Source organism: Amblyomma americanum, chromosome 8, assembly GCF_052857255.1.
Source record: "Amblyomma americanum isolate KBUSLIRL-KWMA chromosome 8, ASM5285725v1, whole genome shotgun sequence".
Lineage (NCBI taxonomy): Eukaryota > Metazoa > Arthropoda > Arachnida > Ixodida > Ixodidae > Amblyomma > Amblyomma americanum.
In genome coordinates this window covers 61,022,799-61,166,977 of record NC_135504.1, presented here as the reverse complement: position 1 = coordinate 61,166,977, position 144,179 = coordinate 61,022,799, and the positions used below count along the sequence as shown (strand labels likewise).

General features: G+C 44.8%; 3 protein-coding genes and 5 long non-coding RNA genes across 8 annotated transcripts; all 8 read left to right on the top strand.

Moving 5' to 3' along the window:
- Window positions 1–17,993: 17,993 nt before the first annotated feature.
- Window positions 17,994–22,505, top strand: LOC144101279 (uncharacterized). Its single transcript, XR_013307976.1, has 4 exons — window positions 17,994–18,035; window positions 19,582–19,623; window positions 20,932–20,973; window positions 22,463–22,505. It is a non-coding gene; the product is annotated as an uncharacterized LOC144101279 (long non-coding RNA).
- A 4,802-nt stretch (window positions 22,506–27,307) lies between these two features.
- LOC144101910 (uncharacterized) lies at window positions 27,308–32,643 on the top strand. Its single transcript, XR_013308099.1, has 3 exons — window positions 27,308–27,350; window positions 30,848–30,951; window positions 32,583–32,643. It is a non-coding gene; the product is annotated as an uncharacterized LOC144101910 (long non-coding RNA).
- A 13,262-nt stretch (window positions 32,644–45,905) lies between these two features.
- Window positions 45,906–58,591, top strand: LOC144102421 (uncharacterized). The gene is made up of 9 exons (XM_077635701.1): window positions 45,906–45,965; window positions 46,761–46,844; window positions 47,907–47,990; window positions 50,442–50,484; window positions 51,040–51,182; window positions 52,643–52,726; window positions 52,803–52,886; window positions 53,900–53,983; window positions 58,545–58,591. Exons 2-9 carry the CDS (start codon window positions 46,781–46,783, stop codon window positions 58,589–58,591), a joined length of 633 nt encoding a protein of 210 aa, XP_077491827.1. The 5' UTR covers window positions 45,906–45,965; window positions 46,761–46,780.
- A 3,101-nt stretch (window positions 58,592–61,692) lies between these two features.
- Window positions 61,693–69,866, top strand: LOC144100631 (uncharacterized). The gene is made up of 5 exons (XR_013307767.1): window positions 61,693–61,768; window positions 63,559–63,642; window positions 65,635–65,718; window positions 67,965–68,048; window positions 69,782–69,866. It is a non-coding gene; the product is annotated as an uncharacterized LOC144100631 (long non-coding RNA).
- An 8,300-nt stretch (window positions 69,867–78,166) lies between these two features.
- On the top strand, window positions 78,167–86,309 carry LOC144102420 (uncharacterized). Its single transcript, XM_077635700.1, has 5 exons — window positions 78,167–78,368; window positions 79,664–79,761; window positions 79,845–80,202; window positions 81,885–81,988; window positions 86,230–86,309. Exons 1-5 carry the CDS (start codon window positions 78,220–78,222, stop codon window positions 86,307–86,309), a joined length of 789 nt encoding a protein of 262 aa, XP_077491826.1. The 5' UTR covers window positions 78,167–78,219.
- Window positions 86,310–86,510: 201 nt separating this feature from the next.
- Window positions 86,511–92,033, top strand: LOC144101144 (uncharacterized). The gene is made up of 3 exons (XR_013307941.1): window positions 86,511–86,539; window positions 87,714–87,737; window positions 91,952–92,033. It is a non-coding gene; the product is annotated as an uncharacterized LOC144101144 (long non-coding RNA).
- Window positions 92,034–92,064: 31 nt separating this feature from the next.
- On the top strand, window positions 92,065–107,986 carry LOC144102419 (uncharacterized). Its single transcript, XM_077635699.1, has 7 exons — window positions 92,065–92,098; window positions 93,957–94,101; window positions 94,947–95,100; window positions 96,885–97,012; window positions 102,499–102,634; window positions 106,889–107,053; window positions 107,936–107,986. The coding sequence occupies exons 2-7, from the start codon at window positions 94,073–94,075 to the stop codon at window positions 107,984–107,986; spliced, it is 663 nt and encodes a 220-aa protein (XP_077491825.1). The 5' UTR covers window positions 92,065–92,098; window positions 93,957–94,072.
- A 19,845-nt stretch (window positions 107,987–127,831) lies between these two features.
- On the top strand, window positions 127,832–129,576 carry LOC144100376 (uncharacterized). Its single transcript, XR_013307635.1, has 3 exons — window positions 127,832–128,124; window positions 128,888–128,981; window positions 129,516–129,576. It is a non-coding gene; the product is annotated as an uncharacterized LOC144100376 (long non-coding RNA).
- The last annotated feature ends 14,603 nt before the right edge of the window (window positions 129,577–144,179 follow it).

Here is a 144,179-nt window from a genome sequence, read left to right as displayed (position 1 = left end):
TGTCTTTCGGTCGGTCTGTCTTTCCATCTGTCTGTCCATTCATCTGTCTCTCTGTCCATCCATCTGTCGGTCCGTCCGTCTGTCCATCCGCCTGTATGTCTTCTATTCATACGTCTCTGTCTGTCTGTCTGTCTGTCTGTCTGTCTGTCTGTCTGTCTGTCTGTCTGTCTGTTTGCCTGTCTTTCCATCTGTCTGTCCATCCATCTGTCGGTCCGTCCGTCTCTCCATCCGTCTGTATGTCTTCTATCCATACGTCTCTGTCTGTCTGCCCATCCATCTGTCTGTCCGTCTGTCTGTCTGGCTGTCCGTCTCAAGTCTGTTTTGTTGCAGGCTGCTCACCTGCCCTTCGGGTGGTGGGCAACTTGCCCACCGTGTCAGGGGGAATTCCATTTAATCGTGAGAGGCTACTCGAGAAGGGCAACCTGGGTCGCAACCCAACCCAAGCAACACAAATCCCACTAATGTCAACACTTGTCATAACACCTGCCTTGTGCCACTTCACCACTGCTCACCTGCCCGCTGGGTGGCCTATTACACCGAAGCTGTGTACCTCTACCCTTCATACATATTTTCGTGTCGTGGTCAGCAAAAACCCCAGGACTGCAAAGAGTGGAACGCGACAGCGCGTTGCAGCGTTGCCATGGAGTCCACGGAACGCCATCGTCCGTTCGGCGCGACGCCTTGCCCGTTAAACAATTTAAGGAAACGAAATGACGCATGTCGCACATATCTCGGAGGACACCCGAACCGCGCCGTAAGGCATGGAAAACGAAATGCAAATTGGTTTTAAGGAAATGAAATGACGCCTGTCTCACATATGTCGGTGGACACCCAAACCACACCGTAAGGGAAGGAGTATTTCCGACGCGTTGTGCCGACAGTTACAACTACGCGTTCCGGTAGACATTACGTTTGCGGCTCCTTCGAAAGGGTTTGACGTTATTTGAAGCCCTCTTGTGAAGTTCAAACCGCGTAATGTACAACGGCAACTACAAATATTGCGAACTACTTTCCTTCTCCCCGCAAGTGTTTCCCGGTAAAGATTATGGTTACGCTTTCGTGTCGTTGTCGTAAGAAAAAAACGCCACACTAAAAATTGAATGCAAAGAGGTTAGCTTCGCTGTCCAACCACCTTCACAGCCTAGATTGGAGCCACAATTTTTTTCCAAGTTTTAGCCGGAGGTAACCAGGTGAAAAAGCGGGGCGCTATTAGGCGGCACAGCCCCTATGCGCACGCGCTAAGCGGAATGGGCAGCAGCGGTTAGGAGAAGAACACGATTCGAATTATGCTTGCACAGTTGAGACTGCGGGGGAGGGACTGCAGCATGTATGAGGCGCCTGTGCTGCTTTTTCTCGTTATAAGGAGGGTGGTATCATCCGGAGTGAGGAGGCGACGGCAAGCGGATTTCACAGTCCGCGTGGCCTAGAAAACTCAGGAGGTCACGTGGGAACCATTCAGTAAGCATCTACTGGGATATGCGAGCCGGTAGACGATGATTGTTTTGAGAAATCACTGGACTGCTGCTGGCGCGTTGTGGAAAGCGTATTACCCGAAGGGCGTTGGTGCGGATAACAATGCTTATTATAGAAAGCGTGCTAACCACATCCACTGAAGAATGCGCCCCTGAGCAGAGATCAGCTACACGCCAAGGAGGAAGGAGGCTTACTGAGTCTGGACCCACACGTCATATCATGGGAAATGATTTACTGTCATGATTTCTCAGCCCTAGATGCTAGCATCTACTCATATACCGATTATGCCTCAGGGCGGGAGGACATCATCTTCAACAATGCGGTCGCGAAGAGACGACGGAGCATGGTCTGATGACGGTTGACGAATACAGTTGGTTTGTTGTCGATTAGTTGTTCAAAATTTTTAGGTGGAAGAAGCGGCGGCTACTGTATGCAACAACAAGGAATGAGGCATATTGGTAACAAAACTGATGACGCGAAGTAAGCCACCCATTCAGTACCTATGGATGGACGGATACCAGTTTTTGCGCGGTTGTAGAAAGGATTGCTCAAGCTATGGGGACACGGCAATCGACTGCCTAGCATTTTATGATTTTCTCTGCCAGGCTTACGCGCCATTGGCGTACGTTACTTGCGTCGCAGGGTCCGAGGTTTCGGAGTAGGGCAAAGAATGAGCGAATTTCCGCTTTGTGCGATGATACCGCCATGCCATACTTAGTGTATGGAAGGGAGGAGTGAGGGATCAAAGCGCCTTTAAGATCCTTGAATTCCTTCGGCGGAATGGCAATTGATCCGAATGCTCTTTTCAATTTGGCACCGACTGTCAAGGCATGGAAATACAGCTTAGTGCGTGAACTCTCGATTCCTTCGTCGTAACCTGCACATGGTGCCAAATAACATTGTGGCCGCTTTCATCACTCCGTGCCACCCCCCTTCCTGCGGTTGCAAGTGTTTGCAGGCTGAGTTCAGCCTTACACAAGTTATCCTTTTGCTATTCTCGCACTATAGGGGGCCTGAAAGCCAGAGTCTTCGTACCACAATGGTGACACTGGAATCAAAGCACCCTTCCTTGCACCAATCAGGCGCGCAATCTGGGCATTCCAGGTATTAAAATAACTGAGCTAGAAGTCCTCACTACTATTGAAGCCTTTCTGAATGAAACATTCGTTTAAGAAAAAAATTTCTTACTAGCCCGAAACTTATCTAATTACACCCGAAACATGCCACAAAAGTTAAGCTAAAATAAAAAATTGCATTCAGTGCGACCAGAGCCTTAGCTCTTCACCAGCGGACCACTTCCAAGGCTGAGAAAATACTTATTTTGTACATGCGTAGCTTGTTTTTGTGCCTTCCTCAATTCGCCCTTACCTTATAACTTATTAGTCGTTAGAAAGTATTAGTCTACGTAGAGGCCACTGGACTTAGTGGCTTTTTGATAACTTTTTGCAGGCGCCGTTCATTCGCGCCTTCACCCGTGAATGGATTGATCCTGTTGTGCTATACTGGGGAATTATCCAGGCTGGGGAAACGTGAGTTTTCTGTTCCTGGTATACATTCTGCATGAAATTAACTCGATCGAATTTAGGAGCCGGTTTTACATTGCAGTGAAATGTGAAGTAATGTACTTGCGTTTCGCATATAAAAAGAAGGCCCGTTACATAGCTACCATCTTAGAGCCTGTGCAACGTGAAGATATTTACTCCAGTAATGATGCGGTCGTAATAACTTGATGCATATTTAAAAAACGTATGCTGTTGAATGCTGAATTTAATGTGTTTCTTTTGAAAACTTTCTTCATGAACGAAAAAAAACTGATGAATAAAAATAAAACTCGTGCATGAGATAGAATTAGTTGAAGCGCAATAACAAAACTCAGTGCTAGTAAACAATTTATTCATTAGATTTCCCGCAGAGATAAGAAGCAGTGCTCTAGTATATAATTTATATGCAAGCCAGCAAGAACAGACATAAAAACGAGCACCTGAGTGGGTCTCGACATTTCCAATAAACAAAAAGAGTGTGTAGATAGTGCCCTCTTGATGGTCTTTGCATATTGTCAATCATGCGCGTCCGCCGCGGTTGCCTAGTGGTTATGGCGCTCGGCTCCTGACCTGAAAGACGCGGGCTCGATCCCGGCCGCGGTGGTCGAATTCCAATGGAGGCGAAATTCCAGAGGCCCGTGTACTGTGCGATGTCAGTGCACGTTGAAGAACCCCGGGTGGTCGAAATTTCCGGAGCCCTTCACTACGGCGTCTCTCATAGCCTGAGTCGCTTTTGGACGTTAAACACTCATAAACCATATACCGTCAATCATGCGCGGCCTGAGGGATTCAGATCCGTTACGGAAGGAAATAAGATCTGTTCGCGCTATCTCTCAACAAAGAAGCCCTTCCCGTTAAGTCCACTGGCAGCCAAGGCGCGGCGGTGGCAATACTGCTACTGGCGTTCTCTTGGTCTTCCCTTGTGATTCACAGGCGAATGACTGACGCGCCTTCCGCTCTACTACTTGCTTTCAAATTCAAAGCATTCTTTATTTTGAAAGTGCAACGCATTACATGTAAAAATATTTGGACCGATAGCGGTGCGGCTAGTGAAACGGTCCAGTACATAACTAAAATAAAGTACGCCAGACAGCCGTAATGAGCAAAAATTTATAAAACAAGAAAAGAGAAAAGAAGCACAAACAGTAATAAAGAATACCTTGGAACAAAATGCGCATTTGAAGCAACACTTAAAAAAACGCACAGAGTGATAAGGAACAGGAAAGAAAAGTTCATAAAGGTCACCAAACCGTTAAAAAAAGAAGGGTGGAGGTCAGGGCCCTTCCTGATTGTTAATAAAGGAAAACTTGCAGCTCACCTTAAAGTTATTTGCAAGCTTCACATTAGTAGGCACTGTATTCCAGGCTTTTGCACCGGAAAATTGAACTAAGCGTTCCCCGTATACATTGCGACAGCCAGGAAAATTGAAATTTCCATTTAATGCATGTCTTGTGTTACGGTACGGTAATAAGAAAGAATTTATTGGCAGACGAGTATTAGTAATAATAATATTATTTACCAATACGCATAGTTTGTAATTAAGCATGCATTCAAATGATAATATGCGATGATCCTTGTATAGACAACTGCAGCTATTGTTTGAAGACGCATGGCCAATTACCTGCAATGCTCTCTTCTGTAGTCTCTGTATGGGAACTAAATAGGTTTTGTATAGTTGGCCCCAAGATTCGCAGCAGTAGCTCATGTTACAGTGACACAGCGAAAAGTACAAGGAACGGAGTACATTTTACGGAAAATACTGCTTTGCCTGAATAAGTGCGTGGCAGCTGAAAGCTATCTTTTTGCACACCTTTTCGATGTGTTCTTGCCAATGCAGGTTCGGTCTTTTCTGCTGTGGTTTTGGTGCCGATAAAATATTACGCGTTTTAGCTTCTTGCGCTCGTTCATTTTTGTCTGCACACGAAAACGGAACACGATGATTCATTTATCGTTTACTTCTTACTCTTCTCACTAATTTTAACACGGAGGCCATCGTCCCGTATCCGCAGAAAACTGCTTGCAAGTTTCTGTGCCTCAGCCGTTTAATTTTAATAGCCACGTTTCTGGTACAGCGAGATGCATCGTGAGGCACTGTCTCTGGACGACAGGTTCACATCGGCAAAGGCACAGAAGAGCCGCTGTAAATTCACGGAGAAGCGAAAAACAACAAAAATATCCACCGAGGAGGGGTTATGGTGTATACGTCTAACCTATACCACGCCACTCCCAGAAATCGAAGAAGAAAGGAAGAATTTACTTGCGGGGGCTTGTCGCTACAATCGGTTAGGGAAGCGGCTCCGATTGCTCAGAGAGGGACTACAGGGCGAAGCGTGTAGAAATCCACTGACTGCAATGACTGCAGGCAAACTCGGGAGTAAAGCGAATTTCCGGCCAGTGCGCGGCCTGGGGCCCCCTTAAGGTTTGCAAACGGGGCAGTTTAAGGCTGTTATGATAAGGACTCAGATTCAAGTGACTGGGGATTCGTCATTATCATCAGCATGGAAAGCAGGTTCGTCACAACAAATTCAAGACGACCCGCATTATTCTAATGTGAATGCCCTGTCTGGTTACAAGCCAGTGGCTAGTAGAGTCATTGGCAAGGACAAGCGAAATGTAAATGATGCAGACTTATTTTTCATAGTGCAAGGGCAGTTCGGTCAAAGAGCGCCATGACTAATGTGTATAGGCTTGCATGAGGTTAGGCAAAAGCCCTTTCTTCACAAGCGTATCCCCTGATTTTTTTTTGTAGGTTCAAAAATTTAAATTCAAAGCAACATCGAAAGGTAGGGAAGCCTGCACTACATAGATTCAAGACAGGCTCAAGTCATTATCATTATGATAATCGACCCGACTATGCCCACTGCAAGGCAAAGGCCTCTCCTATATATCTTCATTTAACCGGGTACTGTGCAAGGTGAGGCCTCAGTCAAAGTAAAAATGAATATGAGCGTCAAATCAGCTCCAAGATGAAAATTTTGGCGGAAAACGCAAAATAAAGTAACCACGAAATAAATCTAGCTCTAAGCCAGGGAAACGCTTGTTCTCATTTGAATACCAGTGGGCACACGGTAGCACTGGGTATCCAGCCTCACATGTCCTGCATACCCTGCGGATGCTCATTCCATCAGGCCACCACTGCGGTGACACATTAACATTTATAAGACTCGGCTGCGGTGGAAGTGCTCAGTGCAAGGCCTGTCAGCACTGAAATATTGGAGTCATGTTATGAATATCAAGAAAATTTTCATAGTCATGGACAACAAATCTAGCGCAGCGTTGGTGCAATTAAGAACAACGACCACAATAAGTACGGACGTCTATTTTAAAAGGATAGCTTTAAAGATCGCGTTCGGTAAAAAACCGGCGGAGGCGTCGTTGTGACCCGAAAATCATGATTGGTTAAAAGGGTAGTGGCATAGAAAAGCAATTTCGCTTTTCTAAATAGGTGTGGAATCTAACCGCTCTGATTTCGGCTGGGAGTCAGGCAAGCTACCTCTGCATTGCCCAAGAAGGTTACTTCGGCGGGATAAATGAGGGCATTGTACGAGTACCTCACACCACACCGTAAGCGAATTGCATTACAGGAACACTTAAATAATTAGGCTCACTAATTAGCTTCACCTCTTAATTCGGACGATGATGTGAAATAAATCAGTATGTGACGGCAGCAAGCATTTCGATGTCTGCGATAGGGTGCGCCAGGGGATCCCCGAGCGACCGTCATCATCAGAGCACGACTATATAGGCAAAGGCTTGAGGTGAACTAAATTGCCCCCAACTTTTTTTTTCATTTTGCTAGTGTTTTTTTTTCGCTCTTCTTCGTGTGCTTTACACTTCTATTTTCTCGATCGTGCAGGATAGGCGTAGTGGCGCCGGGCGTCTACGGCTTCATTCCAGCGCCAAACTCTGATGTCTGGGACTATATCCGAGTCTATAGGAAACAGAATGTTTTCTTCCTCACTACCGGCTACGGGAAGATGGAGTTGTTGGTGGGAGATCCTAGTTGCGACAACTACGATATACCTTCGTTTACTTCCAACTTTGCCATCCAGACGATTATTGTAAGTTCCCCAAAAAGCGTTATTATTTTCGTGCGCACACAATGCAAAGGATGAGAAATGTATCGAAGTAACCCTACGGAAAACGCGGCATTTCATTCGAAATAGAGACACGCCGAGGGGAACTGGGAATAAAGAGAAAAGAATCAAGGTATGCTACCAGCCACCGAATCCTGCGTGATAGGGACCGAAAGATAAGATATATCGGAAGCGGTGGCGGCAAAACAACCCGCCGTCCAATTCAATTTGAAAAAAAAAATTTATGACTTTCCGCTATTTTTGGAGATCGGCAGTGGGAGAAGACTTCCATGCGTTTTGGAGAAATCATGGCAGTTCAGAAAGCTATAACTGCAACTGATATAAATTTTCTGTGCGAATTCATAACGGCGCGCGGAGGGTCGTAATGGCAAATGACTCCTCAAATTTGCTCTGTGTCTTTTGAAGTGTCTTCGCTGCACCTATACAGAGTGCAGTTAGGACACTTCTGAACACAAATATTTGTGAAGACAAGACCGCGTCCAATTAGAGCAGCCTGCGTATAGGTCATATCTAAGGGGAAGGATTCTCAAATTCATAATAATATGCTGCAGTTCAATTCAAGATTGCCAAAGTGCGTCAAACGCACTATGTGGGATAAGGCGTACATTGCGAATCATTTTGCGTCAGGGAGACGTGGCAGTCATTTTCAGCGAACTGACCAAGAAATTACTTGTCTTTTTTCAAATTAAAGCCCATCTTAACTCTTAAAGGAGCTCATTTGAAAGAGTAAAACATGACGTAAAAGGCGGCTTACTTGAGAGTATTCTCTAGGTACCTTCTTCTTCAGAAATATTGTAATCGAAATCGCCCGTTAGCTCTAAGCTTGAATATACGAGCTTTGTGTTGGATAGAAGGTGTAACATTTTAGCATGCAAATTAAGGCAGCCGATATCGAACAGTTTACAGCTCTAAATGTTTTCAACATTTAAATTATATTGCTGTAAAGAATGGTTGTCTTTCTTCCCTCCCCTCAGTTGAAAAATTGATGTTTTTTTACATATTTCATTAGGTCACGAATCATTCTTTATCTAGCCTTCATATTTGCATTGCGTTTCGATTCACACCGCGTACAATGCAAAGCGCTTGCTCAATATCTCCTTACTAAGCCTACTGACAATGCATATTTTAAACCGTTCAACACAAAAGAACATTCCACAGCGGCACTGCGTATTTTTACGGTTTTCTAAGCATTTAACTCTTTAGCACCTTTGAAGTATTGACAATCTAATACACACCACTAGAAACGCATCAAGCATGGCTTTAGTGATCAAGCCTTTCTATACCGCTAGCAACCATATACCTACTATATAGCAGCCACAGTAAAAACAATAAATGTTATACGGCAGTTACTTCCATTTATCAGGTGACAATAGCACATGTTGTACCTGTTATGTAGCGAACTATTTCATGAAACGACTAATCTTATAAACATTCCTACGTTTGCTAAATAACATCATTCGAAATAACCATTCCTATGTACGCTCCTTTCTTACTCTGTATACAAAAAACGAAGTGGACGTTATGCCTTTGGACATGAGAAAACGGCCTTAATAGTTGTATTCAGAAGTTTCTTGTTACATTCGTTGCTATCACTTACAGGGGCTTGTTATTTGCAATGCGGGAAATAATAGTGCCAAAACTGCTTTAGTCTAATAAAAAAAGCAAAGAAATTGATACAATGTTCGTGAGTTCGTGAATGGTCAGAATAGCAAGAATCACATAATAAGCTCAGAGCATTGCTGAATGCAGAACGAAACAACGCATTATAGCGGAAGAAATACAAGTATTTTGGGTGGCTATATGTAGGTTCGGCACTCATTACATAAAGCAATTTGCAAAGTTTTACTTATTTGACGTACAAACAAGACAAGGATGCCACGAAACGTACTGCTATTTTAACACCTTATATTCTTGCGTCAGGAAACTAAAGTGAAATAAGCCCCATCGTACACCTCACTGGTATGTGACAGGTGTGGTGTTTTGCATTTCTTTTCAGGGGCAAATTTGAACAAGGCGTGCGGAAGAGAAAAGGTCATCTGTCAAAGTCAACACAAATATAAAGACTGGAGAAAGTTTCGAATGGACGCAGACAAAATAAATGATTCAGCCGTACAAAAGAGGCTGGCTGTGTATGGGTAATAATATCTGCCTCATGTACGGACACTCAATTACTGCACCTCGCAGAACCTTCATCACGTACGCCTGAATTTAAGGCAAATATTTTGTTTTCGACTGTACTTCGTGCCAGTGAAGCTTACACAATTACTGCGTCAAAGTTCTTCTTGGGATTTTCCCCTTCTTTTTCCACTGGCGTTTTTTTTTTCTATCTTGATAAAAGCGGACTTAGAAGATAATGGAAAATAATGGCTGGGGTGTTACACCGCCTAATAGGAACCGAAATTTAAACTTTCTGTTCTTTGGCGTTTTGCAAGCAAATTTAAGTCTACATTCGAGAATAGCCATCAAGAGGAGACTGCTGAATCACGTGGCGCCGAATGAAAACTGGGAATGAAATGCGCACGGACGCAGCAGAGCAGAGAAGGTCACGGCGCGTGGTCGAAAATATGTTGCTTTGAACGGCAGGAGAAGCTTCATTTATACCAGGTGTCTCTGCTAAAGGTAGCCAAGCTTTCAACAGCGCAGGAGTGTCCTGGCCAAGTGAAACCAAACGCCTGCTGTTCAGTCGCATGGTCTAGCCTCCAGAATTTTTCTCTCTCCAAAGCTAAATATTCACTGAAGACTTATTACCGAACTTATGAAATGTTACCTTCAGGAACAGAGTTCCAATTCAGAATGTCGATGTACAAGCTTGGGCGAGTTGGTGGGTCATCGCTCTTGAACAAGCGCGAAAAATACAAAGACGCAAGAAGAGACATGCACACAGGCGCGGTCTTACAGCTGAATTGAATGGCACAGATGCTCAATTATCTGCGTATATAAGTGGATATGTGAACATTAAACCTCAGTACAAGGCAGTGCCGACGCACACGTGAATTTTGCGTCCTTGTCTTATTCGCCCTGTTTTAATAATTAGTAATAATAAAAGAATTCAAAAATAGCTGCCGGAATTGTTTGCAACAGGGCAGCATTTACATAAAATGGCTATTTTTTACTAGCCGCTTTCATCCCCTTTTCTCTGGAGCGCTCTTTCCGATTCGGCTCTCCGCATGCACTGGGTGAGAGATATGCGCCAGAAGCTATCACGTGGTGGCCGTTTTTTAGGGCCCATAAATAAAGCTGCGCAAACGGTACCTTGGTTCAAACGTTCCAGCTAGCTGTTCAGAGGACTGTCTACAACTTCCGTATTGATATTTTTGAAGGGCGTTATTTAAACATGCGCTCTTTACTATTTCCTTAAAGTTAACATTGGAGAACGAAAATGCACTCCAGACTAAGCCACGTTACTTTCAACAGCCGTTAGTTCGTTTGACAAGGTTAGGCCACACCGTTTCATTTAAAAGCTAAGTTAACTTTAGCTGGGACACCCGGTTATTTTACTTACATGTAACAAGCATAATATCAAGTGGAAGAAAGGGGGGAGGCTAATAAGAGCTTTAAAAGAACTACATTTCTTTTGAAACTTATTCAAATATTTATATAGTGTTCTGTTTGCAAAAACGAATAGAAAAAAGAAATTAACCGCATGTCCTACTTGTCGAATAGTGAGAAGTAAATTGAGTGACATTCGGAAAACTTCATAGGAAATCCAAAAGGTTTTACTGTTCGTCTCGGTTGCTGTGGTGGGCAATAAATCCATGCATTTATTTGTAAGATATTTCTGCAATACTAAAACATTCAAGACCTATGAGACTGCTGAGCTCTCGGCAAAGCGCTGAAGACAGTTATTAAAGGGCGCCTCTGTAGCCATCACTAGCCACAGTATCGGTGTGGGTGCCGTACTTTGCACGCATTTGGGGCAGCAAGGGTACCAGTTCTAGACACAAAAAATGCGCCCTTAAGGGCATGAAATTATACTGCCTGCTTTGAATAATTAGTAATATTTTTTACATCTCTTTAAAATATTGTTAGACGGAGGAAATAAAGAAAATCTTGAAATCCTGTTGTGTTCTGGAAGAACGAGAAGGAAGAACAATTTTTGGAACGATTTCTGCGTGCTTGTGAAGTAAAAGAAGTTTCCTATTGAACCGTCTGAGCTCGGACGAAGCGGTCTTCTTGATGGAAGGAAATAAGCCCAATGCAACCAAAGGTAATGTAGGCATTTCTTCAGCAGAGCATTTAGTACACTAAAATGATGCAACTATGGAGAGCGGAAGCTGCACTGGTGATATAAATAAGAGACTACTCGACTTCCTTTTAGGAAGGAGTTTGACAGTGTTGAGCGTACGGCATGCGTATTACCACTCTACCGTACACTTCATGATAAAGTCCACCCCTGCTCACCTTGCGCAGGCCGTGAATGCGATCGCGCCCAGAGCTCTCTCCTCCCCACCCCTCCCCGAAAGATAGCCCGTTCATTGACAAGTAGCCTAGCTCGCAACGTTTGCTTCAGGCGCTAAATAAAAAGTAGACCCCCATCTACATTTATATGGAAGGTCCTCACATATCGCGGTCGCCTATTTGGCAATAACATAGCACAACCAGTATGTTCTTAACGGATCGCAAAAATAAGCAGTATTTTGTCAGACTACCTATAGAAAATGCTTAAACCAGAGGGCAATACAATGGATAGCCTCCGCTAGAGGGATAGGTAGCGCACTTTAAGATGGGCTCACGTGGAATTCAAGTGAAACCACCTGAGGCGGTTTCACTCGAACTATGGGCTCGCACAGTAAGGCAAGCCCTGGCTTTTTTGCGCATCTCCTTAGACCTACTCCTGTTCATTTGTACAAGAATTCATTTGGCCATGCTCACTGGTGATGCACCGACTTAGTGCAGCTGACTGGTGTACTCTCTCAGCTTCATCCAGGCGGACTTTGCCGTGTTGGGCTTATATGCGTGGCCCCATATTGCCAAAAGGGTTCACAAATAAGGAAGCAAGAAAAAAATAAGTACGCGGTTGCTTTCAAAAGTTGTCCTTAAAATTGTTTCAAGGTAGCGTGAAAAGGGTAAGATGCCTGTTTGAGATATTGCATCATCATCACCTTCAGTCTGACTACTCCCTCTGCAGGGCAAACGCCTCTCCCATATCTCTCCAATTAATCCTGTCCTTTGAAAGCTGCGGCCACCGTATCTCCGCAAACTTCTTAATCTCAACCGCCCACCTAACTTTCTGCCACAGCCTGCTAAAATCAAAAATTCGGCGGACGCTTGAACCGCGCCGTAAGGGAAGGAATACAGGAGCGGCTAAGAGAAGGGAGGAAGAAAGAGGTGCCTTAGTGGAGGGCTCCGGAATAATGTCGACCGTCTGGAGATCTTTAACGTGCTGTAACATCGCACAGCATACGGGTGCATTTGCGTTTCGCCTCCATCGAAACGCAGCCGCAGCGGTCGGGTTCAGACCCGGGTGCTCTGGACCAGTAGCCGAGCGCCCTAACCACTGAGCCACCGCGGCGGGGAACCCCCTGCTACGCTTACTTTCTCTTGGAATCCACTCCGTTATCCTTAAGGACCAGCGGTTATCTTGCCTTCGCATTATATGCCCTTCCCAAGCACTTTTCTTCTTCTTGATTTCGACGAGGATGTCATTAACCCGTGTTTGTTCCCTCACCCACTCTGCCCGCTTCCGGTCTCTTAACATTAAGCCTATCATTTTTCTTTACACACCAAACTGCGTTTTCCTTAACTTAAGCTGAACCCTTTTCGTTAGCCTCCACGTTTTTGCCCCGTTGGTGAGTACCGGTAAGATACAGCTGTTGTAGACTTTTCTTTTGAGGGATATTGCTAAACTGTCATACGTGATCTGAGAGAACCTGTCATATGCATTGCACTCCATTCTTACTTTTCTAGCAATTCCCTCTCATGATTCGGATTAGCACTCACTACCTGCCCTAAGAAGACGTATTCTCTTACCATTTCTAGCACCTCGCTACCAGTCGTGAACTGCTGCTCCCTTGCGAGAGCCTTGTACATTACTTTGGGTATCTGCGTGCTAATTTTTAGACCCGCCGTTCTGCTGTGCCTGTCCAACTGTTTGAGCATGCTTTGAATTTCACCTCCTGAGTGACTCAGCTAGGCAATGTCATCACCTAATCGCAGATTACCTACGTATTCTTCATTAGCTCTTATCCCCAACTATTCTCAATCCCGGCCTCGGAATACCTCCTGTAAACAGGCGATGAATAGAATTTGCGTGACCTTGTCTGCTTGCCTGACAGCTTTCTTTATTCTAATTTTATTGCTGAATTTATGCAGGACTATGGTAGCTGTACAGTTCCTATATATATCTTCCAGTATTTTCACATAACACTCTTCTATACCCTGATTCCGCAATGCCTGCATGACTGCTGACGTTTCTACTAGTCAAATAATTTCTCATAATCAACGAAGGCTCATATAAGGCTGGTTTATAAAGAAACTGTCCGCTAATCATGTTGATGAGGGATCTGTCCATGCCTTTTGCCTCCTCTTCAACTTTCAACTAAAAGGAAGTAAAATGATCTCTAATCTGAAAATCTGAACAATCCACGATAGCATAGTACGTGCCCACTTTTTTGCACTGTGTACGCCTGATCCTAACCGCACTCTTAACTCTTCCTAGCCTCACTAGTCCGATGACATCCCATTTAATAGTCGCCGGTTCCTCAAACAGCACTGCTAGACTAGCATCACTGTATATTGTTATAGCGTTAAACGTTGCCATGTTATGATCCTAATGGCGGCCTGTCCACAGCCAGAGATTGTTAACACCCTCCGCAGCGTCACAGGTCGGACTGCCTTTCATTTGCTCCGCAGCTGTTGTGGGCTGAGGGCCGAGGTATTAAATATGACTGTATGTGAGCACAGCATATGACTATATAAAAGGGGTGCAGAAATACGATGTGGCCATCGACATGAAGATAATTTAAAAACCGGCAAGTGAGCCAAGGCTACGCTGCTACTGTGTTAGAGGGCAGGGAAGATGGGATTCTTGACAACACACGGTGAATAAGAAGCAGAAGGAGCGCCTTAGTCAGCTGGCCGATGTTTTGACAAGCAGTCGTTTTTTTGTGGCCGAAAGAAGGAAGCACTCTTGCCGAAACATTAGTAAACGAACTACGACTTATATTTCAGCCCTTATTCACGTTAAGTGAACTTTAGCAGCATGGAACGTATTGGTGAAGATGCCAATCATCAATTTCGGGCAACGCAAATCGCAATGTAGTGCTCACTATTGTACGTCTTAGAGGCTGTGTGAGCACGCTTGAGAATGCCGTTACATTCCATTTGACGTGAATTCATGATCTTCATGCAATGCTAGTCCAAGTGAACCGTAAGGCATACTGGCAAGAGATATAGGCAGAGTTCTCTTGGCAAGGCGAGAAAAGCAAAAGGAAATGCACTCAACCCAGACTCTCACGAAACGAGTCGACTGCACACAGCCAGAATATCAGCATGAGGTAAATACATGTGCAAAACATGCGTTTTGTGAAACACGTTTGTAACAGTTTCATCGAGCGAATCGTCGCCTTTGTCTACCCGTGCTCCTCAACTGCCTCGGCAGTGTGCCATAGAAGAACATTTAAACGACCGCTCTGCCTGAATATATTAAATATTCCTAATGTATTTCTGTTTCTTGTGGAAGATTCAACAGCATTCACCCTTTATCGTGTACATAAAAAGAAGTCATATATGAACATTGCCCGCTTATACAGAACTAGATGGATACACATTGTTGACAGTATACGCACGCATTGCGAAAATGCACGCTCAGATGTTTGCGTGCTGCAGAAGAATAGGCATTGGAATTATTTACAGAACTTATTTGATCTTCAATAGTAGGAACCTCACAGGAAGAAGCAGTTAATTTTTATTCTCCTAAACATGCTTCTTGTGGCGGTCTCGTTAATGTAGCCATATACACTGTCCAAAACTCCAAATTCCTAATCTTTACGTTACTTGGCTTAACTAGGGATGCCCGGCTTGTTTCTTTTTTGTTTTGTTTTTTTCGCAGGTGGACAAAACTCTCCTGATGCGGCTGCAGCAAGAAAGCGAAGTAAGAATAGTTTACCGAGTGTTGCACAAGAATATCTGATTCCCGCTCAGGCATATCTCCTCACATTTGTGTCACAAACATGAGGTTGCTTAAGTTCGAAACCCTACGGCTCTGTTTACCTTCACATTAGTAACAAATTGGAAGCATTGCACTTTGCTTTTATACCCCTGTGAAAGTCTAACGTTTGATTTCTTTTCTCTAGGAACATTGAACGCTTGCACATTTCGTTCGTGTAGCCGCATTTCCAGAATTTTAGGAAGATAAACTGTTTCAGATGGCCGATCCAGGCCCGTTTGAGGAGAATGTTCAAAGAATCGAAATACTTCATTAAAGTAGGCTAAGCCGACTTCACTCCAGTCAAAGGTAGTCGGAGTGCCTCGCTATCCATTAGAGAGTTTTGGTACCCACGAGACAGACAGGATGCTCAGTGCCGTCATAACTTACACAGCCAAAAAAAAACAGCAATTTCATCGAAGAGCAGCTCTTTTACAAGTGCGAGTCTTTGCAATGTTTTAAGCCTGGGTGGTGCATAAGGCTATGACGCAAAACGGAATGCCACTGGTTTATGTCACATATACTGAGCGTAAACACTTTGCTGATCTTTTTCAGGCGGCCAAAGAACACCTGAAGGGCATTCAGCGGGAAAACGAAGTGAGCACACCCTTTATGTGCTTTTTAAAAGTAATAGTTATTCGAATAAAAGCTTATTAAAAAGGCGCGGCTCTGTCCAGCTCAAGTTCGGAAGACCAGCTTTCGCTGGTGAGCAGGGCAAGAGCGGAGGCAGAAGCCAATGGGCCCCTAGAATGAGGGCCCACGTTTTTCTCTCTCTCTCCCTAAAAAAAAAGCTGAAAGTACGCACATTTTCCAGGAACTCTCTAGAGCCATACTATCTGGCCGCTCCACTCATATTCCGAACCGTAGTTTGAAATTATTGCGGAGCCCCCCTCTACGGCACCTCTTTCTTCCTTTCTTCTTTCACTCCCTCCTTTTCCCCTTCCATTACGGCGCGGTTCAGGTGTCCGCCGATATGTGACAGATACTGCGCCATTTCCTTTGTCCAAAAACCAATTATTATTATTATTATTATTATTATTATTATTGGCCTGGAAGGAGCTGGTACTATCGCTCTAAAGCCAAACATTCGGGAAATATATGACGGAAATAGTTACTCTACTGATCAAAGGAATCTGAATTTTAATAGACGCTGTCTATGAATGTTGGAAGGGTATGTTTTTATTTTTCTTTCCTGGGCTAAGCTGATATTTGAACATTCGCGTCTCCCAACCTAGAGTTCACACTTTCCGAAATTATTACCCAGTGGTAGGTTATCAGTGGAGAAGAAAATGCATTATCACTTATTTCAACATGAAATCGTACAACATGAGCAAGCAACTATTGGGCCTAAAGCCGAAGCTATGGTTTAGGCCGAAATGGTATACATTCGTATGTGCAGCATGCACACTCCTTTCAAAAGCCTGGACTTAACTCATGTTAAGGTTCTTGAAAGAACACCGTTAAGTAGAATACGTGGTTGAGCAATCACAGTCGTTCTCCACGCATCATTCTTCTAGATTTTCGCTGCATAAACTGTACTTTAAGTTGCAAACACTAATTGTGCCACCATGCCTGGTTTCTAAGATGTAACCGTCCTTTGCCCTCCAATTTCACCAAGTGCCCCTTTGAGGGCCAGGGTCATGTTCCCTTTCAACGATTTTCGCTTCCACCTGTCAGTTTCTCTCATAGACTTTCTTTTCCTCCTTTTCAGGTGGGTCGAGAACACCAGATTCACATTCAACGGGCAAGCGAAGTGAGAATGCCATAAAACTTCATGTAAATTTTGTGTTCGGTTGTGAGATGTGCGGTCCACAACGCAATGTACGGCCCGCCTGTCGCAATACCAAAGAATTTCGAGAAGATAAATTGAGTAAATAGGAGCCAGGTAAAAAGCACATTTTGTTTGCACCAGTGCAAGCACATGCACGCAACGGTTCGTGCAAATGTCTGAGATGTGCATTTCCGAAAGCCTGTCCAAACAAGCTTACGTAATCTGTCAGTGCTATCTTCTTGCTATTCACTTCTTCCTTTTTCGACTTTCGAGTTTTTTCAGGGTCACTCTAATAACAACAATAAATAATCCTTCCCAGATGCGCCGTCATATGTGCAATATGTTGTGAACATGGTTATGCATGCTAAATTACCTTGGCGAGAAATATTTGAAGGGGCGGAGTAGGCACGAAGCACTTGAAAGGTTTTCTTCTTTAAAACATTAAATTAGAGCTGATGAGTGCCTCTTAATCGAAAGTAGAGTTGAACTCCTTGCTTCACTGCATTGGGTAAAAAAAAAAATAGATTTTGCTTTCACAGATAAAAGTGCACAGGTTCAAAGTGCAACAGATAGCCTGTGGTTTTGCATTTTTATTGAAATGAAGACAAGCTTTTAAATTTTTAAAAAAGCTATCGGCGTTTACCAAACAGCTTTGCTCAAAACGTAAATCATGACCCGAGGACACCTTGAAGTGCGTAATGCCCACCGTTGTCTTCCATATTACACCCCTGCGGTTAATCTATTTAATCCCCTCCAATACCAAAGATTCAGCGCCATAACCCTGTTATCATGTTTTTTTAATTTAATTAGTTACATTTGTGAACGAGAACTTTGTGACTAATCCTTTTTGTCTTTACCCCTTTTCGTGACCTTGGAAGACTGTTTGAGAACACGGAATTTAACATAAGGCAATCACACTTGCTTAATTCGCGATAATAATTAATCCTTCACCACCTAATTTTCAGGCGGCAAGAGAACTCCTGAAGGGCCTTCACCTGGAAAGCGGAGTAAGCACACCTGACATGACTTATGCATGACTGGAGGAGAGCGCAGGGACTGAACTTTAGAGCTTTATTCAAGGGAACGCTGTTTGCAAAATATCTATGAAGAAAAAGGGAATGAGCGTATGGCTGAATATTAGGGATTAAGTCTGGCGTCATGTTTGCTGTCTTTGGTTTCATAACAACTAAAACCATTTCCACCTCTCAGTTGAAAATTTAGGCTCTCCAGAATTGCATGAAGATGATGCTCCTTTTTATAATTGTATGGTGTGGTCTCAATTCTACAGTAGATAAGTGCTTCCTGACAAACAAACATGTTCTGCGTTTCATCAGGATTTCCGTCCACTATAGAGCTCTGCTTTGCCTTTTCGGCGGTTTCATCATATACCAAAAGCCGCGCCGCCACGCCCAGCCGGCCGAAAAAAATTCTATTCGTTCCTGTTTGGTATAGTGAGATTACGATATACTTCTTTTGCCCCAGAAAAATATTCTTAGAAATAGAAATAAGGGCTCCCTTTTTTCGGCCACTCTTAATTCGCCAAAGCGTTATTTTTCTAATGTTGGGTTATTGCTAAATTTGATATACTAGCTTCACCTCTGAAGCAGTTGCTTATGTTTACAGAGCATACATTGCATCTTGACTAGAAGTAATGAGTTACCAAGAGAATCGCTATTCCCCTTAGAGTGGATTTTTGATATCTGCGCATGTTCTGTTTATGTTTTAGTTTCTGCGTTTAGATGATTGTTGGAAGGAAAGCTTAACAGAGAAGCTTGGAGCTTTCTTTTTCAATGTGTAGGCTTTTTTCTTTCGATGTATTCGTTTTCCTTGTAAGTTCCACAAATTCTTTTAGTTCGAACATTATTCGGGTAATTATACCGCAAAGAACCCCCCCCCCCCCCCAAACACACACACACACACACACACACAGACACACACACAACCCGTGACCTCGATTGCAGCCTGGTACACATGGTACAGATGTTTTTAAGAATTCTTTTAGGCTGCTCAATCGTACTTCCCATGATTTCTGATCATGTTGCATATGAAATTACTAGGCTTAGAAACTGCAAGAAATTATAAACCATAAAGTAGCCTGATCCAAGCTCTCTACGGAAAAGGCTAGCGCGATAACACTCGACCACTCGTGTCATTCGTGCATTGAGCGGCTAAGCCGCTGTAAACCAGTCTTAAAAGGTGGATATATAGTAATAACTAAGAAGTTTGCGTAAAGGTCATGCATAGAAGAATTACGTATTTCTCTCAAGAGGTCCGGGGTAAAGAATTTTCTTGCTTGACATGACCGAACGTGATCGGTATTGTCAAATTCGATTTCAGTGAGGGTTCTTTTGCAAAATCGGTATATGGTATACTTTGAATGCAGTTTATTCGTCGTCGGCTTTTAAAGAAAATGCTTCCATTTTTTTTTAATACAAGCGTCCTCCAAGAATGTTTTTTTCGTTGTTCGCAAAAAAAGAAAACTAGTCCGGTGGTCTCTTAGAAACTGATGAATAAGAACTGCTTAGCTTTAGATGACTCTCACGTCTTTTTCAGGTGGAAAGAGAATCCCCGAGGGACATTCAACTGGAAAACGAAGTGTGATGACGTTATGCAAAGCTCTTTCATGATCTAACCTAATTATCGCCCACATTGCTTTCTTCGCACCGATTGGTGCGCTCAAGCCTGTAATTTTACGAGCACTAGCCGGTTAACCGTCCATATGAGGATGAAGGCTACTCTCTCATTCTCCACTTATCCGCTTCCCGAACCAACCACGGCCACCGTTTCACAGCACAGTGACGAAACCCATTCCCAGCTTATCCTCTCATCCCTGCTTCCCCTGCTACATTTCGTTTCGATTTTACCCAACTATGCTAGCGTTAGGGCCATTGCTTCTCCCTTACAAAAATTTTTAGACAGTCTATATAGGCTGTCCATAGACTTTTGTCTATGAAGTCTATATACTCTCTATGAACAAACCCTAGAAAACAGTCTATAGGCCATACAAATCCTATAGACAGTCTATGGACAATCTATAAATATGTGGCCATACACATTTGTAGACTTTTTTCTATAGGCACTCCATAGAATATAAATACCCAAGATTAAATATCTATAGGAAGGCAGTAGAGTCTATAAGATGTCTATAAACTGTCTGTAGAACATTTTTATAAGGACTCTCTCATCTGCAATGCATATCCTCTCATGCATCTTTTCCGTCACATAGAAGCCTCTAATTTGGCAGTAAAACGCTGCAATGTCCAAGTTTCGTTTGTTTTTTCAGAACCTGCGTTGTTGAATATTCGATTCCAAATGTTTTTGGAGGGAAAGCCAATAGCACCTATCTTTGTAGTGGCAAATAAAAATTGCTAGCGTTGCTGATATGGCTTGTTAGTAAATCACGACAGTAGAATGCAACACAGCGCCACTTAGGACAAGGACATAGAAAAGGCGGGACACCACCGCGCTGACTTCAACTCAGTGCTGACTTAACTCAAGTTCAGCTCAACGCTGACTTCAAGTTAACTGCCTTTAAGTCAGCGAAATTATGCCCCGTCATTTTCTTTCCTTGTCTAGAGTTGGGCTGAGTTGTATTCCTAGCTTACAAATAAAAGACTGCGCTGAAGACTACATTCTTGACATATTTTTTGAATTCTTCTGACTTAGAGCGGAGTGTCGATTCGTAAAGCTATGCTACTATCGTGTTTCTGTGATATAATAGAGAATACGTTATTCATGCGCTCAAACCTAGGAAGGTAACAGCATGCGTTGAAGCAGTATCGAAGTGCAAGGTTTTTTTTTTTTCCTCTTGAAAATTGAAAGGTAGTTTAGGCTGTAAGAAGCAGTGAATAATGCTTGCAATGTTTACTAATTCTCTGTAATCTATCACAATATTCTTTCCAGGTGGCCACAGAACCCCTGAAGGCCCTTCGACGGGCAAGCGTAGTAAGAATTCCTGAGAAAGAGAAGTTTGCGTTGTAAGGTTAATGCACAGTAACGCTTTACAGAGAAGCCGAGAGAGCAGGCATTGGGCATTTAAAAATTTTCGGAAAACCTACGCTAGCGTACGTTCTCATAAACTGATTTGCATTTATACTTTAAGAAAAGAATGTAACGCTTTCTATCTGTCACGCAGCCGTGACCAGAGTTTACAGAGAAAGCCAATGCCGGCAGTTGAAGAAATCTTTCTTTCTTGATCGCGGGCTTATTACTTGCACTCTCTCCGAAAAAGAAATAGATTTGATTGCGACGAAAGCAGTGTCTTCGCGGGACCGTAGGTATTCCTGGGACCGGGCGCCGCTGTCATTTATTTAATGTGACGCAATATCTTCCTGAAAACAAACATGGGTTGCTTGTAATAGTTCTGTTTTTAGTACAAGAAAGTGTGCCTGGTAACGATGATTTTTCGATCGTCTTTGCACTGTGGATAAAAAGAATAATGATTGATAAAAGATGCTAAAAAAGCCTGCACGATTACGCCTCTCAATAATGTGTTTATTCGTCTCAGCTCTTGGACAATTTTGAGATTTTTTAATTTACATTCCTCATCGTCTTTTTTTTCGAGTTATGATCGTAATGACATCATGGCACGTGCCCTACTTGGCTGGATGAGTGGGCTTTGCACGAGACAGCTTCGTATGCGGTGACGTCACTGCGCGCGGTTGCGTGACCAGCGAGGAATACGCTGGCGGCATGATCACACTCAGATGATGTCACAGTGCTGTTCTGATGATGACCGGTGTTGTGAGGCTGGTCATCGTGTAGCCAGAAATACTACTACGCCAACGCCGACAGATACAACAGGACCGATCAACTAACAGCTGCGCTTTAAAAAAATTTACCCGAACACCTAATTCAATTACGCGTTCACAATGCGATAGCTTTGGTATCTGTTGAGACATCTAAAGGAGCTGATCGTTTTTGGTGTGGTGATGTCATGTCCTTCCAGCAAATGGGAAGGTTCCAATTTGTTGAGGCCATTTCCCTTTAGCCAATGGGAATCGTCCAGCGTGATGACGCCACTTCTCTCCAGTCAGCGGGATAATTTTATGACTGATGTCGTAAACTGGCCCCGTGTAACTTATATTACTACTGCATTAATAAACACAGTAGGCACATGGCACTAAATCAACAAGCGGTAAACAAAAGCTCCCCCCCCCCCTCTCTGATGAACAGTTTTCCCAGTGAAGAAGTATAGGCACGAAAGAACGTAACACAAAGTATGAAATCGCATGCTGCATGCTCCCCAGCTCAAAAGAAGCAAAGCCCAGAGCGCATGAAAAGTGGGAAACATGCTGTGACACGACACTGACAGGTAATGATTGCGATTACGTTAACTTAGAGAATGTTTGGACGTAATATCTCTATCTTATTTACATAACCTACAATATGTCTGCAACAAAGCTTGACGTGTTTTTGTTTGTTTGTTTTTCAGGTGGGAGGAGTTCACCTGCAGCGGCGTCGGTAGGGAGACGAAGTGAGCAAACATTTCATAACCCTCCAGCATGTGAAAATGTTGCGTCTTTTTCGCTGAAGCCACGTTGCACGTCATGACCTACTTGGTAATTAGCGATGCGTAAGTGTCGAGCTTTGAGGCTTTTTGTACCTGGAAAGATTTCCCTCAACTCACGTGTACCTCGATACCAGCCCAACTGTACCACAGAAGAAATTATGCTCATCCGGCAAATAAATCGCAAGCTCTCACGTAAATGCGCCGAGAGCTTAAATGAATATAAAATATTGGCTCCGGCAGCTTAACGTATGCTCTTACATGAAACGCTTGCGCAAAAAAAAAATAGTTTAAGATTGCCGGTTTAGCACAATATTTGGCGAGAGCTGATTGGCATTAGTGGCCGAGAAGGTCTGGAGTGGCAGGCCTGTTTTTAGGTTTCGCAGGTGGCTGCCATGTTGGGAATCTCATAATCTTTGTTTCGGCGTCTGTACGCTCAATTGCACACTCGGCCGCCTTCTTCCGCTTCCGGTCTTCAGTTCGGCAGCGTTGACGACACACTTAACTGACTCGAAGGCCCGCTTGCGCGAGGCAAAAGAAGCGTAGTTCCCAGTGCTCAACTCTTCGTCGTTTTTTTTCTTGAAAAGGAAAGGCGCATTACTACCTCACTGAGTCAGCAGGCACCTATTTATTGCTCTGATGTTGCGGTGGTGTTCACTTAAATATGACACGGCTGCCTTTGTACCCTCTAGAAGAAGTAATAACTTTATTCATAGAAATATATGGGTAGGTCTCGGTGTAGAGCCACTCTTCACATCTTTTGATGTGGTCTGTTGCTCTTGTGGCAGGGTTGGAGCCCCTAGTCCAGGGCCCCACTGAGTCTTGCCGCCAGGTAGGCTTTCCGGACTAGTCTTGCCTGGACCACCGGATCCTCACTGGAAAGCATCCTCTCCCACTGCTCCGCACTCGGCATTCTGTTTATTGCAGCCGCAGCTTGTACAAGCTAAAAGCTTGTACTAAATAAATGGCTTTTACAAAGCTATTGCAGCTTTCGGTGGGAAACTTGGGGAGGATATCGGTTGGCTTCAATGAGCAAAACGAAGTTGCTCTCACGAGACCAACAACCCTCCTTGAATAACTTCACTGTTGGAGAGCCTACAATTTAGTGACACAGTTGGTTACTGGAAGTAACATAATCATGCGTTTACACGCGGCTTCTGTAACCATTTTTCACTTATTTTTTCAGGCGGCCAGAGGACCCCTGATGTGGCAGCAACTGGAAAACGAAGTGAGATTGCTCCACGGATGCCTCGTGGTTTATCTCACTCTTGTGCTCTCGCGAAGACTTCGGCATTGAGCATAGTGTTCACTTGCCTGTATTTTTACTCTCTGAATTTATATACTTAAGCATAACTTAAAATTTGTAGCTCAAAAGCACCAAAAGTTGCTGTCTCTGTACTTATTTTTTTAGGTGGCCAGACGACCCCTGATGTTGCAGCAACTGGAAAACGAAGTGATATTGCGCCACGGATGTCTCGTGGTTTATCTCATCCTTGCGCTCGCGCGAGGATTTCGGCACAGAGCATAGTGTTCACTTTCCTGTAGTTTTGCTCTCTAAATTTATATATTTAAGCATGACTCAAAATTTGTAGCTGAAGAGCACCACAAATTGCAGTCTGTGTGCCTAAACGAACGAACCGAAAACATGGGCTACTGCTCACTACAGAGACCTTGAAACTTATTTTTCCAAGTGGAAAGGGCATGTTTTGTGAACTGTATTTTCACCGCTTGAGTTCAAAAAAAAAAAAAGCGGAATCCATCACTTAGCCTGAAAACCGGAAGAGAACTGGGTGTGAGCAAATACAAGGGCGGGCGTTATGTTCTGTTTTCTCAAATTCTGTTGCCATGCAATGCATGACGTATGGAGTCAGTAAATTACAAATGTCACGTTTACGATGCGTTCGTAAGAAAGATCATCCATTTTTTCAGGTGGAACGACCACCCCTGGCGCGCATCCACAAGGAAAGCGAAGTAAGCCTACGCTACATACCTGCACCATGTTAAAATGTTCGCTGTGCCAATTCAAACCCCGCCCAACCTAGTAAGCTTGGAAGTTGTGTAGCTCCTGAAAATCCTATTACTGGCGTTTATATATTTCGACCACACTCTTCAACAAAAATGCCGTGAGGCATATTAAGCATTATATTGGTGCGTAAATTGTTAGCACGTATCATGTGCTCTATTATGCAGCTATTGGCTTGGTATCAACGCTACGAAGCATTTCTTCCTCCGGCCAACAGTTCACACTTTTTAAAAACTTAATCGTGTAGCTGGTTTTCTAAATCAAATAAGAAACGAACAGCTAGACAAAAAATAGCGAAGACATGGCAGTTCAGTCCACAAAATAAAAACTTCTCTTGATGTTCGACAAGTTGTTGAATGTTCAATAACCAAGAGGTGGAGCAGGCTACACCCAGCAAAGTAAGCATTACTTCATCATTTATGCAATGTCCGCACCGTTCTGCTCATCCCAGGTTGTCAGAGAACGCCTGAAGTGCCTGCAACGGAGAAACGAAGTAAGATATAGACGGACGTTTAAATAATAATAATAATTGGTTTCCTGGGGAAAGGGAATTGCGCAGTATCTGTCTCATATATCTTTGGACACCTGAACCGCGCCATAAGAGAAGGGTAAAGGAGGGAGTGAAAGAAGAAAGGAAGAAAGAGATGCCGTATTGGAGGGCTCCGGGATAATTTCGACCACCTGGGGATCTTTAACGTGCACTGACATCGCACAGCACACGGGCGCCTTAGCGTTTTTCCTCCATAAAAACGCAGCCGCCGCGGTCGGGTTCGAACCCGGGAACTTCGGATCAGTAGTCGAGTGCCCTGACCACTGAGCCACCGCGGCGGGTACGGACATTTCCTTCTGTGACCACATTCCGCGCGACGATTTGACATCCGATCAGCCAGTCTAGAGCACATTATAAGTGAATATTATTCGCTAAAAGGCCAAAAATTAGATAAAAAGCAGACAAACTTTTTGGGGAATAGATTCTAATAATTAATTCTCAATCTGATTGCTAATAATTTCAAAATGTGTCCTTTTTGAATACTTGAACAAAATTCTTTGTAATCTCGAATATATCAGTGGGTAAAATCTACGAAACTTGTTGAAAAAAAGAAATAATCTTGCGCATTCAAAGCTTAGGTATAACTAGTTCGTGTCATAAAATATCCGCCTTCTCAAAGCTGCAGTACTTTGAGCATTGTAGAGTCGGTTGCGCTGTTTGGCTGTTGAGGATAAATGTATACCAGAATTCTAGCTATGCCTTCCCATTAACAAAAACTACCATGTTTTTCAGGTGGAAAGAACACACCTGATGGGACCTCGGCGGAAAAGCCCAGTGAGTAAATGTTAAACATCCATTTCTCGTGGTTTTTTCTCTCATACCACATTATCAGCGCAGCCAGGGAAGATGCATAAAGGCTGCTTCAGTGAATGGGAAGAAAAATGTTTCAATATAGGTTTTTCGGGTGTAGATGAGGCCTCTGCGACATTGCAGTACCAAAACTGGCGGACATCTGTAAACAAGAGGATCATGTTGCCTACTGTAGTGGTCGCCTCGTTTTGATATTTCGCTTCTTAACTATCTGAGTTGGCCGCCTGGATACAATCAGAGCTATCTAACTTGCTGTTATTAACTGCCATGTCACTGTACAAAATTCGCCACTTCGCTCACGCGTCTCGAACGTCATGTGTCTTGGGCGCACGCGCTTCGCTACCAAAAATTTCACGTCAGTTGCGTACAGCCGTTGTCAAAAGTCTCCAGCCCATAGGGCTTGCTTCTGAGCTGTTTAGCGGGGCTCCCTAGCAAATCTAGCACTCCAAAGCTTGTGATGTCTGAGGACGCGAAGCCATTCCTCTTTCGAGAGGTTACGGTCGCTGAGGTTGCATAACGAGACATGCAGCAGGCCTCACAAGCACACCCCTTGGGCCGTATGTTTTCGAGCGGGATGTATGCTCCACCTGAACTTGTTTCCCATCTGCGCCGTGATGCTCGCCGCTGCATGCTGCTGCCCACTGCTCCTCAGCATGCTGGATAGTGAAGGTCATGTGACCCGTGCGCTACGGTATGACGCTAGTGATGGGCATTGCAGCCTGCTCGCCGAAGCCACGCGACATTGGAAAACCGCAAGAGAGTACCAAACTGTTGAGCCACAGTGCCGAAGGCAATCCCTTTTTTCATATTGTCAAAAATTATGTGGCCACTAATAACTTCAAAGCTACAAATCTCTGATGCAACTACGTGTGCAACTGTTATAGTTAAAAGGTAACGTTTAAAAAATTGGAGGTGATACTGCAGGAGAGCATGAAACATCTCTTCATGAAGCGTTACCGCATGCGTGCTTCTTAAATTCAGCAAAGCTTTAGGATGGCGGGAAGAATCCATTCGTGCGTCTTTAGTCTCAACTAGAAGTAATAAGTGTTTTATTAAAATAATAAAAAAGGAAAAGATTTTTGCTAGCCCCGGCATCTGCCATCGATACTGAAGCACCTGAGCTGGGGCAGCGGAAATAAAGGATAGCAGGCAGAATGGAGAAATGAAATGAAAGAGGTAAGAGGACAGGAAGAGCGGATAGGGGGAGAAGTAATATGTACAAACTATTTACCCACTAAGAAATGTTTACAGGTTGTGCGCGTGATTAGTTCATGAAGAAGCAATAAAAACACATGCGCACACCACTATGTTCACTACAGCTGGAGTAGGGCGTCCGAAAAAAAAATGTCTGAATGACGCCAGTGGAAAATCTCCGCGTTCCTTTCAGGCGAGGCAAAACCTTCTGAAGTGCCCGCGCCAGCAAAGCCCGAGTAAGTTCTAGGAACCTATACTGCATCATTTTTCTTGTTGGCTTTGTTTGGTACTTCAGGTGAAAGTCATGTAACCATGCAAGCATCCGCGTGTACGACCTTAAATTTTATAACTTTGTGGTTGGTGCACCTTTATTAGAAGTGATGTGTTGAAGTGTTACGTAACTATACTTTCCGCTGAGTTTTAGTGGCGCTACACTGAAGCGAGAGAAGTGCAGGGTATTATTCCCTCCGTTTTAGAGACATCGGCGGTTAGCAAGCAAGGTTGCGTCCGAAGGTACGCACGTCCAGTTGCCGGCAAAATAAATATGTGCTGTCGGGGCAGAAGGGCCCAGGTTTCACAAACGGCATCTCCAGTGCATTTTTCTGCATGTTTTACACTACTCCTTCCTGCCTGGGTCAGAAAAATTGGCTCAAAGGGTATCTAAATGAATGTTTGCGTAACCTTCATTTCAAGAACTGTCACCCTCTCAGAAATCGTGAACCAGCGGCGGTGCTCTCTCTAGCAGCTGTTTATTCTGCTTAAATTGCTTAGAGTTAAACGCCTCTATCAGCAGAGAGTAGCGCACAGTATAACTGCCTGCACACGCCCCGTGTTGACAGGAGTTCGATAATAGTTCAATTTTCCTTACTTGTGTAACGCAACAGGTTCATAGGCTGACCATTGACCTTAACGTTTCGAAAAATATCTACGCCTTTGAATCTGTTAAACGAAAAATAATCTTCTTTGAGCCGTAGTAATAAAGGGATATATTTGAAGAAAGGTTATCAATAAGATGCGTTTTCGACGGCATTTACCTGCGCGTGTAATTTGGGGAACTGCCTTTCTCGTAACCGCCAAAGTTTCTTAGAAAAAAAAATATAGCTCTAATGCCAAGTTCATTTCTTTTTTTTTGGGGGGGGGGAGGGGGCGTCGGGGGTACTGTTCACGTTTCACTCCTTGTGATTCAACATAGCAAACTTTAAATAAAAACCTCTTCGCTTAAACGACCGTTGCTACAGCTCAAGGAAAATATATCCACAAAATATCCTAAATCTTTACCCTTAACCACGAAATAATCCTCTATATTTTGCATGTTGTATTGGTAGCAGGGTGTCACAGCTTGACGAGAGGGAGTGAAGCTGCGCTTGCTATTTGCTGCAACGAGATATGTAAGAGGACGCCAGTGATAAACGTTAACAAAACACAGACCTTCAATATACAATGCACCATTAAATTGCTTCGGAATGAAGGTGTTCTTTCTATCTCCCATCTATTGCCTGTGTCTTTCGTCATCTCTTGAGCGGCGCAAACTTTAATGAGGTAGGTAGCGATCAATGATTTATAGATGAGTTCATTCATAGACGGTCACAAAATGTGCGCAGGAAGTAGCCGCGAGACTCGAAATTATGTATGCATACATATTTAAAAGCACTTCCACTACTCTCAGACATTTTAAAGCGATCAGCCCTCGACCTCTATCATGCCCAGCTTCCGTGCTTTGATTCCCACCGTCAGCCAATATTCCTTTTTCCAATGTTTCGTAGCTAAAGGTCCACGGCAGCAGAGGGCCTGGCTAATTCTGGCCTTCCTGGTAAGCGGTGATTAAAATATGTGACCAAAGTCTACTACATTCAATGGTGTTATTAGCACTTTTTTACTCTCCAAGTGTGAGGCGGGCCAGGACTCAGCGATCACGACTCTGCACGGTGCATTCCATTTCACGCCCTTACGGGTGCTTGTCTAGAAGTGTTTCGCCGATGCGCACTTGTTGCGTGCACTGCCAGGCACCCTTAGACCGTTTGTGAGCAGCGGTCTCGGTCTCAGAGATGTCCTGGACACAGTGTGGCGTCACCAATATGCCAGCTACCAAGTGACAAAGAGGGGTGGTCTTTTGTGCCTAGCCTTCACCGGTAGCACGGTCGCAAACCAGGGAATGGTTCGGAGTTAAAGGCTCACAGTTAAAAGAAACATTATCTAATTGAGACGATACAGAACAATTTCTGATCACTGGTAAGAACACATAGAAAGTTGTGTACAAAGCAATGCAACCCATGCAGACTAACACAGGCCGGCTACAATACAAGAGAGATCTTGCAATTAGAGTGCACTAACACACGAGAAACAAACAATGCAGAATACAATTCGTTCACCGCGCACTGCGACCCTCCGACGACCAGAGTATCACGACGAGGCCGTCCAGAAGACTAGTCCGAGTTGCATCGCGTGCTGACCCGGGAATCATGCGGACCCTGCGCCGCCTCGCACGACAGAAGTAGAGAGGGCACCGCTCAGCACGCTCTAGGTTACGCGCGCTCCGTCGGCAATGGGTGAGGAGGAGGAAGAACATTTATTTCCACCGAATATGGCGCGGCATCCACCTCCGTGCCAGCACGCACGCGTCCGGGGAGGCAGTCTGTCGCACCGCGGCCGGAGGACATCCGACCCTGTCTAGGAGAAGTCTTCAGCCTCGGCTGCCAGGCGGACGGCTAAGTGCTGAGTTTTTTCGTCGGAGCTTCTTAGCGTGGTCTCCCATTCATCGCTAGTTTTAATCGCGTTGCGCCCTGGGGCAGGAACGCCTCTCCATATTATGCGATGTTGCCACGTGGCCGCAGAATTTACAGGTTTCGGTTTCTGCGCCATCCCTCTACCGGGGCCAGGAGAAATTTCGAGCATGGAGTCTTGTCCAGTCGTAGGATTCCTTTTTACTCAGGGATCTATCCGGTGGCGGATATATCCTCCTGACTTTCTTCAGATTGTCAGTTAGATCCCTAACCGTGCCAATACATTCTTTTCTTTTAAACGTTGTTGTGGGAGGCGTCCACAGCACCCCGAGGTAGCGAGGAGCGGGCGAGCATGAGGTAGGGTTGCATATTACTATCAGCAGGCTGCTGCTCGATACCTGAATGTAGCCTCGTGTATCAAATCGATGGACTGGAACAGCGTTTTGGCCGCATTCTCGGGAGATCATCTCTGCTAGCACGGGTGCCCACGTAATGGGTATATGTGACAGCAAAGTGCCCAGGCTCTACAAGGTGCAGAAAAATATCTTTGTCCGCGCTCTCCCGTCATCGATATTTTTGTCCTCAACACGCCGTAAATGAAGGCTTCCAGTGACCGTTCCTGTCGGCCCCGTGGATCTTCTCATGGGTACCAGATGGCATTGGGAAGGCGGTGAAACTTCTACTGGTGTAAATTATGGACCTTTTGGAACCCCGGATTCCCTGTCGATTTATTTTTCTCTTGCTTTATAATCCAGGAATGACACGATCGAAAGATTTATTCTCTGTAAAATGGGCTTCGAGGTGTTGCGTAATGACAGCGGAATCTTTCTGTGTTTAACATGTGTATATATCAAAAATTTTATTCAAATACTTCGAGTTACCGTCAGGGAGCAACATGGAATGTTGATTAAATGAAGGAACTTTTTTCAGTTAGCTACAGTGGTGTTCATGCAAGCTCTGACAGCGTCTATATAAACAAAATAATTTGCAGAATGATGTGCATTTGTATGCAGGGCTGCTCCACAAACAGCAAAGAAAGGGTTCTTTTCGAGATTGTGGGGCTCAAAGAAGGCGCCGCCAGCGGCAGTGCAAGAGACCAAGTCTGCAGCTACGGAAGGTGATGTGTTCCTTTCTTTGTTAACGATTGTCACCAGCCCAGGCAGCGTAATTAGCCGAAATGTGCGAAGGATAAAATTCGCTTCCATCCATTTAACCTTTTCTTTTTCTCAAACCTAACTCTGCCACAAGCTTCTAAAAGCTGTCATCAGGCCGCTAGGAGCTACAGTAATTGCTGGCTAGCAGATGCGAAACGACAACGGTACATCAGAGTCACTATTGCTTTTCCTTGGAGCATTGCCTCCACCAGCAGTGCTCTTGAAAACAGGACAGAAAACGCAGTGTATATCAAGTGTGTGTGTGAGTACTTTTGCCAGGTTGCAGCAACATTGCTTACAGGGGAGGAGGAGGGACCTTAATTTAAAAGGAGAGGTCTCTCTGGTTGTCGGCCTGGCATGCGACTCCAGATTGCTTACAGGGGCTTATCATAAATCGTCTACAAAAGAGACCCTGGGGGAAGAACGCCGCGAGTGACGATATGCTTGGACCGAAAAAAAAATGAAGGGGACACTTAAAAAGCTCCGCCTTAAGGGTATGGCGCGATAGCGTTAATGGGTTAATGCCCATATACGCAGAATTGGTCATTCTCGACTTAACATGCATAGATCACTGGGAGCCCTCATACCACTCCTGGCGCAGTGGTGCTGAGGTTAAACGGTGCGCCACTGCACTGCGAACGCAGGTGCTGCCACCGGTGAGACTTATGCGACCCAGGTTGCTCTTTCTGACGAATCTCTTGCGACCAATCATTAACTGCCACCTCTCCCAATGCGGCGTTTGCTCACCATCGGGTGGCCATGTTTCGCTGTCGGGTGGCCATAGGAGGCATGTGGCCCACCTGCCTGCTATGTTGCTTCTCCGGGGATTTTCTGTGGAGTTTTACTCACGGTCTACAAGGCCGACGAAGACGACAGATTCACCGCAGCAGTAGTCGAGTGGTTGAGCATCCGCTTCGCATGCGGGAGGTGAGGGGCTCGATCCCCAGTGCCGCCGGGTACCCACCGGTGATACAATGGGTACAAGCTTTCCCCTGGTCTGGTGCTCGGCTTATGAGGGGTGATGTGCTTGGGAAATTGGTCTTTGACCCCCCCCCCCCCCTTGGGGAGTCGAAAATGCCTTGTGCGATGGCACTCTTTGGTCATAGATGCCTTTGCGCCATAAAAATTTATCATCATCATCATAATCATCAGGACGACAGATTTATACGTCACGAGCTCCTTAACGCGATCCCGTTATAATACCGACTCCGCAATGTATGAGACTCCTCAGCACTACGAAAAAGCCCAGCTGGCGGGCACTGTATATATTACTACAGCTAAAAGTTCGCAATCTCAAGCCATTTGGCTCTACTCTTCGTTTTTTGAGAAGATGCAGCATTCACCGCTTTTACAGAACTGCCTACGTTGAGAGCTAACATATTAGAACTGTACAGGTGACTGTCAGGAACTGGGAATCTTCCATCGGACTGCAAGGCTTGTAGAAAAAGAACTGCATTATTGGGACAAGCCCTGATGCGAGCTAACTTTATTCGGGTGTCCAGAAACTAAGTGTAATTTTTAGCTATAAGTAATAACTAAATAACTTATGTCTTGAACACGAGATATCCAAATCGATTGTCCACCTGTCTTCCAGGCGGGCGGAAAACACCTCCGGTGCCGGCGTCGGAGAAGCCAGGGCTGAAAGACGGCACTACTGATGTTCCTATGGAAGGAAAGAAAAATGAGAATAACATGTTCAACATTTTTCCTTCAGGTGAAAATAAGGGCTCACGGCCTAGACACCGCTTAGTGGTATAACCATTGAGGCAGATGATTTGTTTTTTGCTCACAAATACAGCCCTTTCTGCTGCTGCAGTTCATAATATCCGCAAGGATTGTGACCTTTATAGCTCACAAAACCTACCTGTATTCCCAGAAACGAAAGGAACACTCCAGAACGCAGTTCATTGTCTACAGATCGTGGTCATTACTGTTCACTACCAAAAGCGTATACTGTGGGGGGGGGGGAGGGGGGGGGGGGGCTGAGCTTAACTTACACATTCGTCAAAACAATAAAAAACAAATCCTACTCATTGTGTGTAAAAAGCAGGGAAGTAGAGTTAAACAAATGATTGCCCACCTCTAAAACAGAAGGCTTCAGATTTCAAATTGAGGTAGCGCATTTGGATATATCGAAATAAAAGAGTCTTGGGCACTTTCCACAACGAGTGCTGACAGTGATAAACGTGTGTTCAAAGGTGGGAGGAACACCCCCGACGTGCCTGCAGTCCAGCAGCCAGACGCCTCTGGTGCACATCCGGAAGGGAAAAAAAGTAAGACAAATTTGTTTGTTATAGCTGTCGAGGGCTAAAATTTCTTGCTTTCTAGCACTGGCACATCGTCTGCGTGACCGCATGCAATAAACTGCATTTTGGCTGGGAATTGAAACTCTTGCTCTATATGAATGTTGTTGTTGTTCATAAAATGACAGTACAGCCTATACTCCGTTTCATGCATAGCGGTCAATGCTGCCAAAACTAGCACGCCTGTTCGCGCTGGCTAAGTCCGCGGCAAAAAATAGTTCGCCCTAAGAGCAAACAGAACACAAGCATATTTCATTTAATCAGAGATTTAGTGTCGTGAATGGCAATCTCCTACACTTCGTTTTACCTCTTGCCATATTTTTGTTTCCAAACTCATCTAGACTTCGAGAATTACGAATGGCTTTGGCGATTTGATACGTGGCTGGTCGGGCGAATCGCCCTTACTCCATCCGCGTCTTAAAAGTAGCTCGCACTGAGGGAAAGTTACAGCCAGATGGCCTGAGTACTGAGCGCCTCACAGCTTTGACCGTGCTTTCCAGCGGTACCACATCGCTTTGTACTGCTCTTTGCTGTCGTCTAAACACTCACCGAGGCTACGAGAACAAATTATATGTGGCGCAGTAATATGGCATCGCGGACGCACTACTTCCGATGCCTTCGCAGTGTCCCCTGCTGTGTATGAAGTGGAGTATAATAAAACAACACTTCGTCGTCTTCTAAGAAGGATCACACGTGTAATTTTATTTCTCGCAAAGCGTGCTGAGGTTCCCAGCTGGTAGAGGAAATGTACGTGCCAAGCAATGTATCTAAAGGTATCTAGCTTACATAATGCAACCAGGAGCCGATTATGGGCTTTCATATTAGTTGGAAAGTACCATTGCCTTTCGCTTCATGCCTATGCAACAGAAGGAATATATGTGAACAAAACCGCGCGCCGGAGGCTCACTTTTAGACTCAGTTGATCGCAGACTTGATATAAGCATCTTGAAGAAAATTCGACGGACTTGGTGACGCATATAAAAATCGAGCAGAAAATTGAAAACATAGAATAAGGCAAAGATAAAAAAACTAAGCATCAGATTTCAGGCTGCGCATGTCAAACATGTCTTCTTTTTTTCAAGAGAAACACATTGTGGCCATAATAAGCGCAAAAATTGGAGAAAAATGCTCATCTTTGGCAGCGCAGTTTATTTTGTCGCGGCGGCGCAAGAACTCTCCAGAAGCTATGATATGACAACCAGCCAAAAGAGCAGCTTTGCTTTCGAGGCTCAAATAGACTGAAGTGCAGTCGGGAAATTAAGACGTTTCACAGCGCGTGAATTCATCATAGCTCTAAAACATAGCTTATGTTGGTTACTAAAAAAACAGCGGAATCCCATATGCTTATGTTTTACTTTATGCATAACGATTTGCACCACCTACCATACAGGTGGTCAATCTACACCGACAGGCCCTCCGGAGGAGAGGGCGGACGGGAAGGATGACGCTGTCGTTCCTCCGGCAGAAAAACCAAGTAAGAAGCATAGATTAAATGCTGCTGTTTCGGCAGGAATCTCACCGTCTTCCACATAATACAGCACTATGTGCTTCCTGTCATCTTGAAAGCATGCAGCTGTATGAAAGGCGCATCTTGTGGCCCTGTTACGGTAGTTTCTAAAACCATCAGCGTGGTTGCCGAGAATCGGGTAATTTCGATGGATCACCTTCGGGTTGCGCAAGAAGCTTTACTAGCATGAATTGTTCAGACCCACGGGGTTGGCCGGGGGGGGGGGGGGGGGGGGGGGGGTGTTAAGGACAACGCACATTATGCGAAGATAACGCACGTTGAACATAGCATAGTGGGCGAGTTGGTATTACATATTGAAAGAACGAGGAGCAGGGAAATGGAAGAGCAGTACAAACGCTTGTACGCGTCTTTCCTTTCCCTGGTCCTTCGTTTCAGTTGCGCTGTTTGGTTTTTTCAGAAACTAACGTTCATGGCTTCTTACGCCATTGCTCGCAGCATTCATTCTATTCTACCAAAACTTGATCTTTCGTTTTTCTTAGGAGATAATACGTAAAAATACGTAAAGAAGGGATGAATCATGAACGTGTCTTAATTGAACACTATGGGATCAGCCACTTGGGTGTACTAGGAAAATGTTGAAGCAGAATTTATTTTCGTCTATAACTCAAAGGCTCTGTAATTTTCGCACGCTCGATGGAAACTTGTAGCGCATGGTGAGGAAAGTAATGACGGAGCGATTAAAAAGAGCCAGAGAGATCGACCGAGAGATGTCATAGTGAGCTACGACGGTTAAACCTTCGGTTCTCGAGCCAGTAATGAAATGCCCGAGCAATTTTGCAAATCGTTTTCTTAAAACTGAAACCACCGCCGCTAGGATTTAATCTTGCAAGCTTGGGCTAAACACTAAGGACGTAGCTATCCAGCCACCACGGCATTCTCACCGCATGCAGCGTTCGGAAAATGAGCAGAACGTCCGGGCTGTGGGGAAAAGCTGGATCGTAAATCTTCTGATCAAGCAACCTGGACACATTTCTTATTGTGCAAATAGTTTGCACATATTTCTTCTCCCCCTATCCTCTCTTCCTGTACTTACACATCTTTCATTTCATTTCTCCATTCTGCCTGCTATCCTTTATTTCCGCTGCCCCAGCTCAGGTGCTTCAGTATCGATGGCAGATGCCGGCGCTAGCAAAAATCTTTTCCTTCCTTTTTACTATAATTTTAATAAACAACCACTACCACCACCACCTGATCAAGCAGTGTGTCTAGAAATCCTCGGCGTGCTTTACAGGCGGGGAGCATTCTGATGTGCCCGGGACAGGGGCCAAGCCAGAGTAAGTACGACCAATGCAAAATCTCAGTCTTTTCTCCCACTCTGTGACACTCCAGCCGAAAGCGACACAAGCGGTTAGTAAAACATGCATCACTTTCCTAAGAACTACCGGCCGACCTCGTTTTGATTGCATTCAATCCATTCAAACTTAACTTTATGCAGTTACGTGCTTGCCAAGTGAGCTTGTATAAGGAAAATACTTTGCCTTCCTAATAACGTGGACTTCGAAGTGTCCAAAGTAGAGATGTAAAATATCGGCAATATTTAGTGTTGCAAAAAAAGCGAAGAAAAGATTAGCCCTTTTCCGGCAATATTGGGCAGGTAATAAGTGGAAAATTTCGAAAAAAATACGGAGGGCACTTAGGACTGCTTACCTGCTGTCAACGCTAAAGCATGAATGTCCCATCGTAAGTTCATATGTCGTCGGTTTGAATCCCTGTCGCGAGCTACCCTTCAACTTCACTAGCAGCTGTATGCTATGTGTACCGAGAAACCGTGTGACAGCACCCGGAACGCTGTACAACGAACAGTTGCGTCACAGTTTTGTTACGAATGTCGGGAAAACTGGAGTCACATGAATGCCCGCCTGCTATGCCGTATGAGTAAATGGCGCGTCAGAGGATGTCGAGTCGCACTCGTTGCTTCCGTGACTAGACAACGGGTGTTGCGATGCATGTTTTTTGAGACCAGCTTTTTGCTCACTAATGACGGCGGTCGCCAACGGAATTTCGTCTTGGCCGAAATGTGCACTAAAGCTTTAAAAAATTGCAAAGCTAGCCTTGGTCAACGAGAAAGAGGTCATTATGGCGCGAAATTCTGCGCTGTGTGTTTTAATAAGCGAGTGCACGTAGTGTTATGTTAAGGCGAAGTATAGTGCGAAAGATCCGCAATTCTCTCAACGAAATTTCACCTATACAAATATCGGAGCGAGGTAGCTTCCCCGCGAGGGCAAGAAATGTCCTGAGAATTATTTCCCTCGTTTTTTTTTTCAGACCACATAGTTTCAAACCGCACAGTGAACAGCTGAGCTTATCTGAGTGTATTTATTTACAAAGAAACAAAAACATTTTCTCTTCCAGCTTTCCGAATCATCTGGTGGGTGCTCTCCACGTGCAAAACCATAGGCTAATTCTTTTATACGTTTTTTTAAAAAACATATTGCCGCGAATATTTGCAGTGTTTATTCGTTTTTCAAATCTGCCGCGACACCACCTTATCGCTTTGTTTGCGACGCAAGACGCGACTAGATTTATCTCGATTGATCGCAGCCAGGCAAAGCTGATTCTACGTTGTTCCGGAATGTTCTAGTAACTTTGCGCCCTTTATCTCGAATGTTCGCTATCAGCTTTAAATTGAGCACGGCCGACAGCGGCGGGCATTCTGTTCGACGACCGCCGAGCACGCTTGTCGCTTCGCCGCCGCCGAGTGATTCAGTCCATTTTGGGTGCAAGTCAGCCCAATAAACAGTTCTTTTAGAAGATCCTTTCGTCCGTCTTCATCGCTGCTTCGACTGCCGTCACCACTACGTGACATCTGGTGGAGGTGCGGGGTAGCCTTCCATGTTCCGGACGCCCCCTTCAAGTCGTGAAGCCAGCCCTGAGCGCTTCGCACCCGAGGACGAGCCAGCAGCTCAGCGCGCCAGCCGACGTCTCCAGGGAGAGGAGCCTGAGTTCGGGAAACTGCCGGACCGCACAAGACAGCGAAAAGACGCGGCTACGAGCACCGCAACCTCGCCGAAGATGTCGACACCGATCATACTGCAGCAGCCGCGGGTGCCGCCAACTTTCAATGGATCCCTAGGCGAAGACCCTGAAGAATGGTTGGATCAATTTGAGCGCGTGGCGTCATTCAACAAGTGGGATGATGCGGCAAAGATTGGACACGTTTTTTTCTCATTGGATGGCTCCGCACGCACGTGGTACGAAAACTACGAGTCGTCCCTTACGACATGGGAGCTATTCAAGAGAGAACTATTGAAGGTATTTACCAGTGTCGTGAGGAAAGAAAGAGCCGAACGACTCCTCGAGTCCAGGATCCAGCTTCCGAATGAGCCCGTCCGCAGCTACGTCGAGGAGATAAAGCGCCTATTTCGCCGCGCCGATCCCGGGATGACCGAGGAAAAGAAAGTTCAGTTCTTAATGCGCGGCGTAAAAGAACAACTCTTTGGCAGCCTCGTCCGTCAGCCGCCAAAAACGGTCGAGGAATTCATGCAGGAAGCCTGCACGATTGAGAAGACCCTCGACGTCCGAGCTCGGCAGTACAACCGCCCTTCCTCTGCCTATGCAATCCGTTCGGACACGCCGGCCACCATCAGCGACAGCTTGCGGGACGTTATCCGCGAAATCGTCCGAGAGGAGCTACGCCGAATACTGCCATCCTCCCCACAGCCACAAGCATCGACTCTGATGGACGTGGTACGGGAAGAAGTGCAACAGGCACTTGGCACCCCGACGGCCACAGAACCCCAGGCCATGACCTACGCCGCTGCAGTAAGGACTGTTCAGCCCCAACGACAACCCCCACGTCCTCCCCGAGATGAGCCACTTGGTCCACAACGCCGCCTCCCAGCTCCCGCCCGCCCAGCCTATGACCGACCCTCAAGCCCCAGGAAATGCGACGCCTGGAGGACTTCCGACAACCGGCCGTTGTGCTTCCATTGCGGTGAGGCCGGCCATATTCTTCGTCACTGCCCGTACCGACGTATCGGTCTTCGAGGATTTGCCGTTAACGCCCCACGACCACGCTTCGGACAACGACCGCACGAAATCGACGAGTACCTGCGTCGAGAAGAGTACACGCCGAACCGCTTTTCGCCCTCACCATCGCCGTCAACCTCGCGCTTTGCGTCGCCACGCCGCAGCTACGCAGCCGCGGTACGAGGAAGGTCGCCCAGCCCCCGTAGGGGAAACTAAAGGCAGCAACCTCTGGAGGTGAGGTTGCTCACGAGCTAAACGCCGAAGATCCTCCACCGACCACGCCCCATGAAGACGCTGCACCCGCGACGCCGCATGAAGAACCGACACTCGCTGCACCGACGCCGCACACAATGAGAACCTCGACCACGACGCAAGCTACCTTGAAATCGACTCCGCCACCCAGAGGAGCTTCGACCACACGCCCAACCCGTGACTCGCATACGCGACGAAGCCGTGACCCGACGCCGAGAGCGACATGCAATGCAAGAGCCAGGACCTCCGACCTAGAAGTGACTATCGACGGCCGGAAAGTTACCGCTCTAGTCGACACAGGAGCCGATTACTCGGTGATGAATGGAACATTCGCTGCGCAGCTCAGAAAAGTCACAACGGCTTGGGACGGCCCACAAATTCGCACCGCTGGGGGCCACCTCATTACGCCATCAGGACAATGCACAGCGCGAGTGACTGTCAAAGGACATACCTATCCTGCGACCTTTGTTGTGCTACCGCAATGCTCCCGCGAAGTGATCTTGGGTATGGATTTCCTTAATGAGCATCAGGCGATCATCGACCTGCGATCCAAGCTGATCACGCTTTCGACGGACGAAGCCATGGCTTCGATGAAAACTCGGGAAAATCACGTTGCCCTAAGTGTCCTGGAGGAAGAAGTGAGCGTCCCACCCCGTTCAAGCGTTATCGTGACCGTAGGCGCCACGAAAGCCATAAACACTGAAGCCATCATCGAGGGGAACATGCAGTTGCTACTAGACAGAGGAATCAGCATCGCAAGAGGCATCGCACATTTCCGCAATGGCCAGGCCGAAGTACTGCTGACTAACTTCAGCGAAGAATACCGGCATATTAACAGAGGAACGACGATTGCTTTCTACGACGAAATATCTGACGTACGAGATTCCTTCGCCCTCTCCGACCCCTCCGCAGAAGATCCGCCTGACCAAGAGAACTCGCCCACTTTCGACATCAACCCAGACCTGCACCGGAACAGACAAGACCAGATCCGCAATCTGCTTCAAAACTACAGTGAGTGCTTTTCGACATCGCCGAAGGTGCGGCAGACGCCAATTGCCAAGCATCGCATTATAACGGATCAACACGTCCGACCTCTCCGTCAAAGCCCCTACCGTGTGTCTCCGCGAGAACGACAAGCCATCCGGGACCAAGTCGAAGAAATGCTTCGCGACGACGTCATCCAGCCTTCAAACAGCCCATGGGCGGCACCGGTTGTTCTAGTGAGAAAGAAAGACGGCGCACTTCGATTCTGCGTGGATTACCGCCGCTTGAACAACATAACAAAGAAGGACGTCTACCCCCTCCCCCGCATCGACGACACACTGGACCGCCTCTGCAACGCCAAATATTTCTCATCGATGGACCTCAAGAGCGGCTACTGGCAAATTGAGGTCGACGAAAGAGATCGCGAGAAGACAGCATTCATAACTCCGGATGGGCTGTTTGAGTTCAAGGTGATGCCATTTGGTCTCTGTTCCGCACCAGCGACGTTTCAGCGAGTAATGGATACAGTGCTGGCAGGCCTGAAGTGGAAAATTTGTCTGGTATATTTAGATGACGTCGTTGTCTTCGCCTCGAACTTTGAAGAGCACCTCAAAAGACTTCGAACAGTACAAGACGCCATCAAGTCGTCTGGCCTAACCTTGAAAGCAGAGAAATGCCACTTTGCCTACGAAGAGCTGCTGTTTCTAGGCCACATCGTTAGCAAGGAAGGAGTACGCCCAGACCCGCAGAAAACAGCCGCTATTGAACAGTTTCAACCGCCGGCCGATAAGAAAGCAGTGCGCAGATTTCTCGGACTATGCGCATATTACCGACGATTTGTGAAAAACTTTTCGCGCATCGCCGAGCCCCTAACCCAACTGACGAAGGCAGACGTGCCGTTTAAATGGGAAGCGCCGCAAGCAGAAGCCTTCAATGAACTTCAGCGTCGTTTACAGTCCCCACCGATCCTTGCGCATTTTGATGAAAACGCCGATACTGAAGTTCATACCGACGCAAGCAGCGTGGGACTAGGCGCCGTTCTCGTTCAAAAAAGTGACGGGCTCGAGAAGGTCATCGCATACGCTAGCCGTTCCCTTTCTAAGGCCGAGGCTAACTATTCGACCACTGAGAAGGAGTGCCTTGCCATCATCTGGGCTACGTCGAAATTCCGCCCCTACCTCTACGGACGGCCGTTCAAGGTGGTCAGCGACCACCACGCGCTCTGCTGGCTTGCCAATTTGAAGGATCCCTCTGGCCGACTCGCTCGATGGAGTCTGCGTCTCCAGGAGTTTGACGTCACCGTCGTTTACAAGTCCGGACGCAAGCACACTGACGCCGATTGCCTCTCACGAGCCCCTGTAGATGCACCGCCGCTGGACGACGATGAGGACGCCTTCCTGGGACCCATCAGCGCAAGCTCTTTTGCTCAGCAGCAACGCTCGGACCCCAACCTAAAGGGCCTCATCGAGTACCTGGAAGGCAAGGTTTCTTCACCCCCCGCTTCATTCAAGCGAGGACTGTCTTCTTTCTGTGTGCATAATGAGGTCCTTGTGAAGAAGAACTCTACAGCGAACAAAACAGCCTACCTCCTTGTTGTACCTACTTGTCTCCGCGAAGAAGTTCTACAGGCTTCACACGACGAGCCGACAGCTGGACATCTCGGGTTTACTCGTACCCTCCGCCGCATTCAAGACAAGTATTGCTGGCCCCGACTGTCTGCCGATGTCGCACACTATGTGAAAACATGCCGAGATTGTCAGCGACGAAAGACTCCTCCTACACGACCAGCAGGATTTCTGAACCCCATTGAACCTCCCTCAAGACCCTTTCAGCAGATTGGCATGGACTTGCTTGGCCCTTTTCCAACGTCAACATCTGGAAATAAGTGGATCATCATAGCGACCGACTACCTGACCCGCTACGCCGAGGCGAAAGCCCTACCGAACGGAACAGCAGCAGAAGTGGCCAAATTTTTCGTGGAGTGCATTCTTCTTCGACACGGCGCCCCCGATGTGCTCATCACGGACAGAGGGACAGCATTTACGGCGGAACTCACGCAAGCCATCCTGCGCTACAGCCAAACCAGCCACCGGAGGACAACTGCATACCATCCGCAGACCAACGGACTGACCGAGCGCCTGAACAAAACCATCGCCGATATGCTCGCTATGTATGTCGATGCCGAACATAAAACCTGGGATGTCATCCTGCCTTACGTCGTCTTCGCCTACAACACCGCAGTGCAGGAGACCACCCAGATGACGCCTTTTAGGCTCGTCCATGGCAGGGATGCCACGACCACGCTAGACGCCATGCTGCCCAACATCACAGAAGAAGAGAACGTCGACGTTGCCGCCTACCTTCAACGCGCAGAAGAAGCTCGAAGGCTTGCCCGATTACGGATCAAAGATCAGCAGCGGTCCGACGCCAGACGCTACAACCTACGAAGACGCAACGCGGAATACAAGCCAGGAGACCAAGTCTGGGTGTGGACGCCCATTCGCCGCCGTGGATTGAGTGAAAAGCTTTTGCGCCGCTATTTCGGCCCGTACAAGGTTCTTCGTCGGCTGGGTGAACTGGATTATGAAGTCATCCCTGACGCAATGACTGCATCCCAGCGACGCCGCGTACGACCAGAAGTTGTCCATGTAGTCCGTCTGAAGCCGTATTATGCGCGCTAAAGGCCGCTGCTTTTCCATGCTCTATTTTCGCAAGATCCGTTTTTTTCCCTTACTAGTCGCATTATTTGTTTTAATGCATCGGGTCGATGCTTCTTTGAGAGGGGAGTAATGTCGCGAATATTTGCAGTGTTTATTCGTTTTTCAAATCTGCCGCGACACCACCTTATCGCTTTGTTTGCGACGCAAGACGCGACTAGATTTATCTCGATTGATCGCAGCCAGGCAAAGCTGATTCTACGTTGTTCCGGAATGTTCTAGTAACTTTGCGCCCTTTATCTCGAATGTTCGCTATCAGCTTTAAATTGAGCACGGCCGACAGCGGCGGGCATTCTGTTCGACGACCGCCGAGCACGCTTGTCGCTTCGCCGCCGCCGAGTGATTCAGTCCATTTTGGGTGCAAGTCAGCCCAATAAACAGTTCTTTTAGAAGATCCTTTCGTCCGTCTTCATCGCTGCTTCGACTGCCGTCACCACTACGTGACAATATCCTTCTGCACATGATGTGCACCGATTTAAAATGAGCCGGTCTGACTGGTTCGCAGAGTATAACATTGTTCCAATGAGACAATTTTCTAGATTTCAATACCGCCTTCATAATTTAAACAAAAGAGCAGAATACACTCATTTTAAATTTAATATTTCGCTGAACACAGTCCCCTATTTATACGCAGTACTGCTGCACCAGTTGAAAAGAAAGGATTGTTTTCAAGATTGTGGGGCTCAAAGAAGGCGCCACCTCCGGTCCAAGCGACAAAGGATACAGCTCCGGAAGTTTCAGCGCCGGTGCAAGAAACCATAACTGTCGCTGCTGAAGGTAACAGCGCCCTAAACGCTTCATTATTAAGCCATTTCTGTTGCTTCGGACGCTTTAACACGTCCGATTCTGCTTAGGGTGATCACTTCCAACCATTTAGCTGTGCTGGGATTTCTTTCTGTCGACTCTAAGCGGCCAGATGCTAATTTCCATCAGGAATGGTAATCAGTTCTGCCAACCTGTATTGAATGACATCGGTTCATTGCAGTTATCACACTGTGTTTCAAGCCCTTCTAGTTTATCTGAAACAAACCGCGCAAACATGGTTCGGAAGCGGGAAATTTATCGTTTTTAAAGTTAGGATAGGAGTGCCACCTCGGCAAGAATTGACCGTAGTTTTAGGGCTCGTCCAAGGTGGACTGTGAAGAGGAGGAAAGTGCAGTCGGAATGTGGTGGAGGAAAGGTGGGTTGAGAGGATAATGGTTGGAAAAGAGCTGAGTGGAGACAAGCCAAGAGAATGACAGCGAGAGGACAGGCAAGTGGAGAGGAGGACAAGGACCTTCAATGCCAGTACACGGGCTCCACGAAGGATGCGCCGCGCTTAGAGAACAAGTGTAGATGCCCTGCGCCTCTGCCAGCAGCAGGAACAGCAGCGGCGATGGCATATCGCTCTCTCGAAGTCGCTACCTTCTCTTCTTTCCTCTCCGCCTGTTGAGCCAGGCATCTGTGAGCGCTCCGTGGCTGCACCTCGCGTGATCCATTACAACTTGCGAGGTTGAAGCGTATACCTTACAGCCACGAAATTCCATTCTCTGCCATAGCATGCCACATGCTAACCCACACGTTTGCGTGCAAATCGCGCTGATTTTCTGTGAATGCTTTGTATTTTCTCGAAATATCGTCTGCTGCATTATATGTGAGCTAAAGATTCAAGGTTCAGTAGAAGACTTTATTGATTCGACTGCATTTTCCGCGTCCAGGATTTAATGTCCAATGAACGATTCCTTGGTTAGTTGCGTTGTTTTATGCCATGACCATGAATTGCCACGCAACGAAGGCATTCGATCAAAGCCCGAAAAGAATGCTACTGAGAAATACTGCTAATGATAAACGGTATAGAAAGAAGCAAGTAAATTTAGACCAAGATATATGACGAACCCAATAAGCTTTAAAATGCTTAGACACGAACATCGTGTCCAGAATACATGACAGTGTAACTCTGTGTGAAAAAAGAAACTGTAGTTCTTATACAAAACTAAGTTTTGTAAAAGCTGCATGAAAGCATTGAGGAACTCACTGGTAGCTCTTATCCATACTTAGTGACTATGCATCACTTATTATTTCTCAGAAAATGCAAACTTTCCCGCCACTTTGGGTGTTGAACAGATGCCTTCTTTCAGCAGAAATTTCTGGCCATGGCATTAGTGAACCCAACGAAACAAGGAATTATCCAAAACAAAGCTATTGTGTTGAAGAAGTCGTTTACTAAGCATTAAATCCACGAAGCGGGAAGTTCAGTCGAACAAATAAACGCCTCTACAGAAGCAATACTTTTACTGACCTCTATGAATAAATAAACCCGTGAACTTTAGCTAACAACTTAATACATTTGCAACGATTGGGATCCTTGTATTGCGCATAGAATTGAAGGTATAAGCTTTTTACAACACACAGCTTTTTTGCTTATAATTTCTAAACATTGGCGAACTGTTTTGCGAACTAACCTAAACAAAATTCAAGCGATCATGCCGAATCGCTAACAGCTCGCATTTTTCTTCTGAATATAGATTAGTCAAAGTGCCACCCAACCTAATAATTAGCATTGATTCGTTTCGAGTATTCTTTCCAATTGCGTCTTCATAAATTGGCATGTATTTTAATGTTAATATTTTTGAAATTTTACTCTGTGTTATTTGTAAATTCATTGTTTTGTTTTGTTTTCATTTTTCAGCCGACTACTTTCTGTAGACCTCTTTTGTTTCGACATGCGATTACAGTGCCGACGCCATAAAAAACTTAATTCGACTACTCAACACCGAAACAGCAGCCTTGGAAAGATAGCATTTTGGCATACCCACTGTCATCCTCTTATGGTGTGGGCCCGCCCCACATGACGTCCACCTTCGATATGTGCCCAACATCCGTTCACTGTCTTTGAGTCTACGACAACCCCGAAGGAGGCGCCAGAGAAACCCTGCTGGCTCTATGGAGTTACGCAAAAAAAAAGATTCTTAACATTTTCTTTGCTTCTTCGTCTTAGTGGTGCAATTTCTTTTTTATCCAGCATAGAGCCACCCAAATATAAAATGGTTTTATCAGTCTTAATCAGTGATTATCTACACTCCTGCTAGATGCTATATTAAGGGCTTGTTGTAATTTCGAAATATAATATATTGTAATAATAAAATACACCTGTCTTACAGGCGGACGAAAAGCACCTAAAGTCTCTGCGCCGGAGAAACCGGGCTGGAGGGATGCCGCCGATTCTCATTCACCTGGAAAGAGAAGTGAGACCCCGTTAGATACGAAAGTCTTGGCTTGAAACTCAGCTCTATAGAATTCACAATGCTCTCTATCACACCCTTAAAATTAGTTCATTGTGGGTGGTACAGCGCGAACTAGACGGCGAGCAAAAGCAAGAAGACAACACGGAGGACCGATTTTGTCCGTCATGTTGTTCACGCTGTACCACCCACAATGAATTATTACCAACTCGCCCAGTGGTCCATCCTTCTTAAAATTAGTTTTTTTTTGCGGTTGATGGGCAAGCATCTGAGGCTGTTCGAGGAATTATCGCGGTCCCGGCCGTTCCGTTGCAAATGTCCAACATTCTCGGACAAAAATTTAAAAAATGGAAAAAATGTAAGATACTCTTATGGAAATATTAAACGTCATGGTCCATTCTTCTGATATGTTGCAAAATCTTTCTTTTAGAGAGTCTCCATCTATCGCAACGAACAGTTAAGACTGCCATAAAAAACCAATGGCGAAAGCTTTTGACGATAGCAAGAACGTTAATGAAAATAAATGCAAGACTACCGTCGGGTAATCTGCAGTTATATTGATCGCTATAGTGAAATCTTACATTATATGCAACAACTGTGTCCATAAAAAGTTTCCTGCTCAAAATGCTTTTGTCAATATAGTTGGGTATCGCCTAACGAAGTACGTCAAGCGAAAATACAATATCCTTGCAAGCATCCCATTTTACCTATTTCAAATTACAAAACATGTTCGACAGCAAAGCGAAGCAAGATGTGTCGTTTCCTCGATATTAAACCTGCGATTCCTTTCTATTTTAGGCGGAAGGAACACCCCTGAAATGCCTACTGCGGAGCACCCGGCCTTCAAGGAGCCAACAGACACCTTTCCAGTTGAAATGAAAAGTGAGAATGAATGAAGTTTTTGCGCGTATCACATGCAGTAAGCACGTCTCCTACAAGCATAAGAATTCCTGGCAGGCAATACGTTCTTGCTCACAAGTTTACTTTTTGCAGGCCATGAATACTAAAAGAACACTGACCCAACGCGACTCTGTGATCAATGTTTTCAAGTAAATGGCGCTGTAGCGTGCAGAAAGGGGTAAGCTGTCTTCTGGCAAGTGCGCTTGGGGACACCTTAATACTTTTTAACACCGATACAGGCGTGTTTGTGTTTAGAGCGTAGCCTGAGGAATGCGACCGAAAAGTTTGTTTCTACCTGCCACAGTTTGCTTGCGAGAACATGCGTGGGTATCGACACATTTCTTTCATATTTTTTGCCTTTACTAGCTTATAAAACCTCCGTTATCAGCGAATATTGCGTTCAATAAGGCACGCTAATCTGTAGAAAGGTGCCCACTTCTGTTCTGCTTAGATTCCGTCTCATAATGGAATAAATATACTTGAAGTTAGAAGTTTGTGGTAATAGCATCTTTTTATTTAAAAAAAAACACGTGTGATTTTTCTGGCTGTGAAAATTGTCAACAGCCAAAGAATGAAGTATTTATAGGGTGATTGGGATATATGATCTCGGATGTTTGGTCTCGAACCAAGTCAAAGGCGATTATGTGATTCGGAAGCTTTTGAAGGATGTATTTACATCTCATGGCTACAAACAAGAGAAAAGAGGTGTAATAGGCATGTACAAAACGGAAGGCCTGAGGCTCCAACTACAAGCAGAGTTAGTTGGAGGTAACACAATGGCATCCAGGATTAAATAAGACATGCTTGGTGACATTATTTACCCACTCGGGCCAAAGCCATACAAGGGATGATGATAACGAGGCAACAACACTTCATATTTGATGTCAGGATGATGGCATCAAACGTGCCCTATCGCGGTCAAGCCTTCCTGTCGCCCTATCGAAAACATTCTGGCAATTAAATCATGTTGCCTTGTAACAAAAAACGCAATCACTCATGCTTTGTTCTGCCGTTAAGTATAACAACGAGGTACTGATCTTACAGGTGGGCAAACAACCTCGACGGCCTCTGCGGCGGAGGGGACCGGTGGCAAGAATGCCGTCGACATTCCTCCAGCGGAAAAACCCAGTAAGAAGAATAAGAAAAGTACAGCTCTTCTGAGCTGAATCTCGCCACTGACCTGAAAAGAGGACGGGCATTCCACTTATGCCAGCTATACAGCGTGCTGCTGCCGGAAAGCCCATGCCCGTGGCTGTCACTATATAAAGCAGTTGACAAATAGATCGAGCAGGTATTGTAAAATTCAATAACTTCCGTGCCATCATATGTGGCTTTGGAATCGAAGCGCACGAGAATGATCTGGTAACTTCAAGACCAGAGTACTTTGGTGCAGAGTGCGTAGGACCCATACAAAAATTTCTTTACACAGTCTACAGGCTGTCCACAGACTTCTGTCTTAAGTTTACAGACTCTCTATAGACAAAGCATGAAGAACAGTCTATAGGCAATACAAATCCCGTGACAGTCTATAGATAATTTAAAGATTTATGATCATACACTTTTAGTAGACTTTTGTCTATAGATAGGCAATAGGCTATGAACTTACAAAATAAATATCTATAAATAGGCAATAGAGTCTATAAAAAGTTTATAAACTGTCTATAGACCACTTTTACAACGGGAAGTAACTCAAACTTGCTACTTTTGTGCCGGAATAGAGCTGTATTAAATAAATCAATAGATTGGACAGTCAGCCAATGAATTAATCAACTAAGCAACTAGTAAATCAATTAGTTTTTGTTCCTAAATATGCTTGCACTGCGAAGAGTTCTACTGTAGTTTTCTCCAAGCGTCATATTCATGTGGACAAAACTGGCCTCCCGTTCCCTGAACTGGACTCCTTCCCACGTACTTTTCAGTCTTTTACGTGCTGCCGCTTTCTCTATGAGACATTCCTCGCGCGGTTTCGTCTTAAGCTCGGGTTACCTGCGAAGTTTCTATCGACGAATTTCGCGCTGAAGAAACCGCCGCGGTGACGCAAGATCCGGCTGGATATGATCAACAAATGTCAAACACTACTGAGCGAGGAGCCCTGTCCTAGCAGCGGCGCTGACGTTTCTGTTAAAATCATGAAAGTGTTCATGTCGACACCACTGTACTAATTTTAGCACTCGTGCTTAGGTCTTTGTAAAGTTTTGCAAGCTCGAATGTATGAAATCCCGTACCTTGAGATGCGGGCTCAGCCACGGACACCATCAGCAGGGCTTTCTTCGACGTCTTTTGTCTCAGGGAGGACAAAGACACTTCGATCCCAGCTTACCCTACCGAAACGTTTCATATGAGTCACAGACATGGAATTATGGAAATATGTAGTCCATAAGATGCGGAAATATATACGGAAATTCATATACTTTCTATATAGAGTCCATAATTATTCTCCATATTTCCATACGTTTACCATACACTGTACGTGACGTCATATAAATTCCGCAAAATATCCATACGTGCTTCCTAATAGTCCATACCGACTCCTAATGCTTCCTACTGACTCCATAAAATTCTTTACAGAAACGTATAGAATTAAGGAACTTGATATGAAAACTTTCAGTGGGGTAGGTCGTGTTTTCTAAAAAAGCGATATTTTATGTTTGATAAAGCTTTTGTTTTCACGATAATCACATTTCTGTGCCGAAGTCACTGTGTAGAACGTCTGCAATGGCGGCTGTGTTGGCGGCGGCAGGCACGGAGAGAGCGGGCTTTATGCGCTGCTATTGGCTAGGGTTAGCCGCCACTTCCTTTCTCACCGGAAACCGCGCGTTAATATCAGGCGGGTCCATATCGGCGCTTTAAAATCACTGCATTTATTCCGGTATTTACGCGGATACTTCCGCTCATCCAACAGCACTGCGCGACTGATGCCGACCCGCGTGTTTGGAGTCGTAAAATGCATATGGTTTTCATTCTTGTGAATTTTGCGACCTCTTATTTGTCAAAGGAATTACTGTAGCCCAAACGTGTTCCGCGGAATCAGAACAATACTTTAAGTGTTAAATTTCTCTCCAGGCAATAATAGTTGCATGTTTTGTGGAAAAAGAAAACTGAGGCTCGACGATTATCAGGGAAGCTGATAGTCAGAGGAGGTATGTAGGAGCTAGTGGCAGTAGGCAGAAGAATCAATTAATATTTGTTTGAACTAGTACGTTCACACTGGAGTCATTGGAGAGCAGCTTGTACTTGAAACGTAAGAGGGTAGCTGATTGGCTGGCACGTGGACTGCGTTATGGGTTCGTAATGTGCTGGGTCGCTTCAGAACAATCATTTGGTAGTGAGCGCCCGTCCTGTCGTCATTGTTACTTGTTGTTTCTTTTTCGTTTTTTTGCGTTGCCTTCTTATGATTAAAGAGATATCAACGTGATATAGCGGACGATTTTATATGGGCTTTGTCCACATAGGGTCTTCTAGTGTGAAATAGCACCCCACAGTAGACGTATGTTTCTGAATTTCGCTTCGAAAAAAATCACCCGACACATAAACGATTCATCCAAGCAATGGGGCTAAAATTTCTCGCACTCCTTTCAGATGATCTGAAATCTCCAGATGTGCCTGTGGAGGCGAAGCCAGAGTAAGTGCCTCAGAACTTGGTGTTTTTTTTTGCTGGCTGGCTGGCTAGCTGTCTGCACCTCATCAGTCAAGAGGCATATAGATGGTCTCATAAACATAAATACCTTTCGCAAAAGTTGCCGGTAAAGGGCCATGATTGCACTGTTATGTTCCATTTTTACCATCAGCGTTGTTGCGCTTTGTAGGCGAAACTTTTTTTGCTGTTCATGTCAGCAAAAAATGAGGGAATCGAGCCTGCGTATTTCTGGGTAACAAACCAGGAGGTTTTTGCAGAAAAATGAAAGACCATCTGAATTACTCTAGAATTAAAACCCAGAGTCAAAATTCTAAAAATAATTCACCGATTTATGGTTTTGTAAGCAATTTCATGGTCCTATCGAATGTTCTTGCTGATATCCAAGTAACGTAATTTACTTTCTCTGCTTCACAAGATGGGAGACTGAAGAAATAAATAAGTTCTTAAAATCGTATACCGACGTTGGTGATTTGATTAAAGTGCAGGATGCCCCCGTGTAAAAATACTAATTTGTTCTGATAGATCATAGTTTATACTCAGGACCGCTCCACCGCCCGAAAAGAAAGGATTGTTCTCAAGATTCTGGAGCTCAAAGAAGGCGCCAGCGCCCGTGCAAGCGACTAAGCCTGCAGCTCCGGAAGGTATAGCGCCTATCTCAGAAACTAAACCTGAAGCTCCCGAAGGTAAGACCACCCCAAAGGTTTCTTTATGGGCTACGATTTTTGTTTGGGTAGCCTAAACACGCCTAGTTCCTCTAAGGATGAATTTCCATCTATTTGTTTAACTCTGCGAGCCAGTATTTCGTCTCAGCTTTAACTAAGCGGACACATTAAAATTTCCCTTCAGGAGTGACGACCTATATGGGTAACACAATGAACATGGGAGCTCTGCTGAGGCGCCGCAGCTCACATCGGGCCGTGCTCAAAGCGCAGCATAGCATCGTTCAGCGGGCCGCTTACCCGATTTTCGGCGAATTGTCGCCATGGTCATACTTAATGCTGACAAACAGTTCAAACAAGCTTTCCATGTAGGTGCCTGAGGTATTATGTTCCTCGAGTTTTGTTTGTTTCAAATGGCGGCACTAAATCTGTAAGGAAGTTTTGGTCTTCTAGGGTTCATTGCACGTGTCTTATATATTATTCGAGAAATATTTCTACTTCAGAAAAGTGAAATATACATACATAACATCGCATGAGAGCTTCCTAAAGGAGTGCATATTCGTTCGTTATATATATTTCTTTTTAGATGATTTCCCAGTAGCGATATTCAACTTTGCCTTCTCTGCAGAGAACGCGTATTAATTGCATGAACCCTTCAGTTAAAACTGCTACAACTCGCCAAGCACGCAATCATGTCGAACGCTAACAGCTTAGAAGTTTGAAGTCTGAAGTTTATTTTTTACAATACATGAGAAATGCATGCATACACTGATTGATCATACAGGAAGAGGTCCCAGAGAAATAGGCTGTAACGGGACCTTTTATAATAAAATGATAAACTAATGACAAGTAATGACAATGAAGGCATTGAAACAAGTTTTTCGTGAAGTACAGATGAGTGCAGATAGTGCCAGCGAGGCTACTACACAGCGTTCATTCTTTCCAAATTTTCTTCAGAATTTGGTTTCCATAATTTGGCATTTTGTATTTTTAGTTTGATTTCGCTATTCTTCCTTCGTATTTTTAGGATGATTCATGGCCTTTAAAGTTGTTTCGTATCATATATTTTCCGTTTTCACGCAATAGCTATCTGTAAACAACATTTTCTCGAATTGTTTGCACAATGCAGATATTATGAAAAACATAATTTAGCCACCCACCGCCTCAATAGCTTTCTTCGTTAATGGGAGTACACACAAAAAAAAGGACTGATTTGTAACATTTATTTCGCCCTCATAACGGTGACAATATCGTCCCTTCCCAACCCAGAGCCACTCCAAATACAAATCATTTTCATATCAAATCTTTATTCCCACTATTTGCACTACAGATGTAAGAAAACGGAAAAAAAGCTGCCAGTAGGTTGCTTGGCGAGTTTATCAGTCATTATCAGTAATTGTTTCTACTTTTTCTGTATTTCATTGCACTGGCCTGTAGTATTTTTGAGTAAATTACACTATATCAATGAATCACCTTTCTTACAGGCGGACGGAAAACACCGGAAGTCCCTGGGCCGGAGAAGCCGGGCTGGAAAGAAGCCGTTGATCCTCATTCGGCCGGAAAGAGAAGTGAGAGCATGTTCTGGAAAAGTATCGTCACTTGTATGTTTCCGTCAGAGCTCTCAGTGCTGGCTTTGTTTTCTAGGTGGGAGGAATACCCCTGAAATACCTACCGTGGAGCACCCAACCTTGAAGGTCACAGGCGAACCCTTTTCGGCTGGGAAGAAAAGTGAGAATACAGTTTTTATGCTGATAGCGAGGTTAAATTTGCCTCCTACGACCACAAAAAATCCTGGAATGTTAAGACACTGAAATCGACTGAGTCTAATTTTTGCTCAGACTAAAAACCGAATACATAGACTTTTCAGGCAAACTAGTTTGCTAATAGAAAAAAAATGCCTTTTCTCTGTCCGTAAAATTCAAGTTAACAATGTTCACGCCGTTTTTTTTACCTTCATGATACTTAGACCCAGAGGCCATGTTATACGCTTTCAAAGGACTATCGCTGCAGCATAGCGTTATGAGTTTGGGCCGAAAAAGTTGGTTCGAAACGTCGCAGTTCTGCTGCGCAAAGCGCATGGTGGTGTCGATCGTTTTATTTTTTCATGCGGTCTTTACTAGCTTTTACAATCTCCCCGAAAAGTGAAAATGCCGTCATTAAAGCGCGGTACTTTTTCGGAACAGGCCCACTTCAGTTTGGCTTCACAGTCCCTCTAATACTCGGAGCACTCTTGTTGTAGCCATAAAAATCTGCTAAATATTTCTTTGTGTTTTAAGACAATTCACCCGTGTTAATTTTTTATTTAGTGAAAAAATTCAACACACGGAACAACTCTATATGTTGAGCGGAATGTAGGTTCTTAGGTTTTTAGTCTCGAACTAGGCCAGGTGTGATTATGTGACTTTATGACTTTTGGAGACAATTTTTCTAGTAGACACCTACAGGAAACATGAGACGAAAGTTGCAAAAAACATAGACGAAACGATAGGCTTGAGGGTTGCACTAGCAGCTGAGATTGTTGCAGCTATGCCAAGGGCACTCGGAACTAAATATGTTACTCTGGACGACGTCATTTGAAACGTTGCAACAAAGCGACAAATTAGGATAAAATACAAAAAGAAAACTTATCACCTAACCCTATGGAAAACAATCTCGGAATTTGTGATCGATTGTGAAAAAAAAAGAAATCGCACGTCCTTTGTTCTCTCGTCCAGTATAACACCGTGGTACGGATCTTACAGGTGGGCAAGCTACACCCACGGCCACTTCCGTGGAGAGGGCAGTTGAGAAGAACGTTGCCGACGTTCCTCCGGCGGAGAAACCAAGTGAGAACTTGAAAAGTAGACCTTGTTTTTTACCTCAGTCCCCGGGAAAAAAAACACCGGCATTACTTCTGCCGTGCTGCTGCTGAATAGCCCAGCCGCGTGGCTGTCTTTATTTTAAGAACTTTACGAACTGTTCATGCAGAAAGCGGAAAACTGAATAACTATTGCGGAATCACTCTGCAGTGCGCGAATCAAAACGCTCTAGAGTGACCTGGTAAGTTTAAAGGGACACTAAGGTATAGCATTGGCTCATACCATATAGCAAATATATCATGTTCATGGCCTGAAACAAAGCTTCTATAAGCCAGAAAACTTCGCAAACGTCGTATACACTGGTATCGCCACTGGAAGATTGATGCAGCGGCGACGAGTGACGTATTCATGAACGAACGCTATTTCGCTATTTCGCCGCGGCCTCTCGACGCCAATCACACTTCGCCTACTAGCTACACGGCCGGCTAAGCCGTTTCGTTATAACTTCATCTGTCGAATGTCCTACTTTGTGCCGCCTGGGGCGTTATCAAATTACAAATTGTTTGTTTCTTTATTTTTAGTACGAGCTCGTGCAGACGCTCGCAGTCATGCGCGTCGTCAACGTCTGAAGCCCTATGCGAGCGCATGGTCTTCCATATTTTCTGCACAGTGGACGGGCGAATTTGATTTCAGATGTGCTGAAAAACAGCCCATTTTAGATGTGCTGAAAATCAGCTCATCAGTACCGCATGCAGGCGCCATCGCATCTCATTTGGCTCATAAAAGAAAAGTTTCCCAGCGCGGGTCAGCATGCAAGCAGTAAGTGAGGCGATGGCACGCGAGGCCGGATTTTCCGCGAGAAAAGGGTTCAACTAGCTGGTGCGTGTTCGTCAAGATTATGCGTGCATCACCTACCGGCTGCTACAGCCGGCAGGCGGTAGTCTACATCTGGGCAAAACGTACCCTGGCTAATTTTCGCTTACAACTTAAAGGAAGCAATTCACAAACGTCGAATTCGCGACGACCACACCAGAGTCAATCACAAGGGTTAGCTCAGACGAGGCTTTCATCGTAGTTAGTCAACAAACACGCGATAACTGAGAGCATAGTGTGCCGTTTGACGAGAAATGCACGCGCAATTATTTCGCTGTGATGCGGTGCTGTGTGGAAGCGTTAGAGAGCTACAGCTGCTTGTATGCCTTTGAGGATCCCTAGAAGTTTACGTTACACTTCACGATAGCACACAATGAACCAAAGGCCATACGCTCGCGTTATCGTCGCCGATGTATACCCGTATGACTTAAATTAATTGTTTGTTATGCAGTCTGCGGCTGCCCTCTGTAACTACACATAGTTTCGTACCCACGGAGCTTGCAACGATACGCAGACGTGCGCATGCTATGCAGCGGAGAGCCCCCCTCCATGTAGTCGAGGGAGGCAGTCTACCGGCACTTTCACATTGCCATTGGGACCACTTATCTGTTGTCTTTGGGTTTTCGCTTTCCTGTCGCGTTTCCGGTCTTTGAAAGTGGCGCCTCTGATTGATTGGGTTGCAAAGGAGTCATATAAATGACGCCACTGGAGTTCATGTTTCGCAAGAGCTTTGTATCGGGAACGGTTTCGCGACTTCCATTTGCGGTTTATTTATTTTTTTTATTCCAGGCCGCCGCGCTGGTTGAGTGGTTATGGCGCTCGGCTGCCGGCCCGAAAGACGGGGGTTCGATCCCGGCCGCGGCGGTCGAATTTCGATGCAGGCGAAATTCTAGAGGCCCGTGTACTGTGCGATGTCAGTGCACGTTAAAGAACCCCTGGTGGTCGAAATTTCCGGAACCCTTCACTACGGCGTCTCTCATAGCCTGAGTCGCTTTGGGGCTTTAAACAGCCATAATTCAAACAATTTTCTTATTTCTACAATACTGCAGACCCTCATTTCAGTCTAGACAGTGACGGAAGAAAAATACATTCACTGAATACAAGAGCACCTACATCGTAAAACACACAACAATAAATTTGTCTAATGTAGTACATATATCTAAAATAGCTCACAGCGTGCCTTGTCAAAATCAACTGCCGATATCACTCGAAGAGGCAGAGTGTTCCATTCGTCAATTGTTCACGAAAAAAAAAGAAAATTTAAAGCGTTAGTATGAGCGAAGTATGGTGCTAAAGTGTGATCATGATGACAACGAGTTCTACGCGTTTCGAAAACTGCACATAAGGTATTAGAGAAATGCATAGTTTTCCATGAATTAGTTGGTGAAGGAAGGATACGCGGGCTGTCTTGCGTCTGACGTGGAGTGGTTTAATATAATTTGCTGCCATTAACGAACATGGGGAATCAGTTCTATTGTACCTATTAAATATAAAATTTACCGCACGTCTGTGAATTTTTCTAATTCTCTTATGTCTTTTATATTTGCATGGGGATCCCAAACGATGGCGGAATATTCGAGTTTTGGTCTTATAGGCGTATTGTAGACTAATAGCCTGCAGCTCCTAGGTGCGCCCATAAGTTTATGGCGAAGAAAACCAAGTTTACGTAAAGCTGAGGATTTAATGTAGTCTATATGGTCATTCCATTTTAATTGCGAGTTTATTACAATACCAAAATACTTATACCTTGGCACTTCTTTAACTGAAACGCCATTAATGCAATAGTTGAAGAAAAACGAATTTTTCTTCCTTGTTATTCGCAAGAGCACAGTCTTCTGAGTATTTATTTCCATGTCCCATTTTTCACTCCAGCAAACGACACTAAGCAAAGCTTTATCTAAATGTTCCTGGTCAGAAACGGGAGATACCGGAGTATATATCATGCAATCATCGGCAAACAGAGTAATCTTAATAGCTGGAATAATACTAGTAACTAAATCATTTACATAAATTAAAAAAGTAGGAGACTAAGCACACTTCCCTGAGGGACCCCAGTGGTTACAGGGAGTGGGGAAGAACAACTACAGCCAATCTCCACAAACTGCGTTCTGTGTTGTAGATAAGCTGCAATCCAAGCAATGAGCGGAGGTGGTACACCAATGAGTTTCAGTTTTAAAAGAAGCTTGGTATGTGGCACCTTGTCAAAGGCTTTGGCGAAACATAGAAATAAAACATCAATTTCGCCTGACTTGTCTAAAGGTGCACTGAAATTGCGAATGGGTATTATCAGTTAGTAGGGTAGTGGTAGAGAATCCCTTCCTAAAGCCATGCTGAGCAGAGTTTAAGGCACCATTACTGTTTGATATTGCAACTCTATGATTTGCAATATGTTCTATAAGCTTACAACAGGATGTCGTTAAAGATATTGGGCGGCAGTTGTTTACACAGAGTCGATCATAATAATTGGTCTTGGGGGGAAAGGAAATGGCGCAGTATCTGTCTCATATATCGTTGGACACCTGTACCGCACCATAAGGAAAGGAATAAAAGAAGGAGTGAAAGAAGAAAGGAAGAAGAGGTGCCGTAGTGGAGGGCTCCGGCATAATTTCGACCACCTGGGGATCTTTAACGTGCACTGACATCGCACAGCACACGGGCGCCTTAGCGTTTTTCCTCCATAAAAACGCAGCCGCCGCGGTCGGGTTCGAACCCGGGAACTCCGGATCAGTAGTCGAGCGCCCTAACCACTGAGCCACCGCGGCGGGGCCGCAGAGTCAATCATCATTTTTATAAACAGGAATAGCCTTCCCTGTGAGCCAATGAGGCGGCAAGGAGCAAGAAGATAAGGAAGTACGAAATATTTTGGACAAAAAACTTAGCAACGTAGCCACCTTTCTGCATAGGAAAAAAAATTCGGTAGTGTTCCCGGGGAAGAATGTATCAGCCTTGCCTAGTTTGGTATTTCCCTTTATCGTCCCTTCAATACTTCAGTGGTTGTGTGAAGGCGGCGTTAGAGCAGGCCACTTCTAGAAGGAGGCAACTCAAACTCGCTATTTGTGTGCCGCAATAACGCATAATTCTATCAACGAATCAGTCAATCAATCAATAAATCAGTCTATCTCTCAGTCAATCAACCAACCAATGAGCAGTAAAGCAATCTTTTTATTGTTCAATATGGTGAAATTTTGACCTTTCTGTCTCGATGGCCACTGATGTGCGTAGTGCGCAGAAGAAGTAGGCCTGGAGGGTTACCAATAACACAGTAATACGAAAGGAGTGGACATTAAACATATACACAGCGAATGCCAATATATCTATATTATGTGTCATGGGTAAATTAATAGGGCAGTAAATTTAGCAATCTCAGTGGGAGCATGAATCCACGCTGACAGAGATCAGATCAGAGATCAGAGTGAGAAAAGTAGGCACAAGAAACAGGGTGCTCTAGCGGAGGACTCTATATAACTTTGAAACAGCTGGGATATTCTAGCGTGAAATGGCACCGCACAGCACACGCACGTTTCAGAATTTAGTCGCGAATAGCGTCAGGCCGACATGTGCATGACATCTTTTCCATGTCATCAAGTGCGATCACATGGGGCGGCATCCCCGCATTAGGTACTCAGTACTGAGGTGAACCGTTTGGCTTTTACACAACAAAACTCGGCTCTCTTCGTCCAAGCAGTGGAGCTAAATGTTCTCGCATTTATTTCAGGTGGACAGAAACCTCCCGATGTGCCTGCAGATGCCAAGCCAGAGTGAGTGCCCCAAGTCTTGAGTGCAATTTGTACCTTGCTCACTATCTGCAGCAACTCAAGGGAGAAGCATATAGACGGCCCCGCCAACATCAATACTTTTCTCAGAGAGTGTCGGTAGTGCCCGTTTATTGCACTGATCTGATTAATTTTTACTTATCTTCTTACGTCTCGTGGCTGTAAAGTAATGAGACCCGTACATTTCAAACATTCTTGGGTCATCTACATCGTCGATGTGCCGATCTCTTACAAAAATTTCTTTACACATTGATATACTGTCCATGGATTTCTCTCTACAAATTCTATGTACAGTCTGTAGACAACCTACAGATTTATGGCCATACACTTTTCGCAGAGTTTTGTCTATAGACAGTCTGTAGAAAATGAATAGACAAAAAGAAATATCGATACGAAGACAATAATCTATAAGAAGTCAATAGACTATCTATAGACAAGTTTTAAAGGAATTTCTAATCGAAGGATCTCAGCTTTACCAGCGACAAAACAAAATGCGTTGCTAAAACTGCGTGATCAAAACTTTTGTAAACTTTTTTTTGCACGAAAGGTTATTCGCATGCAGCAATTTCTGAATCGAAGTGGTCATTCAGCAAGAATTTCTGGCATCAGCACAGGAAAGTTTACTACATCATCTCCATCGCGTAATGTCTGAAACGTGTGTTCTTTATTTACGGCGGTACGCCTACAAGCGGATGATAAATACCGAATTAAAAGAAGAAAACTAACAAATCAGGCTGCATGGTGGTCCTGTTTCTGCAATTTGCCTCCGCCTAAAGCGGCCGCGCACATATAAATTGCTTAGGTCGTACACATTTCGCTTACTGTCCACAAAAATGCTAAAGGGCACAATTTTAAGACAAGTCCTGATTTATTCTTTCAGATTACATTCTGACCTTCAATTATGCAGTTCCAGTATACAAGCCTTTGAAGTGTAACCGCCACCCTTATAAAAATGGTCTATAAACACTCTATAGACTTCTTATATGCTCTATTGCCTTCCTATAGATATTTCTTTTTGTCTACTTATAGTCTATGGGCGGTGTGTATACAAAAGTTTGCTAGAAGTGTATGGCCATAAATCTATAGATTGTCTATAGACTGTCTGTAGGAAATGTATTGCCTTTAGACTGTTCTCTAGGGCCCGTACATAGAGAGTTTATAGACTTTATTGACAGAAATCAATGAATAGTCCATAGACTGCCTAAAAAGTTTTTCTAAGGGAAGCAACCAAACCTGGCCTATAAAGTCACGGTTTCACAAACTAGAACCGAGAATTTTGTGTTTTGGCACTTAGTGAAAATCGTGAGAAAAAGTGGAAGAACGAAAAAGTTTGTACCGCAAAATAACTGACTCGACACTACTTTATTCCAGGAAATCTCAACGCATAAAACATGTGTTTTTCCATACGAAGCAACTACTCATTCCAAGGAATTCTGGACAAAAATATTTTTGAGCGGCAAGCCGTTTATAAACGCATTTTTTTTTTCATATAATGAAAGATTTGGCTACGACAAACAATATATCCGCACATCACGCGATGGCAGTCGTATTTTTTCTACTGATGTTTTTTTGCTATCGTCAAAAGCGTTCCCCATAGATTTTCTAAGTCAGTCTAACTGTTCGATGGAATCAGTGGAAACATATTAAAAGAAATATTTTGCTGTATATCAAAATAATGGATCATTACCTTCAATATTTTCATACCAGTGCCTTACTATATTTCAATTTTCAAAATTTGTCCCCTAAAAACCTGGACTTGTCAAGTTTTGCGGCACTAAATATCATGGGTTAAAAACAAAACTCCCTATTATAGATAGAAATTGATGCATTTTAAACGTGTCTACATCTATGCACGGCAATATCCCCAGCTTCAAGCTCGTGAAGCTGCTGCTCCTAAATGCTCTTTGTGGCGAACTAAAACGTGCTCCTGGAAAATGTTGTACGATAACAGCAATGAACACACGGCAGTGCTAAATATGGGAACAGGGCATCTTTAAAAGTCATGATAGCGTTTGAGCAGACGCTTCTTCTAACATCCCCCCTCCCCTGCCCCCGACCCTCGCATCACAAACCTTCATTTTATCGCACTTCAATAAGGTTTCGTTGAATACACCAGCAAAACAATTCCACTATGATGTAGTATGAACTACACCCGCCATTAAGAACTGGCACGCCTTAACACTTCAGCCTTTTTTATACCAACGCACGGAAAAACCACGAACCTCATGACGCCCTGAGGAAGAAAACAACTTACGCAGGTCAGGGTCCCAACATTTTTAGGACTGTGGACAGGCCAGCATATATCGAGAATCAGTGCAGTTCTCTTTTTCTTTCATTCATCATCTTGAACAGTTGGAGTCCGCCCTAACAAAATGGTCCATAGACAGTCTTTAGACTTTTTATACTCTATTGCCTTCGTATAGATATTTTTTCTATTCATAGTCTATAGACGTTCTCTAGACAAAAAATTTCTAGAAGTGAAGGCCATAAATCCATAGAATTTCTACAGACTGTCTATAGGATTTGTATTGCCCATAGACTGTTGTCTAGAATTTGTCTATAGATAGTCTAAGTCTTTACAGACAGAAGCCTATCGACATTCTATAGACACTGTAAAGAAATTGTTGTAAAGGCTGACGTCATCTTTATTTGTCTTACAAGCGTTTCTTTATGATAACGGTAACAAGGAACATGGAAACCAAGCCGGCGTTCATCTCACCAAAATTTGTGAAAACTCTTTCCCAGGTCGCATTCACATTTCCTTGCGAGCGCACCGCGACGGCGAGAAAAATTAACGCCCACATAATTTACCCTGGAATATTCCAAGACCAAACATCATAAACAGGCTTCAAAAATCTAGCTTTGTACTGCCAAAGCACATGATCCTCGCTCCAAGTCTTGCTTTATTTAGCTACAGCATTATGTCGCTTTCGTTTCAAGACACTGAACACAGAAAAAAATTAAGAAATTTTTAAAACTGGATATTGTCGTTGGTGTTTGATATAAGTGCCGAATGCCTTCGCGTTAAAATAGTCATTTCTACTGAAATGAGGATTTATATGCAGGACAGCTACACCAGTCGCAAAGAAAGGATTTCTTTCGAGACTGTGGGGCTCGAAGAAGGTGCCAAAGCCGGTCCAAGAGACAAAGCCGGTAGCTCCGGAAGGTGAGACGATCCTACTATTATTTTTGGAAATCAGGCCCGCAGCTTTAGCTGCATGAATGGACACAATTAGATTAATGATAAATGTTGGTTGGGGTTCGTTTTGCTTCGCTAGGAACATTTCTTCTCCTCAACCCAGACGTGGCGCGAAACTGCTGATTGCCATTACAATTTCCAAAGCAAGACTTGGCACGGGTGCAACTTTCAGGGTAATACTGCATTTAGTAGCGTAATGAATCTTTGTTCTTCACCCCAAAATCACTTAAAGTTTCAGAGGTGCTTTTGTTACTCGTAAAAAGTATTGAGAAAAAACTATAAACACGAGGAAAAAGCAGCCTAGGGCAATCAGTAGTTCATCCGCTACGACTCGCCGCATAAGGTAAAGCGTACTCTTCAACTTGGCTTCCGTGTTCGAGAGTATAGTCAACAATGTTCCTAAATGACTTGTCTACGTCGCGTTCGGTTTTCTCCTCTTAACCGTGGTGTGGCGTTCGAGTGCAAGCCCATGATTTAAACATCATCTTAAACAGCCACGTAGGAGTGCGTAGTGGCACATAATGTTATACGAAGATTAATCAACTAAAGTTCACTCCAGGGTAACTCACTTCTTTCAGCCCGAAACACAACCACAAGAGAAGATACGATTCTCACCCCTAACAGAAATCCCAGATAGAACCAGACGTGTTTCTATTGGTTCACGGGCTCCTACGAAACATTCTCAATCGCTGTTCGTTTGGTTGGGGGAAGTTGTCTCGAAATTGGGCAGACGTTATAAAGGGGACCTTCCCGCATTCACTACCAGCAGCACAGGACTGTGACAGAAAAAAACGAAAATCATACATCGCGCGAGGAAGAAAATATTTCATTTTTGACAAAGCCCGTAAGGTGTGTGTTCATTACTCGATCGTGTTCTCTACGCGAGTAAATACTGAAATATGTTCACCGCAGCCATCAAAAGTTTTTATTTTGTCGTTATTATTGATTCTACCTCGATTACCTAGTGCGGTCTGCACAGATATGATGCGTAAACTAAGGACGTGTCCTCTGTGTACCTTATCACTAAACCATCGCTTGTTCCATACTAAGCACCCGTTTGAGAATGAACCGACAATGTCACGTTATCGGGGCTCTTGAGAAATGGTCTTCATTCAAAAGAATGCTGTATGAAGAAGCCAGCTGTAGAAATAATGCAGTGAGCGTTGAAGCTGGAAGAAAAAAACAACGAGTCCTCAACACACAAGACGTACTGTGTCGTACAATCTTTGCTGGAATGGGCGACAGCGTCGGATGCCCTGGCGATCCGCAAAGTGCGAGCACGTGCTCACTTCTCTCGCTATAAGGATGCAAGTGAGCACACAGCCACACTGCTTGGTGGTGGAAGACCTTGTACGACCTTGAGTGGTCGACCTTGTACGACCTTGCACAGCTCTCCATGAAACGCAACTGTCGTCGTTATATGTAAGAATATCTGCGAAACAAGCGCGAAACTTCCGAAATAGACAAAGCTACCTCTCGTTGGGTGGACATATCTGTCCCTCGTGATTCTTAGCGTTTCTGAGAAAATGCGAATTTTTCTATATGACGGTAATGCCTGGGTTTTTTGGTAAATCATGTTAACGACGTAAGTTACCGAATGTTAAAAATAATGCTTGTTTGATCTTAAAACCTTAACATAATAGAGGGTGCAGTAGTATAACTGATATAAATTGCCTAGCGTAATCCAACGCTTCCTAATGTTCTCAGTTCACCCCCTTTTACGCAATGTCGGTGTCGGTAACGAACCTGTCTTCCAGGCGGGCGGAAAACACCTGAAGTGTCTGCGGTGGAGAAGGATGCTGTGAAGGATGCCACTGATGCTCATTCGCCGGGAAAGAAAAGTGAGCTTAAGAGGTTCAACATTGCTGAATTGTGCTGAAACTCAAGGCTGCTAAATGCCTTTCAACGAATCGGGAAATTCTCTTCGAAGGAGATCCCCAATCAATAACGTATAGCGATTCTTGTGATGTCGTGGTCAATACCCTTTCTTTTGCTAGCCTGAAATCGCAGGCAGTGGCAGAGGAAGGTATTAACCGCAGATTAGTCGGAGTAATCGCGTCATAATGCAATTTGGTTGATGGCATTGGCTAAAGGAGCATGTGCCGCTTCGGTCTGGAGTTGTATCCGACTATGGTAACTTTCCTTTCTCTTCTAGTTTTCGCTTCAAGTGTGCCAGAGTAATCTTAGCGCGGTCTCACTCGTTCTGTTTATTTTGATAATTAAATTAAGCCTGTCCATGTAAATGGCGCAGGCATATGCATGATATTTTTATTATTTTTTGGAGCATCTACTACCGAAAGGAAAAGCCATCGCACAGGCTTGTAGATTTTAAGGCGTAAGCCTTTCCTGGCTCGTCACTGGCGTGGACGGAAGTTGTAGACGAAGTTGTCCGCACGAACTGTCAATCATAAGTTGTATGGTAGTTAAAATGAAATGTAAAAGTTCATTAAGAAAGATGTATACAATTAAATAAAAAGCAAATACGAAAATATAAAAATAAAAGTCAAATAAAAAAATATGAAAAATGAAACCCGTAATATTAAACCTGAAAACAGAAATAAAATAAACATAATAAATAAAAAATAAAATTAAAATACATTATAAAATCAAAACAAATAACAATATTAAAAAATCATAAAATTTGAAAATATAATGAATAAAAATAGGGGGCGAAAGAGAGGAAACGGCAAAGCTTTCGCATTCCCGCTCATGCGCAGACTGAAGTGCAATACTGTAATTTTTATGCTTTATTCTTTTTGATGTGCCCCGCCTAAACTTGGAGAGAGAGAGAAACTTTATTGTTGGAGAGGAAGTCGGGGCACGCCCCTGGGTCTCCGCACGACCCCACTGCACTCAAGTGTTTATGTCCCTAAAGTTGGAGACAATTTTAGTGCTGAAGAACCGAACTCTGTTTCCCTAACTGCGAATATCCGCTAAGGTTGTAAACTACAAGAAAAACACGATGCTAATTTTTTCCGAAGAAACGAGCGCAACACTGTAATACTGCTCGTTCCTTTCCAATTTCAGACATAACGGGTTTACTTGGGGACGGTGTATTTGTGGAAAAGTATTCTGAACAGTGCATTTTCCTCAAAAGAGTAGGCAACTTATCAAGTTCCTCTCAGTGTAAAGGAAACAAAGGCACTTGAACGAACTGTTACGCTTTGCACAACAAGTGTTTGAAACGGAGCACAAAATGTTGTGCGTCCCAGAATACGACACGCATCAGGCTCTAAGAAGAAAAAAAAAACTTTGAGAGCACTGCAGAGACTGCGCTGCAGAAATGCGATAGCATCACTGTTTGCCGCGACGTTCGTGGCTCCTAGACTACTTTGATAGCTCTTGTCCATATGACGTCATATGAAACGCTCTAGAACTACTTGAAAACCTGCATATCATCCTACTTCTCAGACGACGACATTCCGGGCTCCGTTTTTTGCTTTGGTTGTAGGCGAGACGTCATCAGACGTATGGGGTGACGTTACGCCCCTGTGACGTCACATAGACTTATAATTAGCTTTATTAATTACGTACATTACTTAAAATCTATAATTACATCCGTTAAGTACCAGCATTATTACTACCACTAATTGCTGCCGTTAATTAGTGTATGTAATTGTGATCGATAGTTGGGTCGTTGATTATTGGCTATTGTTAATGACTGACTCGATATTGTTTAATCATTGATATTGTTTAATCACCACACCACTCTTGCTTCCACGTTTTTCGGAAACTTTTTGCGGACACCTCCGGTGCCGACATAGCGTGGTTTCGCATTAAAATTTAAGGCCACTTTCCCTCGTGTTGCAAAAAACGATGCGCTTGTTTTTAAGGCGGGAAAAACACCCCCGAGGTTCACACGGTGGAGCAGCCGACCTTGAAGGACACCACCGATGCCCATCCGCCAGGAAGAAAAAGTGAGAAGGATGCGTTTTTTTTTCTAGCTATATCTCTTTAAAACTGGTCGACACTCCCACTCGAACATCGCTCAGCATCTTGCTCATTCATGCCGGCAGTTTGGTAGGGTATATTTGGTATGGTTTACCGCCCCATTAAGCACTTTAAGTTATGTTTAATCAATGCCGCACAGTCTTTCTGTTATTTGCCTAGGTGAGCTTTGTCATGAATACTCACTATTTTTTTAGGTTTGGCCACGTTGCCTGCGAGCTGCTTCACGATCTTTGACCATTATTACTGTGTTTATTCCAATTTGTTTGTTTCATAAGCGCAAGTATTTCTCTTGTTCTTGCTGTTTTTCGTTCTACTTAATTTTATTCTCTATATGTATGTTTGCCTTGAATGTGCACATGTTCTGCTGCTGTGCCTTTACCGGGTCTCGAGCATCTCACAAGCTACCCCTGTAGCTTTTCGCCCGAGGCTCATTTCCTGTATGTCTGGAAATAAACTTTCTTCAATCCAAATAACGTCTCAGGAGTGCACATATTCTACTAATAGTGGATTCCCTGTTGAAAATTTCCATACCAGCCATTCATACAAGATTATGAAAGCATGGAGTGCAGATGGTATGTAAAAATATCTGCAAATTCATGTTCTCCATATATCTGCTGTACGATTTCGATATCGCTTCCGTATAGTTTCTCTATGACGTGCATGACTTCATTCGGAGTGCACATGTTTCCATACGCGTAGTTCATATAGTCAATATTCAATCCGTCCATATAGTGTGTGTGCGGAAAACATAAGCCCTGTTCGGACTGTTCTCTTTCGCACTGCTCTCTTTGCGCTGTTTGTTCTTGTTTTTCGTTCTTTTTATCTCCGAAATGGTTTTTAATATATATTATACTTTTTTGCTCTTTATCCTTTCCACTGTTTGCCTTCTCGCCCTCTACTGTATGAACCTGCTAGAGCTCTAAGTGTCTATGAACAAATAAATAGAAATATTAAATTATGGGGCTCATCATGTGATGTGTTTCACTTGGGAGGGGCTTCGGTTTAAGTTCCGACTGCCGGAAGTTTTTTTAACGCGTGCATTACCCCTCTATATAAATACGGCTGCAGTGGCTGGGATCCATCCCTCAAACTTGGGCGAAGCAGCAAAAATCCCTATCGATTGTGTCCTCGCAGCGGCTGCAGAGGAAGAGGCAACGCGCCGAGTACTTTTCGAGTTCATAGTAAAAAAAAAAACTGTTCTTAATCAAATAATACTGGTGAAAATTGAGCATATTGGGATTACTATAAGAAAAATAGGTAGCGAGTTGTGTTCTAACCTAAAAACGCACATGGTCTGATTCTTTGCTGTATTAGGGGCGAAACGGCAACAGTGTAATCGTTGTTTATTCATCAAATGTAGGCACATTTGGCACACAGAAGTATCTTTTTATTTGAGTTCAGGACTGTTTTTTTCTTTAGGCTAATTGCTACAGTTGTTGAGTAACTACACTTTACACCCCCTTAAAGTCATCCGGGGGATATTGAAGGATTGAGAAGGGAGTTCACAAATCTTTTATGTAAACTTTTTCGCAGAAACCTTTTTTGTGCGATAAAGCTATTTGTTTTTTTTCTCAGGAGATGTACAGTACTTAAGGAAAAAAACCTCAAACTGCCGCAAAATAAAATTAAAACTTAACAAACAAATCTTTCATACACAAGTAGCTTTAAAAGGTGTTTCAAGTGTATATAAAGAAATAGAGAACTTTATTGCACTTCTCAAAGTCTCAGGACTGGTACGCAACAAACTAATATACTGCTATCACTGGTTAAGAAATGCTGGAGTGATGAGTGACAGCACTCGAAAAAAAAACGAAAGATGATAAAATCATTCTTATTCCCTCCTTTGCCTCGCTTATCACCTCTTATGTTCTGCTTGCAGTCACAGAAATGCGGCATTTCAACCAACGGAAGCTCTCACCTTCTGCTCTCTCCTCTTCATTGCGATATTAAGATAAGGATGCTCGGTCGCCGAAACCCGCGAAATCCGCGATGCGCTGTTACCATACGATACCCGATTCACTCAATTTTCGTGCTACTACACGTAATAAAAACATAACTTTCGTAATTCGTAGTACATATTTTGCTACGATTTTTCTTCACCGTGCGGAACAAGACCTGAGAAATACGAAAGAAAATTTACAAATTGAAATTTTTTAACACAATGACAATTTTAATTTGCGCCTCCCGCCTAAACCACGTACTTTTGTTCAAGGCGGGAGAAATACCCCCGATGTGCCTGAAGCCGAGCAACCAGCGACGAAGGCCACCATTGACGCCCTTCCGACTGGAAAGAAAAGTGAGTAGAATGCGATCACTACAGCTTTCGCTTGCTAAAATTAGTGTCATTAAAGATAAAGCCTTGTTCAGTAGGGCAGACATGCAGGCCACTTATTCTTTATGACATGTTGAACTCCCGATTTTTTTTTCGAAATGCTACAACAGGCACTATTTTCGTGCAACCCATTTAATGTATCAAATCAGCTCCCGTCTTCAGAACTTCTTGGTATTTCATGGTATTTGGCGAAAAAAAATTACCGTTCATCCCTGCTAGCAAGAAAAAAACGATCATACGAAGGCCTTAGGTCTGCTAAAAGAGCGGAACTAGGAAAACCTTTCCCCTTCCTCTGTCTCTCCCTCTATTTTTGTTCTTAATTTTTTTATCACTTGAAACTTTATTGTTTTTATATTTATTGATTTTATTTTTCAATTATTCTTTCTTTTCCGTTTCTTTATTTTCTTTCTCTTGTTCACTTTTATGTATTTTCATTTTGTTTTTATTCTTTATAATAAGTAAGCCTTCTCTCGCATTTACATCGTTTTTCATCGAATCACTCCAACAAACCCTGCTTCAAACACAACATTTCGTTAATTCAACTAAATAACTACAATTCATGAACCAACCTTTTTCTATTTCAAGATCTTCTCACGCACTACCTAACGCGATCAAATTTTTGCATATTTATAACCATTGAATGACTTAAACGTGCGGACCAAATTTGCGGACACTTTTTGCTGACGCGACATAACCATATAATTATTTCGCAATAATAAACGCTTTGTGGAGTTTACGATGAAATGCAAATTTTATCTGATAAGGCATTTAGCCCATTCCTGTAAGGAATACGAGCCTTCGTAGCTGTCAGAGGTGTTTGCGCTTGAAAATTAGGAAACAGACGGAACAAAAGAAGATAAAAACATCAACGAAGCTGTATGCTTTAGGCACAGTCTAGTGACTGAGTTTATTGGGTACATAAAAATGGTGATATGAAAAGACAATGGCGCGCTCGCTGACTATACACATGAGAACGGCGAAATGAAAACAATAGGAGAGACCAGAAAATTTTAAAAATATGTTTACTCGTCACCAGCATACTAAAATATTTCATATACAAGTTATCCTCCGCACTGGAAACTTTGTTCGGGCACTGTCAAAAGGCGCATGCATGTCACTACGTCGGATTCACAGTGCATGACGCAGAAAGAATTTCTCGAACCATGACCTCTTACGTAGCTCCATGTCCAGCAATATCGAACAAAAATTATGAAAATTGGAAAATTGTGTGGTACTTTTACGGTAGTATTGAAGGCAATGGTTCATTATTCTGATATGTAACGAAATCTTTTAAAGTGTTTCCACTGGTCGCATCGAAAATTTAAGACTCCCATAGAAACCGAATAGGGGACGCTTTTGACGACAGAAAAAACGCTAATAGAAAAAAAATCAAGACTGCCGTCGTGTGATATGCAGATATGTTGATTGTTATAGTCATAGATCACATTATGTGAAAAATTTGCGTCCACAAATGGTTTCCTGCTGAAAAGTGCTTTTGTCCAGAATAGCTGGGTATGACAAAAGCCATTACTTCATGGCCTAAATTAAAAAAAAAGCAATCTAGCAAGGTTGAGTGCTTCCTATTCAATTTGTTCATTGAGTTTTGTGGCTTAGTTCGCGTTCGTATACAGGTAGAATCTAAGTAAAACTTTTCCAGTTTTTTCGGTAACCGAAGCGACAATGAACACATCTTTCAGGTGGAAGAAATACCCCCGAGGTTCCATCGGTGGACAAGGCAGGCGGGAAGGATGGCGGTGGCGTATCTTCCGCCGAAAAACAAAGTGAGACGAATGCAATAAATTTAGCTCTTTAGGTTAACTAATGTTGCCTCCCACTTTAGACAGCGCTAATCGCTAGTGTTTATGAGGCGGCGTACCAAAAACCCAGACCCTCTCGCTTTTTATATCTCCAATATATTTCGACATAGCTATGTAGATTTTGAAAGATTTAGTATCCTTCGGTAGATTGGTAGAGTATGCTGAGATTCCGCAATTCAAGTGCTAGAGCTTGAGCTGATAGTTCTAAAATATGTGCGGCTGTTACAAAACGCACTGAAGCAGGACACCTGAAGAAGCCGGAAAACACACGCTCGTTGCTTCTGCAGTGTCTGGGGTGTTTACCGGGTTTTTTATTTTATTTTACAAGCTGCCTCGTACAAAGCAATGATCGAATTCTTTGAATATTCTACTCAGTACACCAAACCTTTGCGCATTTTTTTTATAATAGCTTGTATGTGTGCCACGGTGGAACAAGATCAGGCATTCATGTTGTTTTACTTAATAGAATGTGAGTAAAAATTAAAAAAACAAACGTTCCCTAAGTAAGCAAACTACGCATAACCATTCGTGCCCCGAAAGCATATAGAATGCACTCGCACATATGACAATGCCGCTCCATGCATGACCTGTTCGTAAAATACAAAAAAAACGAATGTACCGCAAAGCCACAGTCGGAAAGTGAAGGGGACGTTTGTGTCCGGTTGCTGACTGCTTCATTTATACTTCAGGCGAGAAGATTCTATCTGTGGCGCCTACAGCGGTAAAGCCGGAGTAAGTACAAGGGCTGCAAAAACTTGTTTTCCCGTTCATTTTGTGGGGCACTGAGCCGAATATCCATTTATTTTTTCTGTAAACAATTGAAATCCTGCATCATAACTTCTCTTTTAAAAGCGCCGCCGATACCAAACTTACGTGACATGGTTTTCTGAGCAGAACCGCTGACAACATGTTTAGGACACTCACGATAGAGTTAGCCATATATTTCCAGAATAGAACTGCCTAGGCCATATTGTCGCGAAATCTAAGTTGTACGAAAGCCAGTGCTAGTAGGTTTATTACACATTCTACTGATAATAATTAAGTGTAAAGTTTGTTATAATACGTCAAACAACACGATTTTCCTTCAAAAGACAAATGTTCACCTTAGCTAAATACGTTACGACTAGTTTTCCTGGCGTGTAAACTATGTTTATTTAGGCCGAGAAGAAATGCGGTAAACTGCAGGCTCCAAGTAACGACTTACAGTTCAGTTTCGCACTACACCGGCCGTTCTGACTTTGATATGGTATTTATTTAAAAAATTGCTAATAAATACGACACGCAGTTATATAGAAAAATACCTAAGCAGGCATTATTTCTAAAATCATTATATTATTATATAACATAAAGAAAGCAAAGAGATAAAACAGAAGCTCTGAAAGATGCGTCCATCAGCTACTGACGTGTTTCCAAAATCGATAAAGTCCTCCTGCACTGGAGGTTTAAAGGTACTGTAACGCCGCCTCATGCCAACAGGAACAGTTGGATGGGCTATCTCATCCTGAAATATTCTTGGTTTTCGGGGTGAAAAACGCACATATTCACGTTCACTTTCTTTTTTTCAGGATTCAGTAATTGAGCTATGTTTCACCATCATTAACGAGTCTAGTAAGTTAATCATCACCACCTCGTCCAAAACTCCTTACAGATTTTTCAAAGACGCCACCAAGTCGGTCTTTCAGCTCGGCCGTCGCCAGCCGTGGTACACATCTAGCCAGCAGGTTCTGAAATTGGAGCACATTATGAAATATGTAACGTTCTGAACCATGACAAAGGGCACGCTTGCAGCTACGTGTGCCGTAGTCTGACGGCGATTTTTTTTTTCCCGGTAACGCTTAGACGGCTGTGATGCGCTCCGGCGTTACAACTGGACGTGCTTAAGTCTGGCGAGGTATACTTTATTGCGAGACAGTATATTTTACTGTGGAGTATATGTCAGTTCTACTCTTGCTCAGTGCCACGAACACCCCCAAACTGCTGTCCCACAATGCAGCGTTTTTCCTTCATAATCGTCGGCGTTTATTTTTCGAAGATGTCACATCGTTCTAAACTTTTAGTGCAAAAGCACTATTGCGATGGGTGTACCCCCAAGAAAGATCTTGTGATGTTTGTGGGTCGGCGATGGTTGTGAGTTTGTGCCAAGCGGGCTTGCGGCGTTTGTGGGTTTGCGCCAAGTGCAATAAGCAAATAAACAAAATAAGAAAAATAACAAAAAAAATTAAAAAAAATAAAATAATATAATTAAAATAAATAATAAGAAAAACAAAAACATCTGCTACTGGGATTCGAACCCGCGGCGCTGAGAGAAGATCAGCTACACTGGCCACTGCACGGAAGCACTATTGTATGCTATCGCCGCAGACGACCACACCTCGTGTTAAGCTGCAGCACATTCTCGCTCTGTGCATTCCACATCGTCGTCTTCATCAACTAATACTGCTATCAAACTAATATTCGCGCTTTGAGCTATGTGGCGGTAGTGACAGAGAGATGTGCATGCATGCGTTGGTGTGGACAACGCTGTGGCAGAAACACGGCACTAGAGCTACGCGCGTTGGCGTTGACAACATTGCTGCTGAAACGCAGCGCTGGAGCATAGGCTGCCGTCGTTCCTTGGGTAAATTGGCTATGGCAGCGAAAAAGCTGGAGAAGCGCGTAACTGACCCCACTGGGTAAGTGGACACCTCAATCGCGCTTTTAGGTAGGTGACAGTGGTCTCCACTTGTACAAAAGTGTGCTTTCGCATTTTTCTGCTTGGCAATGTTAAACCGCCAGCAATCTTTTACTCCGCTCCTTCACTCCCCGATGAATGAAGCATATATCACCAAGCCCATCTTTCATTCTACGCTGAACTTCAGTAGGTTTTGCACCAGCACATGTAACAATTTTCATGACACATCGTTGTTATTTTCTTTGGTGCTTATCTTAATTCGAACGGGCACTTTGCACTGATAATTTGACGAAAATTGTTCATCTGCATTTTTCTGCAACCTACGGGATATTGTTTTCACTACTTGAAACAAGGGTACCAACTTAAATTACAATAACTCGGAGTTTAGTTTTTGGTGGGAAACAGTGCAACGACGCGGACAGAGTGGAAGAAAATACAGGACAAGCGCTGACTCACAACTGAAATTTATTTAAGGAAAGCAGTACATTTTATAGACAAAGTGGCCAACTTATCAGCTAGTACCTAGACAAAACCCAAGTTTCTACGTGGCATCGAGGTATGCAACCTCACTGTCATATAATGAAATAGATGGCTTACTGACACATAACCTTGTTTTTTTCTTCATGTGATATGCTTCCATAATCTCACGTGTTAATCGGGACGGGTGTTTGTAGAGGATATCACAGTAAGGCAATGAAGGAAAACAAAATTGGCAGTCTCGAACATGGTAAACTAGATGATTAGATTTGTTAGCTTCCAGATTATTTGCATGCTCTTTCAAACGCGTATTGATGCAACGCCCCGTCTGCCCGATATATATTTGTCCGCATGACATTGGGATTTTGTACACAACCTCTTCTGTGCATGGCACATACATTGTTTCGTGCTTAACCCCACAAGTTGTTTCAGATTCTTTTCGTTGCTCAGCCTTTCTTTCCAAAACAGCACAAACCCTTTTAAGTTTCTTGGGTGCTGAAAAAACCACCCCTACGCCATACCTTTTTGCCACATTTTTAAGATTATGTGACATACGGTGTACGTATGGGAGAATGGCAAACTTTTTCCTTTCCTTCTCTTTTCCCGGACTAGGGGCCAAAGATGAATTCCTAAGCTTTTTGGCTACCTTGTTACAGCCCAATAACATAACACCATCCGGGTATCCAGCTTCCTTCAACCTTTTAATTTGTTCGTTGAAGCAGTTGGTTGCCCTATGGATACAAGATTTTGATATGAGGACAAAAGAGATGAGACCACAATTCCTGTTTTAACTGTTTTGGAATGATGCGATTTATAATTTAACAGCGGTTTTCCCATCCTTGGACGATATTCCCAACCGACGTGCCCCGTCACAACCTTCAACCTCAGATCTAAAAATGGTAGCTTACTACCGACCGTGACCTCAGTGGTGAACTCTAGACCTAAAACATTTTCTTTAAATACTTTTAGTACATCAGTCATGCGCCTTGAAAAGTTAGTTTTTTCTACAAAAATCAAGAAGTCATCGACGTAACGAAAGATGCGTGACGCCATTCCCGACAGATTTTCCTGGATACCACGATCAACAAAGGACAAAAATATATCGCTAATCACTGGTGCCACCCTAAATCCAATGCAAACACCCGCTTTTTGGGTATATAGTTTACTGTCCCATTCAACGAACATTGACATTAAATAAAAATACAGCAGCTCAAGAAAGCTAGCCACAGAAATGCCACATCCTCTAATAAACTGTTCTTCATCATTGTCAATTGTTACACATTTTGAAACCGCGTTCATCAATTCATTGTGAGGGAGGGAATAGAACAGATCGACCACGTCAATACTGAACACTGTACAAGAGCCTGGATTTTCATGTCGCAGAAAATTTACCACACTTTAGAGTTGCGAACTCTGAAAGGGTCCTTAATAGCCAAAGTAGCCAAGAATTTCTGTAGATACCCTGAAATTTCATATTGCCAAGTGCTCCTCTCAGTTAGAATAGCCCGAAATGGCATGCCATCTTTGTGCGACTTCGCTGAGAAAAAAATCTTTAAACTAAGCCCTTTAGCTTTATTGACACTTGCTTTAAGCCGGTCCAGGTTCATACCCTCCAGCAAGCGCAGAGCTCTGGCTTTTACTTTTCCTGGTTTTGTCGAAACCGGGACGAAGTTTTTCTGCACAACCTCCATCGCTTTCCCTAGTCCGGGAAAAGAGAAGGAAAGGAAAAAGTTTCCCATTCTCCCATACGTACACCGTATGTCACATAATCTTAAAAATGTGGCAAAAAGGTATGGCGTAGGGGTGGTTTTTTCAGCACCCAAGAAAATTAAAAGGGTTTGTGCTGTTTTGGAAAGAAAGGCTGAGCAACGAAAAGAATCTGAAACAACTTGTGGGGTTAAGCACGAAACAATGTATGTGCCATGCGCAGAAGAGTTTGTGTACAAAATCCCAATGTCATGCGGACAAATATATATCGGGCAGACGGGGCGTTGCATCAATACACGTTTGAAAGAGCATGCAAATAATCTTGAAGCTAACAAATCTAATCATCTAGTTGACCATGTTCGAGACTGCCAATTTTGTTTTCCTTCATTGCCTTACGGTGATATCCTCTACAAACACCCGTCCCGATTAACACGTGAGATTATGGAAGCATATCACATGAAAAAAAACAAGGCTATGTGTCAGTAAGCCATCTATTTCATTATATGACAGTGAGGTTGCATACCTCGATGCCACGTAGAAACTTGGGTTTTGTCTAGGTACTAGCTGATAAGTTGGCCACTTTGTCTATAAAATGTACCGCTTTCCTTAAATAAATTTCAGTTGTGAGTCAGCGCTTGTCCTGTATTTTCTACCACTCTGTCCGCGTCGTTGCGCTGTTTGCCACCAATATGTACCACCAACTCGCCCGTTTGCTGTTGTGTCGGAGTTTAGATATTGTGTTGTAAAATTTACGGCTTTCATTGCACTGACGCTTATTAGGTGCCTTTGTTTGGTTACTGCTGAGAACCGCAGTACACTGCAGGCCAACAACGCCGCTGCGATAGTACACGAAGTCGAAACAAATAGGTGCAACTAGCCTCGTTATTAGCGAATAACAACACAAATTAAACTCTGAAACGTAAACCCACCTTAGAATTTATTTGATTAAGAGCATGCCTGAATACGCACCGAACACAGATAATACCACCGTAAATACAATAAGATGTATGATGTATGGAACTTAATTCCGCACCCCATCCACTGCACGACAAATTGGCCTACAAGCTTGAAAAATGAAAACTATTTTTCAGGCACTTTCGCTACTGACGTACGGGAATTTCCTTCGGCTTAAAATCTTTTGTCAGCTGACATCTACTTTTTCCGATGACTCAACAAACGTGTGGGTTCTATCCGCATGTCTACAGTGGGTTCGAACACAAAGCGAGAGCGCTTGTTAAAAATTGTTGTGTTGGGCTTTATGGCACATAGGCAGCTAAGGCCATATGCGACAAGCTCAACTTTGTAAAAAAGCGTTCAGTTATATCCTGAATTTTTTCGAAAGCGGAAGCTGTTAAATGCCGCTTAAGAATATTCTGTGAGGACAATTTCATGTTTCCAGCAATCAATTATGGTAGCAAAACTGAGATTGAAAGAAAACGGCTTAAAAGAACATGAGCACAGACAAGGAATTTATGAAAAGACGATGTATAGAAGTAATGTTAAGAGGCAAAATTAGAGTAACGTGGATTAAAGAGAAAGCTGTATTGCAGCGAACATTACCACAAAATTGACTTTATGAAAGATATGTGAAACAAAATTGACTTTATGAAAGATATGTGAAGCGAAGGCTTGTTAACTCAGCAGAATACGCTTTAAGCGAAGGAAATGCCAACATGGCGGCCCAGAGCGAGACTTCAGTGATAAGGTTAGGAAATAAGCCACGACAAGGTGATTGCCGCAAGACAGGAATGAATAGAGGCCGCTGGTAGTGGTCTTCCACAGGATGAAAACTTGTCTGCAGGGCTGCTACTGATAATAACTGTTCTGGTGCACATTTAAACAAAGGTATCAATTTGATAAACGGTTTGTCGGACCCAATATTAAGACAAAACATTCTTTTTATAACTCCAGGGCTGCTGCACCAAGCGGAATCGCGAGATGCTTCAGCAGGTGCTGGAAACCGAAGCCGCCGCCTGTGTTGCCGCAAGACACTAAGTCCAAGACCACAGAAGGCAAGATGCACTTTTCACAATAACAAAATGTTTGCGGAGGAAAAATTACATGACCAATATTACTGTGAAACCAAAGCTAATATGGGAGCGACCCACAAGGAGCTGCAGCAGCGATGACTGTATTAACCTGACTGGATTAAGAGTAGTCTGCTACACGAGGCTGCGGCGCAAAGCCGCAACCTTAGCAAAAGTTTCTAATGACGCGGCGGAACTGTCGGCATAGCGAGGGAAACGTTTTCTGGAAGTTTCGTCGTCTGCAATTAACTTGGAGAGCGATAACAAGTTTTTATGGTAATTTCACTTGTCTAGTGCTGTGGAATCCCAAAATAGCTCAGAACACCATCATACTGCCAAGAAAACTTCATCAACTGGGCAGTTTTGAGGTGGAAGAGAAGATTTTCCCGCCCTGCATAAGCGCAGGAAGCTTGGTGTTCCTGCCAGCCTCAGTAACGAACGAGAGCTTGCGCCGAAGAGCGCGAAGCGTTACGGTTATGCTCCTCATTTTAGCGGCACGAGACAAACCTCAACGCCCCGCTTCGGTTAGATGTACAATAGCAAGCTTTGTGCGCTGAGATATATAGGCGCGTAACCACCTGGTTAGCAAAGGGTGCGCAAGGTCAATGAACTCCCGTCCACTAATTCAATGAAAAGGTAGTGAGAATTATGAAGAGCCTGTATGATATATGACATGCGCGGTTTGACACCACCTCAGAATAGAAAAAAAGGAAAAATAAAACGAGGAATAATACCATTAGAGGCGGGAAATGAAAGTCAAATTGGTTACTACGGCCCCGCAAACAAAAATGCTTGACCAAATGTTTGTCCAGCCAACATTTACTTTTTACTGCATTTCTTCGCCTCACGCTTATCAGGTTGTGCGCCAATATTCATACATCAGTAGTTAGGAACACGTTTTGGTTATGTTAGTCGGTTATGTTGGTTGGTTATGTTTCCTTTCGTGCAGTGCAGTTATGCGGCGTTAACGCTGACAAATCTTTCCGGCGAGAAGGATGCCGTTGCATCGCCTACGGAAGAAAAGCCAGGCGAGACGAATATTTTTCAGTGGTTAGGAGCACGTTTTAGTTATGTTAGACGACTATGGTTATTTTAGTCGACGTTTTGACTATGTTAGTCAGTTATGTTTCCCTTCGTGCAGTGCAGTTATGCGACGTTAACGCTAATTTTTAAGGCGAGAAGGATGCCGTTGCATCGCCTATGAAAGAAAAGCCAGCGAGACGAATATTTTTCAGTGGTTAGGAGCACGTTTTGGTTGCTAGTTGACTATGGTTATGTTAGTCGACTATGGTTATGTTAGTCGGTTATGTTAGTCGGTTATGGTTCCCTTCGTGCAGCGCAGCTATGCGGCGTTAACGCCGACTAATTTTTCAGGCGAGAAGGATGCCGTTGTATCGCCGACGGCAGAAAAGCCAGGCGAGACGACCGCGGCTGACATGCCCACTGACGAAAAGGCAGGTGGCAAGGCTCCCGACGTGGTCCCTCCGGGAGATCAAGCAGCTGCCACCAGCACCGCTGTTGTGCCTTACGAGGAAAAGGGAAGTGTAAAGATCACCGTCGATGTGCCACCGGTGGATAAGCCGGGGTAAGTTTCATCCTTGCAAAACAACCCTTTTTTCGTTGCTGCGTTTGAGATTCGCTTCAGCTGCAAGTTTTCTCGAGCTCTGTGGTAGGGATTTTGGGCCATATTCTGTAACGATCCTTTTTCCTTCCACTGCGTTTAATCCTAGCTCTGTCATTGGTCGCTGCTCCCCTTGACGTAGGGCGTTAGTGCAGACGTCATGCAGGTCATGACAGAAATATGGCTATGATGCAACCTGGTCGCACAGACGCGGCTTGAGCCCTTGTGCCATTGGCCGACCGGCGCAGATGTTCACGACTGACGGCGAATGACGACTCGATTGACACGCCTGATGATAGTTACCACCCCTAATTGTCTTTCGTCAAATAAACTAAACAGATTGAAATATGATTATGGCAACAATATACTTCACGACAGTGGAGAAAAAAGACATTCTCGAAAGGGACACTTTAGTGCCCACACTCGACCGAAATCATATTGGGATGTCAGTGCACGTTAAAGATCCCCAGGTGCTCTAAATTATTCCTGAGCCCTCCACTACGGCACCTCCTTCTTCCTTTCTTCTTTCGCTCCCTCCTTTATCCCTTCCCTTACGGCGCGATTAATTTGTCTATTGATATATGAGAGAGATACTGCGGCATTTCCTTTCCCCAGAAAACCAATTATATATAATTTACCGAACAATGCGCCTACTATAAAAATTAATAAAAATGCACATATTAGGAGATGGAAGTCTTCGATGAAAAGAGAAAAATGGTGGGCAGGTTATTCGGGAAGGCTCCGTAACAGGTCCGGCAGCAGCTAGAGGCTGAGTACAGTACACATGGCCGTCTATTCAAAGGTGAGATTACTATCTTGTGGGAACTGGTCCTAACATAATGTTATGTAGGTTCGTGGCACAGTCCATAAAAGAATGCTGTTAGGTTAGTGTTTAGGTTTCTGGGGTTTGATGCACACAGGCAACTCTGGCTCTGAGGAATGCCGCAGTGGAGGCCTCCGGAAATTTCAACCACCTGGGATTCCTTAACGTGCACTGTCCTCGCGCAGTCACCTGCCTCTAGCATTTCGTCTCCACCAAACTCGACCGCTGTGGCCAAGGTCGAGCCCGCGTCCACCGGGTCAGCAGCCGAATACCATAACCACTGAGCCACCGCGGCGACTTATGTTATGTATAAATACTACTGCATCACAGAGTAATAGTTATTCGACATTCCGTCATACAGCAGAGAAAATATCAGAATCATGAAAGCTTAACAGTGATCAATATATACATATGAATAAAATGTGTGTCATCGCAGGGCAGCTCCACCACGCAAACCAGGATTCTTTTCTCGCTGGTTTGGCTCGAAAAAGGCGCCAGCGCCGATCGAAGCGACGAAGGCAAAAACTACAGACGGTAAGCTGCGTAGCTCTTCGTTTGCGTTGTCTTCTCGTTCATGTGATGTCGATAACGCTGCTTCGCGTGTCTTTCATGTGAAGAGCCCTTTGTCGCTGTGGTTCCGGAGGAACACCCGGGTGGCACGGTCAGCATAGACATGCCTACGGTAGATGAACCAAGTAGGAAGACAAGCACCGAGGTGCCTTCGCCGCATATAACAAGCGAGGTAGTTAGCGTGGATGTGACCTCGCTGGAGAAGCCAGCTGAGAAGATTGAGGCCGGCGTGCTTTCTGCCGAGAAACCAATTGGAGAAATTGAGGGTGGTGTCTTCCCTGCTGATAAGCCAAGCGGTGCGGCGACTGTGGAAATGTTTTCGACGGATAAGCCAGTCGAGAAGACCGAGGCTCAAAAATCCGGTGGGAAGACTACCGTTGATGTGCTTTCGGCGGACAGACCAGAGTAAGTGTCGCAACTTTAACATGCACCTAATTTCTCGCTACTCCTGCTATACCGTCTAGTTTTTACAGCGACAGCTGTTTGGCGTTCGTCCCTGGCTTGCGCGTCGTAGTCGTCCGGCGTAAGCGGTAGGTGCGTTACCATGGTAACCATGGTAACACACCCGCCGGTTACCATGGTAACTCTAGTATGGTTATCATCCCGCATGACACCACGTAGGATGTTTTAAGGCCTTTATTAATGATGTGCGTCTGGTTGTGTCTCGTCTGAGGTCACCTTCTGTCACGGCCAACGTGAGTCGCATTAGCCTACGGGTGGCTCTGTTTGGAACAGTCGCCTGCCAAAACTAAATGCCCACACAGCTTTCACTGAATCTCGCGTTACATAGTCGTCACTATCCTGTGGATTTTTTGCTTGCTTATTTGAAGAAAAAAAAATGACCGACACAGCCACAAAGTCTCGGTTGTAGAGGACATCTCTGTGTTTCAAGGACCAACATGCCTATGGCTGCCTTTTTGCATGTAACGGTCACAATTAAATTTCATGATGATACATTGATGCCTGGTCACAAGGGGGCAGGTGTTCGCTGACCAGTAGTGGTATGACAAATACCTAACAAAACGCAACGCCTGGTCACGTTAGTTTCGAATCTACCTGCCATATCCTTCCGCATCGCGTCCTTTGTTCCTCTTTAGCCGGGTTTCCCCACCCCGAGTTATTTACCACAACTCCTACTACTGCATTTACTACTCCAGCACAGCTGCACTACAACCAGGCCTATAGATGCTATTCTTTGCTCATTACAGATAATTTTGCGCAACGACCATGCCGCTTTCAGCATTAGCCTAAGCCAGTCGGACGTCAGAATTTTGATCGTTTGTTTTCTGTCGCGCTCCCGGCAAACATTTTAGCGTTATTGTGTAGCGACATCTGTCTCTATCATCGATGGCAATTTTGAAGCAATTTTATCAGCATATTCAGAATATCCATGCATGTCATCTTACTCCAGCGCCCAATGGAGTAACAGCTGCGCGTCTTCCTGGTGAAAGAATGTCCTATTTTGTGCAAGTGCGTGAGGGCACACGTCAGGTTTTTTTCTCCGCGGTTTATAGAAGTAGTGCGTTTGGTGCCAGGTCTACACCCTTATACAAAAGTTGCAAGCAGTTATCGCCCTGACATGCACCTTTTGATTGCTCCATATAACATGCCATTAGTCAGTTTGTTCGGTAGTTGGAGAACACGACTACAAATATTTCTTCAGTAGAATTAAACACCACAGCACATCATCGCGTCCCTTAATTAATCGTAGTTATATAGAAATGCCATGTCGAGATATATCGTACACGATTCTGAAGAAAGACATATAAAGAGTAATTCAGTACTTTTATGTGCGCTACGTGAGTCAAGAAATTGAGTGAGAGAAGATGTAAGCGCTGCATGCGTTTCTTTAAATCTCCGCCACTTTCATTCCATCCTTAATTCATTTTCTCAGTATAGCGTCAACGTCTCTGGCCATTTTAAGATCTGTTCAGAACGCGCCTTTCATTAAAACTACGTATAACTCCTGCCAAGCCACTCATTGAGGGTCCGAGAGGTGTTTCTAAGCGTGTGATGGCAGCAAGTTATGTACATTACATTTGCCGATGCTCTGAGTGCAGTGGGTGCGCGCTGCCATTGCTTTGCAGGTCAACCGTGAAGCAAATCTCCGGTTCCGCCAACCGACTTGTCTTCCTTGTCGTCGCCTTTCTTCTGGTGATTGTAATCATTGGTTTGATCGGAGCACTTTTAGGTATGTGTAGTACTTTACATTGCATCTGCTATAAGCACAAATTTACGCTAAGCAATGGTTTTCCTCTTAATGTTTCGAGAAAAAGAATATGGGCGAAGGCCACAACCCGCTGAAATTTGACTTATGGATACCTGGGGAAGCAATGCCATTGAGAGGGTATTCTATTAATTTAGGTGTACTCCTCTGTTATGTCGCACGGAAAGCCATTGAACGTATGACAAAACCAAAATATACAACTCGGGAGTTGGTGGATGAGTTGGGCGCTGTAATTCAAGCAGAGACTTCGAGTGTTTTCCTGAGTTTTCAACTTTGTGGCAAAAAAAAAGCAATTAAATCACAATCGAATATGGCTTGTCCACATTCGTTAGTACGTGGCAAGAGAGTAGAGGGAATAATATATTTTAGGGGCTATTACTGTGCCATTGTCGTCGTCATGAAAGCACTGGAGCGAAAGGCTGGGGAAAAATCAAAGATGGCAGCGTGAGGCGTAGTCGAAACAAGGCGGCCATCACCAAATGCTATGCAATTTTTTCCAACAGATTTAAGCTTATTTTTTTGACAGCACCATGTGTAAAAACCACATTCCCTGGCCGGAGATCCTGTGGTTGGTGTCCACACGAAATATTCGTCACGTGGAAAATTTACTTGACATTGTACTTATCCCGCAAAAACTGCAGACCGGAGAAAATTCTGTTGTCCGACTACAACCCCCTTCACATGCAGGGGATGCTGAAACCCGGGGAGAATACATGAACTCCTTTAAACTTATTTTCGTTGAGCACCTAGCACCGATCAACGTAGCCGTAGATTGTAAGCTTAAGAGCAATCTGATGTCGGGCACAATTAGCACTTATTTTAGGGCATTTTTCAGCGGTGTTTTCAAGACATGATTTCTGGTAGCCTCTGTATTATGTTAAGGCTACTCACCTTCGCGATTTGGTGTTCATCGTGCAAATTTTTGTAGATATGTACATTAATTTATCACATGACCCTGACTAATCACATGACTAATCATGACATGGCATGACTAATCACATGATCCTCCCTTCACTACGGCGTCTCTCACAGCCTGAGTCGTTTTGGGACGTTAAAATTCCATAAACCAAACCATTTCGCTAACACAATACTGAAAGGTCACCGAAACGCCAAAGGTCAATGGTCGTGACCCTGTTGTGTGACACCAATATGGCCCACAAGGTTAGGCTGGAGGGCTTAGCTGTAATGCGACTTATAGCCGTGCATGACCTCTAACTCGGTGAAGGTCAAATGTTTAGTGCCGCGCGAAGCGTGGCTCCCCTAGCGTAGTGAAGCTTTCGCTTCAGAATTCATCACCTGCTGGAAGTCGGGCACGCCACATCACTGACTGCGCCTAAGACGCTATGTTGCATCACGTTCATTATCATAAACATAACTACGCCCACTGGAGGTCAAAGGCCTCTATCGTAACTACTCCATTTAGCCATGCCCCATGTGTTTTCCGTGACATTAGGGATTTGGCAAAGGGCAACGGCAAGCGGCCGGCAATATCCTGGTGGCAGTGTGAAGCACTTTGTTCCCCGGAACAAAAATATGAGCACAGCATGGCGGCACGAGAAAATCCTTGTTCAAGGAAGTAGTAACGAAAAGAACTGCCTATATACGTGATTTGCGCGTTTTCTTACAGGCTTGTTTAAATGTTTGCCTTTTTTCCCAGAGTTATCCCAAGTTCAATGTTGCTTTGTTGCTTCCCTACAACAGGACACCCTGGGAAGAATTGTGGTAAGCGCATATAGACGACCATGGCCTTCTTGTGGCCTCTGTTCTTGTGTCAATCTAAAACTGCGCGACAGAAATGCTGTAGAAACAAACAAGTTTTTTCTGCAGCGTCCGACGGAAACAATTTAAAAATAAACGTTTTCTGTCTTGAAGATCACTTTTTCGCTCAGTAATATCGCTTATAACGAACGCCTGAAAAATTGTTGCTCGAGTTTTGTGCTTCTCGGTTTAACTATGCTCTGAGGAAAATTTTTAAACGTAACAGTAAGGTACTTGTGTGCAATTAGAGATCCGCAGCTGGCCTTGTAGAATATTTCTCATTTTCGTACCTAACAATGCTGGACAAACGCATTTTTGAATTTGGAAGAATATATGAGTGCAATTTTTTCATATATTGTAAGATTTTACTGTAACAATCGATATATCCGTAGATCTCTCTGTCGGCACGCTTGCATTCTTTTGCAATTAAAGTTTTTACTCCCCTCAAAAGCATTCCACATTGGGTTTTTTCTGGCAGTCTTAACTGATCGATGCGAGCTATGTAAACGCTATAAAATAGAAATTTTGCTACTTATCGGAAGAATGGACCATTACTTTATATATTTCTATACCAGTACTTTACAGTTTTCTAATATTCAAAAATAACGCCCAACAACTTTGCACATGAGAAGATATTCGTTTCGTCAGTGTAGCAAGGAAAATTCAGACCGAAGCTTCGAGAATATTAAGCTATCGCAGCCTGACCCATAAATAGACGTCATTCGGAGGACCGCGACTTACTTGGCCAACGTCCCGTCCGGGCCACAGCCACGGGTACTTAAATAGGTGGTTTTCAGAAAATTCACGCCCACACAGCAGCACAGCGAATGCATGAATCCAGAATCTTTGCTCGTGAGCCATTTCGCTTGCTCTTTTACTTTAGGGGTTCACAAACACAACCATAGCTTTTTGGTTGGCTCCCATGTAAAAAAAAAAGGTCGATTTGCCTAGTTAGGCCAATTGCAAAACAGACGCGTTAGGAGTTTGGTTTTCAATTCGGTTAGGGTGTTCAGATCCAGCACTGACGAATGGCAGTTGTTCGGATAGAGATTGAAATTGGAATTGAAAGTTTATTTCTCTAACAAACATTACAGTGAGAAGAGGGGACACTGGGCAAAAAGCTGCCTGAGACATCTTGCAGTAGCACCCAGTGCTCCAGGCATACATTGACAGCAGTATTTTCGCATACAACAAGCTAGGGTACAACATATCTACCTCAGAAAAGAGGGGAAAAAGGAAGGAAAAGAGAAAAAAAGAAAAAAAACTAGAAAAAATGTGTTAATAACCATGTACATGGAGTTGGTAATTCTCTCCATTCATAGATCCCTGGGAGTCTTCCAACCACTCCTGTCGCAGTGGTGCAGCGGTCAAGCGATGCGCCACTGCCCTTCTATGGCAGGCGCTGCCATCGGTGGGACTTGGGTTGCTTGGGTTCGGTTGCCGCCCAGGTATGCCTCAATACACGATGGGGAGATGATCAGCCTGCCACAAAACAGGCTTCACACAAACACACAACGGCTAAATGCGGGGAATGGCCACTATGAGTGCTAGTGCACTAAAAACAGAATTAGAATGCTCTTACATAGACTAGGAGCAGGAACAGCTGCTAGGTATCATTCCGTGAGTTTTATGGTACCAGCGAAAAGAGAGCACTGTGTGCAAAAACATTCCACTGCGCAGCGCAGCGGTATAGTTGTTCCCCCTGCGTTGTTGCGTAGGTAGCTCAGCGTTAGCGTCTTCCTTTTGCATTGGCCGAATGCAGCGTCTCGAAGCCTTATACTAGGCATGCAGAGGCCATCCGGTTGATCAATCCCTAACAACAATTCCCTTAGACAGTTTATGGACTGTCCATAGACTTTTGTCTATAAAGTCTATATATACATTCTACAGACAGATCCCACGGACCAGTCTACAGGCGATACAAAGCCTTTAGAGAATCTATACACAATCTATCGATTTACGGTCATACACTTTTAGCACAATTTTGTCTATAGACTGCCTAGAGACTATGATTAGACAAAAAGATATATACAGAAGGCCAATACAGTCTATAGGAAATCTATAGACAGCATATAAACCATTGTTGTAAGGTATGAGTCAAGAGCGACAATTCGTCCGAAGTTTTCAGATGTTGCGCTGCAAGTTCCGCCACTCGAGTTTTTTAATTCGTCTTTTTTCAGATGTTGTCAGAATATCGAAAACGATTTGCAAAATAGTTGAAATCTGGGCGAGTTGGTATATAGGCGGAAAAAAACAGTCAAAAACAGACGAGAGACAAGAGGAGGAATTCGCACCACAACGATGGGACTATCTGGATAGTTCGGATAGATTCACACCGCAACGACTTGATAGTCCAGTCGTTGTGGCGTGAATCTATCTGAACTATCCAGATTGTCCCGTCGTTGTGGTGTGAATTCCACCTCTTGTCCCTCCTCTGTTCTTTACAGTTTTTTTGTCAAAAACAGACGAGGGACATGAGGAGGAATTCACGCCACAACGACTGGACTATGAAGTCGTTTTTGTGTAAATCTATCTGGACTATCCAGATAGTCCCGTCGTTGTGCTGTGAATTCCTCATCTTGTCCCTCGTCTGTTTTTTTACTTTTTTCACCTAAAAAAACAAAGCGCGAGCTTACGCCGATGGAGCCCGGCAGATGCATTCTGGGTAATACGAGGCACACAGGTGCTCAGCAGGGCAAGCGCGCATTCTAATCAGCATGTTTGTTACAGATAAGATCGACAAGCCGCAGCCTCACGGTGAGTTTGGCAGTAAAGTAAGCAAGTGCAGTAGGAAAAGCATTCATTATTGAATAAATATCGTTAATTATATGGTGTTTATCATTAGTAAAATATTTTTTTCTAGATGCGGCTGCCTTGCTAACTACTCACTGAATCATAAGGACAGGCACCCGCTGACGCATGCGTAATGAAATGTTATGACTTTGGCTGTATGGCACAAACATGTGCCGTGAAACTAAAGCTAGAGACAATAATCTACAGTCTGTAAATTCTGGCTGCGATCCTTTGGAAAGCGTTTTTGTTCGGTATTTGCTTGGTCCGCGGCAGATTTTCTCTAACCGAAGACCCAGAAAGAATTATTGGAAGAATGCACGTAGCTGTCTTACTGTTTACTTAGTAATTTCAAGTCCCAATTCTACACTCACTTTCTTCTTATTTGCAGCTGTAAAGATGCTATATGGCAATATCATGTCACGTTTGGGAGTTATAGTAAATACCGAATGAAAAAGCTTGGAGTTTTCTTCACCACATTTTTAAACAAGAAAATACGAGTACATCTGGACGCCAATCCTTAATAAATTGGGATCAGATATGAGTTTGTTTATTCGGATAAGGACTTTCGCCATTTGCTTCTATCACACGGGCATTTTGTAGACATTTTGGTAGTGTAGAAATTTGATGGAGCAGGTTGAAAATTGCAACGAATTTTGCAAACGTTAATTTCACAAGCCAAAATAGCAGAAATGTTTTCATCGCACGTGGTGTGAAAATAAGGATAACTAAGGTTAAAAGAAAGAAGGATTTATAACGTGGACCATAAACTCCAAAACCCGACAGGACTCTTATGCCGCAATACGAGAGCTTTCGACGTAATACTTTGCCTCACGGCTCAACTGCGCAATGCTTGATTTTTTTTTTAACACTGAAGCTTGACAACGACAGAACACTGACTAGCGACAATCATCTACAGTATATGAATTCTGGCTGCGATTGTTATGTCCCTGCCTGTGTCCCCTTTCTACCTGCCGTTCATTGCGCTGTAGTCACGGAATATCGAAACCAACTCGCCGAAAAACTTAACTTTAGAACACTGAAACATACCGAGGATGCGGGGGCTTCTTTACGTGGAGAGGTTTGTTCTTTACGCTGCCCTGTAAATAATCCTTGTCATGCATTTGATCTAATTTTTCAGTTACACCAGACCAGAAACCAAGCCGTAAGATAACCTTCTAAGCACTAATAGAACTTTTATACACTCACGAGAAAGTTAATGAATTTGCACTGACGGTGGGTCGACGAGACTGTTCATGTGTTTTAAAGTTGTTCGTATGTTTTAAAGTGGTCGTTCTGTTCTTAAAAGGGTTCCGATACCGGCATAAACAAAGGAAGTCGCACTCAACCGTTAGAGACACGAATAAAGTTGATAAAATTCCGGAGTTCTGTTAAGGAAATGGCACGAGAGTAGGCAATTTATGTTTTGAATAATATTCAGTGCATTCTCCTGTGACGCGCTCCTCCTTCCTGGGTTAAGAGGAACGCAATCAGCAAGCCACTTTTGGAGATAGCAGCCCGCCACTGTCAATTTTTTTAAATCACAAAATACATCGACCAAGGGATATCTCGAAAGTTACTTATGCTTTATCTGGGATTTTACTTCGTTGTGTTTAGTAGTGTTAAAAACTCTTACCTCGGTTCATACTGACATGGTTCTAAAAGAACACACACAACACAGGATACGGAACTAGTTCATATCTTGTTTTGTCTTTTTTGTGAAGTATTTACCATGTCTGAAGCCTTACACCATCTAACCAGACAACATGCTCTACTCAAACTGATACGGTTGCTACTAACCGCCGGCTACAAATATCTAATTGCAACCAGGCTCGTAACCGTAGTAGTTAAAGGTTTTTAATGAAAAGCATACTAACTAACAGGATTCACATGTTTTCTCATGTTCTCCTACAATAGCATACTCTGCCTCAAAGGCCATCTTTGCATCCCGGAAACTATTTCTAACAATTCCTGGCGGGCTTCTCTGAAAGTCTCTTTCACTTCTGATGTAGTACCTTAGATTTTATCCTTTCAACCAGTGTATGTAGAATTTTTTTATTCCAGATTTTAGCAACGCTCAGCGAGCCTACAGACTATGCATTCTACGGTTATCGCCCCCCTTCCATAACTTATTTCTTGCTCTCCATCAGCATAGTTCTGTAGCGATAACTAAATTACGCTAGCATTTCGAAGCCTTCAGCGTGGCACCCCTTGAGCTCCGTGGCTGGCCACGCGGTGCGAAGAACGTGCCGGCGGAGTGACGCGACGATTAATAATAATAATAATTGGTTTTGGGGGAAAGGAAATGGTGCAGTATCTGTCTCATATATCGTTGGACACCTGGACCGCGCCGTAAAGGAAGGGATAAAGGGGAGAGTAAAAGAAGAAAGAGATGCCGTAGCGGAGGGCTCCGGAATAATTTAGACCACCTGGGGATATTTAACGTGCACTGACATCGCACAGCACACGGGCGCGTTTGCGTTTTGCCTCCATAAAACAGCCGCCGCGGTCTGGTTCGAACCCGGGAACTCCGGATCAGTAGCCGAGAGCCCTTACCACTGAGCCACCACGGCAAAATAACATTTAGTCATTATGCAGTTGAGACTTTTTCTCTTCGCCTGGCTCAATTTCAGTTCTACACATTGTGCCAAACTCCAGCTACTTTGCTGTTTCAGACAAGGACTCTTAGGCATTTGCGAGGGTGTTGTGCTTACTGGGATCATTGAATATCTCTGCGATCAGGGCCCATGTTCCAACTTGCCCTAACCACTGAGCCACCGCGGCGGGTGCGCGCCTAGCCGCCGATAGTGAATCCACGTCCAGGGACGAAGAAGGAGGAACACCCAGCGAAACGGAGCGGCGATAGACTGACTTTGCAATTCGACTGAGCAAGTTCCACTCGACCACCTGTAGCTATCGCGTCGCTCCAGGTTTAACCAGAGCTAAACCACAGCCAATCTTTTTTACACGCGTTTACTGAGTATCTGTATGAATATTCGAAGTTTTATGGTGGCGCATCAAACGCCATGGTAAACTCGTTTATTGATTGAAATAGTGCAAAGTAGATATCGTTTCAAACTATTAGAATATATTTTCAAGTTTTTGAATAGTTCAGAAACAACAGGTATGAAGTAACTGTTTTGGTTTCTTAGGCTATGGTTTGAAAGAAAGCACCGATTCCGGTAGCGTACAGTCTACTACGCATTAAAAAAGGGTTCCTGGCCGCAACAATGTTCATAGGCCACAACCTTGTGTTGCTGAAGACATCTGGGGGCAAATCCACGAAAGAGTTCGCTTTGCCGTGACGTAAATTTGACGTAGCATCGGGGGGAGAAGGATGGAACGAACACTGCGGGGTGCGGGGGGACGAGGGGGCAAGCAACAGCCAATCGGCTTTGTTGGGCGGTCCCATCTCGGCTGTTTGTATGTTTAAGGGGCTATATGCTAACTTCGGCGCGTTTTTAACCTCTCGTGCCGATACGCACGATTGCCTGCGCAACGGCCAAAATCGTCCGGCTCACAGACGACTGCGGGAGCCGTATATCTGCCTCGCTGTAGACTGTCGCCTGGAAGCCCCCGGTAGCGAAGAACCGTAGCGCGCAGAGTATTTTGCGCTCTGTGGTGAGCGCACTTTTCCTCGTTGGTCCAAGGTGGGGGTTTTAGCTCTTCGCATAGCCGGCGTACAAGTCCCTTCGACAGCCTGAAATGCCTTCGGAAGGCATCGTCGCGCATGTCGAAAGGATTGTCATGCACGCGCGACCGCCGATGCCGCCGATAACATTCGCTGAGCACCGCCAACAACAGCGGGGCGACGGGAGGCGCCGGCATGTTTCTTCTCGCGCCGAAGCGAACACCACTTTCAGAGTTCCACACACAGCGACCGAACGCGTTCGATTTCACTTCATTGACATGTCTCGCGACGTAAACAAAATCCGTGGTCCCGCCTCCGTGAAGTGATGTCACCGCCAGCGGTGACGACACACGGCCAATGGGGCGAGGGGGCGAGAGAGAAAGCGAACGCGTTCCAAAGCGAACTGTTTCGCGGATTCGGCCCCTTATTGCATTCTTGGTCCGCATAGTAGGGCCTTGTGTTCTTCACATTGCTCCCAGACTTCTATTGAGCAGGGTGGAGCGATCAAAACATGTCCAATCTTTCATATGCTCATTAAAATAGTTTTAAATATTTATTTGTTCACTGCTACTGTGTTCGCTATTTCTTACATTTCAGCATTTCTGATTCTATGATGTGAATGTGCTCATATTTGAACAGCGGTTTATAACAACTGTCGAAGACCAATTTTATTCTTAGCAATTGATTGGTTAATCTTCTTTCATTTTCTGTGGTACGTACTTCTCACCAATGCCAAGGTCTTGGTCTAGTGCAGCATTTCTATATTATTGACAAAAACTCTAGAACGTATTCGCCGCAGTAGGTTCCTTCTTCGACTGGTGGCACTAGTCCAGTCTTCTATTTCCAACGATGCATTACGGTAGTGTACATGACTTTAATCTAACTTTCGAGTTCTTAACATCTACAATAAGAATTAAATAAAATGCCAACAAGACCGTTTCATCGTAAACAGCAAACGAAAAGCAAAGAAAGTCATAGTAATGGGAGGACAACTACTAACTCGCTTGTTTATCTGTATGGTTGCGCAAAGACAGAGTTAATTGCGCAGAGTGGAAGTGTATTTCATCTCAACCAAAGATAAGTTTCGTGTTTCTGATTTTCCGCTTCTGTTCCCTTCGCACTTTTTTTGACGCTGGCAGTACATATTTGGTTAACCCATGACATGTTTACTTTTATTCAGTACTTTTGCCTCTCTAACACGTCCAGCTCTTTCGTAACTGATCTCACCTGCAGCGAAACCTTATGCAGATGTAAATTTATTAAAATCACTTATCAAATAGCCTCCTCTCATCATCATCACCGTACTTCATGAGGAAGTGTTGTTATTAGAATCATCGCTCTATTACAGTTGCGTTAGGCACAGTGTAAGGATGATTGAATTGAACTGAATTGGTTTTTGGGGAAAGGAAATGGCACAGTAGCTGTCTCACATATCGGCGGACACCTGAACCGCGCAGTAACGGAAGGAATAAAGGTGGGAGTGAAAGAAGAAAGGAAGAAAGAGGTGCCGTAGTGGAGGGCTCTGGAATAATTTCGACCAGCTGGCGATCATTAACGCGGACTGACATCGCACAGCACACGGGAGAATTTTGCGTTTCGCCTCACCAGAGTGTGAACGCTGTTGAAAACTGCATTACCTAGTACTGACATTTCTTCCTTCTTTTGTGCACTTCGCTGATTTCATGTCTTGGTAGTTTTTTTCTAACGCGCATATCTTATCGCGCGATTATTCTTTCTTTACCACGCAGGCAACTACACACTTGTCTGCGTATTCGAGTACTTGCGGGACTCCCTGTGGAGCAAAGACATCCAGTGCACAGACTACGTGTTCGTCCGTATGTTCAGCCTTGGAACCAACAAGGGGAACGAGTTCTCCTTTGAAAAAAACGTTGCAGGTAACATTGCGTACAGGGCTTCCGGCCTCGGACGTTGATTATCCTTATAAAAATGGTCTATAGACAGCCTATAGACATCATATCAAGTTTATTGCCTTTCTATAGATACTTCCGCTTCTCTTTTCATAGTATATAGACTGAAAGTAGGCAAAAGTCTACTAAAACTGTACGGACATAAATGGTCTATAGATTGTCTATGGGATTTGTATTGCGTATAAACTATTCTCTAGGATTTGTCTATAGACAGTCTATGGACAGCCTATAGACTGTCTAAAGAAATTTTTGTAAGGGTATTGGTAATAAAAGACGCTAACCTATGCCAATTCTTGGTCGCACTGCTTTCCTTTAGCCATCCTCCTGAAGCAATCAGGAGTAACGAAAAAACTTAAGTGGTCAGAACTGGAGAGCATTATGCTTCGATCTTGAATAGGCAAAGACGTTAATCTTTTTCTTATCTCCGAGTAAACCAGGAAACCGGCTTTGAACATATTTTTCTAAAAATTGCTTACAACAGTGCATGCCGTAAACACTGTCAAACATTTAGCTGTGACGCATCTACTTATCCTAAACTGTGACTATACGCATATTTATCAATATATCCCATTGCGACAAGCATACCAGTCAGGGCCAGTTTTCGCAGTTTTTATATTTCTAGCCGTTTTATGTAAGACATTTTGTTTTCCCCTAATTCCAATGCGCACCTGTTAACTAGTTGTGGTTGAAGTCAGGGCTGATCGCATTTATGGCCCCCTTATTCAGCGGCCAACCTTACTCTTACAATGTCGCTAAAGTAGAAAGACCTTTAGTAACTCGAACATGTTTTCAAGCAAAGTATTGAGGCCTTGCAGCCATTTCAAGCCAAGTCATGTCGTTAAGCACTGCAGGCATATATACAAGTTTGAACGAAAACATCTTCGATGGAAGTTTGTCTGGTTGGTTTATTGAGATAGTTGAGAGAAAACTGACGCCAACCAATATTTTTAACTTTACCCAACGTTTCGGGACCAACCCGGTCCCTTCTTCAGGGGTGACTAAAGTGTGCCAGCAGCAGCGGGTTGCTGCCTTCGCTCTCCCTGTGGTAGCACTGACGTACGCGGGGGGGGGGGGGGGGAGGGGGGGGGGGAGCGTTCCTGGAGTCCTATTCATCGCCTCCTTTGTGAGCCGGATGTGCCATGACTCCACATGTCGCCTCTTGAACAGCTTTGAGTTCCACGGCCAAGACGCTCACCTCCTCGAAGGCTATCCGGTGGTCGGCGCGCTCGCAGTGTTCGGCGAGGGGGTTGGATTCTGAATTCATTGTCCGAATGCCATCTTTGTGTTGCCTTATTATGTGGTGGAGGTCTCTTGTTTCGCCGATGTATGAAGCCGGGCACTTTAAGCATGGGTTTTTGTAGACGACACCCGGTTGTTTTTCTCTGGGGATGCGGTCTTTCGGTCGTAGTAAGAAGCGGCTTATTATCGAAACAGGTTTGTGAGCCACGTGGATTCCATGTTTTCCGAGAATGCGTGCGAGTGCCTCGCTGGTTCCCCTCACATATGGAAGCACAACGCGCGCGCGTTTCGTTGTTTCATTGTTGGCTGGTCCCCCTGTCCTCTGATCTTGACGGTGGCCGACGCGTTGAATAAAGCCACGTTTGTAGCCATTATTTGGCTTTATTCAACGTAATGCAGAGTAATGAAAACACATTATTAAGAATTTCAGCCATTTCTCTGCATTTGAGAACTTTAACCTTCTGGCCAAAAAACTGCGTGTACTTTTGCTTCCAACGCAACTTTGCCTTCGTGACAAGAGGAGCTGCGACGGAATATCGAAAAAAAAAATGAAAACTACTTGTTTTAAACGTTTTATTCGTTTCAGAATTTAAAAATCTCTCAAGCGTGGACTACCAAGCAGCACTGGAGCTTGAAGAAGGCATCAGAGACAATTTTGCGGAAGCGCGTGTGCGTTTCTCCCACGCCACCTGGTATATTGGCATGTGGGGAGCTGTTTATACACGCATGAGGTAAGTGGAGACACGTTCTTCGCTCAAAAGTAATAAAGAAAATATTAAGGCGATAGCCTTTAATGGCTCATCGTTGTCCGTCCGTCCGTCCGTTCGCGAAATCTGTCACGCTATGACGTCATCAGTGGCACACATGCTATAACACGTATATTACTTAGTAATGGGTGTTTGTAATTAGTTAAATTGTCATTGATTGATAATTAGTAAAAACAATGAAAATAAAGTTACAAAGAACCGAAAGTGAACAAAAGTTAAAAGAAATAAAGCCAAAAAACTAAAAATTAAAGATATAAAATTAATAAGTAAAAACTGTAAAAACCTAAAGACAAAACCGATAAACAAACAAAAAATACAAAATTAAAGCAACAGAAAAAATGCAATGCCTACAGACGCCGTGGAAAAAAAAAAGCAGCAAAGGAAGCAATGGGTCTCTCAGTAGAGACAGTTAACAACGGAAGGTTTTTTGAGACACACAAATACAGGGCGCTAAGTAGTAGCTCAAAACTTTGTGATGATCAGTAAATTAGTGGAAATATTCTTGGTCATATGTGTATATGCGCCGATGAAAAATTAGGAAGAATTAGGGAACTGCTTCATTAAACTGGAGGCGTATGCCATTGTAAGGACAGACATATCAGAAGCTCGAAGACACACACAGTACTCGGCAGAGCTTAGCAAGAGTTAACAAGAATTGTATCTGTAGCATCAATGTTTCTTTGCTTAGGAAATGTATTTGTTTACTTAATGGATAGAAACTATTAACTGGTCATCCCGTATAACAGCTACAGCACTCGTCGCCTGACCGAAAATATGTCGACTGTAGTATTTCTTTTCTTTTCTTCTAGGAGCGCCGCACCATTGATGGTGTTCCGGGACAGCCTCCACACTTACCTTGAGACAGGACTGGAGAATGATAGCTGGAGCCGGAGTGATTTCGATGGGTTTGCGATCGTCCACACAGTGCCACCCGTGGACGTAAATGCGCAGCTCATTGAAGTGGTAGGCATACATGCTCTTTGTTATGTGTAAGCAAAGCAGGAATCTACGCTAGTTGGTCGTGATTCATATCAAACCTAAGACGGGTGGCTGCACAATGGTCAAAAATAGCGTATAGAAATGCAGCTGCGTTTGCACGGAGACCTACATTCATGATTGGGCTTCCGCAGCGCTCGTCATTTTGAGACCCTGATAATAATAATAATAATAATAATAATAATAATAATAATAATAATAATAATAATAATAATAATAATAATAATAATAATAATAATAATAGTAATAATAATAATAATATTAATAATAATAATAATAATAATAATAATAATAATAATAACTGGTTTTTCGGGAAAAGAAATGACGCAGTATCTTTCTCATTTATCGTTGGACACCTAAACCGCGCCATAAGGGAAGGTATAACGGAGGGAGCGAAAGAAGAAAGAGGTGCCGTAGTGGAGGGCTCCGGAATAATTTAGACCACCTGGAGATCTTTAACGTGCACTGACACCCCGCAGCACACGGGCGCCTTAGTTTTGTTTAGATGCTCATAGTCACGTACCCTAGGAGCCACATGTGTCAATAGTCTCAATTGTTGAAGTGATGAAAGGCCTTTGTGCGATTAAAGTGCACGTTAAAGGTGCCCAGGTGGTCGAAATTATTCCGGAGCCCTCCACTACGGCACCTATTTCTTCTTTCACTCCCTCATTTATCCCTTCCCCTACGGCGCGGTTCAGGTGTCCAACGATACATGAGACAGATACTGCGCCAGTTCCTTTCACCCCAAACCAATTATTACTTTCATTTTAATAATATTTTGCGTTGGAGTATGTTCCTGATTATTAAGCTTTTTGCCCTCCAGTGTAGCATTTTTATTCCCAACAGTTTCCTCTATAACATACATGACCAATCTTTTCGCGATGATCGATTGGCTTCGAGCTTCCTGTCTGAGAAACTTCGCAGCTTTTTTCTGTCATTCTGAACTTTCCGCTGAAATTCCTGATGGCGCTAGGAGGAAAAAGCTTCACTAGCGCATTAACCTGGAGATGATAGCCGTGTAATATGAAGAGCTTTGAACCAGCCGTAGACATGCGGAGGACGTCAATTTTGAGGTCTAATTGATGAGAATTACGTGCTGGCTCCCATGGCCTTCAGCAGCTTTGAGCAAAAATGCTGCGAATCCTTTTTTAAGGCCCATAGATTGTTTTACGCTTGCTTTAGGCTGACATCCTAGGTGAAAAGCACCAGACAAGTATTTGCAGAATATGCTTAGACGGAAATAAGTTAGAGCTGTAATACGCAAATCGGTGTACCTGCCTGAGTTTGCATATAGTATGAAAGGTGAGCGAGTGTTTCTTCTTTTGACAATTAACAGAACGGTGTAATAATTTTGTAGCATGTTAATTATTGCGGTCTTAATGCTACAGCTCTGTAACAAGTACTACTATTTCATTTTGTCTGTTTTTGCACTTGTATTATTTGCTACATATGGGCTATTGTGATCAAGAGTTTACGGGTGGCAGGCGTGCGGAAAAAAAATTCATGTCGGTGCACTCACGAGCACAAAAAGTCGCCTGAAATCTCTCGAGGTGTGATGGGACGTGCACGGAATATCCGCTGGTGACAATAAGACGCACCCTATTCGGGAGACAGAGCTAGAGTATACTTTTTCCCGATAGCCTGCGTCCCTTAAACTTTCAATCACCCCTGTACTTCGTGGTGCAAAATTCAGGAATTATGGCTTTGAGTTAATGCTACAGTTTTCACAGTTATGCCAATGTATTTTACAGCAGAGACGCCCTTTTACTGGTGACCTTAAACAGGACGTCGTACCTGAAGGCTGGCAATTTCTTCACACTATTCTTCCACTGTGGCAAGACGTATCGGCTTGGAATTTCTATAAATACCATAACCTTCGGTAAGCTTTCGCAGTTTTTCTTTTTTTCGGCGTCCTGAAAAGTGGCCACAACCTACTGCCAACATTACCATTTTTTCTCAAATATTAACAGTTCGCTGAGGTTATGGCAGGCCTGTTTAATTTCGAGAAGCCTACGCGAACATGTACCTTTAAAATTAAAAACACTTGGATATCGATATCCACATTTTATGCCCTGCTGGTACGAGCACCTAACTAGGGCGATAAGCACGTACCAAAGGAGAACAAAATCGGACTTGATGAACGCGAAAAGAAGAGTGCTGAATGAAGGCGATATAAGGACGAAAAGAGAATATCTGTCGATGAATGGAGGGCGAAATATGATCTGTCGAATAAAGGTGGGGGAGGGGGGCAGCCATAATTGTATTACAAGAAAGAAGGCCCAAGTGAGAAGGGTTGCCGCCGTCGGCAGGGATATAAGAGAATTCCTTTCGACGAATTTAAGGCAAATTGTTCATCCTCTTGACCAAACACGAGCCAAATGCGAAATGGTATCGAAGAAGTGATATAGCGATAGATCAGCCTCTTAGAGTGCCGCTCTTAAACGTCCGTTCGTGTTTTCAACCGCTTGCCTCGCCGTCGGCGTAAGCGGGCACCCAACAAAAACACAAAAAAGTGCGTTCCGCGCGGGCGCATAGAGTACCGCCGCTCGCTCTGAGATGGCGCCAGAGTCGTTCTCGTCGTAGTGCACCGCAAGCCGAAGCGGCGCAAAGGAACACGTCATCACGCGCCGCAGAAGGACCCACCCATGTTTACCCATGGAGAGCGCGTAGCCTTGTGCGTGTTGTGTGATGCCCTGCCCACTTCGCTCGCGCGGGGCGGCGCTCGTTCTTTCGCGATTCTTGATGTCGACTGAGGAAAAGTGGCGGCGCGGCAGTAATCTCTCTCTCTTTGGCGAGGAAATGGTCGCAGCGCCGTGATGGGGAATGGGAGTGAGATAGAGGTGACAAGAGTGGATGAGATGGTGATGAGTGGTTGCTGAGCACGCAGTGGTCAGATGAACCGTGAAAAGGAGGCGAGCAATTCCGCCGACACGAATATAAGGGCTTCCTTCGCATTGGGATGCCGCCGAAGCGGATAGCGGGTAATAAATTGCGCGCGGAGTAGTGGGTCGAATAAAAAACGAGCTCTGAGAGAGCCGCGGAGCGGCTGAGGTCGTGAAGCGCACGAAATAATTAAGTGAGGTCGGTCCCGGGCAGACAAGTACGCGAGCGAAAACGCACGACGGCGAAAAGTACAGAGGGAGGGGGTGGGGGTACGGAAAGCGAGGCGCCCGATGGGGTGAAGCGGTGGCGGCAGAAGCGGAAGAGTCCGGGGCTGCACACGCGTGAACGCGTCAACGCAGACTACCGCCCTTAAATAGCAAAGCACGCGTCCACCAGCCCTGTGTACGCCGACGACTGCGGCCAACCCCACGGCACACGCGCCAAGACGAGAACCCCCGGAGAACGCGCCGAAAAGCGCACCGCACACGCTCAAAAACCTTAGAGGAGCTGACGAAAGTAGAAGAGACGGCAGACGTGAATAAAAAAGTAGCCACCAAAGTTGAATGCGTGCAAAAGCCGCGAGATGAGCGGGCACGAACGGTGGCCCGGTGGCGCGCGGAGGAAAGGGCGTTGGGAAGCCCGGGAGGAGAGAATTGGCAACAAGGCAGAACGAAGAAGCAGGTGCACGAGGTGCGTGCGAAAAGGTCACTGTTTCTTCCAGAATCCAGAGCGAGGTATCCGAGCAGCAGACACACGCGAACACCGCACAATGGTAATCCGTTCGAGGGTGGTGATGAAAGTCTGCTGGGTAAACCGCTGCTGTGCAGGGGCGCAGGAGAGGAGCTGCTGTAATACCGCAGAATATGGGGTGCGGCGAAGGTTATCCTTGGATGACAGTTGAGTAATAGAAGTAAGGGCCTTCATGGACGTTCACAGGGTGCACCGACGAAGGGCCAAGTTGAGAGACACCGGCCGCCGACGCGTGCGCCCGCCGGCGGCCAGACGAAACTGCGGCGCTCGGTCGGAGAGAAGAAACTCGAAACCTCTAGAAACTTCACTCCTCGCTTGGCCAATGGCGACACGAGCTTCGGCAGGAGGGTGAGAGAGCGTTTGCACTGTGGACGCTATGTGGGCGTGTGTGCCTGTTATGGCGCGAAGTGACGAACAGACACGGTGCGCCCTATAATTATGAAGGTTGCTTAGCCCAGCGGTCCCCCCGTGTCGTAGTTCCAGCTTCGAAAAAACGCGTGCAAAATCAAATCACTTTAACAGCTGCGCTCCAATTTTAAATTGGGAAGTATTGTAATCGTCGGTGAATTGTTTGTCTGCGTCCCGCTACTTTCGCTATTTTGCCAGAGCATCAGGCAAAGTCTGTTATTTTATTCAGGCAGCAGTAGTAGATGCATAGGAGGCCGACATAAAGGCAAATTAATGCCTGACTCAGTGTCGGCCCCCTTACCCCTCCCCAACACATCACTCAACAGCAGTTACAGTCACAGCGTTGAACAAACTTTCGATCAGTAATCACCGCCATAAAAGGAGCCCATTAAAACAACGTAGCGTACAGGACTAAGTCATATTGCGAGGAAACAAACAGCTGAAATAAGTGGCATGTAGTACTATGCAGAGAAAATGAATAAGCAGGAACAATAAGCGCTTTCATAACAAAACTATCAGGTGTCTACTTAGAAGCCGGAAAAAAGAAGTAAATAGTAAATATTGTGATCTCAGAAAATGTGTGTTCATGATTTTTTTTAATGCTTGAGCTAAGAAACTGTCAGTAATGATACTCATAACCATGGCGTGCTTATTAAAGAAGTCGGGAATCTGATATAACTTTTGTGTTCCGTAGTTTGTACGATTCCTGTCTTTGTTATAAATGGTATGCCGGAGATTATACATGTGTTCTTTATAAACATATTTCTCTATGAACGATGATGCATTCTGTGTGATATGAGTGTACATGACTACTCCTAGTTTCGAGCCGCTAATACACCGGCCCCGCCTAAATCACGAGCAGATAAAGTACTTTCTCGAAAACTATATATCCCTTTTCACATACATAACACATTTACTTGACCACATGTGGACGCCGTGGTTCACTCACACACCGCGCTGAGGCACCGTTAACTCCAAAGTAAGCACAATATATACAGCTGTCATACAGCCGACGATTGGCCTTGCCGCAGAAGCAAAGAAAAAGTAACGAGCAGCGAGCTTATGCAAGCTAACTTCTGCTATTTTTTAAGCTTACAAAAAAAATAACTTCCAGGATGTATAAGACGTCTTCAGGTGGCAGTAACAAGGTTATTTTTTGGCGGATATAAAGTAGATATATTGATTACGTTTACAGCTATATGAGCCTCTAAAATGGCGCTCCTCAAGCTAGGAACCTGTCAGCTAGATCGAGTACCCATTTTACAACGGCACTCGCATAGATGGGTGCCACCTACAGCTCTCATAGTATTTGCTTGCATTTTTACTCGTAGCTTAGCCAAACACAGTGCGCCGAATGTTTGATATAGCATTGTGTACGAACAGTTTCGTACCTACAGAAATAGCAAGTACTGTTCCGGATCTCAACATCGCCTCCAGTGAAGTTCATGGCGCGATGTGGGAAAGAACTCCTGCGAACGAGCATCGTGGAAAAGGCTTCCTAGCGACTGCAGGTCATAAAAGGTGGAAATAACTTCTGTAAGACTGCTGCGCTGTCAGTCTGGACTTTACACTAGTATTTAATATAGAGGTAGAAGCCTGGCAGAAACAAAAAATTAACACACCGAATTTTTATCTTTCTTGAAGTGAAGCCTTTCTTTGCGGCAGATGGATGGAATAGTGGAGACAGTTGTCTGGCTGAAGTGGTGCGCAGTTAAGAAAAAAACGTTTTGCTCATGAAAAATGTTCACTCAGTGTTATTCGTTGGCAGTTGAAAACAAGCACGAAAGGAAGGAAATAGAAATTGGCATTTTCGAAAAACTTTCAACGTACCTGACTAATGAGCGCGAACGACACTGAAATGTGCAAGATCATGCGCGAGTTTCTTTTAAATCCGTACCAGTATTTCACTAAGGTGCAGTTTGGACATGTTGGTATTGCATGGCAAGATTGAACAGCGCCCAAACGACGAGGACACATGGCAAGAAACGATGAGACACAAGGGCGCTGTACTTACAACACTTTATTTCGAACCTCGGCCCGGAATATATAGGTATATCTTGACCAACATCACGCATGCGCGACAAGCGGAACATTAAGGCGCTGACGGAGGTACAACAGTTCCTTACAGTTCAGAGCGATCGATGGCTTCGATGCGCAAAAGCCACCTAAACGGTCCATCATTTCGGTTTCAATAATTTCACGAATCAGTTTACATCTGTGTTTGGAAATAACAGTGCAGTCTTGGTAGATGGCCTGACAAGTGGAAACCTGATCTGATCCGCCATCTTCATCTGCACTGTTACCATCAGGCTTGCATTTTCTGCAGTGTACGTCTAGTAACCCACCTCGCTGTTCAGACACGTTGTTACAATGTTCCCAGAGGCGGTCGTTCAGACACCTACCGCTTTGACGAACGTAGCTTTTCCCACACGACAATGTCTGTGTGTCTCGTCGTTTCATTCCCTGTCCTCCTCCTTTGTGCGCTGTTCAATCCTGTCGTATCTGTATGCCTGGTCTTTGATAGGTAAACTTTATTGGGTGCTTAGTAGCGTCCAATTTAAAGTTTTCGTGTTCACCCCCAGACGGCGCTCGGCTAATCAGTTGTCCCGAGCCGTACAGATCACCTTCCTCATGAATAAGCCGCTCTCCTAAGCGCTTAATCTTTGGCGATAGATCTAGGTGGCCTTGTACGGTGTTGTAGCAGAGGTTGCGCTAGCAGCATTGGACGGAATGCAAGGTGGCGGGGAGGAGAGGTATTGAAAGTTTGCGGAAATAATGTGGCCGCTGATGTCGTAGCACGAGGTTTGCTCCATATATATGGGTGGAGGCCTATGTTCTACGGTGGAAGTATTAGGCTGACGATAATGGCGGCATTCTGTCACTATCACCGTTTCCCCTTTAAGTACAACGGCATGCAGACGATAGTGTGTCCGACATTTTTCGTCAACTCTAACCGCTACTTCTTCATGTACAGACCAAAGCCCTATGTGTGGGTGCCTTTCGAAAAAAAAACTTGGAAAATTCAGATAACTTATTCCTCTAAATATCTAATTTTTATAAATAAACGACTGTCATTCCTAGTAAATCAGTTTGTTGTTTCGTATTTGAATAATGCATGGGCGGAGATAAATTTTTCCTCCATGTGAACGGGGCAATTAAAGCTTCGTTTCAATAAGTGCTTGGAAAGTGTGCTCTTTGGGAACTGTACTTCTTGCTGGCGTTATTCCCATCCGCAAGCGGCGGAAGGTGGGAGGGTCAAATATTTTGCTGTCTATGGGCAGGACTATGTGTCTTCGCATAGTAATTTAGGATTCATTTACACAGGAGTGCCGACATTGCCGGTATTACAACGAGCTTCACCACAAACGTTCCTTACTGGGCTATGGGTGATATCCCTCAGCTGTTCGGAATATATCCTCCGAACCCTATATCCTCGCCGGCAGAACACATTGTGGGCATGGTAAGCATCCTAGCACTTGTACTGCGCTACTAAAGGCAGATTAGACACTATAATTCTCGTGTATATTTTAGGCACATCTAAAACCCGTTTTCTACGCCATGGCTAATAATAGCTTAATTAATGCGGAGATTTTCTCCTGCTGATTTATTCACAAATTTTCATGCATTGTTCGTTGGAGTGAATTCCAGTTTATCCTTGTTGGGCCTTATTTTATCTCACACTGGAATTAAATTTGTGTAGAAACCATTGAGCAATCAAACGCATCACACGGGCCAGAACAGAAAAAAAAACATGACACCGTTCAATAGAACATGTCATATAACCTCATTTATCTGCTTGATGGCTGTTAGAGAATCAGCCGAGCTTATATATCTAAATTTTGATTCCGATACCCCAATATTTATGAAAGAAATGCGAGTGGTTAGAAGAATCCAGTCGGCCTCTACTAAAAGGCTGAAAGGTATGCTAAGCCCAAATAGTGTCCAGGTTGTTTTTGACACTCGGTACTGATATAAAACCAAAAATTACTTATTAAATCTTCTAGAGGAAACTAGTACATTACGCATGTTTAATAACTAAGAAAAGCCGTTGTCAACGTTAACGCCGGTACGTAGGCGAGATCTACGCGCCGATCTGGCGTTGACGGCACGCACTTCTGGCAAGACGATTCGGCCGGTTTTGGATGCGATTTTCATTTCCACCCGACGGACACAAGGCCCTATAATATAGACGCTTAATGTGTAATTGTGAAGAAAGAGGTCCATCGCACAGACCTTACCTTGCGTCCCAGAAAAAGTGTCATCCTCAACTTCCTTTAGAAGACCATGGCTGTCAGACTAGCCTTCCAGAGCGGCATGAAAGCTACGGGGACACGAAAGAACAGCACACGTCAAACCAGCATTGGGTAGAAACAGCGCACAAAAACAGCACAGCGACAAAACAGCACAGGGAAAAACGGCACAGTGACAGAACGGCACAAAGGCTGCATGGCGACAAAACAGCACAGGGAAAAACGGCACAGTGAGAAAACGGCAGAAAGAGCATGGCGACAAAACAGCACAGGAAAAAAACAGCACGCTTCAAATCAGTACGCCAGACAAAACGGCACAGTGACGAAACAGCACAGCGACAAAACAGCACGGCGACAGAAAAGCGTAGGAAAAGACAGCACGACGGCAAAACAACACATCGGAGTACGGCGCAGCGCTGCTGGAGGGTTGAACTATCATAGCCATAACCGCAGACTGTAAATCAGAACACATGTGGCCGCAACCATTGGAGTTAGCGAGTGCTCGTTTCACAGGGCAGGCTCATTCAGTGAGGAACAGCGTTGCTTGAACTGTACATTTGGCAGAGTGGTTATGTAGTCCTTTCCTGCTTGGCTTCAATCATGCAGTTTCTTTCTGTATTATTGAAGAAGAATTTGGGCAACTTAGAGATAAAATATCCCGGGCATCTGCTCTGCCGTCAAATGCCCTGGTTAGTTTATATTGTCTTATTTGCTAGCCAGGTTCCGTTTACCTTGGCTGTTTATGACGCATTACGTGCTGCCGCACGCAGCCGCTTCCTATAGGCAGCATGCATGGCGTCTAGCGCTTGATTTCCCTCTTTGACGTGTCATCGCCCTCTCCAGTTCTTCAGCGGCCATAGCTAACATTCGTGGTGATGACTTCCATGGCATAGCGAGAGAGGCTACCAATTCGAACAGAGAGACCGAGCGGCTGCTGCAATGGCCGAGCGCTCCAAGGCGTCGGAAAGGTTAGCGCATCTCTGGTTCGAATTCAGGTTGATGTATACTAGCAATTTTTTGTTCTTCGTGCTGTTTTGACGCAAAGGTTCTGAAATTCGGAAGCATCCAAATGGCATCTAACAGCTTCAAGAAAGAAAATAAATGACGAGCGAAAGTGTGTAAAGGAAAATAGACATCTAATCTTAGTTTCGTGTCATAGAATTCGAATATTGAACCTAACTTCCTTTTATTGAAACGATTCACACTACACCACACAAATCTATTCGCTATTTTCCTCACGAAATACAGAGCCGTTGCAGACAGCCTAAGGCATGTTTGATTATTGAAGCTTACGGCAGCCTAATATGCGAAATGAACAGAATAGAAAACTAACTTCAGTTAGACTCCAGCTAGTTAGAGTGGAGTTGGAATCTCCACTGTAACTAGCTGGAGTCTAGCCTCAGACAGCCACTGTGCAGCGTCCTGGTTAAGCGCAAAACAACCTGAAGATGTCGGCTTTGGAAATCCTGCCATCGTTAAAAGTAAGTATCGCATACTGGATATTTTCAATGTGTGAAGGCCCTGTGTGTCGCTCCAAACAAAATTGTTGAAGATTCAATTGCCGACAGCGAGAGTTTTGAACAGTAAGAACTTCTGGTACACCCAGAACCCTACGTCGGGCTTATTTGCCAGAATTCAGCACCATGATGGTCAACCCACAAAATCTATCCTTCCAGTACAACTTTTTAAGCGTTATTAATTCCATTTCCCGCCATAAAAAAGTCTATATTTCAGATCGCTTATATTGCCCTACCGCGTGCCTTATTAGGTCTGTGAAACGAGCACTCGCTAACTCCAAAGGTCACTGCCACATGTGTTGTGATTTACCTTTTCCGGTTATCGCTATGATAGTTCACCCCTCCAGTAACACTGCACTGTGCTCCGATGTGCTGTTTTGTCATCGTGCTGTTTTTCCCTGCGATTTTCTGTAGTCGTGATGTTTTTTCGCTGTACGGTTTTGTCGCTGTGCCGTTTTGTTCGGCGTGCTGTTGTGACGCGCGCTGTTTTGTCGCCATGCTGTTTTTTCCCTGTTGCGTTTTATTGCTGTGCCATTTTTCCATGCGCTGTTTTGTCGCTGTGTTGCTTTGATTTATTTGGGTTTGACGTTCCAAAGCGACTCAGGCTATGAGGGACGCCATAGTGAAGGTCTCCGGTAATTTCGATCACCTGGTGTTCTTTAACGTGCACTGACATCCCACAGTACACGAGCCTCTAGAATTTCGCCTCCATCGAAATTCGACCGCCACGGCCGGGATCGAACCCGCGTCTTTCGGGTCAGCAGCCAAACTGTGCTGTTTTCTGTGCGCTGTTTTGACGCGTGCTATTCTTTCATGGTGCCAGTTTAGCCACAAGTGGCAGCACCAGCCCAAACGTGATCTGCCGAAATTATCCTATTCCATCATCCCCGCAGTTATGTGAGCCATGGCCACAACAAGGAAAACCACACGCGGTGGTTTTAATGACTCTGAAGCTCGTCTGCTCAGCCGAAGGTCGCGGGATTGACTCCCTTTCGTATCGGCCGAATTTCGATGGAAGAAAAAACGGAAAAAATTTTCCAGGTGCGGTGTGACGTTGGCGCACGTTAAACAACGCCAGATGGTCGAAATTAAACTCGAGCTCTCAACAAGGACGTCTCTTATAGCCCATATCCAGGAATGTTGGACAAAAGCATTTTTCAATGGGGAATACTTTATGAACGCTATTTTTTTCATATATGGAGAGATTTCAGCATAACAATCAGCATATCCACAGATCTCCATTCGGAAGGCTTGCATTTTTTTTTATATGAACGTTTTTGCTATCGTCACAAACATTCCTTATTGGACTTAACTACCCGATACGAGCGATGGGAAAAAAATTTAAAACAAATATTTTGCTACGCATAGAAAGAATGGACCAGTACCTTCAATATTTCCGTAACAGTATCTTACAATATTCCAATATTTAAATTTTTGTCCAAGAAAGCTGGACTTGTGAGATGTGACGCCCCATATAACATATGCCACGCCACTTCACGAGTACCACCACCTATTGCCAATTGGATTACCCTAGCATCTCTAATGAGGTACTAGCGAAGACCACGTGTGCAGAGCTGATGTGTTGTATCAGCTCTCTACCCATAATATGCACTCCGTTAGGTCGGCCACCTCCTGGCGGGGCTGTCACGGCACACGTCACGTCTCACAGCAGCTAAAACTAAGCGCCCGCGTCCTGCGGGCGTACGCGTCTAAGCTGTTGCCTTCCAGCATCGGTCGTTTTAACAGTCGAAAAAGCGGTATGTTTTCCTTTCGAGCACTTCTTCCATTTTTTGCATGCTGTGTGGAAGACAGCGTGAAAAAGTAAGCTCCGAAAAAGTCACGTTAGGAGCGCGCTGGAAATGATCTTGAGAGAGGGAAGACGACGAACGATTTTTTCGTTTTTTGTTTCATTGAAGAGTTTGCGACCCTGACGCATTTTCCTTGCAGGCTAACGTTGTGAGCAAGTTTGACGAGTGGGCGGAAGACCTCAATAAGACAGGTCTCTGCTTTTCGTTAACCACTGCGTGCAACGCTGTACGCATCACCGGCGGCGATTTCTCGTACAACCTGAAGCCAGAGCCGAAGGACTACGAGAGATACAGCCGAAGGAGGGTAGGAAATCATAGTGCTCGGATTGCTCCATACATTGTCCTTGGCTTTTCCGGTAACACCTCCGCAAAGTTGATGGGCGTTAGCGTGAGTAGTCATACTGTACATTTCAAGGATTTACAAATGTACGGTGCAAAAGGACACAACTACGAGGTAATCACAGAAGTTATTGCACGCATTAGCATGACAAAAAAAAGATGCAGTACGCTGACACGAGTTTAGTCGGCCATTGTAGACGTCGTGCAGGGAGCGGCCTATTGATTATGCCTATCTGTGCTCCAGCAAAGTCAAGGACATGATCACTCACCGAACTCAACGTATTTTATGGAACCACATCGTCGTTATCAGCGGTTATCAGCGTTATCAGCGTAAGGTTATCAGCGTGCGTCACTAACACGCGTATAGTTCTTTCAGTACACATCAAAGAAAACACTGTACAGCACTGTAAAACAATGCCGCAGAAAAGCATCCATATGTGTAATTGCAATCTTTGTACTGATGTGCCTTTGGAATTTTTTTCCGGTCTAGTGTTTTTGCTTTGCGTAGTATGCAATTTTATTCCATGAACTAACTCCCCGAGCACAACTAGCACTTACAGAGCCGTATTGTTGCGTTAAAGTGAAGGTCAAAGGAGTTTTATGTGCCTTTTGAAGAGCATTATTGTTGTTGCCATATAGCGGTGTTTGTTTTCATTTCTATTCGTTTGTTTGTTTGTTTGTTTTATTCATTGGCCTAATCACTTGATTCGCCAAACAAGACGTGAGCAGGTCTCCCTAGAAAGACTTGCCTTGTGCACGAGTTACTATGATGTTCGAAATTGTTATCATTGCAATGCGCGCGCTCAGTCCCAGGTTTTTCGTAAGCTTTATGTTTATCGCGTCCTAGACCGGCGGAGATTTCAATCTTCGACACCACGTAGTGCAGTTGCACCTATAGCCGCCATCGAGTAGTTTGAATAGGTTGTGGTTACTAGTTCTCCCAATAAGCAGGGTTTTTTTTTTTTCAATGAAAACACGCATTTTTATTTTGTCACCGGCATTTAGCAAGACCGGCATCATAGATCCCCGAAAACATGTCACAAAGACTCCAAAAATCTGTGGTGGTCACCCTCACATGTGCCACAAAATACTGCCATTAAATTGCTTATGCTCGTTTCACTAATGTTGTCGTGAAAATTTTATCTGAAACCGCTTGAAATTTCTCCTTAAAAAACTTACTCGGTCCTGCTGACATTCTACCACTGGCTGGAATGTGGTATTCCTCTTCAATACTATTCGTTACATAGTAGACCACCGGTCACGTTTTCGATACCTTATATTCAGGCCAAGTGCACGCGCTCACATCGATTGCATATGAACGATTACATTATTTTTGTTCTTTACTGCATCCTGTTCACTTTACCTGCTAGCGTCACCGCAGTTGTGCTCAATGTCATAGCTCTCTGGTTAATTACACGAGACAAATCTGCGATCCTAATTCTTCGGTTTACGCCTTTGCAGATAGCTGCAGAATCAAATATGAGCCGCGAGGTTTCCGCGAGCAAACATGCCGAAGGAGACGCGGCCGAAACGAAAATTTTGCACATTGAAGAAAAGACCGTTTTTTGTGACCTGCCTAAACACGTTGAAAGCAAGGTGAGTCTGTAGATTACGAAACGACAGAAACGTGACTGAGGTCCCGCCCACTATTTCAGATTCATGGATTTTTCTCATTATAGAACTGGAGCCTCTGAAAATCCCGCTATCATAACTCGAGTGCCAAAGCGTGATTATCTGCCGCGCAACGAGCAAAGGCGCCTTATTGTGTTAGCCGATATTCTTTAAACACATTTTTGAGATAAATGACGTAAAAACCGGCAAGCAGAACTGGTGTTATTATAAAAACAAAATTACTATTTTTTTTTCTCGTGCTTCCTGCCTAAGTGCTTGGCCCCTAGCTGACGGTCGCCGCTTCCGTCTCCTTGAATAATATCGCATCTTTTAGTGCGCTGCGCAAATTAGCTTATTGACTGCTTTTTTCTTGCCGATATAACACCGTCCAGACCTAGTATTTTAATTTATTCGAAGAGAATTTTTTGCTTTGCTTATGAGATTTGAGTAAATCTCCGTCATAACTGCGTTCGATGTTGCTGACAGCGGAACTCCATTAAGTTTTAAAAAACAAATGGCATAGCGCCTCTCTCGCTCTATTCCGTTTGCTCTCGCTTTTTCGCTGCTATTGTGTTATTTAAAAACTAGCATAGGTGTTAATCATCTAAGGTTACCTGATGTGTTTACATGCGTAAAGTTTTTGCTTGGCAGTTAACTTCATGTTTCGCTGCCCCGTTAACCGGTTCTAAACATGCCGGACGCCTTGCGCCATGATATTAGCGGCAAGGCGCAGTGGGTAGGAAAAATCACGAGTGCTATGTGAGGGCTAGAAAACATCAGGCGTTGGGAAAGTTGCGATAATATAAGATGCTTCAACTCCTATTAGATTGTGGATACGGAGCCGTAATATCAGGGGCACCCCCGGGAGTCTGCAGGACGCTACAGTAGGCCTTCGGGAGTAATCTACTCGGTGCCCCTGTAGGTTCGACACTTGATAAAAATAACTGAACACTTGAAAAAATGCGATACATCTGCCATGAAAGAATAATAAACTATGACGGAATCATGTCGTGGTGTAGTAGGTAGCGCGCCAATATGGGATCTCAAGGTAGACTGTCGAGATTCTTAACAGAAATCTTCTTTCGCCCTATTTTTCAGGCATACTCTTGAACAAAATTTTTCCCGGCTGTTTTGTAGTTTTGTTTTTTCTCGCACCACATCTCTGTCATATCAAGCAGCTAGTGCCGTCAAGCACTAATCCCGCTTTCGCACTGGCCCCATAATCAGATGTACCTATTGGGAGACAGTGCCAGTCGTGTTGAGATATTCAGTATATAGCATAGCAGCTAAGTGTATAGGTTGCCTAAAAATATGAAACAAAATAAACCGTGCTCCGAAATGTATTGATTCAAGAAAATATGTGGTTAATAAAATGGTTATGTGGCCATTAAATAACACGACCCGACAAATACATGAGACGTAAATAGGTAACAAGTTTATGTGGCAAGATTTTTTTGCATGTTTCAAATCATATTTTCGCCCTTGAGATTGTGTTTCCTTCAGTGAAGGCACGTTCTATTTTTTAATTATCCTCTTGTTGGGAACACCGCGACAAAGACGACACATAAGAACAAGAAACATGACATGTCAGGCGTCTGTTCGGCGCTATCTAAGCATGAGTTAAATAAATATAAAAATATGAAGCAGATAGATGTATGGGCATTAATTTTTTTTATTCCAGATAAAAATATTGCTCGACACTCACAACGCCAGCAGGTGCGTTGTACTGGATGATATTGGCGATGACAGCGACTCCGTCGAAATAGACGGAAATGACGTACCTCCCCATTCTTTCCTGAAGATTATCGCAGGAGAAATGACACGGCGCTTCGGTCCGGCGTTTCCGCCAGACTACTACTGACATGAATTTTAAGCATGTACTGTGGAACTTTTTTCATTAAATATATCTCGATGACACTGTACACTTGTCCTACCGACCAGAGTCTTTTATTATTAGCACATTGTTTTGGAGAGGATACTTGCTTTTTAAGCCTGCCAGTCAGATAACACTGATCGGTAGTGTTAAGATTTTCGGAAGCGAGTTTAGTACAAACTTCAGACACTTTGGAGAATCCCAGTCGGGGTTGCCCTCACATCGGCCGTCAGTCAGAAATGACTTCACTTCCGAAGCTTGTTCTTCCGCCCCGGGGGCCGAGTAAGGCGCTCCCAATAAGTGGAAGTCAACCGTCATCATCCATTGTGGTTCTGGGCAGATATAAAACCGACCACAATCCTGCGCCTGGCTGCAGCAGGTGTTTCGCCGGACAGTTTTTCATCTTGTGATGCTTGGATACAGGGACCACCACATTGATCACTTTTAGACCCAATTTGGTAAGCCGATCGTAAGACATGTGCACTCCAGGTGTGTACACTTGGCAGGCTTTTACCTCGGTAAAAGCATTTAGGCCGTTACCCAGGTCTTTACCCAAAGGCCTTTAAGGCAATGGCCTTATGTTAAAGGCATTTAGGGTGAAGGGCTTTATTGTAAATGCCTTTAGAGGAAAGGCTTTTATATAAAAGGCGTTTAGTTCAAATGTCTTTAGCACGTAAGGACCTCAAGTGCCCACCCTATCTAGTGCTACCGCACGATATTCCGCGCTTAGCCATGCTAAACCGTCTGCTATTTTTTTTGCATTTATAACAGCCATCCCTACCGTTGTGTCTATTATGCTGATAGCGAATAAACAGCGCAAAAAAAATTATTTTTACTTTTACGAGTCAGTTTAACCAAACACTCAAGAATTATTCGCCCTGGAATGCGTGGCCTGTTAATTTTCGCGTACTGGCGCTCAGCAACACGAGGTGGCGTTTCACGACCCAGGGTATAAAGGGTGCCTCGATGCCAGCGCCACCGGGGTGGAGACAACTTAAGCGGCGCCGCCATATTGAATCACACGGGATCAGCGGCGCTAGCGTTTGTAACGGCGCCGTTCACCCTCTCAGCGCGCTTCAAAGTGCTTTAACTTGAACGGCCTTTTCCAGCGAGAGCTACACTGGACTACCAGTCGAGCATTTCGCGGCACATGGAAAAGGCCACTTGTGATTCAATATGGCGGCGTCGCTTAAGTTGTCTCCACCCAGCGCTGGCATCGAGGAACCCTACAGGGAATAGACTCACTGGAAGCTTTGCCAGAGTACCACATTCCTCCTCCTCCCATCACCTCCGGACTTGGGAGATAGATGGCAGCCGCTGCTTATTGCATCCATACAACAATCACCTTTGTGATGGCCGCCGCTGTGGCTCAGTGGTTATGGTGCTCGGCTACTGACCCGAAAAACACGGGTTCGATTCCTCCCGCGGTGGTCGCATTTCGGTGGAGGCGAAATACTAGTGCATGTCAAAAAAACTCGGGTGGTCGAAATTATCCGGAGCCATAAATTACGGCGTCCCCCATGGCTGGAGGCATTTTGGGATGTTAAACCTCCATAAACTAATTACTAATTGAACAGCAAGCTGGAATTTTTTAACATTGTTTTAAGCGGAAGCTTGTGCACTTACGCAGGTTCTAGAGGACAAGTATATTAGAGAGAGGCGGGCTAGTTGGTGACTATTAGTAGAATGCATATTCAAACCGCGCAAAAAGACAAGGGACGAGGAAGAAACTGCGCTCTTTCCTGTTGGTTTCTTCCTCGTCCTTGTCTTTTTTGCGTGGTTTCAAGATGCATTCTAGAGGACAGCCGAGAGCCACTTGAAGGTCGCCGCTTTGTGCAGTTTACCTGTTATGAAGGTCGCCGCTTTGTGCAGTTTACCTGTTACGGCTCGTTCGACCTGATTTGGCAATAATAGGCTGCGGTAGTCATATACCTTTCATGCACGGCGGCACTGGTAAACCAATGAGGTAGTGTGAGAATTTTTTCAGTGACTGTAACAGGGAATCCTTCCATTGCAAGCAGTCCATTGCCTGGGTGGTATGACGCAGGCGACTGTTACTGAGCTTTGGACGAAGTGGAATCCCGGAAAACTTGTCCCCGCATTATGGTAACGGCGCCAAGACGTGGGCGTGAAAAAAGGACACTGACATTGCGCCCTTTCTGTGTCCTCTTTTTCACGTCCGCTTCTTTGCGCTGTTCCCTTAATGTAGAACAGTTGCCGTGCCAGTGTCCTCTTTTTCCCGTCCACGTCTTGCGCTGTTCCAATAATGTGCGTTAGCGTTTCGCGACCGCGGTGTACACTTGCATTAGAAGTCATCCACTGAGTCGGCGCTATGAAACAGGGGGTTCTTTCTCTGCTTTGTAATTAACATGGCACAGATGACAACTTTTGTGCTTTGCAATTTTACGACCATGGGGGATACTGTCATTAGAGTCTATCCATTGCAGCGCAGCTATGACAGGCGATTATTACTGTCTTATATAGAGTTCAGGCACGGATGAAAGGCACAGAACGGCACATATGCTCACAGGGACAAGGTGCTTCTATCGTTAATCAATGGGCAGCTTATAGCAGTCGTATATTGCAATCCAGATGGAAACTGCCAAATCTTTTTTTTTTCTTCAGCTTTTGCTAGGTTTGTGGACAAAAATAAGCTTCGTATTGTTCGGAATGCGCCTAAATATGCTTTTCGATTCTCCATCGGAAAGAGAATCGGGTTCTCCATCGGAAAGAGCGTTACGAAGAACCTCACGATGCGATGGCTTCTTTAACTGACATGTCCATACTAAATATGCACCGGCCCGGGTATCAGGCATTAGTATTATGTACCAATACTAGCAATCATTACGGCATTTATCCTTCTCTTCTGAACAATGCACCAAGATTGTTTCAAAAAATTTCAGATTGCCTTCAGCTCCTTTGGACAAAAGATATGGGATACCAGCTGGGAAGAAAATTTTCAGGAAACAAACGCAAAGCCCGCTTAAAATCGGTTCTCAAATTTCTCAGTGTACAGTGAGTGCTTCCCTCAAAAGGCTCTTGCCGAAAAAATAAATTTGGCAGCCTAACAAAGAACATTAAAGCCAGTACTCTTCCAGGTCAATTGTCTCTAGATGAGCATCTCTGGCATATTGTGGCCTTTAGTTCACCTCCTAAACACTTGACGATCTTGTACTTCCTCCAGCTGTTGTCCTACGTTTATAGGTACTTTCACGTCATTTTTAAATTGTGGCTGTACTCTCCGGGGTACAACTTCGGAAAACACCTCATGCCGGCACTTTGACCTTCATGATCAGCCAAGGTCGCAGCGGGACCCAGTCGATTTCGCTACTGTCTAACTATGTGTCTAATCAGAGTATATGTCATATGATCCACCATGAGTTTGGACCATTAGTCAATTACGCAGTTAAATCGACGAAATATTGGGCCGAACTAGCGTTAATTAGTTACTTGTAATTAAAACCAAACTTTGTGCTAGATCATCACGTCATACCATTGGAAAGCTTAGACTGAGTGCAAATGCGCTGTGCCAGTTATCGACCCGAATTATTACCGTTAATTAGTTAATTTGAGTTAAAACCAAACATCGCGCTGTACCATCCAGTCATATACCGTTGGAAAGCTTAGGTCAAGTGTAACTCACTGTGCTAACAGACCTAACCTTCTACACCCAGGTTTAACAGAGTGTAACCGTTGCCAGTTTTTTGCTCTTTTTCTCGGAGTGATCCTTAACCAGCTGGTCAATCTTTCATCGTTATCGCATTTCTGCCACAGCACACGTAGTCCGGTTTGCTTATGTCGGTTATTCCAACGCCGAATGCCTTACCTCAATTCCCGGGGTTTATGCGTGCAAGGCGAAAAATAGAGAAGTATATTTTAAAGACCATCCACTAAGGCCTCTCTTGATATGTCGTGATGTAGGATCCCGCCATGGCACTTCAAGAGAGGCCTGTCACACATTTGTATTGAGTGGGAGGCACATTGCTTCTAGAAGACAGAGCTTTCTTCTTATGGTTGCTGCCTCAGGTTCGTAGTTGTTTTCATGCTGTGTGGCTCATGGTGAATCTGAAGCATCTTACTGAAGCATCTTTACTGCCTAACGCACTACCCTGCAACAACTCAAATTTATTATTTTTATTTTATTTTTCGTATAACCTACGATGAGTAACACCAATTCGCTATAAATACCAAGAGTATATGTCAGCATATCAGCGCAGTATCCGTGAAGTCAGCACTGCAGGAGAATGACGTCACCAGCTGTAATGTCCCTCCTTAGGATGCTACCTTTAGACAGACCAAAGTTGGATTGCCCGACTAAGTGGATGTCGACATGTGTCATGCTTATACGCCTGTTGACAACATAGGGATTTCATCCACGATGGCGGGCGTTACTTGACAGAAGATTGTGTAATATCTTAGGTGAAACACTCTGGATATACTAACAAGTTGGTGTTTGTAATAAAAGTAAGATGGCAGTGAGACTGAGCGCCTGTGGGCGCGTGGCATGTCGAGGGACAAAAATGGAATCCAGTTTGGAGCATACACAGCACGCCTTATAGCAACAACAAAGGAGGAAAGGAGAAATAAAATACGCTTCACACACATGCTCTCCCAGTTAAGGTACAGAGTTTCGGCTGACATTTCCTAGTTAAAGGCCTTTCATCACTGCAGGTCAACTCGGCACCTCTACGAAGATAGAACGGTCATTCGAAAACGGATGCCTGGATGTTCGATGGCATGTTGCCGGCTCGCTGTTATGTGCAGGACGTGGCACAACAGCTGACGTGGAACTACAGTAGTACTGGTGTTAGCCAGTTGCTGGTGCAGGGCTCATGTCCTGCAGGCTCCTTTCCACTGGGCGTTCTATCCAATAGCGCGCCCTGCGTGCATGCGTTCGCCTCTCTCATGAGTGGCTGTCTTTCTCGTCGCAACTTTATATCCGAGCTTATTTTTATCCTTTGGGTGTTTCAGCAACATTTGGCCTCCACAAAGAATTCCTAAGCGATAAGAGTTACAAAGTGACTAACGCAGGAAGGACTAAAGGTCGGCATCAATCTATGCTCTAGAGAGGAAGCTAAATCTGATTGGTAGAACAGATGCAGCTGCTAACACCGTAACAGAAATTAGCTTCCTTTTTAATTTGCTTTTTTCATTGCGGTGACGCTTGGCGGGACGCACATGTGAAGTAAATCTACTAGTAAACTTTTATCAGAACTTCGTATAAGAAATACATTAGAAGTAAGGTCGGCAAAGAAATTTGGTGCCTCGAAACATGTTTGAAAGGAAACACGGGTAGTGTTTCAGTCAAGCCTTTAGACTTCAAAATCCTACTTGTTGATGTCTAGCCAGAGAGGTTCAGGCACTCTGCCATTTTGCAGCAGTCGTGTAAAATTTATTGATTCATGTTGTGAGTTGAAAGTGTGCTTTCAACAAAAGTGTCTAGCGTAAATACAATACTGAGCAAAATGTCCCTAGTATAACTGTACCTGATATGCATCCATAACCCCGCTGTATGCTGGAGAGGACGCAGAAATACCAGGTTTCATGGAGTTATGCTGAACAAACCTAAGCATCTACAGCTAATTACCTTCTTCAATAAACTAACGATAGCTTGTATTTTGTTTCGTTACAAAGTTTGCGCTGGCGGTGCGGTTGCCGCTGCTGCCTATCATTCTCTTTACAAAAAGTCCCGTGGAAATGGCGAGCACAGGAGAGTAGCATCCGTCCTATCCTCGTCTTTTCTACTTGGTTCTAAAGCTACATTTTTTGTTTTACAAATGACCAACTGACGCCCATTCTGCATCGCTATTTTTGATACGAGTAATTTGTTAAGCAGCTGAGGTTAGTGGTCTGTTCGCCCACGAACTGTATCACGTTCACGCTCGGATTCACACGGGCAGCTCTTGTCTCCGCTTCCATTTCCGCCACCGGTCACAAGTAAGTATCGGAGCAGCCGCGGACGTCTGTTCAGAAGGAACTTCCGAAAGTCCCCTGAAGATTAAGCTGGCGCCCGGCGCCAACTACGGCGAAGAGCGGCTGCTCAAATCGGCTACAGACGTGTCAAAGGCGGCTAGTCACGTGGACACTGAAGAACAAAGCACCACGTGACGTCCACTTACGTTCAGCGGAACAGCTTTATATCAGCTACTCGTTGTAAAATAAAAAATACATCGAGTGTTTAATACTTTCAAATCAGTGGGAAAGCACGAATTCCTGCTACGCACAAGACTGCGATCAGAGGGCAGTGCCGCGGTATGGAGCGCTCGCACTAGGCCACCTGCGAACAACAGAACAGGCAACGTACGATTTTTCTCGGGGCTGGTAGCCACCGAATTAGGGCTTACCCAGCCAAAAAAAAATAATAGAAAAAACAGAAAAAGACTAGATTGGTAAGAGAATCTTTTTAGCCAAACTGGAAGCTCGATTGTTGAATCCCTCTCTGCAAGACATTTGAGAATCATGTTATTGAAAGTCATAATAGCGCAGCAACCCGCAGATCGGTCGCATGGTACCATGGGTTCATCTCCCATTCCGTTTATTAGGTAATGGTAAAGCACGGTTCAAGTCGGCCGCAGTCTCTTAAGCCATTCCTGAAAAAGTAGCGCTTGTTATTGAACATCCTAACACGCCGCAATTGGCCTCGGCTTAGGTTCAGTCCCAAGAGCGGAGATTCTTCAGCGTCATACTCGATATCGTAGGCAGCGATGCCCAGGGGCAAGACAAGGTTATTCTTCGTAATCTTGGTCGGGCAAGCCTAAAAACAACGGGAAGAACAAACCAAACAATATGGAAAAAAGCTGTCTTGTCACCGCGTGTACATCAGCAAAACAAACATCACCGTAGCTGTGCGAGTTTCGATGGGAGCCTCCGGACACTCCCTGTAATCTAGAGGCCGGAGAGACATTGTGATGCACATTGGCAATCGCGTCGTGCTTTATAGCCCCCTATTTTTGAATAGGCAATTATTTATTGAAGCATGTTACAAATTAATAAATAAATATTTGCGCGTGAAAAGCGGATTCTGGGCAGCAGGCTAGTCGTATACGAGTAATGAAATCAATTAGGACAGAAAACTGGGCTAGTTGGAATGAATTCATATTGAAAACCCAGCGCAAAAAAAACGTGGTTTAGTTGCGCCGTGTTTGTCTTCTAGTCTTTTAGTCCGCGTTTTTTTCCGCTGGTTTTTCGTATAAAAGTGACTAGCTTAATTTCAGCGAGTTGCCTTTAGCACCAATGAAAGCTCTTTAGAACGAAATATTTTCCTTAAGATATTATCCAAATAATTCTAGAGCGGCTAAATCTTTGAAACAAATAGCCACCAAGCGACCTTAAAGTATAAAGAATGGCCGTTGGAAGAGTATGGCCGATTGTTTGTTAGGCGTATGCATCTTCGACACAAGCTAAAGCGATCAGAAAGTTAATTTCTGCTGCCTTATGAAACCCCTCCCGGCCGAAGTCTTTTATAAATTATAGTCTTTTATAAATTATACTGTAAACCTCAAGCTGTAGATAGCTGGTAGTAATTTTTTATAGGTGATTAGTATACTTTGTGACATGAGCAAATGGTGCTATAAACTCTCATACCCAACAATTCTGGACAAAAGCATTTTTGAGCGGGAAGCCATCTATGAACGCAATTTTTTCTTATAATTATAACACAGAATAGAACTGTTACAGCTATCAAATTGAATAAATAGGCGCTAGGTAGGCTTCATAAAGAAGTTTAGTACGGAGAGTATCGAGCATGCGCTAAAGAACGGACGTATCTTAAAAACAGTGAAGAAGAAACTAGGCATAGGTAAAAATCAGGTGCATGCGTTAAGAAAAAGAAGGCAATGTCATTAGCAATATGAATAAGATAGCCAAGACCCGAACCCGAAGAGTTCTAAACGAATCTATACAGTAGCCAATGTAATCGCAAAGTTAATGAGAGAGGCAGTACAGTACATCGATGGGACATGCCGCCAGTATCGAAAGAGGAAGTAAAGAAAGCCTTAGACGTAATGTGAAGTGGGAAAGCAGCAGCTGAGGATAAGGTATTGGCCAGATGTTTAGGAGAATCCCCCATGGTGTAGTAAGTTTGTAATAAGGGAGTAAATCTCGTTGGCATCCACCCGAGCGCAGCCGTACGGCTGCAATGAAAACCTATACAACTTTCTCAGAAACTTCGTAGTTAAATAAAAATTCGTCCTTTTCTGGGGTTCGAACCCGGGACCACCGCTTCACCGGAGCACTCGCTATACCAACTGAGCTAACCTGGACGGCATGCTAATAAAGGACGAGACGATAAGGTAACAAATCTGCTGAAGGACGGAGGGGAGTTTGTGCTACGAAAATTAGCCACCCTTTATACACACTGCCGCGTAACCTCGAGGGTACCAGAATTATACCAATCAATATATCCGCAGATAACCCGACGGCAGTCTTGCATTTTTTCTTAACGTTTTTGCTATCATCAAATGCGTTCCCATTGGCTGTCTATGGCAGTCTTTACTGTTCGGTGCGATCGATGGAAACATTTCAAAAGAAATATTTTTCTACATATCAGAAGAATGGGCCACAACCTTGAATATTTTTATAACAGTTTCTAACAATTCTCTAATTTTCAAAGTTTTTCCGAGAATGTTGAACATGCCACTCGTACTTGATGTAAGCCGCGACCCGTAAGAAAAGTTGACCGTCATAACCACCCAAGACTACGTGCAAGAAGCAAACCCTTTTAAGAATCCAGTATATAGCTTTATTTATTTTAAATGCTTTCATTAATAACAGTTGAGCAAGAAACCACGTATACGGCTATAATTAACTCGTACCTCGCACATGAATATTAGAACTCGCGGTAGGTCAGCTCAGTATGACTTCCGTATTTACTCCCTAACTGCTCCATTGGTCGGGTAGGTGGACTCCCATATTTCTGGAACCTGAAAAAATAAATGTCGGTGGATTTATGCAGAATCAAACCAGAACAAGTTGTGCCAGAACAAAGAGTTTCCAAACGAATTCGCAGGCACAAAAAAGGGCTAAGGACAGAGGCTTACTTAAGGTTGCCTACACGGCCAGTAAGCTCATTATTTTGTGTGTAAGGAGTATTAGTGATAGAAATGCAAGAGACGCTGTTTCCACAGGATGCGTACACTGTTCTTACAATTCATGAAGTATGAAAGGTGGCTTACACATTTTTTAAAATGAAGCCACTGACATCTCATATGGCTTTAAAGGCAGGTGTCAGGCTGCCGAACTGGAATCCATTTTCAAACCATCGCATAGCGCTTTAGCGTCCTGTCACTTTTCTAGGACACCGTCTTCTTCGTTATCTTCCAGCTTTAATTCAACCTTCTAAGCTCACATGGATCGGCACACAGGTATGAGGTGGGCTGGCAAGAGAAAAATTTATAGCATAGATCCCGCATCGTTCTTTAAAAACAATGTTACATGGAAACAAAAAGTTATCGGCTTCGAAGTTGCATGAAACCAACAAAAAAAAGGCAAAGGGTCGAAACAAAAAAAATCGACTTGTTATGGTTCATGTTAAGGTTGTATGGTGTGCTTTATGACAGACCTTCGTCCACTTTTTGATTCAGCAAGGCAAGGACTGCGACAATCTGTAGGGTCGCCTAAGATGTTAGCAAATAACACCTCGTATTCTGAGCTTCGCTTGGTGTCCCTATTGCCAACATTTATGCTTGACAGCCATGCATTCACATTCAAGAGGCGCCAATTTCCCAACCGGAGTGCAGTTTTTCTTTGCATTCTTCACCCCGTTTTGTTCATTCTTATTGTTTTCATTCAGCGCTTCAGTCTTTAAATATGAAGGAATGTGACTTTTTTTCTGCAATGCTGGGACGTGTTTTCAGATTTTATTAACCATAAAATGGTTTTAGGGTCGGTTCTCGGCTATCTGTCAAACGTTCTCTAAGAATGGGTGCTGAACTAGTGCCGCAGCCAACGCCTTCCAATGGTGAAATTTTCGTGCCCGTTGATAACCCACAGAAACCAAATGACTTCAGTCTATGTCATCGTCGAGGCTACTTGTGAGCATGAAATTGAATTCCTTGCAAGAAAGATGAAGCTCAATATAGGAATTGTAATAGCTAGCAGCACGCCAGTTCTCACCGGGTTCTCACCAGTTCTCACAAGGCGCTGTGTTGTCCACGCTTCTCTTTAATATTGTCATGATGCTCCTCCAAGCGTGGCTGGCGGGTGTCGGCGGTGTTCAGCATGCACTGTACGCCGATGACATCACCATCTGGGCTACTACGGGAAACATAGGAGAAATGGAGGAATGCCTGCAAGCAGCTGCGCGCACAGTACACCACTATGCTACGTACTGCGGCCTCCAGTGCTCCCCGTCCAAATCTGAATTTGTGCAAATTCGACATTCTCCGAAATGCAAAATCTCCGTTCAGCTTTCTCTCGCCAGCGGCCTCATCCGTGAATCGCAGGAGCTGCGAATACTCGGTCTCTTCATTAATCAGCATCGCAAGGTAGACACGACCCTTGCCAAACTCCGCAGAGTCGGCGACCAGGTGGGCCGAATGGTTCGCCTCGTTTCCAACAAGCGAGGAGGGTTGCGAAGAAAGGATGCGGTGCGGCTCGCCCATGCCTTCGTAACTAGTCGAGTACTGTACTCGACTCCTTACCTCCGCTTACGGAAACATGACGAAGATTGCTTGGAGGTTGTCCTCCGCAAAATTTTCAAGAGAGCCCTCGATCTCCCGATCTCCACTTCCAATGCGCGATTGCTCGCGTTGGGGATGGTGAACGCCTATAGGGAACTTCGCGAGGCGCATCTCGTTAACCAATACACGCCTCTCGCTCAGACCGTGTCCGGTCGCCGCCTCTTGGACCGGTTACACATCAAACATGACCATCATACAATGGAACGGTTTCGAGTGCCCGAACTGTGGAGACTCGCCCTCTACGTTCGACCACTTCCGACTAAGATGAACAAGGAGGACCATAATGGCCGGCGCCAGGTGCGGGCGGACGCCCTGCACCGCCACTATGGCTCAAAGAAACACGTCTTCTACGTCGACATTGCAGGCCCCTACCACCACTCCAGGGGGAATGGTACACGGCTGCAGTCGTACACGAGGGAAGACAGGTGGACGGCCTCTCGTTCAGGGCGCCCAGCTCAACTCATGCGGAGGAGGTAGCGATCGCCCTCGCAGCCTCCCATCCCGACTCTAAATTCATCCTCACAGACTCTCGCGGAGCCTGTCGTAACTTCGAGTTCGGTTGGATCACTCCACTTGCTCACCAAATTCTTCATCACAGTACTCGCGACTGCGATCCAACTCACCGCTCAATCATATGGATCCCCGGCCACCAAGGCATGCCAGGTAACGAAGCCGCCCATGAGGCAGCCCGCGCACTCACTTACCGGCGTTCTTTGGGAGGACCTTAACCCGGATCAAATCCCTCTTCTTTCTTTTAAAGATATCACAGAGCACTATCGTGCCGAACACTGGCGCTACCCGGTTCCTATGAAGGGACTGGGTAAAGCTGGCGAACGAACTCTCCTTAGGCTGTTTACAAACACCCTGCTGTGCCCGGCGGTTCTCAAGCACTTTGATTATTATTTTGACGACCGGTGTTCATTCTGTGGGGAGGTGGCCGACACCTTTCACATGGTTTGGGCATGCAGAAAAAATCCTTCTCTCCCCCCGTCACCCCCTCCCCTACCCGAGAGGCCTGGGATGCGGCTCTGCTCGGCTGCCAGGAACTATCGGCCCAACAGGCCCTGGTTCGGCGGACCTGCGCAGCGGTCAGGACCAACGGAGTCCCAGAATGAGGGACTCCGCCTTCTATTGTAAGGGGCGATGCCCACTAGGGGCCTCTCCCCGAGCAACTCTCTGTACATATAGCCTAATAAATGCTTTTCACCACCACCACCACCGAAGGCGAGATAATTAATTCATGCATTCAATCATTTGTTCATTAATTATTTAATTCACTCATATATCTTTTATTGACAGGGATGGTCTGAGGCCTAAAGGGGAAGTATAAGGTTTAGGAGGCCGTATTCCGAAACTAAGTCCGGCAGGTCCCTTCACCTTATGCTTGGCGACACTAAGGGGGGCTGTCCAGTGTTCCTATGCCTGAATATAGAGGGCAGAGTTGTAGCGGGCGCGAAGGCTCACGGTGCAGGGCAGGTCTAGATGAGGTGGCATAAATTGGCGTTGCTGTCAGCAAGGCACCTTGGGTCGCCGATCCTGGTTCGGCACCATCGACTCGGGATGTCCAGTGCGCACGCTGTAGGAGCTCGCGCCTTGTGAGCGAGAACCTCAGCCGGGCGAGAGAGGCCATAAGGGACAAGGGGGGGGGGGGGGGTAATGTCGGGGACAAGATGAGTTATGGTCGGCAATTGCGTTGGTTGCAATTTTCCTCTCGTTTAATTGTTGTGCTTACGGCGATTGCGGAGTCACCTCGCAGATGTAGCATCTCGTTCATAATTTTTTATTTTCCTATGAAGAAAAAAAAACGACAAAAAAAGCAGAATCGATAAAAATTAACAGTAAACATATACTGCAAGAAACTCCTGGCAGTAATGATGTCACTAAGAAATCAGGACGCGACCACAGTTAGCACACTAGAAATCTGCAACAGCTGCATTTAGACACCCTCCCACATCTCCGCAGCTGCATTCATTCAGCTGGTCTGCAGTCGTGAAATTGACGAAAACGAGAAGAAGAACGTGGGAGTGTGCGTCGCTTCCTGCCTATAACCTTGAAATGGAAGTAAGTCTTGCCAAAGTACTCGTGCCCGGTGGTCCAATGACTGAAAAATATTTCACAAAAATCTTTTCCGTCACGTAAATGCAAGGAAGGTTTAGATGCGTCATCGCAGTCACCAGAGTGCCGTCCCACGTTTAAATCAGCACTCTATCATAAAGAGTGCTCAATCAACCGGACACATGTATCGCGTGGTCGTACAGTGCAGTTTCTCCAGCGTCCCTGCTCTCTGAGCCCCCTGAATAATGATTTTTTCTGCTTTTGTCTTGCATATTAGTGTGAAGCAATAATGTTTGATAACTACACCAAATGGAACGCTGTAAAACTATTGTAAGTTTCGTTTAATACATTATTTTTTCGCCATACGGCTAAACGTTCGAATTTTATGGCAGGCTTTCTGTTGTGTACATGCTAAGTACTCCGTAGGTGCTCGCAAGTTTTTGTTCAGATATACTTACATAGCAGTGTTTTTTTCCCAAGCGATGCACATAACAGCACCAACCAATGTGGATAGCTAAAGAGCTGTCCGTGAATAATTTGATCTTCTGTGCTTCTGGTACCCCTCGTAGGAACCACGAAAAATTAGCCCCCCCGCCCTCCTGGTGTTCCCCAACGCATGTCAGGACGGAGTTATTGCTCATTATCCTTCACAAAGCGCAGACGCAATCTGCAGAGAAGCTACATAGTTGTCTCGGAAACTTCACTATTGATGAGCAATTCACGGAATCGGACCGGTGGCGACCCGAAACAACCCGGTGCAGTTGCTTAACCCCTACACTAACCCAGAAAAATAGTAGATGGCAGCGCACCCCGATCAAATCGTACGACAGAATTTTTTGTCGCGCATCTGTCGCGCGAAACAATTTTGTGTCGCAAGACAAGCTGTCTTGTCGTGCCTTGTGTCGTGCGACAAGCTTCGTGTCGTGGGTTCTTTCGCGCGACAAAGTTGTTTGTAGTAGGTTCTGCCACACGACAGACATCTTTCTTGCATTTTGTCGTGCGAAGAAGGTCCCTGTGGCAGCATTTGTCGCGCGACAGGTTTCTGTCGCAGGTACTGTCGCGCGACAGTGTGAGCCGTGCCGCGCGACAGAGATTGCGTGCCTCAGCAAAGTTGCCTGCCGTGGGTTCAGTCGCGTGACAGACTTCTATCGCGCCTCTTTTCACGCGACAAAAGTACCTGTCGTGCGGCCTGTCGCGCGACACAACAGCTTGTCGTGGGATATGCCGCGCGACAGATACCTGTCGTGGGATGAGTCGCGTGACAGATACCTGTCGCGGATTGTGCCGCGCGATAGATACCTATCGTGGGATGTGTCATACGACAGATTCCTGGTGAGGGTAATTGTTTTACTGCAGAATTCTAGAAATACTGTCGTGCTGTCGTGTGACAGCGATAGGATCAAATTGACCAAAGATACTTCAAAGCGCGTTCATTGTAGCGAGTCGCGAAGAGAATGCGAGGTGCTCTGGTCTGTTGGTGACGGGCACCGAGTGAAATGAAGTGCTCATTCACATTGGTGAATCGAGTTTTCAACTCGCTTCCCGCGACCTGGCTCTCTCACCGAACGAGAATTGGCTTAGAGGAGAGGCACTGCTCGAGCACTTACCTAATTCCCTTCTTTTCCCACATGACAATGTGACGAAAGTAGTGCACGCTCAAGAGTATAATGCGGCTTTGAAAGCCCAAAAAGCTGTAATGCACAAGCGACGAAGCCAGCGGTGCCTGCGTATCCGCACGCGCTTGCGGTGGTGGCATGTAGCTGCAGCCACGACAGCGCCTGCACACCAATCGGTGTGCGCAAGTCGAATGGCGCTACTGAAAGTCAGTGTCGTCTTGGCTTCTGTGACATGTTCAAGCCATGTAACATAATGTACCGCTAATACTACATGCGCAGAAAAGGCCAAGGACACTTCTATGCGTCGCGGAAAAGAATGTCGTTAATCGTCAACCAGGGAAAATTACTCGCCATAACCATCCGGCTACACAAAGGCAGCATGTGTGTACATGCACGCAGTTCTCTGTATCAATGTTCAAAGCAGCCCCGATATCATTTTTCCGCGTTTCAGTTTCAAGAGCGTCAGCTCTTACTACTTACGTTTGTCAAGGACACGTCTGTCTGCAGGGAAGGTCAAACTGGCCAAGACAGTTACCACACTATATCACATAGCAACAGCGGGCGCGTAGAGCCTCAGTTGTCATAGATACCTTCGATCCGTTTTACATATGCCAGTATAGCGGCTATTGAAGTCGAACCCCAGGGACCCCTATTTGCATCAAATTTGGGGGCCGCCCGTTTGACGCATAATGATCGAAGTGGTGTCATTTGACTTGTCATGTTCCTGAGGATAAAATAAATATTTAGATGAAGCCCAAAATATTGGTGGGATTCGCACCGACGACCTTTCGCCCCCAAACCATGCATTCCGGTGACTTCCAGACAGCCATAAGGCCTAGTCGTTTGTCGCAGAGGGTTCCGGATGCGGTCAAACAATTCGTCTTGTTGTAATGCACACGTTTATAAAATTCGTTAACTGATATATAAGGAGGAAACATACCGGATATAGCGAAGGTGGCTGTAAATCGCAATAGTAGTGCAAAATCATTGAAGTAGATGACGCTGCTTGTATCTTAGAACGAATGTTTCCGAAACGAAACGCCCTCAGATGTATGTATTTTGTGTTCTCCACGTTTGCTGAGCACCCCGAAATAGCACCCCGATCTAAACACTTGAAGCTCTCGTAGCTAACGCTCTTAAGTCCAACTCTGATGCAGTGTTGGCGGAGAATTTTTTTTAACGGCAGTTACGTGGTGCTTATCATAAAATAGCAAAAAAATACTTTACGATGTCGTTCATTGCCTTCACTAAAAATTTCATGACGGTGACACGCAAATGTCGCTAAATATAGACAACAGCTTATGCAGCCGAAGGTGAAATGCAGCGGCCGGCGAGTTTGAACTGATTTGATTCTCGGTCGAAATGAGAATAAAGTCTTGGGGCTGATGTCAACCGCGCGCTTTAAAGAATTTCGCCTGCTTTGACACAGTCTAGCTACTGTGCACCCGCGCTCGGTCCTCTAAACTACTCTGGTCCCAGTGTGACTGTGTGCTATGACAATCTGAGCGAAAAGGAAGATGTCTGGGGGTTTTGATGTGCACCACGGCCATACAGTTGAGCAACATGATAACGTACGGGCGCGGCATGCCCGCCTGAATACCGGCCGCCAGCGTCAGAAAAATGCGACAGTAATGTTTGTTCAAGTCCATACTAAGCCGCCGGATGGAGTATCGTTTGCCAATATCGAGTCGTTGGTAGAAGCGATAACAGGAATACAAACAAATGTCTCCCCACGGCGCCTTAAATTGCTGCTGCTCAATCGCGGCTCCCCTGGCCTCAGCTGGCTCCGCTCCTGAAAGTGTCGCGGAAACCGAGCATATCTTTGTTTTACTATGAGACGAGGTTCACAGTAAAACGATGACGAGAGCAGCACCTCAGCGCTAGCCAGTTTCGAAGTGCACTCAGCTGCTGCATCGATGCGAAACCGGCTAGGCTTAGCGACGACTAGGGCAGCCAGGGGGTAGGTAGCGCGTAGTTCATTGCCCGGCGCACCCGCGGGCGGCGTCGCTCCCGAAAGCTCGCCTCGCTCACTCCCGCTGGCTCACTGATTGGCTCAACAGCTTGCGACCTTCACTCGGAAGGCTGGAAAATCGAGAAGCGAGCGACTGGCGCTGCGACTGAGCGATACTTTATGCCCACGCTTGCACTACTGGTGAACAACATTTAACGCACATATGCTTGGGTTATCGGCTGCTTTGCGGCGAGTCTTAGTTAAGATCGTCCGCGACACCATTGTCACCGTCCGTGACGCACAGGCTGAGAACTTCAATTCCAGTACGTGCCGAAACAACTCGTATTTTTCGTAACGATACGAGCTCGAAAACACGCCTGCTTCGATGCGCTAGTGGGCTCTTGCTTGTTAAACTACACGCGATCAGGATGCGGCGAGTGCTAGCCACTGTTGCATATTAGCTAAAGTGAGACGCAAGTATCGACGTAGTTTCGTAACGCAGTTGATATCAAAGCACTCCGCTTGTACTGGTCACCGATTAAGCTGTTAAGTTTCATGATCTCCGGTGAGCGTGCCAGTGTCGCACAAATTAATGCATCGCAGCTACTCTCCATCGTGCCAATTGCGTTCAACTTATCCACGATATTCGCCAGCTTGAGATACGGCGCTTTTCTTCGCTGTTTTTGTCGCAACTTAGTGATTTTATCTGGCATCAAACGAAATTGCATTCTGTCAACACCGTCGTCTGCTAGGCATCCGGGTCACTTCAGGGGATCACAGGATCGCAGCTTCTACAAACGACATGCCAGAAAAAGTAACTGAAAGCGCTTTGGTATTCTTAAATAATCTAAAAATAATTTAAAATAAATGCAGTGTATTTGTTGTGAAGATAATATAAGTATTCATGGTTTAAAAAAAAAACAAATCTTTTTGTCGGTTGTAATTTTTCACTGACACGAAAGCGCAGCCGTCGGCGCCATTGCAGCGCAACCGACACGTCGTGTTTTGTATTATTTGCCTCTTTGAGGCATTGCTTGAGTACTTGTACGGCGGACACGTGTGAAGAACTCATTCAATAGGAAGGTGAGCAAGAGTGTGTTTTGGAAGCCAACGACCAGGATTTCGGCCTGTCAACATTGGCGAGTTTCAACGGGTAAGCCATGAAGAAAGAGTGCTGCGATGTCTTTTCATCTGTTAGGGGAACGAAGACTCCTGCGCCGTTTTACTAAGCCTGGATGAATCGCATGGCCGGTGAGTCCCGCTCTGCGTTTCTTTGCTAATGATCTGTATTCACACGCGCTATTTGTATGCGGCTATATAGGGATGTGAGTGGCGGCAGTCCGCCTGCGGTTGCCGCAGCTATAATGCGGCGCCAAAAAAGCAGGGCCTATATCCTGCATGACAAGTGTTGTTCTCATTGTCTTTATGTGCATTTATTACTCGCGTGCCGTGGTAAATAAAAATGGCACCAGATATCACAACAGAGTTACGCTTTCGCTTGCTAGCGCTTCGACACTCGGTGCAAAAGCATGGATTTGCACTGCGTAGAAGACGGATGAGCGAGAAGTGCCGCGCGGCGGAGCGCTCACGCTAGGCCAGCTGCGATCAGACACCGCACTATTTTGCTCAGGGTTAGTACTCATCGGATTAGTGCTTGTGCCTTAATATGCGTCATACTAAATTTTGAGACAGTGATCACATGCGAAAGGCTAGTTCATATTCATCGCCTTGTCATTTGTAAACTTGTCTGTGCTTCCCCAGTGGAACAGGATTTAAGGCAGTGTTATGTCAAAGTTAGATCAATCTTGCGTGTCCTGAGCTGTAAACGTTGATGCTTCCTCTCCTTCTGAGCACTGCGAGCTGTCGTATATGCGACTGCACAATTATTTAGGATTTCTACCTTTTTGCTATATCCCTCGCTTTTGTGGCCCGCATTCAAGTCGTTCGCCATTGTCGATGGCTTTTTTTGTTACTTATTTTGCTTTGTTATTTATTCTTGGTTGCGTGCCATCAGCTGTGGTGCCGGCGATTCTCCGAGCTCGGAACTCTTCCCAGGCACGGGATCCTACCCACAGACCTCCCTTCGCCGCACTCACGAGTGTTCTTTGGTATTTTTTTGTTTCTCTTGCCTTTACTTGCATTGCCAGTCGACAAATTTCTGCAGCTTTTAATTGTATGCAGATTTGTTAAATGCGCTAGCAATTTTTCTATGATGCCAAGCTGTGCTGTGAGATATCAAGCTTCTTGCTAGTGAAGGCATGCTTTTTTCCATTCTCTCTTCTCATTTAACCAAGGCAGACTGGTTGCAACTTTCAATTTAATACTTAGACATTGTTGCAAGGCACCATGATAGGAATTAATGAAAACCTACACATCCTATATTCAAATTGGTGTGCGGTATTTCAGCCAGCTCATCTTTCAGTGTGGTTATAACAGTCATTGTGACTCTTCTCAAAGAATGTATGTGGGTGCATTACATAAACTCTGTTCATATGTTTTGTCATGGGCTAGCTCATTGGTTTTTTATTTACTTATATTACGTCTAAGTTTAGTTTTTAAAGCAGTAGACGATTTCCTCTCTTGTCATTCATGACATGGCTACAGCCACTGACAGCTGTTGCTCTGGATGTATTTATTTGCAGTTGCCAGCGGCCAGCATCTATTGGGCCATGCGTGCTGCCTTCCTTCGGCTGTGTCATCCCTCCTGATCCGTTCATGGTAGTTATTCTTTTTCAGTGATGCATATCTTAGCTGCCTATTTAGAAAAATATTTTCAATATAGGCTTGCAGCTAGGTTTAGAAATGCATGAAACTCTACATGCACTTCACAGCAGTACCTCAGCTTATAATTACCGGAACTGTAGACTTGTACAAAATATAGTCGCTGATGTAGCTCTTGACGCAGCTGCTGTTAACATAAACGTGCTTTGACATTGCACACCTGTTGCCTGGTATGCATATGTGTCCTCGAAAAGGACCTATATGTTCATTTATCCCTTTAAAAACATTGTGCTCTACAATGATGGTTTACTAGTATTTCTGACACAGAGACCAAATTGTCAGTCAGTAATGTAACATTGCACGATGACACCAATCCTTGTATGGTATAGCATCCTTGCAATGCACTGGGCAAGCTGCTGTCAGCACAGATTTATTGCTGGTTTATTGTCATAGCATATGGTTATACTGCACAGTTTGTACCTCTACCTTCTTAAAGCTGTATACTTGAAAAATATAAAATTAGTTGAAGGAAAATTCAAGGAAATGTAACAGTAACTGTCTCACATTTTGGTGGACACTTGAACCGTGATATAAGGGAGGGATATAGAAGGGAAGTAATGAAGAGCTGCCCTAGCGGAGGGCTGATGCCCATGTTAGATGCTCCTCTTTAGTTAAACATATCTCGCAATTAACGCATTTGGTGCAAAACAAACATGGGACTTGCACGCTCACAAGCACCCTCATGTCAGTAAAACAAAGTGCCAATGTTGCCGTACTTTAGAGCTTTGCTCCTAAAAGCGCAGCTGACTGCTGCTCAAAGTTGAGAGCAAAAATATGTCTACTTTTCCTCATGTGCAGTCTGCGGTGCTGGTGCCATTTGCAATGGTGATTGACATTGAGTTGCATGATGCTCAGTCTGTTCCTGGAGCTAGTGATTTTGTCTGTCGTGTGAATGTGCTGTTAAACTTAGTGCAGAAGAATGGTTCTCTAGTTCATTTTAGGTAACTGTCTCCTGTGCCACTTGCTACCACCTTTTTTCCTCAAATTTCCTAATCTCATTTAGCCACCTGATTGCCACCCATTCATGCTTTCACCTACTCTTGGAATCCTCCCAGTGTTTTAGTGTGGTATTGCTTATATCTTCTCTGCATTACACATGCACTGCACTTCCTCTTTTTTTGATTTAGTCAAGATATCTCTGTTCCTGTTTCTTGCATAAGCATAAGAGGCGACTCAAGTGCACCATCTGGGCTTGTGATTCAATGTGTAAGGTGCTTCGTTTTTGGGTAAAACCTGGTTTCTTCCTACTGTTGCACCAAAAAAGATTCTTAAAGATCAGGTTCAACCCAATTTCTGTGCAAATGTGCCTGTAAGAAAGTGTGGTTTGAAGGTGCACAATTGCGAAGAACTGCTGGAGTGTAGTGGATGTCACATAATTCTTCTGACAGATCTTTTAAACAATTCTGGTTATTTTATTTCTCTTTTAATGTTTATTGTTTGTTGGTTGCTTATAATTTTTGGATAAACTGAAAACTACATGTACTGACTGGTATTTCATTCCAATAATTATACCCATTATTATGAAGCTGTGTTGGAAGGTAGGTGTGCATTTAGTATGCATGCTTTGAATTTCAGTGATTGTTTCTGCAATGCAAAATGGAGGACAGGTCTCTGCTGTGCGAGTTTTTTGCAGTGGAGTGAAAGTAGCTGGAGAAGCATTTGCTACTGTGTCACCCAGCCAAAAGTTCTCCCATGGACCACTGAGCTTCTGAATACCTATGGCTTAAAGCTCGAAGCTCTGGGTGCCCTTTCCGAGGTTTTCTGCATTAACGAGTGCAAGCCCAAGGGCTCAGAGCTAACAAGCATTTGAAACCATAGAGCTATACAGAGTAGTACTGGGGCCGTGCAGCAAGTCAGTGTGAATTAGGTCGCGATAAACATGGTTTACTGTAGAAAGATAGTGTGAAAAAATAGTTGCGCTCACAGAAACCGCTGTTTCTTTCTTAGTCGGTCATTGAAACAAAGCAATGCATGTAAAACTTTATATCTCACTGATCCCTCAATTTTTTTTCCAGCTAAAGACCAAGAGTTGCATGGAAGTTGTGCAAGCCACCAAGTTGCGTGTGATTTTTGTCAGGGACCTGGAGCAGGCTGGGAAATTAGTGGATGGCCAGTGGTATTCACTAAGGCAAGCTTTTTCTGTAAGTACAGTTTTTGGCATGGCATTGCTTAGGAACGCATGCACTAATCTGACTACTCTATGCCCACCCATGCTTCAAGAATAATGAAGTACATGAAAAAATTGATTGCCGAAAAAAAATTCCCGCTTCTGTTATGTTTTTTCAGGAAAGTATTTGCCATTTAAAGGGCTGTGAAAACCTTAAAAATTATTATGTGCTTGTTGTGGCTTTTTTTTTCAAATTTCTTCCACGTCTATGTTGGCCTGACCTTGTAGCTTGTCTGCATGAGATTGGCTGCTACCTACAGTTTGCTTTTTTGTTGCTCCTTTATTGCCTGTCACAATCTTTACTTTGCGTGGCAGTGTCATGCAGTTTGGGAAGTAATCTGATCTTATTTCTGCATTGGCCTGTAGTGCAAGCTTTTGCATCTGGGGCAGGTTCATGGTGTCTTTTTGTTTGCTGTAACTGCAGTTTGGCCATGAGGGTTAGAGGCTTAGTCCTTTTTTTTATTTTGATGCAGTGTCATATACTTCATGCATAAATTAATGAAGTAAGCACTATATTTTGTAATAAATGAACATTCATTATAGCTGTGGCCATTATAAGTGCACTTGACTCTAAAATGGCTTTCTTTCGGCATTCAGTATTACATCTTAAAACCAGCCGGAAGACACAAAACAGGAGAAGAGATGAGCACAAGATTAGGCTGGTCTAACAACTGAAATTTTATTGAAGGAAAGTGGCAAAAGAAGACCTGCAAAGAGATTCAAGCACGCAAGACCCCAAAGCAGTGAGAGGGCAAAAAATAACCGAAAGGCACTGACGTACTAGTAAACCATCTAAAAAACTAATTCCTTACAGTGAAGGTTCACCGACGGTTTAGCCAGGCACTTGTTTTTAGCCTTACTGATGTAGTAAGCCTCAACTATATCCGGACAAATTTATCACTTCCCTAAACCACTGATGTGCCGCAGAAATCAGGCATGCAAAGAGAAAGGTCGTCCTCCGATTGCATTCACGAGATTGAACGTGCAGTGTCAGGTGAAAATTCGCCTTCCTCTCTATACAGTGAAAGTGCTCTCAGCCAGGCGCACATTCAGATATCTGCTTGTCTGCCCATAGTAGTTTCAGCTACGAGGCTGTGGAATGCAAAAAACCGGTTTACTTTTCCAAGTGGTGAACATTTTTTATCTGCCACTGTGCATAGCGGACGATTACCCGTAGTTGTATCAAGCCTAGTTTGAACGAAGAAGCAAAGGGCTCCTACCTTACTTTTAGCGGTCAAGACAACAGCAACATCATACTTTGGTGCAACTTTCTTGGGATGGTGCGAAATGGCGTGAAGGTAAGGTATAGAGCCCGTCTTTTTGTGCTGCTCAACTACGTCAGCATCATGTGAACGGTGTTCCGTTCCCTCGAGAGAGTAAAAACACACACTGACAGGTGCGCAAGATGGGCAAGTGGGAACCCAGGTGCCATTGGCTTGGAAACCTGCTCTGAGAATGCATTCTAAACACTGTGATGGCATGACTTCTATAAAGCAGCCGTGATGCATGTGATTGCCAACCTGTCCTTCACCAGCCTCGAGTGGTTCAACTCGTAGCTGAGGCTTCCTGATCTTGGGCTTGGCGCCAACATATGTGGTCGTCCGCAAAGCGCAGGTCTAAGTCAAGAAGCTACAAACGGTTATTCTTAGTGAAATTCAGACCTAAAAGATAGGCTTTGACCACATGCCTAAAGATTTCTAAAACGCCTTGTGCCAACTTACCTGAGCCCTCCTTTTGCAAAAAAATTAGGTAGCTATCAACACAACGAAATGCTGCTATGCCGAGGCCTTCCAAACAGGGCTTTGATGCGGTATCGACTCTGGACAGAAGAATGTCGCGGAGGAACAGTGCAACCTGGAACCCTTTGCATATGCCTGATTTCTGATGTAAATACCGCCTTGCCAACTCAAAAAAGTGGAGTTCTGTGGAGTTCTAGTTTCTTGTGGACAGCAACCTGGGCAGGTGCTCTGCAGTGAGCATCGACATGGAGGGCCTGCACTATTCATTGTCACATGATAGACCTCTGAGGTATGTGCAAACTGCATCAGGGTGAACAATGAACATGCTCTTACAGATGATTGCGTGATATCGGTTGCTGGCTTCTTGGGGCTGTTGTCCTTTTACTGCAAATCCGCATTTTTCAGTTGGCAGGGCGGTATTTACACGCAGGTCGTACCTTTGCTCAGCAACATTTTTTTGTCTAAAGTCAAGAAGGCATTAGAGCCCTGTTTGGAAGACCTTGGCATAGTAGCATTTTGTTATGTTCATGACTAATTTTTCTGGACATAGAAGGCTCAGATAAGTGGGCACAAGATGTTTTAGGAGTCTTTAAGGCATGCGGTCAAGGCCTGTCTTTTACATCAGAATTGTCTAAGCAGAACCGTTAGCAGTTTCTTGATGCAGACTTGCGCTTTGTGGACGAATATGCTTGTCGGGGCTACAGCTAAAGATCGGGGAAGGCTCTTTTTAGCTACGAGTCGGACCACTCGTTGTTGGGGAAGGATGGTGAAGAGGTGTATTTGTCGCTGGTTAAGGTCAGTAAAGATAGAAACACTTGATGGGTGTGCAATCATGTGCATGACATCAGCTTTAGATAAGTCATGCCATAACTGCTGAGGACGCATTCTTGTAGCAGGTTTCCAAGCAGCTGGGTTCCCACTTGCCCATCTCAACAACCTGTCATAGTATGTTTTCACTCGCTTGAGGGTAAGGAGCACATACTCCGATGATGCTGATACACCTTACCTCCACAGTATTTCACAGTCTCAAGAAAGTCGCGGGAAAGCGTAATGCTGCTGTTGTCTTAACAGCGAAGTGCAAGACAGGAGGCCTTTGCGCCGCCATTAAAAAGGCTTGATAAAACTGGGTACTTGTCCACAATGGACAGTGTCACAAAAAAAGGTTCACCACTTGCAAAAGTAATGGAGTTTATTGCGTTCCACTGCCTTATGGCTGCAACTAATATGGGCAGACAGGCAGATATTTGAATTTGCACTTGACTGAGCACTTTCACTCTATAGGGGGAAGGCAAATTCTAATCTGGCACTGTATGCTCAATCTTGTGAATGCAAATCTGAGGATGACATGTCTCTTTGCACGCCTAATTTCTACGACACATCAGTGGTTTATGGAAGGGATAAATCTGTCGGTAGATAATTGAGGCTTACTACATCGGTAAGGCTAACGACACATGTGGCTAAGCCATCGGAAAACCTTCACCGTAAGGAATTTGCTTTTTTAGATGATTCATTGGTATGCCAGTGACCTTTGATTGCACTTCGCCCTTTCACTGCTTTGGGTTATTGTGCGCTTGTATCTCTTCGCGGGTCTCCTTTTGCGGCTTTCCTTCAATGATGCCGCCGCAGTGGCTCAGTGGTTATGGCGCTCGGCTGCTGTCCCAAAAGACGCAGGTTCGATCCTGGCCGCACCAGTCAAATTTCAATGGAGGCGAAATTTTAGAGGCCCGTGTACTGTGCGTTGTCAGTGCAGGCTAATGAACCCCAGGTGGTCGAAATTTCTGGAGCCCTCCACTACGGCATCCCTCATAGCCCGAGTCACTTTGGGACGTTAAACCCTCACAAATCAAATAATCAAAATCTTCAATTAGATTTTTGTTAGTCCCGCCTCTTGAGCTCATGTCTTCTTGTGTCTTCTGGCTGGTTTTAAGGTGAGTCAGTATCAACTCGGCCAGTCATAAGCCTTGTTCAGTATTACATTTTGAATAAAGTGAGAAGTTCACTAGGCTATGCTGCCGGGGATCGTGTCCGCAGCAGTTGTGGGCAACTCAGAAGAGATAGCGTCATACGATTGGTTGTGTAATTGGCAGAGGATGATGTGAGGATGCTGCTCGAAAAGAAAATTTCATAATCGGATAATTATTTACAGCCAAAAATGTCCAAAAAGTGGCTGGGCGAGAGAAAAAGTGCCGCGAAATTTGAAAACGCTGAAAGTAGGTGGAGCTACAGCGTAGTGCCAAGTTTGAAAAACTGGAAGTATGGACAAAGCCAAAGCTTGGCGCCAAGTTTGAAAACTCGAAATGAGCAATCACGTGACCAGTGATAAGTGTCCTATACTTAACCAGGAGATAGGAAAAAGAATGATAAATTAGAGGCAATTAGGTAATTATTGAGAAGCGAAAGGCAATGAACGCGTGATTAGACTGGGCGGGTATTCAGTGAGTGGGCTGGAACGATCCGTGGAGGGAAATTTGAAAACTCGAAATCGTTGCTGGGATGAAATGAGGGTAAAATAAGAGTTAATTAATAACCAATCAAGTCAACAAGAAAACAACCATGGCGCCAAATTTGAAAGGCGACCAGTGCCGAGGAAGCATCAATGCTTTCACATTTTTTTGCGCAGGTAGCAGCGGTGATCTCTATTTTTTGTTTTTTTCAGCCAAGACAAAAACCATTTTTCTTGGATCATGGGCGATGTATCTAGGAACCTGCGGCCAGGACAACGCTGGACAGCATGCATCAGCAAGCTCGAAAAAAAACCACGTAACAGTAAATAAATATTGATTATTTTCATTTCAATTCTAGTGGTTTTGTGCACGAATTACTCTGGAATGCACAAAGCTTGTGTTAATTGACAGGCGACCATTAACAAGCTGTGCATTTTTGTGCATAGCCTACTCCAGAACACAAATCCTGTGTTAATTGACAGGTGACAGTAACGACTGTTACACAGTGTACGAGCACTACACAAGACACACTACAGAAGACAAGGCAAACTACAGAAGACAAGACAGACTACAGAAGACAAGACAGACTACAGAAGTCAAGACAGACTACAGAAGACAGGACTACATAAGACAAGACAGACTACAGAAGAAAAGACAGACTACACAAGACATGCCCAAAATACGACAAGACTACAGACTACAGAAATTTTCTGTCTTAGAATCCTGTAGTGCGTTTTTACTGGGGACAACATGACAGGCAGCGGCGTTAATCTCAATTTACCTGTATTGCAAATAAATAATGATTTAATTCGAATAAAATCGTTTGTGCGCTAACTGTTTAACAAAGGGTTTGTACCGTGCCTTGTTCCTTGTTCCGGCGAGAGCAATCTGTATGCAGCTACGTTAGCGGATGGGGGGGGGAGTGGAGCTTTCACTCTAAAACTTGTAGCAACAGAGTTCGCATCTTAACCAGCTTTCATTGATATCGCGTATAGCGCGTGCCACATTAAGGAAATTATTTTGTTTTCACTCATTTTATACCATGTTCCCTTTCGCGCGCACTTCAAAAGAGAGCCTTTAAACTTGAACAGTTTTAAACAGTTATAATAGCGACACGTGTACGAATTCACTTCTCGTGGGAGAATGTCAACTGGCAATGGGGTTCTCGCCTAAATCTTCAATAACTTAAACCTTCCACTGCTCCTTTCTTGCCTTCACGTACCCCGTTCTTTCCCTCCGTAGTTTTCACGTCTTACAAGACGTGAAATTTTTTAATACAACACTAGGTGGCCTTAATTTTCCAATGGAGTTACTATCGGCCAGCCTGCACTGGTTACAGAGAACGTAGTAGTTTAATTGACCACGAGAAAAGCTAGCTTGCGCTGAAATGGCAGCCACCTATAAAAAGCCTCTCGACAGCATTTGAACGCAGCGGTCCCGGGAACACCTGTGACAATAAGCCAAACCACACGTATTACAGACGTCGCAGATTTTTCTCGTTATGTTCAAAAACATTACCCACCCCCTTCCCAATCGCCTGGTAACACCGGTGCGCCCGTTGTACCGCCTAGTTTGTTATATATCATCTTATACTAAATTTTCGGAGTCAGCTTTTTCAAATCACCCTAGCCGCGCGTCATCGCAAGTGAACGGCGGTACACTTCTGCCTGTGGCATTTCGCTGCCCCGCTACACTTGAGACGAAAGTCAGTCCGTGCAGTCGAGATTGTCGCCCGGACGACTGCCACAAAGAAGATATAAGACCGTGCTCTGAAGGGGCGGAAAAGGCAGTTCATGATGCGACCGGTGGTGGTGGTGGTGAAAAACCTTTATTGAATGAAAGAGGTGATGCTCTTCAGAGCCCCGCTATGGGTGGAGTCATTATTCCGGGACCCCATTGGTCGAAGCCGCCAGCTTAGCCCCCTTGACCAAAGCCTCTTGGGCCTGAAGGTCCGAACAGCCAAGCAGGAACGCCTCCCATTCCTCTCTATTAGGGTTGGGGCGGGGGGAGAGAGCTGAGTTGCGCTAGCAAGCCCAAACCATGTGGTAGGTGTCAGCAACCTCCCCACAGTGTTTGCACCTTCCAGTGAACGTGGGATCGAAGTGTTTTAGTACTGCCGGGCACAGCATTGTGTTCGTGAATAATCGGAGTAGAACGCGCTTGTTTGCTTTCCTCAGTCCATTTGCAGGGGCCGGGTAGAGGCGATGCCCATCCTTATAATAAAAAAGTTGTGATAGCTTTGAAGGAAAGTAAGCAGCTATCTTCAGGTTCCAGGTGCTCAGGAGCCAATGGGAACGCCCGGTGAATGAGTGCTCGGGCCGCCGCGTCTGCAGCTTCGTTTCCTGCTAGGCCCTGATGGTCCCGAGTCCAAACCAGGCAAGCAGCTCTCCTGGAGACCCCTGACTTTCCTGAACCCTATTCCAGCCACTCGACTATGCAGCGCCTGCGGACTGGTGCGGAAGAGGACGGCTTTGCTGCCCTGCATGCAGGTGCTGTGCTGCTACGAACAGTGCAGCCAGGACGGCTCGAACGAGTGTCCTCTGGACGGCAACCACTACGAAAAGAGGACGTCGGTCTTTTGGAATGCACTGCTGACGACCTGCTGAAAAGAGAGGTAAACAACAATGGGCTTCTTTTTGTTGCTTGCCGTTGGCGCCTTGCGATATGCCGCACAGTGTTTCCCGCATGCCTGCATGCACATTTCACAGGCGTTGGAAGACAGAATAAAAGTGTATCGCAAAGAGCCCTGTAAAATATTCCGATTGTTGCGTAGCCTGTTTATCAGCCTAATGATACGCTGGGCACGAATGGTGTCCGTAAACTAAAGCCCTCGCTGTGGCTGAAAGGTTATGGCGCTGCGTTGCAGACCCGAGCGACGCGGGTTCAATCCCAGCCGCCGCAGTCGAATTTCGAAGGAGGGAAGGGGAATTATAGAAACCTGTGTACACTGCTATGTCAGTGCGCGTTAAATAATCCCAGGTAATCGAATTTCCCGGAGTCCTGCACTCCTGCGTGAATCATTGCCTGAGTCGCTTTGGGACGTGAAACCCCCATAAACCATAAATGTAAACAGTGAGGCCGCCCGCAGCTTAAAACTTCGTAATCCGAGGCATCCTATATACAGTATCTCAGATGGAAAATTATATATGCCCCTATGCTAACTGCAGGCCCGTACAAAGCTGCTCTGAGAGATATGTTGCGCGTAAGAGGCCTGGTAAGAGAGAGACTTCTGGTGAGAGACTTCTCCTCAGTATTCAGTGCTTACGAGTGGGGGAGATGTTATGCATGGTGCATTGGTGAGCTCCGAAAGAAACCCAGTAGTATCGAACTTTTAGACGTAAACTCGGATATCTCGATAATCATTTAAGCGTGAAACTCCGGTTTTGGGTGAGGCGGCACCTCGTACGTTAAGCTCAGAGATGGTGCTAGCGTGCTGAAAGAATGGTTGTAATTTGTCAATAAGATGTCTACAAGCCAAAGCTCGCATCGCCTACTCTTTCTACTCACGCAAGACAGACCATACCGAGCATTCAGAGAATCATCCCCTTTTTACCAGTTCACCTCTCCACGGCGAGAAGAAATGTTACTCAATAGATTTTCTATTACTTTATCCATGTTTCCAACGTAACGAGATAGCCGAAAGCGTAGCCTTAGTTATCTCGCACAGCTGGCTGCGTTTAGCCTTTCCCTTGTTGGCATGTGATTAAATTTAGTGCGGAGCCTTCAGTTGCAGTCGCGTGCGGCCGATGTCTTCCTGCGTCTACCTTCGCCCGATTTGCAAAGCAGCGAATCTTGCTTTTGTTGTACTGAAAAAACAGCTCTTGCATGCAAAGTTCTCATGCCATTCTACCGCGGATGTCTGAGGCCCCCGCTATGAAGTCGTCCTGCAGCGCCTAGGTGCACCCTGGAATGCTGTGCAGCAGCGAAGCCAAAGCTATCAGGGGCAGGCCGTCGTATCTTTTGCTGAACAATACAGTGTGACCTCCCACCTGTTGCCGGGCTGCTCGGTGATAAGCTGCGCGCCTTTCTCGAACAGGGTTCATCAGTTCACAGTACCAGTCTCATACTTTCCAACACTTGCGATGAGTAGTGAGACAAACAGTTTTTAATCTGTTTTACACCATTTTTTCGCTAATGATTTTCCTAAGACACACTGAGCAAGGTGCACGATACTGATTCACTATACTCATGAAATTGAAAAAGTGATTGTCTTCAGAAATGTTTGTCAGTAGCAGTGTTTAATTTCTGGAAATCATTTCAAGGGAGAAGAATGAAGGATATCCGCAGCCGTCAAAGCCTCACAACCAAGCATTTATTTCCGACAAACTTACTCTATAGAGAATGTCAGATGCACCTCTCTCGCCATATAGTCACAGCAAGTCTCCGAGTGAGTTTTTTTTTGTGTCTCTTCAGGTCAACAGGTCAACTGTTGGAATGAAGGCAGTGGCTGCGAGTATGCGAACGCAGCTTCTGGGATCTCCCAGCATTTCCATCTGGAATGTGAACACCACTCCGTCCGCTGTCCCAAGTGCTCGGCCACCGTTCTTTGCAGAGACGTGTGGGCACATCTCCGGTCGGCCCCTTGCAACACTTCGACGCCTCTCGCATCCGAAAGCCAAGTTCCGGCGGCTCAAGTGGATGGGGCAGCATCGTTGGCTTCTTTCAGAGGAGCCTTTCAGAGGAGCCTTTCAGAGGAGCCTTTTAGAGGCAGGCGGCTGAAATCACACCACATCTGAAGCCAATGCCTGTTGATATGAGCACGCATGGGGACCGATTAAGTGAAATCTCTCATGGCATAAACACACTGAAGGAGACATTGCGTCAAGAACTAACGTCTTTACAAGGACAGAACTGCGAAGAAATAACGTCGTCCAACGCTGAACTCAATGTTTGGCGTCATGCACCAATACTGTTAACACTTGTTTGAGAAGTCTAAAGAGTAGAAAAAAAACTGAAACATAAATTGGGCGCAACTGGAGTGGACTGGTCGCAGCTTCCGGCTAGCATTGAACAAGTCAAGGCTGGATTGAAGGAAAGTGTCCAAAAATCATAGCAACCCGTCACCAGTGTGCGTAGAGAGCGTGCACTACAAGTGACGCACTGCGAGTTTTTTGTCAGAGGCGCCAAGTCGCTTCAACAAGAAGCGCTGAAGAAGGGCAGGGCTGAGCATGACAGCGAGAAGGTGCACCTACGCGGCTACTGCATGTCTCCTGGAGTCAGGTTCGTAAGAGGCTCGACATCTTTACTGCTGTTTGTCACATATACACTCTGCACAAGGGCGACATAGACGACGATGTCCAGTGGCCGTTCAAACACAAGATAAGGATGAGCGTAATTCATCCGAGTTGAAGGGGAGAGCGTGTGCCGGTATTTAGGCCAACTCCAGATGACCCAGGCAATAGAAAGCCAGCAACAACAAGTCGTCAGGCTGTTTACTCTGCTACATATTTTTACCTTAAAGATCTCATCCGTGACGGGTGCGTTGATAATCACCAGCTTAGAATAAAGTTGGCACTGCTGCCCTGAATTAGAATTGAGCGCGGACACAAGCCACCGGTTAGAAGTTTCTGCCTGGGGACATACTTGTACGCTTCATTTCTTTCTTAAATTTTTTACCTATTAACTATACCTAAAGTAGAAATTCATCGAAAAACACGTGCATGATGGTTTCTTTCGCAACAGCTTCGATTAATAACGGAGCACGAAAATAGCTTCTAATTTTGATTTGTTTGTGACGATCAGATGACTCCTAGTGTAGTATGTGAAATAAAAATTTCTAAATAAAGAAATACTGTTTTCCCTCTCTCAGAGGATGTGTTTTTCTTAAAAAGTTTTGTAAAACGTTAGTACCCGCCTGTCGCATCTGTTATGATTATTTCACTTTTATTCGAAAAAGAAACGAAAACCTTAATTCGCGATGTAAGTCCCGAATCAAAATTTATTTTCGTTTTCAACACGACATCACAGTTGCGAATTTATCATAATCTTATTATCTAGCTGCACAACAGAACAACGCGTATTTCTTGCATTGTAAATAGAAAAACCTCACAGTTCTGTAATAGAAGCAAACAACATGTTTTAACGCGAGAACATTAGTGTCACCGCAGCAGTGGCCAAGTGGTCGAGCAACCGCATCGCATGCGGGAGGTGCAGGGTTCGATCCCCAGTGCCGTTGGGTACCCACCGGTGATACAATAGGTACAAGCTTCCCCTGGCCTCGTGCTGGGCTTATTTAGGGTGAAATGCTCGGGAGTTGGGTCTTTGAGCCCACCCTGAGAAAGAGAAAATACCTTGTGTCATGGCGCTCTTTGGCCATAGATGCCCTTGCGCCATAAAAAACAAATCATCATCAAGAACATTAGTGTCTGATGTGGGAACAAAGTGTCCAGCTTCAGCATCCGAGACCGTGGCAGGTTTCAGCTAAATTAACGACTCGTCGCGATAGGTTGCTCGAAAAGACCAACGTCGCTCTCGCAACCCAGACTGCCAGCAGCACCTGCCAACGCAGGGAAGTGGAGCATTGCGTAACCGCTGCGCCATTGCGCCAGGAGTGGTATGACGAGTCTCACCGGTCTCTGAATACTGTGTAGAGAATGATCATTTCCGGAGATATGGGCATTAACCCTGCCGTGTTATGCCCTCACAGCGGTGCTCAACTGTGTCCTCTGTTTTATATTTTAATATATAGAGAAATATTTTTTCTAATATTGGAATCTGCGCAACTCCGGCGAGGATGGACTGGAGCCTGTCGGTATGCAGAGGCGTGTAAGGTAGTGGAACAATGCTTCAAAAACGCACTACACCGCTGCTTAATCAAAATGTACCACAATCTCACTACGCCCCCATGGATGGCGTACGTAATGATTTATTCTCTTGAATAGGTAATTCAAGCTATAGCTGTGGCATCCATGTCATGGGCACTGCCACTCTTCGATTAAAACCGAATTTTAAAAATTGAATTCGGCGTACCTTTTTCGGTGTAAACCGAAAAGTCAGAACCCTAATTATAGCGCTGCCAAGCGTGTTCTTAATGAAAGAGGCGTGGGTGTTCACCATCTCTAAATCACTGTTTACATGTACCGGATAGCGTCGGGTCGAGTCGGGGGTCGGGTTGAGAAGGGCCACCCCGACCGACATGACGACTGCTTGTTTACATGAACTCGATTTTAGCGAGTCGAGACAGGTTCGACTGCAGCGACACCAAGCGCCGAGCAGCCCAAAGGGAGAGGGCAGTGCCTGCCTCCAAGATCGCGGTGCCCCACGGCTGTCTCGGCGGTGAGACGGCGCAAGGGAAACACAGGTTCGCATTTATCATCCAAAAAATTGAAAATTAGTTTTTGAAAATTCGTTTTTCAGTAAATGAAATGGCGCAGTAATTGTCTCACATATCTCGCTCGACATCCGAACCGCGGAATAAAGTAAGGGAGGAAGGTGCGAGTGAAATAAGTTAGAGAGAAAGAGGTGCTGTAGTTGAGGGCTCCGGAATAATTTCGACCAACGTGGGATCTTTAATGTGTCCTGACACCGCACAGCACACCGGCACTTTTTGAATTTCGCCTCCATCGAAACGCGGCCGCCGTGGCCGGGATCGAACCCGGGAATTCCGTCTCGGTATAGCCGGGCGCCCTACCACTCAGCTATCGCGGCGGGTCAGATTTATCATCTCCCCTCCCACTAACACGGCTCTTCGACACGACAGCGCTAAAAACATTGAAGCAGGGTCGAGTTGAGTCAACCTACACCTTGCAGCGAAGTTGACAGAACCCGACCACCAACTCTCGACCCGACTCTGCGTGCGTTTACATGAACCCAGTAACCGGTTTTCGACCCGATGACTCGACTACTCAACTCGGCGCAGTCAGGTAAACGCCGCCGTCACAGCCTGCGTCAGCACATTCTCCGGGAACATGGAAAGCGCGTGCCGTGAACTGCGATAATAAGGTCACTGGAACGGGAAAAGTACCCCATTCGTTTTCTCTCGCCGCCGCGCCGGCGGGCCAGCGCGCGCGCGCTCCCGATTCGTTCTGCGCTGTGACGTGGTCATTCCCCGCCATAAATGGTCCGCTCGCTTCTTGCTCGCGGCCGTCGACACACACATCGTCCGGAGCATTACGTAGCACTTGCTCTCACGGGCAGAGATAAGCGATGAACTGGTTTTTTTTTTCATTCATTCAT

Coding starts and splice junctions, on each gene's coding strand:
- LOC144102420 (XM_077635700.1), top strand. CDS start 78,220: ATGCCCACTGACGAAAAGGCAGGTGGCAAGGCTCCCGACGTGGTCCCT. Junction 79,762..79,844: donor GAAGGCAAAAACTACAGACG/GTAAGCTGCGTA, acceptor TTTCATGTGAAG/AGCCCTTTGTCGCTGTGGTT. Junction 80,203..81,884: donor CTTTCGGCGGACAGACCAGA/GTAAGTGTCGCA, acceptor ATTGCTTTGCAG/GTCAACCGTGAAGCAAATCT.
- LOC144102421 (XM_077635701.1), top strand. CDS start 46,781: ATGCCTACTGCGGAGCACCCGGCCTTCAAGGAGCCAACAGACACCTTT. Junction 46,845..47,906: donor CTTTCCAGTTGAAATGAAAA/GTGAGAATGAAT, acceptor CTGATCTTACAG/GTGGGCAAACAACCTCGACG. Junction 50,485..51,039: donor CCTGTGGAGGCGAAGCCAGA/GTAAGTGCCTCA, acceptor GTTTATACTCAG/GACCGCTCCACCGCCCGAAA.
- LOC144102419 (XM_077635699.1), top strand. CDS start 94,073: ATGTGGGGAGCTGTTTATACACGCATGAG. Junction 94,102..94,946: donor GCTGTTTATACACGCATGAG/GTAAGTGGAGAC, acceptor CTTTTCTTCTAG/GAGCGCCGCACCATTGATGG. Junction 107,054..107,935: donor AGAGATACAGCCGAAGGAGG/GTAGGAAATCAT, acceptor ATCGCGTCCTAG/ACCGGCGGAGATTTCAATCT.